A 119,538-nucleotide genomic window follows, 5' to 3' on the forward strand; every position below is an offset into this window, starting at 1 on the left:
AGCTGAATGCTATTTTCATCTATTTAACTAGCCTAAAGATGCAAGATAGTTTCCATGTTCTTCTATTGACAAGAAGGAGTGTACCAAGATAAATGATGAGACTCTTTCATAATTTATCCTTTTATCATTTTAAATCACAGCGCATTAATTCAACTTTTATGAAACTGGTCAACAATTGTTTTTTCACTTTGGCATTAAGGAAACTTTCCTTAATAAGAATTTTCAAGAAACTGTAATTCAACAGAGTAAAGACACATATCATTACACATATCAAATCATTTGTTATAAAATGAATAATTAAATATCATTTGGGTTCAGATGTTTAATAGGCTATACTGGAAAAATAAATAGCCTAATTTTAAGGTTTAAATTTGAGCTTGGTAAATGTGATCACCTCTCATGACCTAGTACTTTATTACTTGAAGCCCGATGTTTTATAAAGTATCAAAATATATAATTTAATCCATCAAAGGTTAAGCTGTTGGTCGGTCCAATCACTGCCACTTTTTCATGTCATTGTTAATAATGCAATAGTCTTTATTTGGAAGGGGGAGGGGTGGATTTGCATGAGGTAACGATTTTTACCACCTGTTTGGCATTTTTTTGAATTACAAAACATGATGCAGATTAATTTAAATGCATTGATGTTGCATTCTAACTTTAAAAGACTTCTCAGCACAGAGCAGGTGCTGTCCATGCTAAAGACATGTGTCCTAAAGCTACACAGAGAGGCCTCTTTCATCGTTATCTGTCCAGCACTGATTCCATCAGACAGGTTAGGTAAAAAAAAAAAACAGCAAAGATAATATTACATTTTGCATGACAGAACACATTTGCATTCAATTACCAGCTTTCTGAGCCTTCGGGGCTCCTGTGCAGATGGACACTACATACCACCAAGCATAGCCCGAATTAACAGCCGTCTGGTCGACATGGATAACAACTCTGTCTGAGGTGATATTTCTCCGCAACGAGATCAAACGAACATTCAGTTCTCCAAGATGAGGCCTTGTGAGAGCTGACGCTACCTGACTTTGATCTTTAACATCATGGCTCATGACATATATGGTGGTCAGTCCTTTTAGTATCAGTAAGGCAACACTCCAACACCAATGAGTGAAACCTGGCCTCCCCATTGTCTGCATATCCCCTGTTGGTGAGCCGCTAGAATTGTATGAATACTAATATTATCTGCTATAGATATAGAGACATAGGGCGCAGATGGTCAAGCGGTTAGGTCACGCCCAATGTGTTGAGGCTATAGTCCACCGGGCAGACAGCCCCGGGTTCAAGTCTGGCCTCTGGCTCCTTACCCGCATGTCATTCCCCACTCGCTCTCTCCCTGGTTTCCTATATCCACTCACTATCTTATCCAATAAAGGCAAAAAGTCCAAACATATATCTTTAAATATCCATTGACAAGAAGGTCGATGATCAAGGAGGACATGATTCTGTGAATGAATGAGGGATTATGTAATAGCTCTAATAGCAATCTCAGTAAATCTGTACAAGATTTATAATTATTTTTATTAATTTTGTGTGCATATCTAGTGAACAGTGGTATGACCAAACAGAGCACACACTGGTGTCTCTTTACCGGCCATACAGCCACAGGGGTATAAGATCTCTTCCCCCCCTCCCTTATACTTCATATTTATGATTTAGGACACACAACTTGTTTCTGGCTGTGTGGCTTTTACGGAAATTAAAGCTCTGGAAGCTTCCTAACTGTGAGCCCTTATGTGCAATACTGTAAGATCAGTTGTATTGATTAGTAGGCTAAACAGAAACATTGCTTCGAAAATCACTTTCCTACAAGAAGCTTGGAAAATGGCTTTGGCTGTAGATTCTCCTATAGCCTAATTGTAATTCATTCACTTTCATTCATATAAGAATAAATTGTTCAAATTCATAATTTAGTAGTATCATGTTTGGTTTGCTATTTCACTAAATACAAATAAAAAAAATAAAGCGCCATGTAAAAACAAATAATCAATAATTTCTTGATGCACGAGGACATACAAGAATTGTTAATGAATTGAAAAATATTTGAAGTATATCTTCCACACAAACTGCTATTTTTGCATTCGCCTGCACTTCAGAGTGGTAGTGAACTGCGCGCGAAGCACCTGAGAAACAGCACGCGCTCGTTTCATTACGTTGAACACTCACGTCTCTGAAGCGATTCCAGTGTTTGATCTTCCGGCCGTACTGGGAGACGGTTGACAGCCATTGCTCATCTTCCATAAAGTTCCCAGCTTTTCCTGATTCCTCTTTCCCACTTTTGACGAGGTCCACCTGGAGCGTGAAGCCCACGAGCAGGCACAGGCACGCGACGAACCGCACAACGACCATGTTTGCTCGGGCAGTTTTTTTTAAATTTTTTTTATGGGGATGTATCTCCTCTCCTTCCTCCTGCTGCTGCTGCTGCTGCTGCTGCTGCTGCTGCTTCTACAGACTGAATGGAAATGAGAGAGAGGGAGAGAGAGAGAGAGAGAGGGAGGGGAGGGAGTGAGTGAGGAAGAGTTAAAGGGGAGATCAGATCCTGCACTAATCATTTATTTCTGCTCACTTGGTTTCATTATTTTCTTCTCTTTTGGGGATTTTTTTTCTGTTTGTTAGCAGCCCACACACACACGCAGACATTCTGATCAGCTCACTGCAAATGAATCATACAAGTGGAACAGATGTTTATTGCTGTGCTGATGATCAATCACATTTTATTTGTCATATTAAAATGCTTCTGGAAGGAAGCCAATGTCAGTGAATGAGTCAGTCTAAAAAAACAATAAAGATTAAGTTGGATGAAATTTAAGAGGGAGGAGATTGCTTAATTGAGTTAATACCATAAGGCAGTGATGCTAAAACTATATGCCCCATGGATTGCTGGGGGTCACTGAGAGGCTCCCAAGTGGCCTCTGGGAAAATTAGGTTAAATTTAGCTTAAAATGAGCTCCATTTCACTCTCAATTCCTTCATTAACTCCGAGGTAAGTGAATGTGGCATATCAGCTCAGTTGTCTTATGTAAAATCTGTAATGGGTGGCAGTAGCTCAGTCTGTAGAGACTTGGGTGGGGAACCGGAGGGTCACCGGTTCAAGTCCCGGTGATGGAAGTTGGTCTGGTAGCTGGAGAGGTGCCATGTCCATAGGATCCTGTTTCTGCATGTGTGTATATATTTCAGCCTATGTGTGTGTTCATGACTAACAGAGTGTAAAAACTGAAATTTCCCGTTGTGGGGATCAATAAAGTAAATCTTAAATCTTAACTCTCATGTTATGAAAATACCTGAACTCACACCATTGTCTCTCGGTGTACACAGTTATTGTTCTTTGTTTTAATGTAATCAAATACTTATTTGTATTTTCAGTTAAAAGAGTAAATCCACAACACACATGATCTTGTTCCATACCATCAAATAACTGTAATGTGGTCAGAGGTGTTTTTTGGGCATAAATGGGCTCCTCCTGTTAGCTGTGATTTGAAGAGCAAACCCAATGGATTTTTGTTATTTGAGCAGCTCTTAACAACTGGATTTTAACCAGAACTCTCTCCAAGACAGGACCGAGGGAGTGTGGTCCAACAACCAAAGACGTTTGGGGAAATTGTTTTTTTTTTTTTACACATTCTAGTGACAAGTTAATCGAGAAGACTGAAACCACTTCATACAGCCGACTGCCTGTACGCTTGTCTGTCCTGTTTTCAAGCTCAGTGTCCCAAGTCCTATGAAAAAAAAAACATAAAACACGAATATCTCCTGTTTTTGAAAGATCCCCGTCCTGTTAACCAATCAAAACAATACACCATGCTTGCAACCATGCTTTGTAAGTATATGTCAATTCATGTTTCTGCCACGACTTGACCACTACTCAAAGTTCAATATTGATTCGTCTTTACATGGGTCAACCAGTCTTGGGGTTGCGGCTGCTGCTTTGCTAGCCTAGCTTATCATACTGACCTACTGCGTAGCCACAGGTAAGCTAGCTAGCATGGCTAAAAGGCAGTAGCCTAACTTTTTTTTTTTTTAAAGTCTCCCCAACTTCTCCCAGCCAGGAAACAGTCACTTTTAGGTGTTTTATATGTTTATAGTTACTGCTGTTCAGCAAATTTTGTTAGCCAATACCAAGCTAGCTGTTTTCTTTAGTTTCCATTTCTTTCATTTTTTTCCCGCTAAGCCAAGAATAGGCTTTGTAATCACTGGACAAAGACAGTATGTTCTATGAATATTTTCAACCCACTCTCTCAAAGAAATCAAACAGAAGTCTCACTCGAAATGTCAAAGTTTTACTTTAATGTAGGCTACTTATAGTTTTCTTCTGTTTATTGTGCAAAACAAACTAAAAGGAAAACAATGCATAAAGGCTAACGAATGACGATAGACAAGAAATACGCCATTTTGGGCTGTTGCCTACTACTTTGCCTTATATATAAGCCTATACCAACCTTTTTCACACAGTATTACCTGAAGTCTTTGTCAATATTATTTCAAGCTCAAATGCAGACAGTTAGCCTATAATCAAAGAAAGACAACTTGAATTACTTTCCCAATGTAAGCAGGGCTTTGGTTGACTTCTCCACAGATGGTGATATCTATGGAACATCTCTGGAAATTAGACTTGTCTACCATGTTTTGTATTATTAAAGATGTTGACTACATCAGACAGAACACTCTACATGTCTAACACATGCTTTGAACTCTTACAATTTTCTCTGTAATTCAGCATGAGTCCTTGGCCAGAATTTAAAAACAGTCTATCGGATGAAACATTGATTTTATGGTCTATAAAGTACTGACGTGTGTGACTGAGGAGGTAAAATGTGAGATATTTGAGATGCTGCTGTGCTGCTACTTTTTCTCCAATAATCTGTGACCTACAGGGTTCTGCTGTACCTGCACATCATTTTAAGTCTACCCACGTTGTTCCTGCTTCTACCTAAACTCTCCATGCCCTCTCTCCCTCGCCTCTCCATTACATCCCCATGAAGATAAACATAATCCAGCGCTCTGCTCGCTCATTTGAGTTTAAGGTTACCAATATTGGCCAAAGGCTGAGCAGCCAGGTGCAGGATCACATTCCTGGGATGCTGCTTAGCTGGACAAACTACCTCTGACACTGTCATCAAAAACAGTTGATGTGGCAGATGCAGTTCTTTTCCTGAGTGTGCAGAGCTTTGGGAGGCAAGGGCAGCAGGAGAAAATGTCCCGCAGCGTCAGCCAGCTGTGCACGTCAACACTATGACACGTTGGACATGATGTGTTAATCAAGAGGTCATCATCAGTCCTGTCATGATTACGATGAATGTGTTCAGCAGATAAATGGTCAAACACCTGCAGAAGGTTGCTGTGACTGACCTAGATAATCTGAAGCAAAGCCTATGATTAAAGCTATACTGTAATTACGTTTTTAGCTGGTTATGGACCAGAGTAAAATGTCTACTGAATCCTACAAAAGCAAACTAGACTATCAGCAAGGAGATTTAATACTTGCAGTACGGCTATTTTTAATGCCTGATACACAACAACCAGGCAGGTGTCAGAGAGAAAAGCAATCAACTGCACATAACCCGGCCGTTTTATTATTTATATTAAAAGATTCACAGTACGTGCTTTGTTCGGTGATTAAAGGACGGCCGGAGATTTTAGTATATGTCCATATGGGTCACCAAGATAATCAGACAATTCAAGACCTCACAAAGGCAATAATTGTTTCGAAATTACTTTATTTAGCGGTGTGAATATTTCCCATTGGGACCATTTGAGAGACTGGTGCTTTTAACTTTTAAAGGTGATGCCGTTAGGCAATAAGTAGAGAGTCTTTTAAAGGGAAGGATAATACCAAGCTGCAACCTCTGAATGGTGAAGTATGGGGCCAATGCGGAAGTGCAAAAACCAGCAGGTCCTTGACTTGAAGCTGGCTGCAAAAGGTGAGGAATTATATTGAAATGCTCATTTTTACAGTAGAGAAACCTGTTAACCACCAGGTACAACAAACAGTTTTGGTCTGAGTAGCTCATTGCTTTATGGTAAAAACTGAAAGTGGGGTGGGTTATACTCATCTGTTTTGATTATATTAAGGCTATAGTGATGCATAAATGTGCATTGTTGGTAGTTTATAGCTGTTTGCCAGGCAGCTTAAGGCCTACCTCAGCTCTACCTCTTTGTCTTCTTCTAGATCGATTGAAAGTCAGGTGCCGATAGCATTTCCAATATGGCGCCCACCATCGTTTGGCTTCAGACGCCTCTTCATAAACTAATGGAAGACACAACTGAGACTACGTTTATGTTTTTTATAGTAGGCAATAATAGGCATCTTTCCGTTTGCAAGCACCTGACCTCAACAAATCCTTTTATAATTGAGTTGAATTTGAGGGTAAGTGTCCGTAAGCCAGCAATGATGCATTAGCCCTAAGAACTGTTATTCCAGTATGCATAACAAGCAAATAGCATTTATTGAGCTCGTCATACTGTATGTAGACTGAATTGAAATTCATTTTTATTCCAATATTTATTTCTTAATGTTAAAGCTGAACTCAAACAAACGTTGAGGGTACTGTATTAATACATTTTGTAAGGGTATAAAAAGGATGGTAATGTTATTCCTCACCCTGTGTTTAAGGCGCTACTGTCAACAAAGTCTCAGTAAAGCATCAGTTCAATCATCTTTCAACTGGGGATGCTCTAGCTGCTCAGGAGTATTTACAGGCTGTGTTCCGCTTTGCATTATTAGCTTTGAAAGATTTTTGAGCGGTTTTAAGAAAGTCTGTATCGACTAGACTTTGGCAGAGGAAAGTCTCATGAGGTCTCTCCTACAGCAAGTGGAAAACATGTTGACGAAAGCTCCGGATGTTTAGGGATGTTTTTCGGAAGGAGGACGTTTTTTAAATTGCAGGGAGCTCTTATCAGCTCGCCTCTTCTGCTCCATTAATATGTGAAGTAGCAGCAAAGTGACCAACAGCCCAGGAGGACTTGTAATCACAGCAAACCATTTTTATATGCGCGGTACATGAGCTTGAGGCGGTAATGACTGTCTGGCATGCTTGTGCCTCACTGATCACATTGAATCAGCACTCAATTTCAGTAGCAGATAAATCGTTTCAGTTGGGGTCTTTTCCAATTCAGCAGTAACAATCCTAAACCCATATTGAAACAGTCAATCTGATCATTTACATTATGCATATTGAGAATCCCACCACACTCACTTTTGAAAATACTTTATGGATGCTTTGTCTTTCGGTCCTGACAAAAATGATGAATAACAAAAACATTTGAACACCTTAGATCATAATGTTAGCGATCAGCTACAGGACTCGCACTCCTATGATGATTCCCTTGATGTTGAATGACTAAATAGAAATCTTGTACTTGTTTTAGCTGACACTTTTCCCACTACCTTCCTTACAAAATTTGTAATTGTTCCGTCCTCAAAATTGGAAAAATTAAGTTACAGTCCCATAATAATCTTACATTGATTTACCACTTCAAGTTTTGATCTTGGGCACATGAAATAGCTATCTATCTTGTGCGTATAAGATTTTAAAAATAATTTTCTGTTGTGTGTGACTCACTTTTATATTTGTTTAGACTTTAGGTCAATGCAACCATAACTTCCATGCAGTTAGGTCATCAAAGGAATGTAAACCCAAATGTGGCCTTTTCCACCATGCAACCCTTACTAATGTAGTTTTATTGCTCATTTTGCAATTAAGTTCTCCTTCATACCTGGATGACCAAATGTTTTCTTCTCAAGTTGTTGCACTTTTATATTTACCACATTTTGTTAAAAAAAAAAAAAAAAAAACAGCTGCAGATTTGGAAAAGCGCTATGACCTATGAAAAAAAAAGCCTGATCATAAGACAAATAAGACATAATTGCCATTTTGTTTAGTTTCTTCAAGTTTCTTCACTGTTTTCCTTACAGAGTTGTTATTTCAGTACTCTACTTATAACACTCAGTCATCTCATACACACTTGTTGCTGTTTTTCAGGATTGTTGCTTGGTTACATGCTAGTTGATTTCCATAATTTTTAATCCCACCAATCAAGCTCTGACTGACGGTTTCTCCTGCTCTCACTTGACACAGCTCTGGACCTTTAATCACTAAACAAATAAAATAATAAATCACCAGGCGAGATAGAGAAACCTAGCCTCATCAATAACCATACTGTTTAAGACACATGTTTTGTTTTGCAGACAGAACAGAACTTCTACTAAGTTGGCTTTAATGCTTGAGTTGATTTTAGTTTTTTTCCATATTCAGTGTGTACATATTGCCTCAGGTTACCTAACTCCTCTGGTGATTGCCTCAGGAATCATTTTTTGAGTGGATTTGACTAAAAGACACACACATCCAAGAGGAAAAAAAAAACATGAAGTGCATCCTCTTCTAAAGCAGCGCCACACAACCTGTTACACATCTTAGAGTCAGGCTGCGGAAGAGTGCCTTTAATTGTAAAGAGATTAACTGATGTCATCTGTTTCCCTCCTGCTCCTCTCAAGGCAGATGTTGATAAATATTATCTATCCACTTCACCAAGCAGACTCAGTTTACATAAAGAGGAGTCAGGGACGGGAAGCTTCATTTAAATAACATCAGACACGACTGTGAGAAGAAAGATATGAAGGGTTGCTTATCTGTAAATATTTGCGGTTTATGAATTTAAACAGCGTATTGGTTTTACGTCCTACAAACTGCTCATAATGCCCAACACGTGCTCGGTTTCTTATCATGGCTGTACATATTTTCACATGCTGAAACTCATCTGTAAGAAACGGATCGGGAGTTTCTGCTTCACAACAATTATTCACAACAGGCCACGGTCGGCTGCTTTACACATTTATTTATTCTTGCCAGATTAAAACAGAATGATTAAATAAACTCCTGTGAGCGTGAAGCAAAACATCAGTAAATCAAATGTTAGTTTTCCAACAGATTTCAGCAAATGATTGATCAAAGATGCAGCAACACTTTGTCCATTCATGTTCATTATTTGGTGGAAACTGGATTCTGAAGTGTTTCTTCTTCTTCAGCGAGCCACACTGAAGACTTCTCCAACGATGACCTGAAACACAAAATGAGTTGATCAATAGTGATACCTTAAAGCACCATGGAACCTCAATTCTGCACTAGATGACTCTTCGTTTGAGTTGGGGTTTTTTCAGACGACTGATAAGAGACAGAAAATAACAAGCTAGGAGGAGAGAGTGGGGGATGACAAGCAGCAAAGGAGCATGGTCGGATTCTAACCCACAGACTACAACCTCTGTACATAGGACGAGCCACTTAACTGCTAGGCTATCTGACACCCTTCCACCTTTTTTATCAATATTTGATAAATTAATGAATTATAAAGTTGATCAAATATTAAAGTGAAAAATCTGAATCAAAACATCTAAAAGTCAGAGGCAAAGTCTTTAGAATTGCGTGGGATATGGCAAATGTTCAGTCTTTTTTTAACCTGACCACATTTTTCTTAATTAATTTAATATATAAACTGAAAATGAAAATGTTTGCAGAACGCTGGTCGATATCGCCAGATTGTTTGTTTGGCCAAATGAACTGTCCTGAACCCCAGATATGATCATTTTATGATTATTAAAATAAAATAAAGCAACACATGCTGACATCTGAGAAGCTAAAACATGCGTGTGTTAAGAATGTGTCGCTTGATAAACGGTTAACTTCATGAAAACAGTTATTACAGGAAATACAAACTTAAGAAACACTAATAAAAACAATAAACGTGGTTAAACCAGTCTTTTATAATGTCAGTGGTTTAGCTTAGAATGCTGCCTCACCTTACATGTGACACTTTATTTTTGTATGTTCTTCATTATTACCAGAACTCAGAGACCCCTACAATCTAATCATAATCATTATTATTGCCTTTATTATATTTTTAGTTTTTAACAAATCCAATTTTAAACAAGCAAATCTGTGTTTCTTCTACGACAGCCACTACAGTTTGTTGTTTGTGAGTGAGTTACTGCCTGTGGAAGGCGCTGCCGCTGTCAGAGCTGGAAAAACAAGTAGCAGTTCCTTGAAAGGGGGAGAACCGTCAAAAGCAGTTATTTTGAAAGTTGAGAGGAGAATTAACCACATCGGGAAGCATTTAATAAGTAATCTCCTGTGACTTACAGCTGTAAAAGAAGCAGCTATAAACGCGTATGGCTCTAATTCAATTGGATTCAAAGTGGGTCACACAGCTATTAAAAGTGCAAAGTTACTTCTGGGTAGTCTGACAGCAGTTTGCCTTTCAAGTAGCGTAGCTGCTGGTGTGCACTGCAGGCAGGGCTGGATCAGAGGGCTGCACCTTTTTCAATTACATGTCCACAATATAGACAGAAGCGGACTAACATTCTGAACTCCTGACATCTTCACTCTCACAGGAAGATTTATTTTAGTCGTCTTTATCAGGCTTATACCAACTACTATGAACCACAACTCCCCATCAGTCTCACTCTACATCCTCCCAATAAGAAACAGCTCTGTTGTGCTGCATGAAGGGATTTCACACTGAGCAACTTTGGAGGGGCTGGATAACACATTTGAATAGCTGTCAGAAGGAGGATTTGTTTAACAATTTATAGCTTCCAATACGGAGGGAGTGAGAGCAGAAAATCTCAGCTTCTGCATATCAACCTGAATGGATAGCTTTGAGTGTCCAATTAGTCAATGAACAGGGAAGAAATCGCCAATGGATTAAGTCTGATATATCATAAGCCTGTGTCACGATTTTGTATTTAATGCTGCATTAGTCCATTTTTTATATTAACAATGAATGGGTTCGATGATTAGTGTAACCGGAGTCACTCGTAAGGTGATTCCACACATTTATTATCTGTTTACGTACGCTATTGAGCAGTTTAGCCTCTTTCAGCTTTCTGTTTTGGCTTTTATAGCCCACGACTTGTCTGACTTGCATGGTTGACATGGGGTAAATGAGTCATAGGTCAGATTTGAATCCGGGCGCCCCTAAAGATTTGAAATGAATGGTGAATCTTTTCAGTCGTTAATTAAATGAAATGCAAAACATTGACTCGTTTGAGCTCATTAACTGGAGATTGGTTGCTTTTTTCTGTTCTTTGTAATAGAAAATGTTCCAACTTTGAGTCAAGTAAAACATGAAATTTCACGACACCCCCCCCCCCCCCCTCCCCCTTCTGCTTCTGTTGTTGTTACCGATATGTTTGATACTCAGTAGATCCATTGTTGAAAACGCTAAAAGATTTGATCTGGAAGGGAGAGATTTGTTGAAGCCTATTTTGAGCTCGTATTGAGCAGAGGGGTATGTAAGGTAAACAGCGGCTCAGAATGACTACCTGCTGTTCAAACACACTCCGCTTTGTGCCTCTCTTCTTTGTGTGAATGCTTCCAGCAGTAAACAGACGTGGACAGCTGCAGGCAGCCTCCAGACTCGGCTCTTTGAAAGATAAAGAGCTGCAGCGGGGATCACCTGCCTGCTCGCCGGAGACACAGATTAAACATTTTCAAATACTCTCGCCTTGACTGTCTGTCAAGGCCGCTCGTGCCCATTAGTGACAGAGTGATCAGCGTGAGATCCAAACGGTGGTGACGCTCAGTTGGAGAGTCACGTCCTACATAAAGAGAACTATCAAAGTAAGGCGCTGACATATTTCACCACAAAATGATTTCCAGTTTGAAATGTGGATAGTTTATTTCATGCCAAAGTTGAACACAGCAGGTGTATAAACACACAGAGTCCAAACAAGTCACGCTCTGAAAACGACGGCCAGCAGAGGGTAACAATTGGTGAAACCAAGGGCTGAAATGTGAATGAAGTGTTGCCTAAAACACACTTAAGGTTTTAGTATGTTAAAGATTATTATTGTGCTCCTAGTCTATCAGAGAAGAAACACTTTCTGACAGACTCAATATTTTCTGCATGTAGGAATATGATCCTAAAAAAACAGACTACTAAACCACTTGATGGATTCACCAGGTGAGATAATATAGTTTAAACTGACAAAGATCAAAGCCAAACATTTTAAAGCTTAGCGTCAACCTTTGCAGTTTGTTTTGACAAAGGACAATACTTCAAATGGCTGATGTCTCACGTCCTGGTTCACTTTTGTCTCCATAAAGGTTCATCATTTCAAAAAAAACAAAAAAAAACAAAAAAAAAAACTTAGTTCTGGGTTGTTTTCCCTGTTGGTAGTTCATCCTGCTTCACCGCAGCTTTCAGGCATTATTCTGTCTTTAACTAGCAGACTACAGTGACGGGGAGGTACTGTCATGCAATTCTCAGACAAGTCACCATATTCAAGGGCGGCCATTTTCCTCTGACACGCGCCCAAGTTGGAAAGCTCAAATGTTGTTATTATTTCGTACTGCTTTGTCCCAGGATTACGATTCCTTAAAAAGGAACCTGAGTAAATCAATCAACCAATCTTTATTTGTATAGCACCAATTCATTTTTTTAAAAGACACTTTACAAAAGAGCAGGTTAAAGACCTCACTCTTTGTTTTATATGAACTTTGCTAGTGTGGGTGCGCCCTTAGCTAGATAGCTGGTGGATTAATGCTAACGTTAGCGTTTGTCCAGCTGTCGCTAACAGGCTCTCAAATATGTTTTACTGGCTAAATGATCACTGGAGATTGGTCGTACCTTCTCGTTGAATGACATGTTGGATCACTCAAAAGACCTTTGGAGGGAAATCTTGAATTCAAGCTTGTTAAGGGAGGTAAACACGACAAGAGGAGCAGGAGTCTACCTACAGAAACGTCATCTCAGTGCTCCCTCGCTGTCAAATTCACCCTTTCAGTTAATTGGACGTGGTTTCAAATATTCTATGCTCTGCTCTGTTTAATGAACCTGATCTACGTTTGCAGTTTTCGTGCATTACAGCACACACTGGTAAAAACTCTCTGTGACCTTATTAAGTAATTAAGAGCTCAATCGATTTCATGTGTGTTATTAGTTACTCCGAGCATGCAAATCAAACATACCTACTGTATTAAAAGGTCACCTCTGTCAAACATCACCGTTTTTTTCTCCCCCTTCCCTATGCAGATGCTTATTATAGCTCCCTTAGATGGAAGCTTAATTTGTACTCAAGCTATAGAAAATTGTATAGTGCTGTTCTGAATATCAAATAGACTTTAAAATATGCACAAAAAAGATGAAAATCTGCTCTTAAAACAAGTAAAACAACTTTTACATTAAAAAGGTTGCTGTGAAAATTGGCACCAAATTAAATATGCAAATTGGAAAGACACTTGAACAATACTGGGTTAGAGATCTTGATTAGAGATTATAGTTGGCAAGGATGTTATAAAATTGCATAACTTTTAAGGTTGGGCGTAGTTTTTTTTTTATTTTATTTTTTCGCTTTTTTTTAGCTTTATTCGAGAGATAGGACAGCGGAAATGAGGAAGAGAGAGAGTGGGGAATGACATGCGGGAAAGGAGCCACAGGTGGGACTCAAACCCGTGCCGCCCGCTTGGAGGAGCGTCACCAGCGCCCCCGTATTTTTTTTTAGGAGTGTTAACCGTCTCTCTGTGTGGAAATCAAACTCTTTGTTCTGTCTAATCAGTATATTGAACATAAACGTGTCAGTGTTATTTCACATCACATTGTGATGGCTTGGTTTCAGTGAGTACCACCAGCCAAGCACCAGCACCAGCCTTTTAAAACATACGATCTGCGTGACTCATCCGAGCATGTAAACAAGTGCTCGCACACATGCCTCAAAGGCGAATAAGCTGTTTAACATTTTAATTAAAAACCCAGCTCCTCCGTCACTTAAGATCCACAGACAATGAGGAGCAGATCCACAGAGGAAACACAAAACAGACACAGAGGTCTCATTAATGCCGCCTATTGAAAGGGACACATGCTAGTCTCGAAATTCTCAAGGGTCACTTTGGAAGTTCCCTCAACAGGAAGCAGAGAGCTGACTAATTAGAGTGAGAGATGTGGCAGGGATACAAAAATATATGACTGTCGGTCGAGCCGTGCGCAAGCAAACTCAACCCACACACACACACACACACACACACACACACAGGGAGCCATGTGGCTGTTAAATGAGTCAATACAAAGCATTAACAAATTAAACAAATACTCTCACAAGTGGTTTGTGTTTTTATTTTCTGATTATGCATTTAATGTGATGAAATACATTATTGTTCCCTGAAATTATTGTTTAAGTCATGTATCAACCACATCTGGAAAAGAATGCTTGTTTCATCTTCTAAATTGTAAAAGTATGTTTAATATCTCCGTAAATTGAATGTCTTTGTGTTCATGGTGACTTTTATCTGTTTTTTGTCCTTTGATATTTGCATGTTGTGCTTTTATGAGACATTTAACCTTCGGCTTTGATTGCTTTACTTTGTCAATGAAATATATCTGTCGCTCTGTGTTTATTTTTATTTATCAGAATAAACTAAATATCTTTGGTGTTTTGTTCATTTATCTTAAATATCTTTTTAAATAAAATGTGCTTGTGTTTTTTGATCACCCTTCCTTGTTTTACATCTCAGTAAAAGTAAACATCTTTGAGTTGTTTTTTTATCTTTATACATGAAAATTTAATTTTTGGAACTTTTTTGAGTTCATATCTTTTGGAAATGAAAATATTTTGGGGTTTGAAAATGTAATTTCAAAATGTAATTTCAAAATGTAATGTTGGGATCTTCACTCATAAGCAGTAGGTAAACATAATAAGTAGGTCTGTAGCACTGTAAAGTTTTCTTTAAAGGTCAGATATTAGCCTCCATTTCAAGAAATTTCAAAAAGTCTCAAAGCTCCCCAAAACAAGTTTGCAAAGTTTGCAAAACCCCTCTATTTCAACCCTGCTCAGATCAGGCTGTTTCTGTGTCTGTAGCTTTAAATGTAAATGAGCTGTGTTTGACCACGCCCCTCTGGAAGGGCTTAGGTGGCTTGGGCTTTCTTGCACCATGTCCTATTGTTTACGTTGAGAAGGCAGACTCAGAGGGCAGAAAAACCACCCAGCTGTATGAGTGTCACCCATGTGGGGGAGGGGTTACTGCCCTTTGTGATGTCATGAAGGGAAGTCACCAAAAGGCCTGTTTGAGCACACATTTTCTGAAAAGTGGAGCAGGCAAATGATGAAGAGGATGGACTTCTCTAATAAACAGGCTAGGGACACATACAATTTATTAGTTTTAGAAAAACATGGTGAAGTGTATTTTGCATAATAAGTGACCTTTAAGTACATACAAGTTTTTTAATGGTGTATGTGAATATACAATTAAAACAGTAAAATATAGAGGCTAGCAAGTGATTTTTTTTTTTTAAACCACATCTTAAATGTTTGTGTACTGCTGCTAAATGCTCAATTACGGACTTAAATGTCAGCCATTTTAAACATTTTCTGATTAACATTTGTGACTAAGCAATTGTTCATATAGAGAAACAATCTATCCATGGTCGATACTCGAGAATTAAGCAGTCTGGTCCAATAAGTTCCTGACCTTTGAAACAAAATACACACAGAGGTATTTTAAATCAACATGTAGTCCAAACATCTTTCCTTGAAATGTGCTTACAAATTACATATGTCTCCAGCGTGAGTCTGAGGATGACGTGGGTTTTCAGTATCATCATTACTGAGGACATCTGCCTAACGCATCCTTAATCATGTCCCTGCCAGAAAAACAAGGATGCACAGTCTCCATGAATTCATTAACTTGCAAATCACCTTCTCCCTCTCCCCTTCTCTCACTGTCTCTCTCTCTGTCTGCTCTCTATTTACAATTCCCAGAATCCTCACTGATGAGTTACCTGCAAGTGGTTTATGCATAAAGTGTACTCCTGACCCAGTAACAAGCGGCACGGAGTCGCTAATTAGGTCCCAGAAAACATACATTTCATGGCCAGAAAGTGTCACAGTCGATGAACGGACACCTCAGCTGGCTCGTTGATGAAAATTTGCATCTCCCTGACTAATGGCGTCTGTTGACATGGCTCCAGGAGGACAGGGAGAAAAAAGAAAAAAGAAAAAAGAAGTCACACCACTGCTGAAATGGGAGGGTGGACAGCACAGGATGGCAGAGCTGACAAACAGAAACCGCCTCAGTTTGCATCATTGTAACTTTTGGCCACTCTGAGATCACCCTCCTGCATGCCAAGCAGAGAGCACAGCCAGCTGACAAGAGCGCTGAAAAAAAAGAAAATAGCTCTGACGGCAAGATCAAGTGACCGAGGCTCTGCGTCCAATGTCTGTGTTAACAGGCACACTCGACAGACGGGAGTGGGAGCAAGGTTGTCCTCGGTGTGGGAAGGGCACGGATAAAAAAGATTGAAAAAAACTCAGACTTGTGTAATAAATCATGTCAGTGACGCATTAACACATTCATGAGGCAGCGAGATGAAAGGAAACGGGGAAAAGTGTTTTTTTGACTTGCAGGAGTTAGTGATTGAGACCAGATCAAAGTGAAACTCAACCAGAATGTTTAAAAAAAAATTAAAGCTTATTTAAAAAAAACTATTCTTCTTAAAGCTCCTGTGAAGAACTTTTGGTTCCTGTTGATTTTGGCGCCCCCTGTGGACAAAGCAGCACGTCTCAGCTGTATGCCATCTTGTCCTTTACTTTTGTAAGTTGTGTTTTTTGACAAGTAATTTCATCGTGTTTTCTTTCAACTGTCAAATACATCACTCATTGGGAATATTTGCTGTGGTCAAAGTAAACAAAGGCTGTTTCTGTAGCGTGCTGTAACTTCGTCTGACACCTACCCCTGGCAGTTTTTTCCAATTACTGGTAAAATAAAAAAAAACGTTATTTATTAACATATAGAAAAGGTTCATCTTATAACTAACTGTCCCATTTTGTTTTGGTCACATTGGAGCATCTTTATTCATTCAAAAATCCTCACAGGGACTTTAATATTAGCTAAAACCTAAAATGTTAAATTCAGAGTTTTTGGTGGAAAAAATGCTGAGAAAACCTTGAAGAGCTATTTCAGCTATTTCAGCTATTATGGTCGACAGGTGAGACGACACAGAAAGGCTTAAATTATTCACAACCTGCCATTAATACTGACTTCCTGTATGACTGGACTAAAGTTATAAGAATGGCTAGGTCATTTAGGGAATAAAAGAAGCTTTGCAGCGAACCATTTCCTTAATTTTATAGAGAGTAGCACTGTGATGGATGTTATTTACCAGTAGACACAAAGTTAATGTTAGTGGTGGAAAACATAATCAGACCCATCACTAAGAGCAAGGTAAGGGATGTAGCAGTAGTCCTGGTGTCAGAAAATATTTGTATAAAACTATTGCCAGAAAATAAGTACTCAAATATCATTTTGCATTTACTAGGTTTTGTTGTTGTTGAGGAATCTTCAATTTGCAGCCATGTATAAGCAGCTTTCAGTTATGTATTTGATTGAGGTGGAGCTAATACTAACTTCTCTATCGAAGGTTGGGCTGTTTAATCTTTAACTAAACATCAAACAATGAATGGATCATGTGTTTGGCATCAAAATCTTCATCTGCAAAGTAAAAGTATAGTCATACAGTCGACGTAGTGGAGTAAAAAAAGAAGAATCAAATGGTGAGACTCAAGTGGAAGGAGCCCAGAAATGCTGCATGAGAACAAGTGGCAATTACTGGTTCCATTTCATTCCAAGAGCCAGCTCATTGTGGGTTTGAGGGTTAGAGAAGACGAAGCCAAGTTATTTCTTTCCCTGAAATATTGTATACAGGCTGGTTCTCACTGAAAATGTAAACAAAGGAGGAGTGGTCTTCTTAATTGTAATTTTCCCACTTGACAAACCAGCTTACAGGTGCATTGTCACCATCAATTAAAAAGAGGAGGGACAGTGACTTAGAACAGGCGTTCAAATTTGATGTCAAAATATCGGCTGTTAAGTATGACTTGATACGACTCGTCTGTACCAGACATGAGATGATTTGTATTTTAAGCACACTACTCGAGCGAATATATTTCCTACATTTCACTGTAATGACACTGAACAGCTACCCCAACAAACACTGATTAAAACCCTGAGTCCAACTCGTATTCAACTTCATTTCTTCAACTATCCAACTGGATTCAGTGTGTGACCTTCTCTAGAATGGAAGAAGAAAGGAGCATTGCTGTCTAACACTTTTCTTCTGATCATTTCTTATTGGAATTAATAATCCCCAAATTTGCAAAGACAATAATGAGGAAAGTCTTTCTCTTTTTTTTCTCTCCGTTCTATTAAAATATTCAGTGTCATTAACTCTGATGTTGTTGGACTCCCCGTAGAGAACAACTTCTCTGGAGACTGAAAGACACAAACAGAAACCTGCCTGCCTCGAGCACTCCAAAGTGATTATGCATGCACGTTTCATAATTCTAATCATTTTTCACTCTGATCGTTTTTTTTTTTTGCTTTGGCAGTACCCAGAGGATTTGAGAAAAACAAAGTAATTGCTACAGACACAGACGGAACAAGTCACCTGCAAGACTTAAACGACCCTCTGCTGCCCTCTACTGGACACGGCTTTCAAGGCACTACAAACTTAAAACTCTTCACGATGAACTTCTTACCTCAGTATGTGCAGCGATGAGCTCATGAGAGGTTGATGCTGCCTGCAGACGAGTAGTAGCCCGTACAATCAGTGGAATATCTCTGAGACAGCAGGACAGCATTCAGCTCAAAGTCTCCAAAGTGATAAGCTCCGAATTTCTGTCATGAAAACAACACGTAATAAATAATGAAATAAAAATCAAAAAGTACAAAACTCCACCATATAAATAATTTTTTTTTTTAATTTAAGGCATGTCATGTTTCCAATTTCAAGGCAACTCAACCTGGAATTGATTCAGAAAAGTGTGCTCCTTCATGTTAGACTCTACAGAGGAAAGACAATTTGCTGACAATTACAAACACTGTGTTACTATGGTTACAGAAGTCTCCTGTAATTTGCCAGGGCTAAAAAAAATCAAGGACTTTATTTTTCAAACAAAGACTTTGTCTAAGCCAGAGCGGATGAATTTAGAAGTTTTTTTATTGACTGATATCAGATGAAACTGCACCTGGAAGATTTTAAAGTCTGACTGTATTTAAAATAAATAAGTGAATAAGTAAGTTAATAAAAACACTATTTTTGAGCTGTGCGGGTTTATTCTTGCCCTCAACATTGGGTTCAATTCATATTCTAATAAGATATTTGCTCTATATATTAATTGCAGATTGTTCTTTATTACCTTTTATATTTGTTTGCTTTAATTTAAACAGTGTTTCTTTTAACCATCCATCCATTATCTATACTGTTTTTCCCGTTGCAGGGAGCTGGAGCCGATCCCAGCTGTCAATGGACGAGAGGCGGGGTACACCCTGGACTGTTCGTGAGTCAATCACAAGGCTGACATAGAGAGAGACAAGACAACCAGCCACACTCACATTCACACCTATGGGCAATGTAGAGTCACCAATTAAACTAACAAGCATGTCTTTGGACTGTGGGAGGAAGCTGGGAAACCAGGAGAGAACCTACGCGTGCACTTGGAGAATATGCAAACTCCACACAGAGAGGCCCTGTCAGACAGGGATTTGAACCAGGAACCTCCTTGAGGCAACAGCGCTAACACCGTGCAGCCCTCCTTTTCAACAGTTGATCTCAAATGTAAATTACATTTTGGAAAAAAAGTCTTGAATGTTCAGAAATTAGCTGACGATAACAACATAATATAACGGTCTACATGTAAAGCCGTCTGTTGCAGGGTCCTGGTGTACTAAACCTGTTTGTGATGTGAAATTGGGCCATGCATAACTGGCCAGTAAGTAGATCAAGAGGGTCTAATTACATATCACAGCTGCTCTGGGAACAGAATCATTCAGTCGCAGCTTGATTTCATGAAACCTGGCGGGGTCTGAGTGAGTCAGCAGCAGAAATTAACCCGACTGTCCTCCGTGCACGCTAAAGTGGAATCAGAGTGTGCCACCCCCAAAGCCCTAAAGCTCTCCATTTTAAGACCTTTTAATTAATTTGAAAGCTCTTGAATCCCACCAGGACTTGAAATGCAGAGGAAATGTCAACCACAGTTGAAAAACCTGAACATGCAAGTACTTTGAATATGCAGAGTTTTTGCATGCTGTTATAGTGTAATGTTGTTTCATTGGCCTGAAGAGAGCCTATTGCAGAGATTTATCACCACTCACAACACTTCACAAAAGGGATGTTTTCAAATTTAGCCAAACATAATAAAGGAATTGGTGTTAAAAAGTTTCTGCAATCAATGTGTACAACTGGGTCCTACCTCTATGTGCTTTTATACCCTTTGGCCTACAACTATGATATATGTAACATGACTATTTCAAATTCCTCTTATGTATTCTTTATCCAGTATTGACATCGAGCCTGGATACTTGTGATTCAGGAGTATTTTTAAGGGCATGTGGGAGTATTTTTCCACTCACCTTCAGTACATTTCTGGCATCAAAAGCCTCCCTTTCACTCATGATTTGTCTTCCTGTTCCACCTGTGTCTTCAACTGCCAATGAAAAGCAGAACAATGTCATTCAGAACGCTGAAATACAGATATGCTATCTCATGATCACATAAACATGCCCACTGCTGCGTCAGCTGGCAAAAGTAAGGTGACAATCAAGGTCATCTACTTTGTGAAACCCGTTTGTGAAACAGAGATGAAAAACACTGATTTTAATCGGATTTGTCTGCATGTTGGCAAACACTGTGAGCAGTGACACGGCCACTCCTTTGTGCGGTGTTGTTGGTCAGCCGAATGCACATTTGAGAACTGGGGCTGGACCTAATCCATGGCCAAAATGAATGAGGCCATTGTCAGGGTACTTGGAAAACACGGTGCTGGGTGCACGTAAACAAAGATGAGGCCAAACAGAGAGCGAGCTGCCTGATGTCTATCATCAGGAATTTGTTGTTGTAATTGTTCAAGATTCTGTTTGTCGTCAATGCAGCCCAGGTCCGAGCCAAGAGATAATGAGGGGACATTGGTAAACATGTGGAGGGCAGGAGCTGCCGATGTGATCAGAGCAGGTCGATAAAGTTGTTTTTTTATAGAAGCAACAGGAGCAGCACTGTTTTTTTTTTTTTTTTGAGCTTTATTTGTTGAGCCTAAAGTCAGAGTTTTCATGAAGCTGGCTCTGTTTTCACCAGGATAGATGGGTGCTTCATACCAAAGAGTTAAATTAGTTGCAATGAGAAGCGTCCTATAACTTAATCTGCCCTGAGAGTATTCTCTGAGAGCAAAATCGACTCCCAGCAGAGAGAAAAGTTTACACGTGCCGACCAGTTGAACGTGAGGTTGCTAATGACACAAAGCAGCAATCTCTGGTGTAGATGAATTGAAGGCAATGCAGTAGTGCAAAACACTGCATTTCCTCAAGTGTCCCTTTGGTGCCGGCTCCAAAATCCCAATTAGAGCTCAAATTAAAACGCCCATTTTTACAGCAGAAGTGAACATGTTTACAGCCTAGTTCAAAAATAGTTATGTTCTTTACAGCTTGTTTCTTTATATTTGGTAGAACTCATCCATATCAAGGCTAAGAGTTATACATGATTAGGGTTGTAGCTGATTTGAATGATAGACGGGGGCTTTTGGCCGTTTGCCAAGAGGATTTAGGCAGCGCCTCAACTCCAGCTCTTTTTCTGTTACTAAACAGAGCGAAAGTTAGGTAGAGATAGCATTTCAAATAAGGCGGCCACCATCATTGGGCTTCAAAAAGCCTCTTCAGAAACCAATGGGCAACGTCCCTGAGACTATGTCCAAGTCTATGAATTCTACAGATAGATGCAAACTGTTACATTGCACATTGTTGTTTTTTTCTCACAGGTCTTTTTTAAAAAATGTTTAATTTTTTTAAATCATCTCATTTTGATTTGGCAAAAGACTAAAATGATTTCCACATTGGACAGGGGAAGGGATGATGTAATATTCTCTCATATTCTTGACAGCACTCTGTTCCTCACAGCTTAAAGACTCTTAGGAAAACTGCTCAAATTGTGAAGTTGAACTTTTTTTTAAAAAGCGTTAAGGGCCCATTTATACAGTACCCGGGGTACTGTCATCATGTCATTCGTTACCTGTGGAGTCCTTCCTGAACAGAGTGTTCATCACAGTGCCGTGCAGCTTCACTCTGTCCCACTCTCTAACCATCAGCCCTGCTGAGACAAAATGCTCAACCAGCCGGTCAGCAATCACCTGCAACCTAATAAGTAGCATGATTTAAAAAAAAAAAAAAATTCAAGTAGAATAAAAAATTCTAAATTTTGAGGTGTCACCTTTGTAAATCTATTTAATTTCTCACTGGGTTTGTAATTGATCCACTTACCTGTCAGATCCATCTTTCACGTTGACTTTAGCATACAGCACATCCACCGTGGCTGGATCATCATTCATGTACTCTATCCCCTTCACCGCCAATGGCAGAGATTTTCCCTCTGTGATGTCCCTGACGGACCGACGGCAAAATCAAGACAGCAGCTTCTCAATTGCCACATCAATCTTAAAATAAAGATTTCACTTTCCGTTGACTCCATTTGTGCCGTTAGACATCAAACTGGACTTACTAAAAAATGCTTTGTATTTTATTTGAGCAACTGTTCAACAAATAGCCCATTAAAAGTGTCTCTTTTCTCGACATATTTTCCAACTTAACTATCAATAACACTGAGCCGATTTATTACTGCAGAAGAAGACATCTTAACAACTAGGTCACAACACATAGTTTCATTTCATTTTAAGTGGCATGGTTTATTAAAACAGCTGGAGCCTGTATTTTAAAGTAAATAGGAGTCAACATTGTGTTTGCTGGGGACTATTTTCTTCTGTGGATCTGATGTGCTATATGTACTTAAACAACAGGACAGTGAATACTGAATAATTTAGAAATAAATTGCGATTCCCATTCTCATAATAATGAAGGAACATCCAGTGCAACAAGGTTTCCATAAATGTGTTGTTTGCTTCAGACATTTCATACTTAAAGCAGGAATGTATAGAGTTGTCCGTATAATAACAGTTTTCTTTTATTTTGTAGTTATACACTAAAGAATATAAAACAATAATCTCGATTGGCCCCTACCTGATGAAGTTTTGACACTCTTGGAGATGCTCACACGCTTTCCTCACTTCCATGTCATTTAACAGTGCCAGGGTGCCGACCGTCAGGTGAAGCTTTGCAGGGTTCTGAAAGATGCTTCCATCTACCCCGTGATCCTGCGAAAAAGATTGAAAACACAGAAACTACTGAGGATAAAAAATAAAAAAAAAAGGTTGAATGAATGTCTACGTCTTGCCCCTCGTCGTCACCCTTCTTATTCACACCGCCCTCTATACGGTACCTGTGAACACTGCTTCAACGCCTCCTCTTTAAAAGTCAGGAATCCTTCTTGAACTTTTGCGTCGTTCAGGGGGAACGACAAGAAGTGTGTGAAAGGCTGCTTTTTCCGGAAGCTCTCCACAAGGACCTCGACTCTCGTGACTGCAGACGAGACTGCAGCTTTGTGGGAGCCTGTGATGACTTTGAGTCAAATAAAAGAAGACGAGAGTAATTATTTTGATCAAGCGAGTGGTCTTTAACTTGTATTGAGAGTTTCTTGATCCTCACCGATCTGTCCTTCCACTCCTTGCTTTGGGATGCTGATGGACGTCTTTGTGTCGAACTCTAGACGTCTGCGTGTCTCTCCTTTTTTCCCAATGATGTATCTGTAGAAACAGGAGGGAAACAAAAACACACATTATCCTACTAAAACAAACCATTTTGTGCTTTTCAAGGCGGAGAAATTAGGGATCAGTTTTTTAAGCTTACTTGTAAAGCACACTTGGGACATCAATGGCACAGCGGTATCCTTTATCAGTCTGTTCAATGCAGGTGGTGTCACAGGATTCATCTTCTGCAACATCTTCACTCTCTAAAAAAATGGTAACCAAACACATATAACAACATATTGGTTTAACTTTTAGGGACTGTCAACTCAGTCTGAGGTGTCACAAACATTCCCACCAACCTGGTGGTCCCATGTAAGAAAAATCTTCCTCTTCTTCCTCATAGTGTTCATCCTTTGTGATATTCCTTCTGTATATTCTTCCGTCTATATTTATAAGAGGTGGACGTAAAACCTCCATAATGTAAGGAAGCTAACCTAACAACTTAAAAGGAATGTTTTAAGAAGTTGTTAAATAAGCTGAAGTAGCTTTTGAAACACCTTTTTTTCCACAAGCTGGCGTTAGTTACCTGACTAAACTCAATGTGTTGATTTTCTTGCTTTACGGTGCGCAGAAGCTGCTGTTAATGTTTTCGCAGATCTACAAACGAACATACACGGTAACTTCATTAAAAAAACGGGCCATCCATGTGGTTTGAGATCTGCTGTTAAAATGCAAAGCGCTTTAAACGTAAAAGTACACCTCTGTCGTAAAACTAGTGTCGAAACATCTAAACAAACAGCAGCAGCAGTAGAAAAAAAAAATCGTTTCCGATTGACTTTGAAGTAGACGGTAAATTATGTTTTTTAAGAGCTTAATTTTATCGATGTTGTGTCTATTCACGTTTAAATGTAAATGTTAATAGTTGCCTATGTTGGTGTCAGACGGAGAGTTAGCTTTATTGCTAACCACCTAGCAGTTGATATGAGAACAAAATCTGCTATCGTTTGTTTTCATGAGCTGGTTTTGCCAGGACCCAACAGTCCTGTATTGTTTATCTTACCATATTACGTTAAGAATAACAGTGATTTGTCGTTTTTTTGTGTGTGTGTGTGTGTGTGTGTGTGTGTGTGTGTGTGTGTGTGTGTGTGTGTGTGTGTGTGTGTGTGTGTGTGTGTGTGTGTGTGTGTGTGTGTGTGTGTGTGTGTGTGTGTGTGTGTGTGTGTGTGTTGTTTTTTTTAAAAGTTTACCACGGCGATGGCTGCGTCTTCTTCGTCCTCTTCTGCGGGAGGAGTCAGCGGCAGCTCGGTCACTGGATCTGGGTTCAGTGCCTCGGAGCTCATCCCTCCAAGAAAGGTGCTTTACACGTATCCTAAAGGCGCAGGAGAAATGATGGAAGGTGAGATTTAACACTAAGGCATCTGTTTTCATGAAATTGTTTAATCAGTAAGATTTAAAACCTCAACTTTAAAGATAAGATAAGATATACTTTATTCATCCCAGCAGGGAAATTTAGGTGTTCCAGCAGCCAGCATACATACAAACACACAACACAACACATATATACATACACACAGCACATATATACAAACACACAACACAACACATATATACAAACACACAACACATATATACATACACACAACACAACACATATATACAAAGACACAACACAACACATATATACATACACACAACACAACACATATATACAAACACACAACACAACACATATATACAAACACACAACACAACATATATACAAACACACAACACAACACATATATACAAACACAACACATATATACAAACACACAACACAACACATATATACATACATACATACACACAACACAACACATATATACATACATACATACACACAACACAACACATACATACATACAAACACACAACACATATATACAAACACACAACACAACATATATACAAACACACAACACAACACATATATACAAACACACAACACAACACATATATACATACATATCCACCCATACAAAAAAACATGAGCCCACAATACAGTTTGATATATGATATATGAAACTCAGGCTAAAGTTTAAAAGTTTAAATGTCTTCTGTCCTTACTTAAAGGGGAGTCGTTATAAAGTGCAATTGCAGTAGGTAAAAAAGCCACATTAAGACAATTATGGGCGGCTCAGTGTGGCTCAGTTGGTAGGTCGGAAGGTCGAGGGTTCGATCCCCAGCTGGGCAACATGTCCGATGTGTCCTTGGGCAAGACACTTAACCCTGAATTGCTCCCGCTGCTTCAGTGGTGGTGTATGAATGGGATTAGTTACTTCTGATGGATGATACTACATAGCGATATGAATGGGTGGGTGTGACCTGCGGTGTAAAAGCGCTTTGAGTAGTTGGGAAGACTAGAAAAGCGCTATAGAAGCTCAAGTCCATTTACCATTTACCATTTACAATTACAAAGTCAGCCTACTATCACCTGAAGAACATATCAAGAATTGGAGGACTTATGTCCCAGCAGGACCTGGAAAAACTTGTCCATGCTTTTATCTTCAGTCGTCTTGATGACTGTAACAGTGTCTTTACAGGTATACCTAAAAAAATCAGTCAGACAACTGCAGCTGATCCAGAACGCTGCTGCTAGAGTCCTCACCAAAACCAAGAAAATGGATCACATCAGTCCAGTTCGGAGGTCCTTACACTGGCTCCCAGTCTGTCAGAGAGTAGACTTTAAAATCCTGCTGCTGGTTTATAAAGCGCTTAATGGTTTAGGGCCAAAATACATTAGTGACCTCCTGATTAATTACGAACCATCCAGACCTCTCAGGTCGTCTGGGACAGGTCTGCTCTCTGTCCCCACAGTCAGAACTCAACACGGAGAAGCAGCGTTCAGTTTCTATGCTCCTTATATCTGGAACAAACTCCCAGAAAACTGCAGGTCTGCTGAAACTCTCAGCTCTTTTAAATCGAGGTTGAAGACACACCTGTTTACAGCTGCCTTTCATTAAACAATTTTAATAAGATTTTTAATTTTAACTGTAACTTTTAACTCTTTTTATATTTTTTATTTATTTATTTCAATTAATTTCATTTGAATTCTTTTTATTTGAACATATGTTCAGATTTAATAAAATCCAGTGATTATTTTTTTTTCATGTTCTATTTTAATGTTTCTTTTCTTTCCTCTGTCATGATGCTTTTGATGTCTTGTGTGAAGCACTTTGAATTGCCTTGTTGTTGAAATGTGCTATATAAATAAACTTGCCTTGCCTTACACTGAAGAAAGCGATGGGTGATGTAGATAGCTGCGTCAGTCCCAGTGACTTTGTGCCCTTCAGTTACTGTTGGATCTCACATTTGAGGCATGTTCATTGAAGGCTTTATTCAGTTCTCTGAGCTAAGCTGAAGAAGTCTGAAGAGTTTTGAAGAAATAAACAGGTTCCTTACTGTCTCTTTTATGAGGGAAAAAAATAATTATTATTATTGATTAATTCATGACACCAGAAAAGTTGTTTAACCCTACTATTCCTTCCTTCTAGGATAATTTCCTCTTCAATGATCTTAGTTTCTTGAAACAACTGATCAATGTTTTCATGTAAAATATCACTACTGGTTTCCTTTTTTCCCAACTGATTGAGAAACAGTAAAAATCAACAGTGTTGTGTAGTAGAAGACTGCATATTTGTAGATTCTGCCTCTGTGAAAGCTAGAGACAAAACAAAAATATTAAGATTTACTTAATAGTGATCTGGCTACCAGCTACCAGACCAACTTTCAGATTTGGTCCGCACTGGGACTTGAACCGGCGACCCTCCGGTTCCCAACCCAAATCCCTACAGACTGAGCGACTGTCACCCAACTTCCCAGGTTTTCTAAAGCTTGGCATGTGACCATCTTCTGGAGCAGTGATTGCTCTACAAATTGCTCTACAAGCTCTTCACGGTGGTTTGCAAGAGCTTTGCGAAAAACCCTTTGAAATTAAAGTCAGAGTCACTCCAAAGATAAATTTATTGTATACAGACAAGAGTCATTGCATTTCCACTTTTATACATTTGAATATTTTAGATGTAAAATTTGCTGCTGCCTAGCATAACATGATGAATGTGAAGTGTTGCGACATGCAGTCTGGCACAGCATGAACAAGAAACACTCATTATTATGCAGTCATACTCCAGAGGTCTTGATTATGGCATATAAGTACTTTTGTTAAAAGATAACAAGGTCCAAAAACAGTCAAATGTAAATGACTAAATTGGCCCTGATAATACGCTTAATGCTGGCCGTACTCACACCTAGACTTGGCAAGATTAGGCCAATCCAAACAGGCTAATTTATCTCACAAAGTATTGTAACTAGTAGAAGTAGTGATTGTAGTAGTTTTGATATGTAGTAGGGCATGGTTTGGAACATCTAAAGGTTTTTTATGTTCCGCTTTTAGTGAAGTTATCTCCAGGCAGATTCTTGCCCCCCCTCTTTATTCTATAGCACTTCAATACCTCTCTCCACGTGGGATGTATGTGTGGGACCAAGGCCATCTTGCTCTGTACTCTCACTCCCTCTCTTGTGTCTTGTCTGTTTGAAAGTGTTCTAATTAATGCGGTTCGGTTTGATAAAAGTGCAGAGTGCTGCAAGTTTAAAAGCAACAAACACACTGATGAATAGGACTGTCGTGTTACTAAAGGTCTGGCAGCGCTGAAGGCTGTTTTTATGTAACAACAACTGAAAATTGCACAACATTCAACTCGAAGTCCTCTTTCAGGAGTAGTTTGAATGCTCTATTATAAAATTGTCTGTTTAGTGTAATGAACACAAAAGGCACAATTATATCTCTCTAATCTTGACTTTTTTCTGTTTCTTTCTAGATGGCTCAGACCGATTTTTATGTGAGTCTGTTTTCAGCTACCAAGTTGCCTCCACACTAAAACAAGTTAAACATGGTAAGTCAGTTTACTGTTTATGAAAGGAATGCTGTACATGCTGTTTTCTTTGTGTGATCCATGAAAATTCCTTACCCTAATAGAGTATCACTTTTGTACCTTTTCCAGATCAGCAAGTGTCTCGAATGGAGAAACTTGCGAGCTTGGTGGAGGAGCTAGAAGCAGACGAGTGGCGGTATAAACCTATTGAGCAGCTATTAGGATTTACACCGTCTTGAATACAGCTATCAGGTGCCTTCAGAAAATAAAGAAGCCAAATAGAAGGAGGTGGTTTATTTTAGTGTATAGCTATATTCATTTGTTTGGTTTTATTCTATTTCAGATTCTTTATATCTGGAAATACTGAATGTGAGATCACTTTCGCAATAGTCTGAGCATTGCTTTCTTTTTAAACACGTCTTGTTTACCCAAAATAAAATAACTAAAACACCTCTCAGTAAAAATCTTTGTTTGTAATAATTGTAAACATATCAAAGTTTTTTTCTGCAAGTTCTTGGTATGTTTTTTTTTTCCATCTGATTTATGCTGGAAGGTTAGGTTGTTTTTCCAGCCAAAGCTGTTCTCAGTGTTAGGGGAGAAAACATTTATGTTGTGTAATAAATCCCTTGAAGTGAGGTATTGTGTTTCCTCATGGCTGCTTTGTAACTCATAAATCTGAAAAACTCCTGCCTGCTCGCTCTCTCTCCCCTCTCCTTAGTGAGTCCTCATCTCTGTTTGCTCCAGCACAACAAAGGGAGCTTGTAAATAAAGTCATACTTGGACATTCCTTGGCTTGTGTATGTTTGCTTTGCAAGACCTACGACTTGTTTGTTTGTTTGTGAAGTATCAGCTGTTCTTCAGAGTGAACAGTTTTTTTCTGGCACATTTTGAAACTTGATGATGTGGCGGTGTACGTGACATTACTCTTGTATGTTGACAACAAGGAGATGTGCAGATCTGTGATGTTTTGCTCAGCGGCTTATTGTTTTCAAACAAATGAGGGCTGGGACTGTACAGAATGTACTTTTCTGAGTAAAAAATGTCTTAGGGCGGCCCTGGACACTGTAAGACACACCCCTAGTTGGAGCTTAAATGTCCCTTTTTTTTTTTTAGGAGTTCAAAAGTTTTACCGCACACCTTCTAGGAATCCATTTTACAAGTAGTGTTCTCAATGTTCTTGAACATTCATGACAGTTATTTTTTTTGTACTGAAGACTTTAACTTTGGCTCAGAATCTTTGCATATGAAAAAGGGAACTACCTCCCCCCCCCGCCCCGCCTCAACCCCAGAACTTTGCTGTGGACTCTTCATTCACAACATCCTCCCCTGAACATACTGTGCCTGCGACACGTGCTTATGTCTTTCATTTCCTGATATAAAGTACAGGCCGTCCCAGTCACGTGCAGTAACAGCGTATATCTGGCGGCTTTCCAATAACTTCTTCTATGCAAACATTGAGTTTGTCATGCACAGTATGACCAACAGAGGCAGCAGTTTTTTCCCTTTGTACTGCCAGTTTTATGTTTTTATTTCAATACATTTAAGTTTCTCCTTCTGGAGTACTATAACTCACATTATAACAGAGAATATATCTTTAATAGTATTCACATGCAGGTGTGTATCCCTTAAGTAGTTTTGGAAGCACTATAACACATTTATGAATAATATTCATGCTTAATAGATAGAGACAACACATGCTTAACAGATATATTAAATATTAGTTTGTCTGCTTCTTTGCTTGTGCATCCAAATTGTTGTGCTTTTTTTTTTCAATTTGAGGTGGAAACATTACATCATAAAACATATATTTAATTTGTCCTGCATCAAGAGTTGTGTTTTACTTTTGATGGTGTTGATGAGCATGAGCTGATGTTTGCATCTCTGTGTGCCTGATCAAAAATTCTGATGTAATGCTTGAGCAAAACAGGTGACGTAATTGTGCACTGCAACACTGTACCAGCAGAGCTAAGCCTGCATGGACTTGCTGCTGGACCTGTATGCTGTCAATACACTCTGGATGCGTATACAGTTAAGAAATGTATATGTATGCCTATGAAAAATATAAAACAAAGAGATACAGAATGATCGTTGCAAGCCCAGGCAAGACCCTGTACATTTCCATAACACTGGTGTCTGCTATTCATCATATCAACCCCCCTTCTTCTGCTCCGTGTTTGTCTTCTCTGCTGGCATGTTACCAGGCAAGATACAGCGCAGATGGCGTGCCCCTCTTTTTGATTGGCTAGCTGGAGAGAGGATGGGCGTGGCCTAACAGCCCCTATATAAACATTGTTGTCGGAGAAACTGCGGAGCCTGGCAGCTGGTGAGAGAAAGAGGCAGCGTCAGGGATAGAAGTTTCTAGGCAGTTGTTATTGAAGACAATGAGCAGGCAAAAAACTACATGAAACACTCGACAGCGAATTCAAACGACGTCGTTTGCAAATACGCGGTAAGTACTGTTTTACTATTGTATTTCTGGATAGCTTTGTTGCTCATTTTAACCAGTTTTAGAGCTGCTACCTCCATTGAAACAATGGTGTTCTTGCTAATAACTTTTCCTATTCATGCATTCCGAAATAAGCCATACTTAAAATGCTTATAACCTAATAATTGGGTTTATTTAAACTGCTAACTTATCCCCTTCTATTTCTATTTGAAAGCTTATCGGTTGTTTTTCTCTTCTCATGAATAGCAGATCACAGAAGAAGCTATTACTATTGAATACTGCAAAGAAGACAACCATGCCTGCTCTGTCTGCACCTACTGATATCGGCAGCTCACCACCTTCCCCGGTGGACAGCAGTCCACGGAGGCTGTCCTGGGGCAAACTGGTGCAAAGACTGACTGATTTCAGCACATCTAGCAATGGCAGCAGTATAGAGTCTGGGTCCAACAATGGCAGCAGGAGTGATCTCTCAGACTCAGGTAAGCAGTGCTGCAAACATTTATAATTGACTTATTAGAGGTTATTTATATTTTCCACACATTGCATTCTTCTGTATCTTACCCATCTGTGTATTTTCAACAGGCTCAGATGTCTCAGGTGACCTCTCCCCCTGTAATGATGACCTGTTTTATGATCCAATGGAGGAAACCATCCTGAAAGAAGTAGTGGACCTTATTGCACGAAGCTTGAGAGAAGCCAAAGACTCAGACTGCGCCTTACGATGCACAAAACTGCTCATTCCTGAGAAACTTCTGGAGCACATTGGACAGGAGCTCCTTCACCTGGCGGCTAGTGAGCCCTGTGGTTTAAGAGGGGCTCTCATTGACCTGTGTGTTGAGCAGGGGGCCACCTGTGAGAGCATGGGGCAGCTATCTGTAGACCCTTACCTTGTCCCCACCTTTCAGCTGACCCTGGTGCTGAGGCTGGAGTCTGGGGGACTGTGGCCAAAAATCCAAGGACTTTTTACTGCGAAGTCTCCTACCAGCCCCGTAGTGAGACAAGCAATCAAACTTAGCACTGGTTTCCGCGTGATTAAGAAGAAACTGTATTGTTCTGAAGATCTGCTCATTGAAGAATGTTAAGAGGTGTAGAGGACTTTTAATGGTTTATTGTCTACGCTTTTAAAACGAGCTCACAGAAGAGCCTTATTACTGTAATGTCATGTGTATGATGCCTTCTAAAGTATAAGGAGGGACTATGTCATGGTACATCCTATTGTTCCTATTGTAAGGGAGATAAAAGTTCATGGTACCTGGAGCAGGTGTTGCTTAAACACCCACTCTGCACTGATGACGGAATTTTCAAATGTGTTAACATCCTGATATATCTGCTCAAAAGGCATTTTGCAAGCATTGAAGTGCGTACCTCAGTTTCTATTGAAACAACGTAAAAGGCAGCTAGCTATATGATTATATTCATGAAAGACCATTGTGTTTTTTTTAAGTGTTAATTAATTGTAACGTTCACCAGTTAATGATATGTACACCAAGCATACCATTAGGGACCTTATTAGTAACTGCTTTAATTTCAGAGCAGAGGCCTACCACTGCTTGCCTTGTGCAGTTTATGTGCAAGCTACAGCTATTTCAGGCTCTATCTTGTATCTGTGTGGACCTGTTTGCATTCAACTTTATTTATTTGACATTCAAATACTCATACCATTGCACTGTTTTGTACTTCCATGATGCAAATAAATTATTTTTTTCTACAATTCAGTTTTCGGTTGACTTGTTTTTATGAAACTTTTCAGGTCTATTCCATTCATTCTTAGTTTTACAACAAAGGGTTTAGACTGACATTTGGGAAGCAAATAAATCTTTGAAAATGAGTGATCAATTCTGCTAAATATATAACCACAATTATCAAGCTGCAGCCAATTTCTTAGTAAACTTTAACTGTTAGAACATTTTTGTGGAAGTGTCAATCTTTTGCTTAATCCTTTTTAGATCATCTGACAGACCTAGGAACCAGCCGTTAGCAGCTATTTCATGCACATGTATAAAACCTGCAGAAAAAAAAACACTACAGTAAATGGTGTGAGACAAAAATAGAAAGCAGAGCCACAAAACAACATGCCAGAGTGTATCCGGTGAAAGATTGTGACACTAAAGTTACTAAGAGGCACATGTTGCACGTTCCCTAAAACGTGAACGTGCCGAGTGCCATGTTTCCAGTTACCAGTCCTAGGTATGAGCCAGCCGGCAGACTTTCTGCTGAATGCGCTGAATGTGCTGACTAAGCTTTTGTCTCTGCATTCTGTGCCTGATCTGCTCGGAAGCAATAAGTCACGTCCAACACGTTTAAGCATCCATATTTTATTTTCATCTGGGAGTAAAAACGGGGTGGAAAAAGTGAGCAAGGTTTGTTTTTTTTTATCTTAGATTGATAATACATTTGTTAAATAAATACTATTTGAAATAAATAGCATACTATAAACATAAACAGTGTGACAAAAAAACAACAACTTATTCCATCAGTCATTCATCAGAGACATTTAGCTGCAAAACCGAAACACCCCTCTTTGTGGGTGACTATGTCTTTTCTCCTTTAAACGTCTATTGTGAAATGCCATAAATATACACTATGCGATCTTACCCTTAATACAGTTACAAGAGGCAAAGTGTAAAAGGGACATTTTCTACATATTGTCTCTCACACACACACACACACAGCAGCAGAAGACAAATAAGGTGTTCAAGTGTCTGACAAACCTAGACATGAGTGTATATTCATCAGAGGTTTCACATTATTCCTGCATAGTTTCAGAATGTGCATTTTAAGCAAAAACAGAAAATCTCACCCAAAACTTGTCTCCCCTGCTGATCTGACTGCATGAAAAGAAAGAGGAAGCATTCACTGTGGTATCTAATCAGCTGCTACATAAATAACATCCGTACGACTACATCTACGTTCTGGTTTCTTACTGCATTTGCACAAAAATTATGAAGAGGCCTCGGCCTGCTTCATCATGGCTCTGTCAGAACTTGGGCTTGGATGTTGTCCATACCCTTTCAAGCTATGTTAAGTGGCTTTTTTTTTTTCTTCTTCTCTTTTTAAGCACTTTTAAACGTTGTATTTATATTTCACAGACTTAGTTTCCACAGAAATGGTTTCAACCAGTCCATGTGGTCAATTTGATGCAGATTGGTGCTGGTTTGTTCATGTTGCTTGTTGATTCATCTTCATTTTCCAGATATTAAAGCTCATCTATTTACAGCCGATTTTTCTTTTGTGTGGATACTGGAGACCTGGGGGGGAAAAAAAAAAAAGAAGAAAACATGAGAAATAAAGACTAAACATGCTTGTAATCACAAACAAAATATATTCAGAAATGTGGAAAATGTTTCTGCAGAACATGCTTTTAGTCCTGAAAGCCTCATCCATGTAATGAAGCTGTGATCTCGGACAGCTTGGCGCAGCTCGGTGTGCGAGCCCTCTGAGCTCTTTGATACAGATCAGTGTCTCCAAAATAGCGAGCTCTATAAAGCATGCCCTCCTCTGCAGAAAAAGAAAACAGGTCATGAAACATGTGTTAGTCTTTCATCCTTTTCCATGAACATATAATGGTAGAAACAACTTTCAACGCTTGCAGTGAAGTCCATCAACAAGCACACTGAGTTCCCTGGCCCGCGTACTTTGTTGTTTCTCCTTCCAGCAATTGTTGCGCAAATTGGAAATATAATCATCCTCCACCGTCCGCTCCAAAGTCTTCAGATTCCCTCCAGTCAACTCTTTGGAGACCTGCTCCCCCACATAATATGGCACCTTCAGGTTCTCAGTTAACCTCTTCTGCGTGTAACCTGCTGACCTGTGTGAAGATAAGACGTAAGTGTAAGAGATATATCACACGACCCAAATGCAGTGCAAAGGATGACGGCCTGTCTCTGTTAACACGACACATTGCTAGTCGTGGCTCACAGATGGGGCAAGAAAGGGCACAAGTGTATCTGAAACACACAGAGAGACAATATGGAGAGCGGACATGGAGCCAGCAATCACTGCAAACATAGATGAGATGTGTTGAGATAAATGAAGGCTGCAATAAGATGTTCTCTCCAGAATAAAAAATAAACTAAAAAAGGCAATAATGTCAATATGTCTTAGGGCACATTATAACTGCAAAGACTATGAAAGCTAAAAGCTATTTTTGGAGCTGTTTAACCAAAAAACAACAACAACAAAAAACAGAAGAAAACTCAAGCAGATTTCATGTAAAAATAATCTTCTTCGTCTACTTAAATGTAGCAGAGCAGTTTGTTTTTGGATTTGAAATGAGGGAGGCAGTCAGAGAAGGAAGCAAACTTACGGTCTGAAGCTGAGGCTATAGGGGGGGCTGTTGACCATGATCTGACTGAGAGCCGACACAATAACCAGGATGAGGATGGGCATGACCTGCACGAAGAGAGCGAGGCCTCCCTGCAAAGGAAAGACACTCCATTACCGCTGAATGCATCCCCAAAAAGATATATTTAAAGGTGACTTAATATCCCCCCCCCCCGGCTTTGCAAAACTCACATTGCAATATTTGCACATCTGCAGCCTGCAGGAGCTCTAATAATAAACTTACATCTCGCTGCCGCTCTCTCCTCTCTCGCCTTGGATAACGCATCCGGCCATTTGGATACACATTAGCATTACCTAAATTAATATAGCAAATGAAGCAGTTGATAAGACAGACCATATAGAACGTCACAATGACAACACATCTCAGAAGCTTGGTATGAAAACATTTAAAAAAAACAAAAAAAACAAGTGACACTTACTTGTCGGGTATCCTCCTCCAAAGAACATATTGAAGAGGTCTTCAGGTGAAATATCTGGCTCGAAGTTTTCATTTTCATGGCCATGTCCCGAAGGATCCTTCCTCTCTTCGCTGCACTGGTCGTACTGTGTTCTTTTGTTGGCATTGCTCAGAACAGCATATGCATTCCCAATGGCTGTCAGAAATTAGAAACAACTATGTTTGAGTATCATAATGAAGGATTTAAAGAACACTCCGGCAAAAGCCTTTCATGATTAAGATTGTTGACATAAGTGTCCATGCTGGTCACCTTTAAACGCCTCGGTGGCACCTGGAGCATGATTCTTATCTGGATGGAACTTCAAAGCAAGTTTTCTGTAAGATCTTTTCAGTTCATCCTCAGAGGCGTCTGCCTGGACCCCGAGGATTTCATAGAAGTCTTTGCATTGTTTTATCCTGCGTAGATTGCAAATAATTCTCTGTATAAGTTGTTTTGAAATAGTTGAAAATATGCCATACATCTACAATATTCCTTAAAAGAAAAAAAGCAGCATTACAGCATTATAAACCGTACCTCCTCACAGCATCCAGCTGATCGGCTGTGTAGGGTTTTGATGTGTCCGAGGGCTTTTCTTCTGGTCTGGTATTCTCACTGGTGTTCTGCCGCTGCCGAGGCCCTGAGTTCCCGTCGAAGTCTGAGTGACCACCTTGTCTCGGTGCGAATCCATTCTTTGCTATTAGCTCCAGAAGTGCTAGAAGAGGATTAACATAACAGCGTTGTAAGAATTAGCTTGGCTGACCCCTCAGTGGGCGCCATGTACAACAAATGGTACAACTCACAACTGTGCGCCTGAATTTGTTAGGATAGGATAGGATAAAACTTTATTGATCCCCAGAGGGGAAATTCGGGCGTTACAGCAGCACAGACAAGAAAGCTCAAAAATACACATTAAACAGAATAGATAAGATAAATAAAAATGAAAATAAAAATAAAAACAGGGGGTATATACAGTACAAAATGAATGATGAAGTTAACTGGGGGGGGGGGGGGGAATTGAGAATTGAGACAGTATTTGCAGAACTGAGACAGTATTTGCAGAGAACGACAAGATAAAGTGACAAGTGATTAAAGTGACTTGGTATGATAAAATAGCAGCAAGTTATATAAACAACAGAGAAGAGAGGCAGTGTTGTACCACAGTAATGCAGAGTGCAGTTATATAATATAATATAATATAGTGCAATATGAACAATATAGTGTAATATAATGACATTTTAGATAATATAGACTAGTATAATAATATAATAAAACTATATAGAATGTACAGTATATATCTATATATACATATTGATGCTAAATAATAATAATAATAATGATAGCTTACATTATGTAGGCAGATAAAAGAGAAGAGAAAAGATGTCACTTACTAAATGGTCCCTCATGTAAAAAAATAATAACTAAAAAACAATCTTAATCTCTAGTCATATATCCAATACCATGTTTGACAATGTGATATTTTGAGAGAAAATGTATGCAGCCTAGGTGAATGCATTGCCATATGGGCCAAATGTAGGTGTATTATGCCTTCATTAAATGTTATATTAAACCATTTGCACAGTAAATAGAGATTTTTAAAGATTCTAGTCATCTAGGGGTCTTTTATGTCCATCCACTCCTGCCTTATTATTCACTGACTTTCTAGGCTGAGCTATCAGACGGGAAAACAAATGACAACATCTCATATGCAGCAGGTTTTAAATACTATTCAGCAAATCTTAACTACAGCAGGAAAGGTTCAGTTTGTCTATAAAAAAAAAATGACAAACTCGCATAAGGCTAGCTTCATATGCTATCTCAGGCCTTTCCTGAACGCGCTGCAGAGCTCAGTCGGGATGCAGGTGATGCTGACGGCCGGTGATGATGCTGCGCAACCTCCCATCGTTTCTTCCGACTCGGCCATCTTTACTCACCCTTCGCTTTCTCTGTCGGAAAGAGCCGCTGTGCCTTCTCCAGGAACCGCTGCGCTTTGTCCGGGTGGCCGCCGCTGAACGCTGCAGTCGCGATGTCAATGCAGCGCTCCGCTTCATCCCTGTTTACTTCCATTGCAGCGGGGACTGTAACAGCGGCGAACTGGACCAGAAGTAAATAAAGTCGCTTTGCTGATGACGTCATGCGGATGCTGCAAAAAAAAAAAAAAAAAAAAAATTAAGAAGGGGGTCACTTACAGCGACAAATTTGACGATATTTCAACGTGTTTTACTGCTGGTGTTTGGACACCAGATTCTGAGTACAGTGAGTATAGGTTCATGAATACAGTAATGGATTAGTGTGCTGCCTCATTTATTCACTAGATGGAGACAAATCACCTGTTGGTCAACCTCCATGACCATGGGCCCTGTGACTGCTCACTTCAGTGACTCAATGTGTCCCACACTAGTGGAATTATTTTTCATACATCATTTGATTATTGATGACAAGAAAGAACAAAAGCAACAGCACTTGACCATTTCAAAACATAAAGTTTCCTGTCCTATGTTTGATACGTGTGTCCAGAGAGAGGCTTGGGCTCCCTTTGAAATCTGATTGGCCACCCCTGATGCCACCCCGAATCCTAAACTATGAGATTCCATTATTTGCCTTATCAGGGACAGGACTATTTGGGTTGTGTTGCAACCATAGACTGTAAATATGAATGGACGAAGCCTGGGTGAGGCCCCAAACCAAACGAATGTCGTAATGTCATAATGTCATAATGATGACTCTGTTGCATATAGGTAGGTGCCGTGTACGCCTTGTTCCTCATCCCTTCTGCATCTTTTTCGACCTTGCTTTGGTGTAAGTGTGAATCCTACCTGTTTGCAGTACTTCTGCAAAGTGATGTTGATGTTTATTGCATGTTTTGTTAGTGGATTACATACACAGTGTTTAACATAAATCACAGCTGTTATGTCAGCAGTCAGGCCTACTTGCATGCACAGATCCGTGCATTTCCTGCATTTGCTGGGATTCTATCAGGAGACACTAGTAAACTGACGACTGACAACTAACATTCGACAAACAACATACAAACAACAATGCACAGAGACTAAATAGACATAGGGTAATCAGACACAGGTGAGTCATAATTTGATCCCTTGTTTACAATAACCTTTTTGTAAACTAATGGTTAAATAGTGGTTTGCTTCACTAACATGGAAAAACTATTAAACAAAATTAAAAGTAACCTTGAAAACTGGAGCAGGTTACGTTTGACTTTGTGGGGGAAAGTAAACATATTAAAGAGTCCCACAGATAAATTACTTAACTGGAATGATACCTATATGTATTCCAACGCCATTATTGCAAAGATATAATGACATGATAAAACATTTTCTCTGGGAGGGAAAAAAAAGCCTAGAATTAATTTGGATAAACTCTGCCAACCTATAAAAGCGGGAGGTCTATCACTTCCAAACTTTGAATATTACAGCAGTTCATTTGAAATGGCTAAACTTGAAAAACACTGGGTAGAAATTAACCCTGAAATGGACTGGGTCCTGATTGAACAGGAGCTCACTTCCCCGTTTAAACCTGTTGAGGCCCTCGCACAAACATTAAGGAAGGCTCAAAAAACAAGGGTAAACCCCATCTTGGCTTATTCCAAGACAGTGTGGCAAAGGGTTCATAAAACATGAAAACTCTCTGAAACTAACCAAAAATATGCATCCCTATGGTATAATCCTAAAATAAAAATAGGTAAACAAACAATTTACTGGGCACAATGGCTAAGACGAGGTATTAGACTGATTGGGGACCTATTTGAGGATGACCAGTTTCTTTCTTATAACAGGATGAGGGAGATATTTAACTTAGAGGGTCATGGTCACCTCTGGAAGTATCTGCAAATTAGACACTGTATGGAAAAAATGTTTCACTTTCCTAAGGAAAAAAACACAATCGAGCAATACTTTCAACTACCGGTAATGTTCCTTAAAGCCTCAAAGTGGTATGAAATGTGTCCATGGTTAAACAATAATAAAGGTAAAAATCCTCAGAGGAGTTGGGAGAAAGATTTAGGATACACACTGAATGAGGAGATGTGGGAGAGGATTCTTTTACAGAATGGGAAGTATATCAGAGAAGCGAGAGGCAAATTTATTCAATATAAAATACTGAATAGATATTATTACACCCCTGCAAGACTTAATAGTATGGGTTTAATCCAAAGTAGTTCATGTTGGAAATGTAAATCAGAATGTGGTACATATATTCACGCCTTATGGGAATGCCGAATGGTTTTCCCATTATGGAACAATATTTTAGCACTTATGGAGGACTGGTTGGGATGCCAACTTCCTTTGTCTCCTGGGGGATAAAGGTGTAGTACCCTATTTAAGCAAATACTCATTTAAAGTATTAATAACTGGCTTAACAACATGTGCTCGGCTAATTCTTAGATTTTGGAAAAGAATCAAGAACTCCGACGCTGGAAATGTGGAAAGAAGAAATGATGACAATAGCTGCTTGTGAAAATATGCTTGGAAAGCTGAACTGGAAAAATGACATTTCTAAGCAGCAATGGGACAATTATATCAGGAGGACGCAACACATCACTGTCAGGGTGTTGATTGACTTGTTTGTTTGCAAGCACATGTCATATGCCTTCCTTCTGGAGATGCACTGTTAATACTTTCTGCATCGTTGTATCTAATTTCTGTCATCTATTTACTGTCTATTATGTTTCCTGCCTGTTTTTTGTTCTCTTTTAATCTGTTTGTTTGGTTTTTTTATAATTGTTTGCCATTATAATGTTGTTATAAAAATCAATAAAATATAAATTATTAAAAAAAAAAAAAAAAATAGTGGTTTGCTTCTTATTGTCTCTTATTTGTTCCCTAGAAACTGTCCTCATTTCCCCCCATTAACTATTAGTTAGCTCCTCAGTCAATCCCCATTTGATCCCTGGTAGCAATGGCTGGTTAAATAATGGTTTTAACTTTTTTTTACAGAGGTTATTGTAAACAAGGGATCAAATTAGGACTCACCTGTGTCTGATTATCCTATGTCTATTTAGTCTCTGTGTTTCTTCCCCTCTGGGTCAGTTGAATGTTATTTGTCAGTTGTCAGTTTATTAGTGTCTCCTTGGGTTTCCTCTGGGCTCCTTGTTTTCTCCTGTTGGATTTTGATAGTAAGTTTTTGTTTGCCTTTTTGTTTAAAAAAATAAATAGTTTTTGCTATTCTGCACTTGGGTCCACACCTCCTTGTTTTCCCACAACCTTGACAACTTGGGCAAAAATGAGGCTCAAATGAGGAACCAACAGCTAGTTAACCATTATAGTTACTAGTGAACAAATGAGAGACAATGAGAAACAAACCATTATTTAACCAGCCATTGCTACCAGGGATCAAATGGGGATTGACTGAGGAACTAACTAATAGTTAACGTTTAGTTAATGGGGGGAAATGAGGACAGTTTCTAGGGAACAAATAAGAGACAATAAGAAGCAAACCACTATTTAACCATTAGTTTACAAAAAAAAAAAAATTGTAAACAAGAGATAAAATTAGGACTCACCTGTGTCTGATTAACCTATGTCTATTTAGTGTCTGTGTTTCTTCCCCTCTGGGTAATCAGACACAGGTGAGTCCTAATTTGATCCCTTGCAACAATAACCTTTTTTGTAAACTAATGGTTAAATAGTGGTTTGCTTCTTATTGTCTCTTATTTGTTCCCTAGAAACTGTCCTCATTTCCCCCCAACTATTAGTTAGTTCCTCAGTCAATCCTCATTTGATCCCTGGTAGCAATGGCTGGTTAAATAATGGTTTGTTTCTCATTTGTTCACTAGTAACTAAACTCCTCAAAAAAAGTTTGGAAACGTTATTTTGGTCACTTATTTCGCCCCTTTAATAATACTAATTGGTGTTGTATCTTATATTGTTGGAAAGCCTGATTAGTCACCTTTACAACGAGGTATAACTTGTAAGGATCGTGCATTCGTGGAATGTGCAACACAGCTAAACGTGTGGGTAGCACCCTAAAAAAATGTGCCAAAATCCCCTGCAATGAGGCGCTGGTGGCGCAGTGGTTAGTGCGCGCGCCCCATGTATGGAGGCTATGGTCCTCCAGGCGGGCGGCCCATGGTTCAAATCCAGCCTGTGGCTCCTTTCCCGCATGTCATTCCCCACTCTCTCTCTCTCTCCCTGATTTCCAGCTCTATCCACTGTCCTATCTCTCCATTAAAGGCACAAAAAGCCCAAAAATAAATCTTTAAAAAAAAAAAAAAATCCCCGGCAATGTTCTTCTGTTGGTATTCACTCCTGTTTTGAGCTTCAAGTGCTGCCAGGTGTGTGCTGGTTACGGGTGTATGACTGACACCTAATTGACAGCACTTGTGGGATCATCTTGGGCGTGCTGTTCATGCCAGAGTGACCAACACAACCACACTGGTTGACCTTCAACAACTCCTGGTTGAGAAATGGGATGCCATCCCACAGCTAAATGTGACCAGACTGGTGACCAGTATGAGGAGGAGGGGCCAAGCTGTTGTGGCTGTGTATGGATCATCCACACGCTACTGAGGTCCCTGACAGTGTCAAATGTATAAAGTGTAAAATACGTATTACTGTGGGAGAGTGCAATCATCAATTCCACCAAGCAACTCAAAACAGGAGTGAATACCAACAGGAGAATATTGCACGGGATTTTGGCACATTTTTTTAGGGCGCTACCCACACGTTTAGCTGTGTTGCTCAATTCACGAATGCACAATCCTTACAAGTTATACCTCGTTGTAAAGGTGAGTAATCAGGCTTTCCAACGATATAAAATACAACACCAATTAGTATTATTCAAGTGGCGAAATAATTGACCAAAATAATGTTTCCAAACTTTTTTTGAGGAGTTTTTAATGGTTAACTAGCTGTTGGTTCCTCATTTGAGCCTCATTTTTGCCCAAGTTGTCAAGGTTGTGGGAAAACAAGGAGGTGTGGACCCAAGTGCAGAATAACAAAAACTATTTATTTGTTTAAACAAAAAGGCAAACAAAAACTTACTATCAAAATCCAACAGGAGAAAACAAGGAGCCCCGAGGAAACACAAGGAGACACTAATAAACTGACAACTGACAAATAACATTCAACTGACCCAGAGGGGAAGAAACACAGAGACTAAATAGACATAGGATAATCAGACACAGGTGAGTCCTAATTTGATCCCTTGTTTACAATAACCTCAGTCAAAAAGTTAAAACCATTATTTAACCAGCCATTGCTACCAGGGATCAAATGAGGATTGACTGAGGAACTAACTAATAGTTAATGGGGGGAAATGAGGACAGTTTCTAGGGAACAAATAAGAGACAATAAGAAGCAAACCACTATTTAACCATTAGTTTACAAAAAAGGTTATTATTACAAGGGATCAAATTAGGACAAAAACACAGAAGGGATACAAGCAACACTAGGATAAACAGGAGAAATTAAAACATGGAAACCTAAATACTGAAATACAAAACTAAATAAAACCAAATCATGACACGAGTAACTATGCCAAACATCAACAAAGTCATTAAAGGTAAGCATGAAAGATTTCAATGTTATCACTTGTGGCGTTACTTTTTAAAGAAAGTGAAATTAAATGGACTTAGGTTCAGTGTTGGAGTGTTGCAGGTTCAAGTCCTGGTGCTGAACATGAATTTGGGATTGGTTGCTGGAAAGTACTGAGTCCTGCCGAGGTGCCCATAAACAAGACAGTGAACCCCTAACCTTCTATCTATTGATCCATAAATCCAAAATCCATCCAAAAAAAAGTTGATCCTTGACTGAATTTTGTTTAATGCTATCTATTATTTTATTTTATTATATAGCATTCCCTCATTTGTTCTTTTGTGAAGAAAGTAAACATATTAGGTTTCTTACTTTCTTTCTACTACTACTACTACTACTACTACTACTACTACTATATTGTGATTGAAAGTCAGTGTATGAATAATAAATAACATTATAGCAAAATGTATCTATTGCTGCAATATAAGAGAGTGAAGTTAACTTTTTAAAATTATTGGCTATACTACTACTACTAATAATAATAATAATAATAATAACTGTTGATTTTTGGGAATGCTTATGACGTCACAGAGCAACATCCATCCTCCTTGTAATTTCTCTGAAAAAAATTAAATAATAATATCTCTGTACTCTGTGTGGGGCGGGCGGGGTACCTCCCCCTCTGCCGCTGGATTTTGGTGTAAAGTAACTAGTTATGTTCCAGTTTAATTGTTTAATTTGCATTAGCCTCGTCACTTCGTGCTGGATTCGTCTGAATGGAAACATGAGAGCTGTTAACTATATACAAGTCTAGACAGAAACAGTTTCTCTCCAGGGGAGGTAAATATACATCTGGCAGGAGAATGAATAAAAGGTGAACAGCAGATAAACCGGCAGCCAATCACATTCCGAGCTTGAGGCAGCATCTGGGCGCTCATTGGTCGGTTTCATCTCGAGCTCCGGCTCTTATTGATTCGTTCGCTGCAGATCTGACTATCACTCTCCCTTTCTGGGTTCCTGTACTTTTTTGACTGAACAGCTTTCACCTCCATTTAACAACACAATATATCGTTTCTACTTTTCTGCAGGCCTTTGGTGAGTTATTTAATGTAAACTGTATCTGTGCTTCATGTGTAATATGAGTGTTACGCAACCTAGCGAATGTCGTGTGTGTGTGTGTGTGTGTGTGTCAGTTAGAAGTCAGCATCATCGTTATATGACCATCCTCTTACCTCGCCAGCTAGCCTAGCTTCTAAGCGAAAAAAAAAAATTTACATATTCGTCGTGTAAATATTTTTGGTTTTTTTTATCGGCTGGCTCGTGTCGTTAGCTCGTCACAAAAACACCAACTTGATGGATTTCTCTAATGTTTGCCGCGTAGAGCATCACCGAACCGCTGCCAGCACCATGACGGAGGCGGAGGCGTTGGAGAAGAAGCAGCAGCAGCACAAGCCCAGCAACGGGAACGTTCCTCCAGAGGCGACCACAGAAGACGTGTTTGATCACACATACAAAGAGAAAGAAGGCCCCAAACCTGCGACGAGCATCGTATGGAAAAATGTCATAATGATGACCCTGTTGCATATAGGTGCCGTGTACGGCGTGTTCCTCATCCCTTCTGCATCTTTTCCGACCTTGCTTTGGTGTAAGTATGAATCCTACCTGTTTGCAGCACTTCTGCAAAGTGATGTTGACGTTTGTTGCATTTTTTTTTTGTGTGTTAGTGGATTACATACACAGTGTTTAACATAAATCACAGCTGTTATGTCAGCAGCCAGGCCTACTTGCATGCATGGACCTGGGGAGGATCATGCACAGGTCCGTGCATTTCCTGCATTTGCTGGGATTATATCATCATTCAGGGGGTTAGATGTCACAGCATGTACATTGAAGCTTGTCTTTTTTTTACAGTGCATGCTTGCTTGTAAAACATGTAGAGAAAGCACCCATCAGGTTTTTTTTTTATGGTTGTGTAACAGCAACATAATGGCAGGAACGCAGTCAAATGAATACAGCTCATTTATTGTATAAACTGAATACTTATGACTGTTTTATTTTTTGTTAGAAGTCAAGTGTATTCCTCATGAATGAAAAACCAATATGGCTGCACTACCGCTGATTTAAATGTGCCCAGTCTCAAACATGCAATCATCAAATGGTTTTATCCATCCATCCAGTCATCATCCGATGTGATGTAATAATTATATTACCCTGAGTGTACCACAGTTTCATAAAACAGGCATTGCCTTGTTTGATTCATTCCATCTCCTTCTGAACAAATAGGTCAGAAGCGGCTTCAGTTGAACACAGACTTTAAGTGTGTTTAGCTAGAAAAACCCTGGGGAAGCTAGTGTGATACATTTGTTTTATTATAAGGATCATTTTGGAGCACATGTTTTGCCTTAGATGAAGAAAAATATCTGATGCAAAAAATGTTACACAGTGCCGTATTAGTCAATAAAGCGCTGTGGTCAGACTAATTTGTTGTTGCATTTTTCTCCACAGCTGTACTCTGTTTTTTGATAAGTGCTTTAGGAGTGACTGCAGGAGCTCATCGCTTGTGGAGTCACCGATCCTACAAGGCCACATTACCTCTAAAGATCTTTCTTGGTGTCGCTAACTCCATGGCATTTCAGGTGCCTAAAAATGACACACACAAACACACCTTTCACACACAAACACACATTTGACTGTGATAATAGCTGTTTTCATTACCGTCTAAGTACCATGGGCGTATCTACCACGCGTGTTATCTCTGCCTTCGCTTGAACCCACAGAATGATATCTTCGAATGGGCTCGAGACCACAGGGTTCACCACAAATATTCGGAGACTGACGCTGACCCCCACAACGCCGTGCGGGGCTTCTTCTTCGCTCACATTGGCTGGCTGCTCGTGCGCAAACATCCCGATGTCATTGAGAAAGGACGAAGGCTGGAGCTCACCGACCTGCGGGCTGACAAAGTCGTAATGTTCCAAAGGAAGTAAGTGGCATCACTAGAGCTAACTTTTAGCCTTGAAAGGTCAAATTAAAAAGAAAAGAAGATGCACTTGATGACCGAGGCAGATAGTGTGGACACTAAACAAGCAGTCATTGTATGAGACCAACAAGAAGAAACTAATCCATCTTCTACTGTTTGCTCACAAGTGCTGCAGAGTAGTGTCACTATAAGGCGGGTTGCATTAGTAATTCTGGTTCAACAGGCTGGTGGATACTAACATGTCATACATCCATGTTGGTCTGTGTGTAAACTGTGTCATGTGAAGGAAAGAGAACAATCCAGGGTCTGACAATCAGGAGGCTTGTGTTGCACTGAGTAAACAGCTCCATTCTCTCTGCTCTCTACCCACTCTAGGTATTACAAGTCGTCCGTGCTGCTCATGTGCTTCTTCATCCCCATGTTTGTGCCTTGGTACCTGTGGGGGGAGTCTTTATGGGTGGCCTACTTCATCCCAGCTCTGCTGAGGTACACCTTGGTGCTGAATGCCACCTGGCTGGTGAACAGCGCCGCTCACATGTGGGGAAACAGGCCCTATGACAAGAACATCAACCCCAGGGAGAACAAGTTTGTCGCGTTCAGCGCCATAGGTAAGACAAACTCATGAACATGTCAACGCAACAAGAGAAATATAACAGGAACTTGATCTTCAAGTTTTATGAATGGCATTTTGCACACAGAAAACGTTAGCGCTACACAGAAATAAAAGCAAAGAGAGTCTAAATGAGTATCTTTGTTGCTGTAGTGCCACCTATGGATGAAATAATAAATATTGCAGGACTGCTTTTGGATGATAATCACACCTTTTGTCTTCATTTGGCTAATCAGCAAGGTCAAGAAGAGTATATCAAAGCAGTTAAAAAGAGGAATGTCAGATCAAAATGCATAACTTTATTTAAACATTTTATCCAACAAAGGTTGAAGATTTGAGACAATGATCATAATAAAACATAAGATATGTAAGGGTCTTTGGTTTTAATATTTCCCTGATTCAAACTCAATCTATCCCCAGTACCAGCAACTAATGAATGTTTTGAACTTCTCGATGAAGTTGTTAAATGGCGACAATTCATGCCAGAGAAAGTAGCTCCACAGCCACTAAAACCTGCATGTTTTTTAGGCACATGATTGCTGCCAATAAATGAATGTTATTGGAACTAATACTTCATTTTATCTAATGTTGTTCTTAAGTAAATGTTGTATTCAGGAGAAAGTGTTTTCGTGTCATAGGATCCAATTCCATAGTGGCTACAAAACCTTAACTGCCTGACAACTCGTTTATGGACTTTTGCTCAGGACACACAGCAAATGTCCACATGAAGATGTAGGCTCTCTTTTTCGAGAGGGTTAAAGTGCTTAGCTCTCTTTTTTGGTCACCTGTTGCCATGGTGAATCATAGTATCGGGGCTCCATTAATTTAGGCTTTTTATAGTCGTGGTGCACGCGCTGAACACCGAGTTAGCCTACTCAGAGTTGACTGAACAAACTCAAATCAGTTTCCCACCTGAGGGTGGATCAACTCAGCGCTCAGGGTTAGTCTGAGAGTTTGTTTAAACTTCTTTCTGAAACAGGCCCCTGTATGTCTCTTCACAGGTTTACAGTACTTAGGGTAATTATATTTTGCTCATTGTCAACCTTTTGATTGTTTTTTTTTTTTTTTTTTTTAAACAACACAAAAAGGCTTGTGATTGTTGCCGGTGCTGTCTGTGTCTCTGGGGCAAACCTTTACCGCACATGTCCAAAATCTGATGCTCTTTTGTCCAGCAGCCCGATCATTTATTGTGCATAGTGTGAAAGCTTGTTGCAAAGAAGAACTTAAACTTGGAATTCTGTTCTTCTCAGTTGCAAACTGGCAAAATTGGCATTTAAAATAGCTCAGTATTAGGCAATTCAAATGTAACCGTCTGAGACCCTTGTTGGGCTTTACATTACTGGTCACCGCTTTTTGTCAAGTAGTTTGCAAGATATCCTGCAAACACATTAAAAACCTAACCTCTTCATGAATTTAAACGGGGTTTTGTATGAGACTCATGGCTTTCAATCATGAAGCTTTGAATGTAAATGACTTTAAAACATCATCCAGCTTTGCAAAGTGTGCTACACATTGTTTGATGTGTTTAGTATGATTTGTTGACGACTGTCTCTACTCCCTGCCAGGTGAAGGATTTCACAACTACCACCACTCGTTCCCCTTTGACTATGCAACCAGCGAGTTTGGCTGCAAGTTGAACCTTACCACTTGTTTCATCGACTTCATGTGCTTCTTGGGCCTGGCCAAGGACCGCAAGAGGGTGTCCCACGAGACTGTCCAGGCCCGACTACAGCGCACGGGAGACGGAAGCCACCGGAGTGGCTAGGATTGTTGCGCTGTGTTCAGCTTCAAGGCGAAAAAGAAAAAAACGTAAAAAGCAGAAGCTTCACAGTCCTTTGACAGCTCTACATTCTTCATCCTGTGAGGATATAAGTCCGCTTATTGAGGGCCTCGACCACATTTTGCTTGTTTTTTGTGGTTTTTCGTAGCTGTAACTAAACAAATCGTTCAAGATGAGTAACTACCCGACACATTTTGCAAAGCTCTTGGCCCTTTGTTTCTAACACTCAGACAGGCCAAAGTGTTGCAAAGATGTTTTAGATTTAAACTAGAATCATTTTAAACTCAACTTCATTATAAGCAGTCTCCGTGCAAAGTCATGTAGCCCTTCATTTTTATGTGAGTATTACGCAAATATTAATCAAAGTAGAAAAGTGGAGCACAGATTGGTGGAGATTTAACTGATACGTTATCATAGGGATTGGAGATTGTTGCCTTTATTGCAGTTTACAGCAAGTTTTTACAGTTGTGATATTCGAGCACTCAAAGAGCTAAAAAAAGTTTGAATCATTTATGGTTAGGAAAAAAAGTTTTTGGCTTTAATGAAAAAACAAAAAATTTGAAGAGAGGGGGAACCCAGACCCTCTTCTTAAAACCTGAATATACTGACAAAGCGGAATGCCAAAACTGTACGGTGTGTTGCAGCATGTTACATGTTCTTTTTTTTTGGGTGGGGGGGGGGGGACCAAACCAAATATGAGTTTTCTTAAAACAAATGAAGGGACATATTTATCATTAAATAGAAAAACTGCCATTGAATATTTACTGGAAGTGAAACATGTGATTTTATCTTGATTCCATGTGATGTGTAATTGAGTTTCTGTGTTTTTTTATGACTTTATAAGAGTGCTTAAAGCGTGCCAATGGTCGACATATTTAAAAACCATCTCAATAGAGCACACTAAGTCGATATTGCTTCTTCAGTTAACATCATTGTGGAAGTTTTTGAACATAGTGGTATCAGTGGCTTTGCTTCCTCCTTGAGATTTTGATCCATCATTTACCTTTTTTTTTTTTTTTTCTGCCCTGAGAATTCTGCAGCAGCAGAGATCTCATTGGTTGATGTAGCAGCCGGTCATGTGACAGTCGTAGGCGTTAGAAAAACAACAAAGCCGCCCCATGCATGATGATATTCGGTTGTAGGTGTCATAGTGAGGTGATTCTTAGGTGACTCTAATGGCAGAGCCGTGTCTATTTTTGTAACGTGGAGCTGCATTGTTTTTGGAGCATCAAAACTGTTGCTATGGTGATTTCTAAGACGGAGTCTGGTTTCCCTTAAATGTTCTAAAACGCTGATTGTCACAAAATTCAGGTGCATCAATGTTTAATGTTCAATTCTGGTGTGCGGAATGCCTGTACTTTCTTATTTATGCATTTATTTATTTTGTCTCCTTATTGGCGAAAACCAGAAGCGTTTTTTTTTTGTGCACTCCAATATTTGGCCGACAGACTCATAAAGTTGAACAAAATTCAAATGTTTATTTTTCCCAAGAGTCAGGAAACAACCGAATGCCTTATGACTTGCATCCATTCCTGATCTTCTTCACGACCTGTCAGTTAAGACAAATAAAAGGTTCAAGTACCACAACAAGAATCTGACCAACGTCCATGTTTACAGGCCGAAGCACCAGGGTGGAACTTTTCTGACGACCACATTGAAATATTTCAAATTGTAGCATGACAACATTATAGTACAGTTAATGCAAATAAGAGGAAAACAAGTGTCATATACAAACTCAAATCTGGTGAAACATTTTCCAGAGTGCAAAAACGCGGGCCCTGATGGATGTGCCAACTAGTTTTCAATCCATTTTTAGTGTGAAAACTACAAAACAAAGGTGCTGTCATCATGAGAGTCTTAAAGCATGTAACACGCCCGACAATAAACAACACAAGCCATGCAAACAACTCCTGCTTTCCATAGCAACAATGTTGACATTTTCCCAGCGGCAATGAGGATCATAAAAGTTGTCTCTGAACGATTACGTCAATTCTCAACTGTATACTATTCTGAAATAAAATCCACAATATTTTCAATACACTTGTAATTCCATTAACAGTTGTCTCTCTTCATTTGTTTTTCATCACGTGTCTTTGCTTTAGCTGATTAAAATCAGGCTCAACACTTCAATACGTAATGCCAAATTTGGACAAGTTGATTATCCATAGAAAGGTTTATTTAGTTTTTTTTTGCTGAAATTAGATTTTTCTACAAATTCGGAAACTTCTCTTGCCATCTGGAAGTTGCAGTAATTTCAGAGTTCTAAGTTGGGAGTCTGTTCTATGTGAGCTGTTACGGCAGGTCTGTCAGAAGTGAAACAGATGATCCAGCAGCTGCTTGAAGGCCCGGGTTCAGGTTGAGTCTGAACAGCAGCAGGAAGCTTTTAATCATGATTGTGTGAAGAATGGGGCCAGACGCTGTCAGAGTGTCTGCTGTTTCAAAGATGAATGGGGCTTCTTCATGACGCAGAGTTGGGAATGAAGAGCTTAAACGTCAGTGCTGGTGGAAGTCCATGGATTCTCTACTCAACCAAAAGTAACAACAATAAATTAAAGGAAAAAAATCAAAAAGCATGTTGAATTCCAGTGATTGAAATACTCAGCTAAATGGACTTCAAATCAAATTAAACCGTTATATTACAGGTGAATCACAATTGTTAATTCAATTCAATTATTAGTTATTATTATCCATCCATCCATTATCTATACCTCTTTTCCTGTTCAGGGTCACAGGGTCTCGGAGTCGATCCCAGCTGTCAGGGGTTTTCCCCGCCTCCCACCCAGTAACAGCTGGTTATTGTTAATATTGACGCGTTAATGTGAGACTATTTCCAGCTTTAATATGAGGTGTTTGGGCGTTTCCTTTTAGCAAACTGAGACAAAGGAAGTCATGTTATAAAAACAACATGGTATTAATCCAGGAGATTTTAAAATACCAAGAAAATCAATCAAGACAATTACTTGAAAGCACCACAAGTTTAGTGGATCACCTTATATTTTGCATTTTAAAATGACCTTTAAAACAAACAAAAGCTGTCCAACACATGTAGTTGAACAAAAATGACAGTTTAGTCCAATGAATGAACTTTCCACCACTGCAACATTTCCATCCACATCACGTTACAATACTAAGAAAACTCTTAAAAACACTTGAAATCGAGTCACGATTGCATGAAAAACCTATATGCATCGCTCCACGGCATTTAGTGGACAGTTGTAGTTCGTAAAGGAATGTGAGAATTTGTGTGCAACACATGCGGTCATTAACTAAAGTCTGCTTCCTCATCAATACAAAAAAAGGACCACTGAAAAAAAAATGCAGATTTTGACAATTAACATAAAAATGCTGCTAATGCTTCCCTTTGTTGAGTTCAATGTTTTAAATACTGTGGGTATTTTGATTCTAGTATCTTTGTGTGATATCTATATTTGTAGGCGAAAAAAAAATCTTTGTAGTACTTTTAAAGGTACTCGAGTAAAGGACCTGAATATTTCTCTCACAGCTGTTTTCTGTTGGAACAGAAATGTCGTCAGGTGATTTCCTGCTCCCTGGATTGGTTTCCCTTCTGTGGTGAAGAAGGGCTCAACTCGTCCACTGTGCTGCTGATAGAACATTACAGGCTGCAGTTGTTTGCTCCCGCCTGCAGCAGAGGAGGAGAGCTCTCTGAAAATGTGTCAAATGGTTTACACAGGCCACAGAGGAATGTAGAACCGGTGTGCTGACGACGGACAAAGTTTTTATAACATCAGGCTTCTTCAGTTCAGAGAGGGCATGCTGCATGTGTGCATGTTACTATCTGCTTAGAATCACATTTTTATGGAGTCAAGTGTTCCAATATAATTCAATTAATCAATTAGCTGACTTAAGTCATTCTGATAGAAAAAAACTTTAAAAGGGGGAGTTTTTTTTATATTGTTTATGTCTCTAAAATGAAATCATGTTTTATCTGTTAATAAAGTCTAAGTATTTTTGCCTTCATTTCAAATGAATCTTTAAAAAGTTCTTGCACTTGCAGATCCAGAAGATAAATATTATCTGAGTTATGTCTCATGATTGTTTGACATTTATTGATGCATAATATGCTGCAGCTATCAAATTACTATTAAAGTTAAGAGGCCTATATTCTTTAATATGCTGCGTATATTGTCCATAATTGATTTATTCAGTGTTTTTCTTCTGTTGTTATTTAAAATGTGCAATTTCATTACAAGCTATGTTTCAGATATAAAATGAGAAGAATGGGCTAATAGAGAATAGAAGAGGAAGAAGAACAAGAGGACACTTAAATAAAGAGGGAGTGCAGAAGCAGACATTTTGAATACTCGTATATGCCACACTTCGGTAAATGTAGGACGGCACAGTTCTGTCTTACTGCCTGAAACCTGAGTCACCTGCTGAAGTATCTGAAGATCAGCGTGACTCAGGTTGTTGCTGTGGTGTGATGTGTTGAAGACACATTCTAAAAGACATCACCCCAGAACGACTGACCGAGGTTACTGCAGTTCAAAACGACCCCAAAAAAACACATGCGTACGCTGCTCACAGCGTCTGACCCCAAAACGACCAATCAGCAGCGAGGTCCTGACTTATGATCCTTATAGACCAATGGATGACAAGCGCGTGAACCACCTGTGCCAGCTTGTCAACCGCCGTTTCGTACACTTATGAAAATTGTATGTAGCCTCGTAAATGACATCAATGATTTATATAAACAACTAAACTAAAATGATGTCATTGAATGCGGACTGTGATGCGTTCACGTGATTTCCTTTGAAATAGGAAAATAGAGCAGCAGCTTAAAGTAAAGTTTTCCTGTGTGACCAGTTGTATCAGGTATTTTTTTTTTTTAACAGAGAGACCTCTACTGGCCAAGAAGAGAATTACAAACAAACTTTTATATCTTTGCTCTCAAAACGTAAGTGAAATAAATAATTTAAAGAAAATGCTTTTATGATAAAAGTTGAAATACACTATTTCATTATGCTTCAAATTAAGTGTAGTCATGTACATATCAAATATGAAGTTTCTACAGCTGCCAAGTGAAGGTTTGTGTTGCATTCAGTGGATTAGCTGATTATTTTTGTTTGTACACTTAAGATTTAGCAGTTTTCAGAAGAAAATGATCAAATACAAAAAATAAATACACACAGTCTGAAATGAAATCGTGAGAGATTTGGATAATTACATTAGATTAAATGCTAAACCTACTTCCAGTTTCTAAAGATAACCCCATTTTTTGTCTGTAAACCGTATCTGTGTGCTTAACTCATAAATCAACACCAATGCTTTGTAGTTAAAAATGTGAATAACTCCAAGAATGAAGAAACCAAATTGGCATGGCTGTTTATCTTTGATTTGTGATTTTTAGCTGGATCCTTCAACCACCAAGTTTTGTCCCTGTAGGTAGGCATAAATAGGTGGTTTACTATCTAATAATTCACAGCTTTTACATTTAAAAACACAAAAACTGACCATAAAGGTTGTTCCCCTTCAAAAAATAAGCAATGTTCAACTAAGAGAGAACTACGTCGTTCTTGTTGATGACTAACAATAATCTGTAAAGCATTCAAAAAGTTTCAGTGTACCAAAAAAAAAAACACCACTGATTTAAAAGCCAGTACGAAATGGGTATCAAATGTGACATTCAAGAGGCAATTAATCGAGTCTCAAAACCTTTGAAGGGAAATTTTATTTGAAAAAAGTTTCTGCAATGAGTAAAGTAAGCAACATGGATTGTATAAATATCTGTGCAACCAAAAAAAGAGCACACGGAGGAGGCACTTTACTGCCTTCTGCTGCTGCCATGATACACCAAACTAACCAGCTTTATGTCCAGCTACAAACTTCAGAATATATCATGTTTGTAAATGTGTCATTTCATTAAGGTTTGTGAGAATGTATGGTCTATTCTAAAACAAATACAACTTAAAAAGAAGGTAATTCAGTGTTAGCAAAAGGAGAAAAAGTAGCCTGGGTAGATGATTTAAAGCAAATTAAACACGGAGGGTCAATCATTTGCCGTCCAACAACTTAATGTTTTGTTTATGAGCTGCCATGTTATTTCAGCAGTCAGCGGATCAGTGCTAATCGGGCTAAATTAACAAAAAAAACAGAAAAACGATAATAAGCAGCTATTTGACAATCACTGTGTGGGTTTCTCCTGCAGTGCTTTGGCCCAGAACCCTTCATGGCACAATAACCTGGACACCATCTGTTACAGCAGGCGAAGAAAACAATCAGTATTAACGGTTTAAGAGTTTGGAAATGCTCTTGATGCTTGTTGTAAATGGATGATACAAAAAAAATCTGAATGAGAGAAAGCAGTCTCTCTCTCTCTCAAACAAACTGAACCGACAGGATGAGTAATAACAAGTGCAACCTAGATTGTATTCTGGTTTCCAGCCCTGAACTGGATGTAGGAGCTGAGAGTGCCAGATGTTTTGTTAAAGCAGCTGGAGCACTGCATGTATTCAAACACATACTTGATCCACTTCTGCTGAAGAAAGACAAAAAAAAAAAAAAAAAAAAAAAAAGGATGCACGTGTGGAGCGTCTTTTGGACTATGAAACAGCACCTACTCGTACAAACACTGCCTCGATTCAAACTTTGCACCACCTCTTCATATTTTACATCAACGGTTGAATTTACAGAGAATCACTACTTTCAGAATACATTCATCTTTTTTTGTTTTGTTGTAAAATTACCACAGCAACATCAACGATTCCTTACAAAAACAAAATCCCCCTCAGCTGAATCCTCCAGGAAGGAAAATGTATGGAGTGATGACGACCACAATCAGCAATATCATCAGTAATTATTCTCGTTATCAAAGCACATCATCAGGTCAAAAAAAAGAAATAAATACATATATAACAATATGATAACACTGAAGTCTGCTTTGGGGGGGTTTGAGGGGGGGGGGGGGGGTTAGACACCCAACTTGTTGGCGATGGTTATGACCACTTTGAGGATGGGCATGAAGGCAGAGATCTCGCTGAAGTTGCTGCTGCTGACCACCTGAGTGTGGACCTCAAGACCACGCTGGTAGTTCTGACTCGCCACACAGCGGCTGATTTCATGGAGCCCGTTCAGGATGTTGTGAGAGAGCTGAGAGATACAGAGGGGGAACATTACTATCTGACGCGTCACGTTGAGCTTATTACGTGTCAAAAATGTGTTTAAAGAGTTGAGCAAAACTAGGGTCAACTTGCACTCTTGGTGTTACTGGAAACAAGAAGTTAATTTATTTAAAAATAAAATAAAAAAAAAGGTCTCAATAGTTATTTTCCGATATTCCACTTTTAACATTTATTTTTTCTATATGTGCTTTAAATAATTATCTGGGTACATTTGAATCACTTTGTGTGCCTGTGTTTATTTCTTACCGTCTGCTCTCTGAGCTTGTCATACAGGTATCCCAAACGTTTGCCTGCATCTTCTAGTTTCCTCTTTGTTTGCTGAAAGGAAACATTTTGGTGGTTATTTAGCATCCAATAAAAACCCATATTCTCCTTCCATCATGTCAATGGATGTCACACATATAGTGAGACTTACTGGGTCTCTTGCAGCGAGCTGGCAGCGCTGCACCAGGCTGTCAAATGTAGATTTGAGGACCATGTGCTCAGCTGGGATTTCTTTCTGCTCCACCCTCTCTGCTGGCAACTGCTGGAGGAGCTGAGGACGAACAAGGAAACACATACAAGGTTGTTGACATGTTTGCCTTGTTGTGCGATGCTGTTGAGAACTCTTCAGAACACACCAACCTGCACGCTGGGCTCCTGGGGGGCTCCAGGGGGAACTTGGGTGTGATCGTGAGCCTGAGGAGCCTCCATGGGGAATCCCATCACAGGAGCAGTGATGGGGGCTGGTGGAGTGTAGTTTTCAGGGACCTGAACACACACGATAATAGTGAGACACAAAACACAAGCTGAAATGTGCTCAGAATTTTAGATTGGACACTTTGTTAAAGTTTTACTAAACAGCTTAGCTGGTAGTTAGCCAACTGCTATCTTAGTCTTATCAGCTTTATGCTGTTGATGCCAGCATGTGTGCTAACAGCATCTGTCCTCTGCTGCACAAGATCACGTTAATGAAAACAATCACTATTCCATACAAAGGTTTGTGACACAATTTGCACAAAAAATTGCTTTGGTTTCTTCTATAACACTGATCGGATAAACTGCAAAGTTTCAGGATCATAAAAAAGGAAAAACGTTTGAGAAAACACATTTAAAGCGCGACATTTTCATTTACACGCAGTTTCGACTGCGATAGAAAGCAGAGTTACCTTCTTCTTCCTCGGTCCACCTCGCACCGCTGGTGGGTCATTCCAGCCCTCTTGAGGTCCTACATTTAGAGAAAAAAAAAGGGGGGAAGGGAATTAGAAAGACTCTTATCTGCTTTTCTTCCTGTAGTCACACTTGACACACTCAGAATTCTTTGAGCCAAGGTTAGAATACTTCTTAAAAATGCTCAATTTAAGAACAAGTCATTAAGCCAGGGGTTTCAGCAGTTTTAGCAAATATGATAAAAAGCACAAACAGGCTGCTCATAGTTTCTCAACACCAACAAGGAGGGAAAATGACAAGCATCTCATACATTGCTTTTTGAGCTCAAACATGTACTGTATGTATCAATTGAGAATGTTGAAATAGCTCAACTTGAGTCTTAATTTTCACTTTAAATGTACAATTTGATTGAATCCTGGATAATGTGGTTAAAAGCTAAAATACTTGTAAATAAATCAGCTCCAAAGTCAATACATTTCCCTCAAGCGTACAAGCAAAACACCACCAGAAATGCACCGAGTTACCAGAAAAATATGGCATCCCTGCACAGAGGAACGCCATGAGATCTGGCTTAATGTAGAGATACTGTATAGAATTGTAAATTATGAAACGTGTGTTTTTTTCTGGTAACTCAAGCCTATATTAGAATGCACTCATATTCCATATCCAACCCTGACCATGTCACCTTGGAGGTCACACTGGGAATTCAGCCAGGGAAAGAAGCCTGCAAGTCAAATGAGGTTGACAGCTGAGTACCATTCAAATAATCATTAGCAAACTCTTATGAATGGATATGTTTCTATTTTATTTTTTTTAATCACAAAAACATGTGGAAAGCAAATGGAATGACTGTGATTGAGAACTTTTTAGCAACAAGTAGTGTAACATGACATTTACCTATAGGGGGAGGGGCAACCGGCTTTACGGCAGGAGCACCGGGCCCTCCCTGTGGATACCCAGATCCGAGAGGGTTATAGTAACCAGATGCCGTAGGCGGTGCAGGCCCCTGGTTGTGGTGGGTTGCTGAATACATGGGGACCGGAGCTCCGGGTTGTGAGGTGGGTGACATGGGGCCTGATGGTAAAGAGGTAGACGGCATGAAGCTTGTTGGTGGCACCCCTGGGCTTGGCATGGGGGGCAGGCCTCCAGTGGCGGATGATGAAGGAGGGAGTGGAGGTCCTGATAGGCTGGCAGCCGGCATTGAAGGACCTGGAGGAGGGAAGGCTGAAGGTCCACCAACGGGCATCTGCTGGGGCTGGAATGGCTGATTAGGCAGGAAACCTGGGGAAAGATAAAAGACCATTAAGTCAGATAAAACCAGTTTGAATGTAAAAAAGCATTGACTAGCAGTCAAGTGTCAGACCTGGAGCAGGAGCTGGATGCTGGGGGTAGGGAGGCCTCATGGCAGGGCGGTTGGTGCTGGGTGGCAGGACATGAGAAGAAGGCGGGAGGCGGGGCCCAGTGCTGGCTGGAGCAGCTTGTGGAGTAAAAACTGACGGCATCGGAGGCTGTGGTTGGGCCGCCTGAGAGGGAGCGGGTGGCTGGTACTGACTCTAAGATTGTAAAAAAAAAAAAAAAAATAACAATGTTTTAATGGAAACCTAAAACATCTTTGATTAAATAACAAAGATTATCTTGTAAAATATATGATACAATGCTTTTGACTTGTACCATGACTTGTGCTTTCGGTGCAGCGGTCTGTGCAGCAGGGGCGGGCTTGGCTGCGGACATACCGACTCTGTTCAAAGAGTTTGGAGGCTGCTGTCCACCGGCGGCCTCTCCCTGAGCGTTGAACAGTCTGTCTCTCAGCATCATGATCCCAGGCTGAGAAGACACATTCGTCAAAACACACATTGAGTAATAAATTAAAAAAACAAAAAAAACTAGGAAAGCTTCTTACTTGGTCTGAGTTCTCAGGCAGGTAGGTCATGGCTGTGGCTAGACTGCCCTCTGCAGCCAGAATGCCGGCGTAGCACGTTAGCTTCTCAGCGAGGACGGGGCTCTGGACTGCCACCTCACTGTTCCTGAGGCGCTCTATGGACTTACGCAGCATCATTACTTTTTCAACCAGGTCCTGTAAAAAAACAAAGACGGAAAGAGTTTCTTGAACACTCTTATTTACAATTTACATGCAGCAAATACAAGTTGTAAGTTGCAACTTCTTCTAACAGAGCAATTCTCAATTCATCCCAAAGAAATGTTTGGTATTTACTTCAGATATCTTTAAAAAGTACCATGAAATTAATATTATTTTTGCCTATGTAACTATTCTACTATCCTTTTTCATTAGTTTCTAATGTGGTAGCCAAAAAAACAAGACCCCTTTTGTATTTTGAAACACGTTTTGCTAATATTCATGATCAGTGCAATAGTCTTCTTCGAACCATACTAACTTGTGCCAAACTATGACCAAAATCTGACAAAGATGTATTACCTCTAGACCAAGAGGAGAGGAGCTGTCTTTATGTGAGGCCCAGCACTCCACCAGTTTCTCAATGTTCCCAGAGCAGATGTAACACAGACAGGCCTGCAGGCAGCGCTTCTCCGAGCCCTCGTGCTCCAATCGGCCTCCCAGGGTATCTGAAGAGAGGGGGAAACTTTTACTAACTGTACTGATTGACACGTCAAAGTGTCCTCTTAAAAGTGAGGCAAGTTGCAGCGTAAAATACTTGCATGCAACTTACCGCACAAACGTGCAAAATCCTCGGGGTGAGCGTAGGTCAGCAGGGCAGCGAGAGCCTCCTTCCAATTGTCCAACTCGCAGCTTTGCACGATGTCTCTCCAGTTCTGGGTCACCACTGATGATATGAGCTAAAATTGGGGACAAAGTAAAAGAACATACAGCTGAAATATTTTCCCCCTTCTTGTTTTTTTTTCCAACTATGGCACATCAAACCAACTATACCCTTACCATTGAAATGCTATTTGTTTGCTTGCTTAGGTATTTTTGCTGCGTTTTCTTGAGCAGCTCCTCTCCCCCGCTGATTGACAGCAGGATGGCTTCAGCGTAACGACCGTCATTCAAACACAGATCCACAGCTCCCTCGAAGTTTCCAACCAGCAGCGCCTGGCTTATCAAACCATCCGTGTCTGCAAAGGCACAAAAACCTTAGCCCTTAATTTACTGTGCAATCATGAGACACAAACAGAGGTAACGTGTAAATCACATAATTTAGTGTGTGTACCACAGGTTATGGGAATCTGGAAGTTAGAGTTGTCCTTTGGGGTCTGACTGAAGAAGTCTGCTGGTGAAACAGATCCTGAGGTTCTTGCATCAGCAACTGCTTCATCGGACCTCTGGGAAGAAACAACATACAGTAATTAAACAAAGGTTTAAAACTTGGCAAAGCAAATTTGAAAAAAAAGAAGATTTGAAGAACATTTTGTGTGCTGACCTCAGTGGAGAGCCGCTGCATCTTTTCCGCAAGATCTTTAGCATCTACTCCATGTCCATTGTGCTGAAAACTCTTCCCCAGGCATTTTGAGATCTGAAAAAAAAAAAGTTGACTTTAATTCTTTCAACTTTTCCTTTTTTTATTAAAAAAGGTTTAATTGGGACTTTATCGAGAGATAGGAAAGTGGATAGAGTCAGAAATCGAGGAGAGAGAGAGAGAAAGAGAGAGAGAGAGAGAGGGAAATGACATGCAAAAAGGAGCCACAGGTCTGATTTGAACCCAGGCCGCCCGCTTGGATGACTACAGCCTCCGAACATGGGGGAGCACTAACCACTAGGCTCCAGGCGCCCCCAAACTTTCTTTGAACCTCTACGAATCACAAAGGCCCTCATTGTCAATGAATAAATAGCACAAACAGAATGACACAAAGAATGGCAACAACGTGATTAAAAAGAGTTGCACAGCTCTAGTCACCTCTTAATATTTTTATTTTTTATTTATTTTACTTTAAATGCACTTGTCTATTGCATAGCAAATTACCAATATGTTTGCAGAAGTTGTCAGTCAATCAAGGAAAAAGGATTGAAAAAGGATGTGAAGGCTGCCATATGTGTGGTTATATGCATGTATGTAAGTTTATGTCTATCTAATATGAAGGAAAGGGTGTGTGTATACATGTATGGATATGGATGTGTAGTTGTTTGGTAAAATGACATGTTAGGATTTCATGAGAAAATGGACAAGTGTAACTGAAAAGCATCTCCTGAAGTTGTATGTTTTATCTGTGTACTAAATTAAAAAAAAGTGAAAAAAAAAAAAAAAAAAAGAGTTGCACAAAAAGCTTAGTAGTTTGCTTTCATAGTTTTAAACTAACCCATAATTACAAACGTGAGAAGTTATTATGTTTGGTGCAAATTTACATGTGAATGTAGCAGAGGGGCCACAAGTAGTTTATCCACAGTAAGTGTTTGCCTGTGGGAGTTTGAGCATGAACCAGTTACTAAAACATGTTTGAGTGACTTTGAGACTGATTTAATGAAGGAGGAATAAATGGAACCTTTTGCCAACTAAGGCTTTATGAAGAAAGAAAAAGGAAACAGTGCCTGTCAAATCTCACAGTAGGAAGTGCCGAACAGACTTTTTCATGTTAAATGCAATGATGCGTGGATTAACTGTTTCCTGTAGTGAATCTGAGAGCAGAGTGATAAATGGACTCTAGGGGTTTCAGAGTGGAGATAGAGGTGTGTAATGTCACCATAATCAAGAACAGATAAAAAAGTCTGGCTCAGTGATTTGTTTTCTGCTGAGTAACAAGAATATAATTTTGTTTCTATAGAGGAATCCATTTTTTTTTTGTCTTAGCTTGTTGGCAAGTGTATTAACATGGAATTTGAATGAGTTTGTGATCCAACCAGTTACAAGATATTTGTATTCGGAGACTCTTTCAATGACATAAAAGAAGAGGATATCATTTATAGGAACAAGCTTATGCATGACTGATATCTGCTAGGGTTATAAGTTACAGACAGAATACCTTTTTCTCCAGTTCATCTTTGCTGAAACCCAGAAGTCTGAGGAATTTAATGCGGGCTTCATCTTCAAAGTTCACCTTTAAAAAGAGAAGATGAATAAGCTCAAAGTATGACAAACCACACTGACAGATAGACTCATGTGATTTTCCTAATATCCCACCAGAAGGAACTTCCAAATGTCCTGCTCAGCATCTGACTTGGCATTCTGAATCTTGGCCTGGCAGTAGTTGTTGAAGGAGCCCGACTGCAGCGCCGTCTGCAGCTCCCTGGAGCGCTGGAGGAACTCTGTCTCCGTGGTAACCTGGCTCACAAACACTTGTCTGGGGACGGGCTGAGGGCTCTGCACCGGAGCCAGCTTGGGATTCTCAAAGGTTATCAATTTTCCTCCAAACTGATGAATAAAGAAAACAAACAGATCTATCATACTAAAAAAGACCATGCAAGTTTCAATAAACTTTTTTTTAATTCCCCGTCTTAAGTTTCAATGTCTCACTCACAGCAAAGGAAGCCCCCACTGGTCTGCGCACCCACTTAGGAGGCTTCTTCAGAGGAGGGACTATAGTTTCCTGCATTGTAGGCTGAGGAACCTGCAGGGGAGGAAGCACCTGCCCTGTACCAAAGGGATCCATGGTATCAAACGAGGAGGATATCTGTGAAATAAAAGGTTTAAAGTTAATAAAAAGCACAACATATTAAAAGGTAGAACTGACAGTCGTTCTACAATATGTTGATGGTCGACTGAAGAAGACTTTTACATTTGTTTAACTAAATTGTGATGGACATTTTTAGCCATTTGTAACAATTTTAAACCAAACAATTCATTTCAGGGTTTAAATAAATATCAGCAGGTATGTTAAGTAAATTAGATCATTCATGCTTAGCGAAATCAGCTCTAAAATTTCAGGCAGTCATTTCACTTTCATTCATATTAAATGTTGTATTCTGTTAAATGTGTCCATGACAATGCAGCTGTTCATAAGCCGACATTAATCACTTCCCTCTAGCACCATCTTGTGGTCAAACACTGCAGCTCTGAACACACTTCTAGATTAAAACACATTATCCCTTCAGAACAGCCTCTACCTTATCAGCTGTGCTTTGCTGCTCAGTCTTTAAGCTCCCCCCCATCACTGAGTAGACGGTGATTCTCCCGTCAAAGGATGCGGCTGAGAGCAGGGCTGGATTCCTCGGACACCACTGGACGTCAAAACACCACTGGTTTGTTGTTGGAAGCTCATAAATGACCTACAATGAAATAAATGACATGAAAACACACTTAAGTAAAGAACAAAAAAAGCAAGGAAATTCAGGAAGAAAAAAGAAGCATATTTTTTGATAAATACCTCTCCAGTGTTTGGGTTCCAGCAGAGGATCCTGTTGTCTTTAGCACTACTCAACAGGAGCTCAGGGTCAGCTTGGCTCCAGGATATGGACAGAATTCCCCTGTAATAAAACACCAACAGCAGAAGATTGATAGGTAGAACTCTAGAAGATGGTTTAAAAAAACAAAACAGAAATGGGTGTTAAGCTCAAACTTTTAAAACCTCACCTTGTGTGGTTTTCAAAGACTTTAAGGGGAGATGTGGCAAATCGGAGGTCCCACATCTGGATGACTGGCAGTCGATCATCTTCAGAGGCCAACACCAACTGAGTGGCGACTTCAGGGTGCCAGAGCATTCCTGAGCAGTGCATCTGAAATCAAATAATCAAAAAGACTTTGAAAATATTGAAACACAACCGTTATGGTCTGACCTGAAAGGGGTGGTAGGTTTATAAAGATACTCTGAATTTTGCCTTACCCTCAAAAGGTTCCTATAAACTAAGTAACTGTTTGAAAAATTCTACTTTAAGAACCTTGCCGTAACAGAAACAGAGAGAGGATAATGAAAACTGAGGTCTAGTGTGTTCCAGTTCAGATACCTTCAGCTGGGGGGCTGAATGGTTTAGGTTGTTATACTAGTTGCTACAACCATCCAGTAGGCTTTGCAACTTTGCAGACATTTGGTCAAAACCATGCAGAACAGAAGCTCTATAGCTGATACAGACTATGTTACTAAATTAGGCAAAGGACGCATGCATTCTTTATTCACTGTGTGGAAATCAGATGTTTTCACTAAAAAAGAAGATAATTGAGGACTCTAAATGTTCAATCTTTTAATTTTGAGTCTCAACATAAATGCTCTTTCAGGCGCTTGGTGCAGCTGCTCTGAAGGTTCATCAGACTGTACAGAAACTGCACAACAGCTACTCTATTTATATTTCTTATTACTGTTGGTGAAGATGTATTGCGTTAAACAGTGTGCGGACCTTGCTCTTTTTTCTGCAGTTTATTTTTTATTTTTTTGTCCTGCACCTGTTTGCAATTTGTTTGGATTTGCGCCCACTTGTCACAAAAGTGACATAAATGTTGGGTCAACCTAAAAATCCCTTGATGAATTTTACTTTTGGTAACATCCAACCAGTTTTCTGAGCTACTGTTTTGCTGAGAGGGCTCGTTGCTTACATGTGTACATGTTGCAGAATCCCAGCAGACAGGACTGCAAAGTACACAAAAAAGTAACCTTAGACTTGAAACCCCTGTGTTCTGTATTAAAGGTCACCAACCCTGTTACTGTGGTCACTGATCTTGATGATTGGCTCGTTCTTTCTCAGGTCCCACACAACTGCTTTGCCGCTGGGATTGGCTGAGGCCAGGATGTGCTGGACCTGCCTGTTCCAGGACACGACACTGATGTCTTCAGCAGGCTGAAAGAGGAGACGAGGGCTGTTAATATCAAGACAAACCTGAACATGTGCATGATAAAATCAGGTTCCTGCTATGCAAACAATATCTCTACCAGGCCTGTGACATGCAAATAGTGATTGTGCCTATTCAAATGGCTCTGTTTAAAAAGCTGCTGACACTGACGCAGGATTCATTTTATTCAGTAAGGCAAAGAAAAGCATAAAGAAACCTTCTTGTAGCTTTCATTCTTGACTAATACATACATAAAACTACAATAGTAAAGACACAAGGTGCCTGTTTCGTTCTGAAGTTGGGTTGTTTTTTACTCAAACATTAGTTTGCAAGATACATCTCTAGGATGCGCTGGGATGCTTTTGGGTTTCAGTTCTTTCAACATCACCCCCTCACTCAGGTGACCCATCCGGGGTTGCTCCCAGCAGCAGCAATCAACAGGCTCGCCTTTCTTTATCCCAAAGCCGCCGGGTGACTTTAGTGATGGAATCACTTCAATCCGCTGGTCACGATGAAATCAAGAAGCCAACTCATCTCTCACAAGGGTTTTTGTGATATTTAAAAACCTAGGACCTCTCAATCTCACACTCACCTGTGTCTTTGCTCCTGGTGTCATTGGACTGCTGAAGTTGTTCAGATCCCAGATATATATCTCTGAATCATTTGCCCCTGATGCAAGAAGATTACTCTGGGATGGGGTGAAAATGAAGAATTCAGTATGAGTACTTCAGTAGCAGAGAAGCAGCAAAAGAGAAGTTCTATATAAACTGTCTCTCTTTGACAGAGCAGCCTGTGAGGGAGCACATTTACCTGAAAAGGGTTGAAGTCGAGGGCTTTAATGGGTCCCGTGTGCTTGTCGGACTGTCCCACAATTGCATCTGCTCCAGAATTCATTATGACCTCTGGGTTATATATGGTTAAAGTGCCATTTTCACTTCCACCAACCAGTCTTCCTCCAGTACCATCAGCTCCTGCGCCAAAATTCACCCATACAATACTGTGCAACCTGCGGAATATGAAAGCATGATTTTTTTTATTTGCAGTCATCTGTGAACTTCAACGGAGGCTATGTGTTCAGCTCTTTAACCATTCCCCCTTTTTTAGTACTACAAAAACTGGGCGTTCCAGTAAATAGAGCTGTTTACATATATCTGTGGCTGCTACTACATTTTAAATACAATTGTACACATTAAACCAAAATAAAGCAAAAATCAAAGTGTCTATGAAAGGACAAAGATGGGTCCGACTTCTCTATAAAGAATGATGCAGACAGGAATTATTAAGTTTAAGATTAAGATTTACTTTTATTGATCCCTACAAGGGGAAATTTCAGTTTTAGGCTGAAATATACACACACATGCACAAACAGGATCCTATGAACATGCACTAATGGAGAGATGTCAGGGTGACGGAGCGGCCCACAGCGAGCGCTCCTGAGCTGATGGTGGGGAGGGGGTTCGGTGCCTTGCTCAAGGGCACCTTCGGCAGTGCTCAGGAAGTGATCTGGCACCTCTCCAGCTACCAGACCAACTTCCAGATTTGGTCCGCACCGGGACTTGAGCCGGCGACCCTCCGGTTCCCAACCCAAGTCCCTACAGACTGAGCTACTGCCCCCCCCCAACTATGGGTTCAACTCCTGACAAGAAATTGTATCTTACGTGTGAATTGTGTTTTACCTGTTTGCGGTGGGTAATGATCCTCTGAGCTGCATCTCCAGAGAGGGGTCAGAGAAATCCACCTCGAATATCTCCAGGGCAGCAGTGGTGTTGAAAGAGGCATCGAGCTGCTGTGCTGACGTTCCTAACGCCAGGTGGATGGGATGGTGCCCTGCAGGACTCCACGCCTGGTGGGCAGTCCTCTGGATCTCCTTCAGCCTCATTTTCCTCCACAAGTTTCAAGTCCTGGACGAAACGAACCATCACAGAGTACATTTATGACCATGAAACAAGCTATTGATTAAATAAATACAAGTTATAAAGTACAAACTGGTTTTAACAATCACTGCTGCAACAGGGTGTCACCCTTACTGCTACGTGGACTCCGACTATTTCCTGAAGATACTGTCTAGCCTACTAAACAGATAACTTTCACCAGTATTAAAGCTTTTATTAAAACAACAAAACGTCACATGTAGTTACCTGTAATTGTCGGCATTTGAATATTCCCAAGCCACTCACTCAAGGCAAAGAAAATATCATCAAATATCCAGTAGCCTAAAGCTAACGCTGGCATATCGTAACTACAGCTTCAACAAGCATGTTTCACAAACTTGGCGTAAATGACTATTCAATTCAATTACTTTATCATCAGTGCAGCACTTTAATGTTTGGGGAGATGTCACACATGCTTAAATGTACGTGTAAATGAACTAGTAAAGCGGAAAGACAGCCGAGCTCTTCCAGTAGATAACCGTAGCCAATGCTGCTATGCGCTAACAGCCACCACCCCTTGCTGCTATAATCAAGTAGAAATGAGGTTAATTGTGTATCAGGCACACTTAAAACCAGCAGAGAATAAAGAAATAAATGTTTTTAACTCACGGCAACTGTCAATTCCACAGCCTGACTGTCTGCATCCACAAAAACCTGAAGAGCCAGCTACTTATCATCCGAGCTAGCAGCTTAGCCAGATTCCGACCAAAGTGCTTTGCCGTGTTGTCACTAAGCTACGGAAGCCGACATGGACATTTCTCATTTAGCGGTGGCCTAAGGTAACCTCGCTTTCAAAGTTAACCCAAGAAAAATACTAACTTGTATGTAAAAAAAAAAAAAAAATTACATTTAGAATAAAAGATGTGATGTTTTTAAAATGTACATTGAAACATTTTATATCCTTATTTTTTTTAAATAAACAAACAATATTAAACAATTGTATAATGACATTAAAGACATTCTATTCAAATACTGCAGGGTGAAATAAGTGTCCACACAGAGCAAGAGCAACACTGAGATCTGTAAGTGTTAACATTTTTTATTCTTGACAGAAATATATATACACAAGTAGAATCAGAAGTAAGTCATTAAATAACATAATTTTTGACTTCTTCTGGTTGTTTTTCAGGATCTCCTCCTCTCTCCAGGTACAAGTCGTTGTAGGGATACTGTTTCGGTGCCTGGAAGAAAGAAAAAACAGTTCGCTATAAGGTGCATGTTATTTAAATGAAACAAAAATAAAAAGCATTTCATCTGCAGGCCACAGATCACCTTCAAAATGTGACAATTACATGAATCAAGATCACCATGAGCGTTAATGTTACATTTTACTCCTTTCTATCAAAACATTCCTGTGTGGGCTGCTTATGATGCATTTACATGATTTAAAGGATTTGAGTGAAATTGAGGGGTTGCAGAAGTGACAGTCAGGGCTGCAACAGAGATGTCATTGCCCTTGCATATTCACATAAGCAAGTCAGTGGTGGATTTATTTTGTACTCTGCTTTGTGTCTTCAGGGCTGTTACTTAAGAGCAACCTATAAAGTGAAAACAATTGATTATAACTGAAACAATTTTACAATTAGGTTGTTAGCTTGTAGTTGTCTCTGACAGCTGCCCTTGGTATATGTCACAAAGTAAGTTGACACAGGTTACCATTAAGGTTTCATAGGGATACATCGAAAAAGGCTTCTTTAGTTGAATTGAATCATAAACTCAATATTGTTTTCAAATATTCTTTTTTACACTGAATTAAGTTCCTTGTTCTTATATATTTTATAGATACGTCCATCTAGCTTTGTAATCCTCAAGTCTGAGCAGAGCTTTGCAATACTGAGTTCAATTTGTTGATTAAACAGCTAATAGTCTTTAACACTCAAATGTTTTCATTTTATTGGGTATTCAGCCCAAACTTTCCATGCATATGTCAAAATACCCCAGTGATGTTATGGTTCATTATCCAATATGTAACAACAGAAGTCTACTTAAGAACAAAATCAAATAATTTACTAAACATGAGTATCAAGCTTTTTCCACAAATCCTAACCCTTTATTAACTTTTAATAATTAAGTAATTTCTAATCTCCTGGAAATATAATGTAGCACACAAAAATCATCCTAGCACGGGTCTGTACTTACAACAGCTTGGTAAGCTGGAAATACCTCCCCAAGGTAGAACATGAGCAGTATAAAGCCGAGGGAACCAAACAGTTGTTTGCACATCGCGGACCAGGACAAAAGGGTGGGAGAAGTATCCACACGGTTCCTGATGAACATGTCGAAGTCCCAGTGCATCTAAAAAAATAGACAAAGAATCATCACTGATTATTTGTTACAGACAAACTCATCCAGTGATAACTAGCTAGGCTAAATGAAGAATAATGTATTTTCTTATTATTCTAATTGTATTATTAAAGCAAGAAATTCTGTTGATATTGAACTACTCGAGTGTCTGGATACCTCGCATGCACAATCTTCATTGTTTGTACAATATTGTGTAGATGTTGTGTCTCTTTATACACTACACTAATACACTATAAAATACACAGACAATTGTTACAAAGAATTAGATATTTTTGTCCTGTATACATGTATTTTTATTCATAACTGTAACCAAGATATTTACTGATTAGGGCACTAATTACAAATTAATGTAGAAATTGATTTGACTTTACTTGGGCCTTTTTAACAGTTTTATAAACACATTAGACCCTAATAAAGTTGATCTTCATACTACAAGTGTTGCTGGAGTATTTTGACCTCTTCTAAGTCTTTCACTCTTCATGCACCTTGGTAGTTGGTGAAGTTGTACTAGACAATCCTCTGCTTCTAAAATAAGCAGTTTGTCAGCACTGTTTTCCAAGAATCATCAGAATAGACTCACTTGGAAATGGCTAACTGATATGCAATATAGACAAAGGTTCAAATCCAGCCTGTGGCTCCTTTCCCGCATGTCATTCCCCACTCTCTCTCTCTCCCTGAGTTCCAGCTCTATCCACTGTCCTATCTCTCCATTAAAAGGCACAAAAAGCCCAAAAATAAATCTTTAAAAAAATAATAATAATAATTTCATACATGGATAATCAGAGACGTTTGAAGTTTGAAACACATCTGGATTACCAAAAAGAGTGCAACAAAAACTTAAAAAAACAAAAAATAAACAAAACACAAAACAGCTCCATAAAGCATGTTTACAGGCCTGCAAACCACTGTTATTTTTTGCCTGACAATATATCAGCATACAAATGGCCAACACATTTGAAAGCACATGCACGCTTTTATTACCAGCAGGCTGGACTATTGTAACGCTCTCCTTTCCGATCTTCCTAAAAACACAACAAATCGGCTTCAGCTACTACAAAACTCTGTAGCACGAGTACTGACAAAGACCAGAAGGAGAGCACACATCACACCTGTTTTAAAATCTTTTTCGTGTTGATTTTAAAATTATTTTATTAGTTTATAAAGCATTACATGGCCTTGCACCAGACTACCTATCAGATATGATTGTAGTTTATGAACCAGTACGGCCCCTCAGATCCTCCACTTCCTCTCTCTTAGTTGTTCCACAGAGCAGGACAGAAAACCTTTGGCGATGCTGCTTTCAGCTGTTACGCTCCGAGACTGTGGAACAACCTTCCTGAGGGTCTGAGAGGAGCCCAGAATATCGAGATTTTTTTAAACGCAGTCTTTAAAACTCATTTATTCAGTCTGGCTTTTATATAGTGTTTTATATCAATTCAAATCTTAACATTACTGTATTGTGTTTTTTATCCTACTACAATTTTAAATATTTTCCTCTTATGTATTTATTTTAATATCTTGTTGCTTTTAAGTGTCATATTTTATTTTTATACATATTTTTTAAATTCTTATTGGTGTGCATTAGTCTCTCAATGATTTTAAAAACTACTTTTTGTCAACAACTTTTCTGTACTCTTGTTAAGCACTTTGAACTGCAATTTAATTTGTCTGAAAGGTGCTGTATAAATGAAGTTTGACTGATTGATTGATGACTCATAATCACAACATTTTCCTAATTTCAACAGCAGGAAATAAAGACATCGGTCACTTACCGGCTCTCCCCAGTTCCTCCTCAGGTCAGGGTGGTCCCACTGGTACCAGGGGTCTCTCTCATGCTGAGATCTGTCTGGGAGCTTTGGATAATCACCAAAGCTACAAACATATAATAGAATAGAATTACTTTATTGATCCCAAACTGGGAAATTGTGGCGTTACAGCAGCAGGTTATCCAACACACAATATGAGTAAAAAACACAATGTTAGCAATCTAAACATAATATAATATTAACTACAAAATAAATAAGTACTAAAAAATATCAGAACTAAGAATGTGAATATATACAACCAGGATTTAACTAAGCATTACTAGTCTTAAATAGGAAGATTAAATATGAAAGATTAAATGTAAATGTGCAAAAACAGAGTTGTAAATGGACAGTGTTGACATAAGTTAAAGTGCATGAGTGTAGACATATTATAAGCAGAAACTATAAAGATGGCAGCTTGTTAATTATATTAGTAATCAATGCAATGAGTAATTAATGATTCACTCTGTGGTGGACTATATAGAGTTACTTATCTACACCCTCAGAGAATATAGAATACAGCTTACCCCTCGCCTTTGTCGGGATATGGTTCATAGTCTTCAACCTTCATGTTGTACTTCTTTGCAGCTGCAGCTCTCTCCTCGGGGGTCGTCGGAAAAGGACCCAGTATGGTATCCTTTGAAGGACCAGAGGCTGAAACATCAAGTCACATGTTCATAAAACCAAGTCAAACTTTTAGAGCCCAAACGGTAAACAGAAGAAGAAGGAAAAGGCAATGCTAGTAACGTAGGCTAGCGTTAGCATGTCAAGGTTATGTCCGATCGACTCTTTTAAACTTTAAACTCAAACGCGTTTGTTAAACGACATTAAACGGACACTTCAACCAAAACGGTTCAGGGGCAGCTTACCTGCTCTAGTACCCGACAAAAGGACTGCAATGCCAGAACCTTTCCCTTTACGAAGGGCTAAGGCCCAACGTCGGAAGCCTACACCAGCCATGTTTACTGGCTGCCGCTGTCTGACGGACTGAGAAGTACGCATGCGCAAGTACGGAAGTAAAGGTCGGCGTAAGGACCAATCCCAATCTTTGTAATATAGCAAGGTAATAATAAGTAATAAGTAAGGTCTTTTACCTGCTTTTTGTAATGTTAAAAGACAAAGAGTAAGGTATTTTACCTGCTTTTTGTAAAGTGTCTCGAGATAACACTATGTTATGAGTTGACACTATACAAATAAAAATTGATTGATTGATTTGATTGATCCCATGTTGCACATTATTTCGGGTTAAAAAATGAAATAATATACCCCTGCTGCGTAACCCAAATCAACATGTTCATAGAGTAGTAAAAAAAAAAGAAGTGACGACAAAATAACGACAAATTATGGAAGACTTAATTTGTTTATTTTTTATTGATATACTCATTGTTGAACATTTCTTTAAGGCGTATATCATCACATTGTGAGACAGTCTGATAATAAAATAAAAACTCCTCCAGTGGCTGAAGGGAACTGGTTCTCATGGTGAATGCACTAAAGCCTTGAGGCCTGTTCCTCTTCCCATCAGATCCAGCTCAGGTGCATAAGGGCATTTACTGGGGGATCGTCACTCTGCCACCGGTTAAAATTGAAGATAATCCATCAGACAAGACCTGCTATGTCCTTCTCCACTATCTCAACAGGGCAATGAAGTTCATATCTGCAATAAATGGAAAGCATTATAAAGATTATGATAGTTTTCATACAGGAGATCTCTGAACTGAAATGTACCTTTTGAAGGGCCTGCCATCTGCAGTGATTAAGAACTTCTCAAAATTCCACCGAATGTCATTGACTTTGATTGGAGACCAGTAGAATTTCTTTATATCTCCGATCACAGGGTTCACAAACGGGAGGGATTCCTGAGGCAAATGGGAAACGAACGACACAAGGAACAGGTGCAGCATAAATACACGATATAGGATAAAGTTTCATCCGTTACTTTACGTATCCCAATGTAGTAAACACATAGATCATACCTTTAGATATGTGAAAAGAGGCTCTTCGTTTAGTCCATTCACCTCAACTTTGCCAAAGACAGGAAACTTTGGCACAAATCCTCCTCCGGGTCTCACATACTTAAGGATATTGAGGGTTTCATGATTGACCTCTGAAAAATAAGTTGTGACTTAAATGTTTGAAACACAGTAGCTTATACCTAATACTTATTTGTGAAGGTCATTTAAAAAAAATGGTAGAGGAAGTATTAAAACTCCTGAAATAAGTTCACAAACAAGCAGAATATTAATGTAAAAGTTACTCCAATTAAAGTACGAGTCATCCTTTGTGAAAGATGGGCCTCAATCCACAGTGTTTCAATTTGTCATAGAAAAATTGAAAGCTGTCCTTCAATCTTCACAGTTGTTTTGAATTTCACAAGACTTCAATTTTTAAATGCAAGTCAGAATCTTAGAAATGAAATGAATGTAGTTGTCAATTAAAAAAAGGTGATAAAAAAAAATGCAATGTCGACAGTGACAGGTATAATTTTATGAAGAGAAACGAGACTGCAGTGAGGGACGAGATGTTTCATCTGGCAAACTATATCTCAAAGATAAGAAGAGTATAATGTATAATAAAACGGTTCTTCACACAGTACTAGTGCATAATACACAATACACAGTTACAGGTACAGAGTACAGGAATAATTCATCACATTTTAAAGCTGCAGTGTACCTACCGGGTGACTGAAGGCCGAATTGGTTGCAAGTGAATCCCAAGACAGTGAAGTTGAGTTGGCCAAACATTTCCATCAGTGCATTCAGTCGGTGGTACTGAAGGTAACAGGACACAATTATCAAACAACTCTCAATAAAACCGCTGCCCTACTTATATGTTATGAGATAAATCGATCTGACTGTAATCAATCAGTGCTCTTGCAGATTATTACCTCCTCTATAGTTGACCCTCAGAAGGTGGCAACATTGATGATGAGCAGCACCTTCCCCTTGTAGCTACAGAGCGGAACCGGCCGTCCATCCAGGGTCTCAGCAGAGAAATCATAGATTGATTTATTCGCCATGCTTGTACTCTGGCTTGTATATGGGATTGTAGTCAGTCAAGAGTGAGTATTCACTCGGCTATCCTGTTGGCTCATCCCATTCACTGAATCATAACTCATGGGTCAGCAATTGTTCAGCATGACTGACTTCATTGTTCTCCTGGGCAGAGGTGAGCTGGCAGGATGCTCATTTGTTCGACGTATGTATCCCATGGAAACAGGCTGCTATTATGGGAACAGGTTGATGTCATTGGGAAATCAAAACTCAAAATAAACACACTGTTTACAGGTCTGCAGCTGCACCACAGAATTTGGCTGCATGCTTGTCTCTATAGAAATGAGAATATCAGAATAGAAGACATCTGAAACGCTTTATTTGTGCGATAGTCTAAAATCATTGTGTATAGGCCTATTTACACATATCAATCTGTAAAATACTCTTTCCCCAAACAGGACTGAAATGTTTATTTATTATTACATGTTGAATAAAGCCTTTTGCCATATCTTTTACTAGTTTATTTACTTTACAGTTCACACACTACTAACTTTCTAAAAAAAAGAGTTAAAAAAAACCCCAACAAGAATCTACGAAATGCTGCTTAATGTATCATTATTCCAGTATAAGAGGTCTTTACAAAAATTCAAACAGTTTTTCTATTATCATATAATCAAGTAGGACATGTAAATTGCCTTTAACCTAATCACTGACGTAAACTCGGAAAAATAGCAGTGTTGCGTTCATCGCTACAAGAACACCCGGATGTCCATGATAATATTGGAGATTAAATCATTTTAAACGTGTCATCACGAGACATCTTTGATTACCAAAAAAAGTACAACCATGTGAAAGAATATGAATGTATAAAAAAAAACATGGCGATGTATAGTTATTTAGATAAACAAGTAGGCCTACAGTGGCGCAGATGTTGACATTTTGCTTAAAAACAAAAACAAAAAAGGGGAACTGAATGCATTTTTTTTAGCAGTCTGCCTATACATTTTCCGTCAGATTAATAATTGGCTTTTTTTTAATATTCATTGGGAGCCATATATTTATGTAATGACATATTTATACCGTTAGTTCATGTTTTATTATGATATCAATCTAGCTTCTCCCGACTGTACCTGAAGGCAGCATTAGGTTTGGGTTACACCTCAAGTGCTTGCAAGATGCTACAGGAGAATACGTTATGTTGGCATATATGTGAAAAACAACGCGTCTTTCAAATCTGTGTGTAACATCGATGACTCAGAATGGAAGAAGAAGCTACGATAGCGACGTAAGTGCCTTTTAAAATGTTGTTTTGTCTTTGAAATGCACTAGATAAGGTGGCTGTGGCAGGCTAGCTACTCAGCTAAGCTCGCCAGTAAAAACAACCTGAGATGCCTCGCCGGGTTGCAGTTGCTCTTATTATTTATTTATGGCAGACCAACTTGTTTAATGAAACATATCGTAGCTTGAATATAGTGCTAATGTAATATAACTCGCAGTATACCTGGATTTACAAGCGTTTCAACATGCAATTGATTGCATTCAGTATCAAAGTACAACAAGCTGTACATTCTTTCAGGTGTGATCTGTTGGACTTGCCCTGGGAGGATGTGCTTGTTCCACATATTTTGTGCTATCTGCCATTGCAACACCTCGTCAGCCTGCAGAGGGTGAGCAAGCAGTTTCACAGCCTCATCCAGTTGTATCTGGCAAACTGCAGGACTTTTGATCTGTCCCCGGTAAGTCCTTAAGACTCACACTTTAAAGCCTGTTATTGCACATTGTTAGGTTTTTGTTGAGGACAGCATAAGCTCTTGCGAAAGTGTTTTGCTTGATCGGTTGTGCCATTCACAGATTGGACCGTCCATTCCCAAGGAAGCCTTTTGCGCCATGCTAAAGGACAATAAAGTCCTCCACGGCCTGTCCCTGCAGAACTGCTCCGACTGGGTGACGGACAAGGAGCTGCTGCCGGTGATCGGCCAGAACCAGCATCTGCAGAGAGTGGACATGAGCGGGTGTGCTTGGCTCACCCGGCACTCCCTGGTGGCCGTGTCCTTAAGCTGCATGCACCTGCAGCACCTGGGCCTGGCACACTGCGAGTGGGTGGACAGCCTGTCCCTGCGCAGCCTGGCCGACCACTGCGGGGGGCTCGAGTCGATCGACCTCACCGCCTGCCGCCAGCTCAAGGACGACGCCATCTGCTATCTGGCCAAGAAGTGTCTGAAGTTGAGGTCTCTGTCGTTGGCGGTCAACGCGAACATCACTGACGAGTCAGTGGAGGAGGTGGCCAAAAACTGCAGGAGCCTGGAGCAGCTGGACCTGACGGGCTGCCTGCGGGTCAGGAACCAGTCCATCAGGTACATGATGTCTTATTTTCAAGTGTGACCCAGCTAACTTTGTGCCTTCCATGCCCAAACTTTCACTTGTGCAACCGTCCGTAAGACCCTCTTCATGCTGTGCTCACAGGACTCTTGCAGAGTACTGCCCCAAGCTGCAGTCCCTGAAGGTGAACCACTGTCACAACGTGACCGAGTCGAGCCTGGATCCTCTGCGGAAGCGAAATGTAGTCATAGATGTTGAGCCGCCTTTACAGAGGGCTCTGGTGCTTCTTCAGGATGTGCTGGGGTTTGCTCCTTTTATCAATCTCCAGATATAACAAGAGGGCCGTCTACCTGTCCAACTAGAGCTCACAGGTGGGAAAAGTAAACGTGTGAGACTCTGACATTTGTGTAGCCAAAATTGTGTGTCATATAATCAACAACAATGAATTTGTTATTGTTTTTTTTTTTTTGCAGCCCATAATGCCAGTGACAGCCCATCAGTAGTAATCAAAGCTTTTCTCATCTTTTGTTTCAGGTTTCTTTATCAGAGCGGTCACCCTCAGCTGCACCACAAAGAGTTATGAGTTGTTCTTAAAAAAATGTCTCAAGATAATCCAACAAGATGGGATGTCGTGCACTGAAAGTCTGCGTGTCAAAAATAAAGAAAACGCTCACTTGAATGCGCTGATACAGATGCATATTTAAGAACTGAAATCAAGTCTACTTGAAGAAAGCCATGAACTTTTAACAAACCGCTGCCACGTGTCCAAAAGATGACACTGCTTTTATTTCTTTTCTTTTTTTTGTAAATCTCACGTGTTGTAATAATGTGTCTTTGAAAAAGAGCAATGTGAAGTGATGTTTGTTATCAAACACAGTACATGATTCACTTTGTGTATATCATTTCTTTAAAAAAAAACAAAAAAACACACAACATATGTTTCATTTAGAAACATCAAAGTAATGTTTGAGTTTAATTAAACATTTCATTTTGCATGAATGTGATAGTTTAACGAGTCATTCTCTCCGAAATATCTTCCACTTTTTTCTGCTGCGGTCACATTAAAGTAAAGGTAAATGAAGTCTTGTTAACAGTGCTTATTGTTTCAGATAAAATATCACAGCTCCTCAGGATTATTCACTGACCTCACAGTCATATCTCAATACAAACTGTTGACCAGCTCTTTTTATTACAGTGGACGTTACATTTATTCTACCTTGCATGGCAAGTTGCCTCCAGAGATTTTAGGGGAAAATGTTTTGTGACGCAGGTGAAACTACCCTTTAATCCATAATGATCATAAATACATTACATGTACAGCCCAATGTTTGCTTGAAATGATTGAATTCATTATGACCGTTTTCCGTTAAAGCCTTTACTTTTCTTTTGTCAAATGTACCTGTGTTAAAATGCACTTACCAAGTAATACGGTGTATGAATTATATAAGAAACATAACGTTTTAAAATACAAAGATGGTTGTCACCCTCTCCTCTGTAAAAAAAAAAAAAGAAAAAGAAGAAAAGCTAGAGCCGATCCCATTGGGCGAGAGATGGGGTACACCCTTGACTGGTTGACAGTCAATCACAGGGCTGCATAAAAGTTGGTAAAAAAAAATTAAGTTTCCATTTGTGTCAAGATTTGTGTGGTATTAACATTGTTGATTTTATGCAAAAACATTTTTTTTTTTTTTGCATGAACTGGTAAGTGTATAGGTGGCAAGGTAAGTGTCCTTGCATGCTGTACTTTATTTCATTTTTTAAAGATTTTGGGGGGCTTTTTGCCGTTATTTGACAGGACAGTGGAAAATAGAGGAGAGAGAGAGAGAGAGGGTGGGGAATGACACTCGGGAAAGGGGCCACAGGTCAGACTCGAACCCGGACCCTCTGCTTGGAAGACTATAGCCTCCAAACATGGGGCGTGACCCAACCGCTCGGCCATCTGCACCCCAAATTGCATGCATTATTTTAATACAATAGAAAAAAATGTTTATCCTTAATGCACATGTGTCTATATCTAAATTCTGTTGCATACATTAAGGTTACTTGAATTGCAGCTGGATGTGACTTTGACCGGACCGTTGTTGAAAATGATTGTTATAGTTAGTGAGAAATGTTTTTTTCCCAAGTACGAGAAACAAAATAATACACAAATTAAGGGGAAATGCAGACGTTTCCATTTGTTCCTGACATATTTATTATGTTAAACTGTTCAATATATTGACTCAGGCTTACTTTCCCGACAAGCTTTTAAAAACAAAAGAAATAAAATAGATGTGGCTCATAGTTCTCTTATTCCTAAGCTGCAGAGAACATTCACCTCTTCAGTGTGTTGTTTTATGTCTTAAACGGACACAAGGTGGCAGCAATGAGTCAAGATATTTATCTGTTTTGACTGCTGGTCAAGACGCCGCATGACTTCATTACATGCAGAAACAAAGTGGTAGTTTACAATACTTTATGTAGATTATTATAGAGTTTTAGGCGTTTAAAAAAAGGCCACCAATACCTCCAAGGTGATCATATAGTCAGATTCTGCATCAGATATCTTTATGATCTTGTTAAAACATGACTGAGTTGGGGTGCAGCTGGCCTGGTGGTTGGTTCTGGAGGCTGTAGTCCTCTGGGCGGGCGGCCCGGGTTCGGGTCCGGCCTGTGGCTCCTTTCCTGTGTGTCGTGCCCTGCTCTCTCTCTCTCTCTCTCTCTCTGCTTTCCTATCTCTCCAATAAAGGGATAAAAAAAAAAAAAATTAACCTTATCAAAACAAAACATGACTGAGTACGCACAGAATGAATGCATCCCTCTGTTACTGTAGCTATGTGTTCAAAATCCCCCTTAAAGTTCCCTCTGTTGGTTCCGTTTTGCAGACTATATTGAAACTTGTCTCTGTGACAACAGGTCTATTTTCCACTTGATGGCATGGTTTAGCCCATCTGCTGTGTGTTGTCCACACGCTGAATGTGCACCAACAGAGAGTTGTGTTTGGAGGGCTTCGGGGAAGGACCAGCGTCCTTCTGTTAGCTCTGCTGATCATCATATTGTAGCTCTGAGACTCAGAGGAGACATCACAGTGTCATTACTTATGAAGTAAATCTGGAAGTGAAATAATGGGATCACGCTGTGGATGAAAACATTTACCAAAGTGAGCAAGGATGTTCTCAAATTTCAAGAAAGAATTAAAGACGGAAAGGTTAATATTTTTTCCTTATGATAAGAAAATATGCAACAAAATACTTTTCTTTCCTTCTATTTTGAGTGTATTAAATTTTTTTTACAACATTATGAGCAAAAACTTAAAATAGAGAGGTTCCTCAGAATAACAAATGATGCAAAAGAGGTCAAAGTAAATGTCCTGGCATCTTGGACAGAGATTTTCAACAAACAATCAATGCAATATTTGCCAAAAGTGAGCTCCAGTTTTCAACATCGACCCAAATTGAGCACTTTAAGCATTTCGCATAAGGATCAAATATGGTCTGGACAGCATTTTACCCCTTAATATGACAAATGGTGCACAAAAAGGTTGATGCTCTTCTGTCCTTACATCATAATGCTTGGACAAGGGTTTTTAGTCTGTAGTAGATGATGATAAAAGATATCAGACCTTTCAAAGAGTTTTCTTTCATTTCAAGAAAGATTACAAGATGGGTTGCTTATCACTTTCCTCCACAACATACAAAAAGGCTAAATTGATCATCTCCTTTTTCCAAGAGCAGAGATATACAGTACGTAGCTGCTGATATTAACCCAAATCAATCAAGATTTCACACATTGGGAGCTAGAATTTCAGATGTTCTGTTTCGCGTTCCCCTCGTCCAAACAACACAAGATGTGAATCTGTGAAGTGATCTTTTGTCCTATCATTCTTAGGCAAAGGGGTTTTTAGTTTCTAATATTTAGATTCAAGATTTTTATTAGTCACATGCTCAAACAGATGTGCAGTGAAATGTAACGACTGTTCCGCAAGGACGTGCAATACCAAATCCTACTAAATTTAATAAGATTTGACTTGTGTTTTTAGCTTAATGAAAGTTGATCTGGTATGTCATTCTTCCTTGAGATTAGTACATTTATTGGCGGATAGCCCCTTGAGATGAAACATCTCATTTTCAAGGGGAGAGGCAACAGTATGTAAAAAGATTATACATTTTATGTCTTTAAACCAACACACACTGATAAGGCATTTGAATTTACAGTATGGATAGGATTGAAACTATGAACTATAATTCATGAATCCCTTCTTCTTTGTTGCTTCTCAGTAGTGAACGGGTTAAAAAACGTTTGAGACTACATTCATCATGTAGGACCTCAATTAGCATTGATCTGCAGGGGGGGAAAGAAACATCGCTGTGTGTTATTATATACCATGGAGCAATTTCTGTTCCAGTGATTGAGTGTATGGGGGGATTTCTGTAACATCGCCGGCCCGACATATTTTGTCTTCCTGTCAATAATCTAGCACTTGTCTAAATTATTGATCAATAGCAACTGATCATATTATACCAAGGCACAACAATGAAGGTGGTCCATTCCATTCAGTACGCCACGTTCAGCCCCCGGCAGTGTGTTATATACTGTACTTATTAAAAGTAAGAATAAATTTGAGTTTAATCTCTGGCTGCTTTCAAAGTCCTCTCTGACAGATGCGTAACTTACTGAGTCTCATTCATGTGTGTGTTGTAGCTACTGGATCGCACAATCAGGATGCTGCCATCTCTCTTACTCTGCCCTTTTTTTCCCCCACAGCAAACATTCTCATTTGTCAAAGGAGAGAAAGCACAAGTGGAGCATATAACTTAAAGAACCTGACCGATATGGGACTTTTCAGGCAGATAACAGAACATATTTTTTGCGGGCTATTTGTTCCTTTACTGAGAGATAGGATAGTTGTTATGGTCGGACATCAGGAAGAGAGAGAGAGTGGGGAATTACATGAGCCACAGGTCGGATTCAAACCCCCTTGTTGGAGGTGCCCCAACAGAACAGATTTTTTAAATGAATAATTCACAGAATGCGGATATATGATTTCAACTTTCACTGAACATGAAATCTCAACAGATATAACCCCAAAGATACTGCATCCCTTGAATAAAAGTTCTGATGAGCCTTTAAAAAAGAATTAACCATATGAAAAATTGTGCATCAACGTGAAACAAGAGACTGGAATGTTGACGCTTCAGAAGTAAAATAAATAAATCAAATAACGTGGTTTGGAAAAAAGTAAGAAAAGCCAGGTTATACTTGTTTTTTTTATTTTTATAAATGCAAGGTATTATTTCCATCTCAAGCATGTGTGAAAGTAACAGATGCTTCTCAAGGAAATAATCAGAATATGGTTTAGGCCACTTCACAGCTTTGTAAAAGCCGCTCAGATAAAGTGGAGAGAGAGAGAGAGAGAATTGCTGTAGCTGTTCAAATCAGCCCAAAACTGTGTCAGAGATTTTGTTCATTTTCATATTTTTAATTAACAGACTTTTCCCTCCCGTCTTCCATCAGTGAATGAGTCTTTCTTTCATTTATTAGATGTAGTTTATCTCCTCCAACCATTCACATACGGCCTTATTGGATCCTGCGACTTAGGGATCCATCTTTTGGCCACCAGGGGAGCAGAACTAATGACAACATTAAAAGTGGCTTTGCGAGTGCGGCCGTCAAAATGTCGATCAACCAAGCAAGAAATAATGTTGGAGTTTGAAAATCAGCATGAATAAACATGTATGTTTGGAATCTGAACAGTCAGCGGGCTCAATTTGAGCAGATTTCCGAAGTGTCGATGAACAAGACATCTCTTCAGGGTGTTGCCTTTGAAACGACATTTGAAGTTTTCTTGGACTCATATCTGTCAGAACCATTAGCATCTTCTTAATTGCTGTGCTCTTAACAACAGAATGAGCAGGAAGCACATGATCAGCTAGCTACTTACATATACATAAAGATATTTTTCTTACTTATCTTGCAGGAATAGAGCATATTAGATGGTGTGATCTCTAAGAGATTTGTAAACTATGAAGTAAGAGTGCCCTCTGCTGGACATAAAACCTGATGACACAATTTTCAAATTCCCACTTAAGATTTGGATTTCTGCATTAAAAGTTCTGTAAAAAAATATGACTACAAAGAAAATAATATAACTGTAAATTTCAGAAAACATGAACTCAAATACCAATATATCTGTGATAGGCCCATATTGGCACTATAATATCGGCATTAAGATAAATCAGTCAGGTTTTTAAGAACAACAGTATCTATTAAACCTCACATCAGGGAATTGATTTGTTATTTAAGTGTTATGACCATGTGGAGGTCCCCACAGTTAACTTGCTGTTAAGTAATAACTTTATTCACAAACAAACCAAAACCATTATTATGCCCTTCCACTCAGGTGAAGCCAGTCAATAATCACAGGTAGGTGGGCGGGGTCTCTCAAGTCTCAGCAAGAAAGCCATAACTGACCACCAGAGGAAGCCAAAGCTCTGAAACAGAACAACAATACCAGGCAAAACACACATAGCAGGGCCAGGGTTATTAAACTAACTTTTATCTGTTTTTCTTTGTTATATATGAATAGACCGTTTCTCTCAGGTTCCCTTTGTTGCTTTCTTTATTTTTGAGGATTTTGTGAACTCATGTATATTGTTTTTTTGTTGCATTGTACATGTGCTTTATAAATAAATGTGACTTGACTTATAAGTCTTTGTTAATTGATTATATTTTTGGTTTTGATTGTTTAATAGACCAAACATTTCTCCATATTGGAGATGTCATTCTTTCTTGGGAGATTTCTTAAAAAAAAGTTATTTTTTATACTATTTTGCCATGTAGCCTCTTGTGACTGTAGAAGTACTCGCCCATTTCAAACCAGGGTAAATATGAGCTGTCAGAGTTCACCTTCTTGTTTGTTGAATATTAGAAGTGGAGCATTTTGAAGTTTGCTTTTCAAACACTCCTTTATCAGTTTAACCCCCCCAGAAATGAGATGATTATCCTCATTATATTTAATTGTCTCTTCCTCCTTTTTAAAGCAGGTGCAGTCGTCCACTTCTCCTAGCCTTAAGCCTGCTGTTAAAGAGGTGACCTTGGCTGGAGTTCAGCCCAATCCTGAACACCCAGAGGCCAAGCTTTTGCAGCCACGCTCAATTTGCCTGCGATATAAACACACTGATTTACCTAATGGAGAATATGTATACAATAAGCATGACGAGGATCCGTCCTGGCAGGGGCATTTTGCCCTGCGACTAATCTGGGCGGCTAAATCGTAAGTAACTGTGCTGAACTTGTGTCCTCCAGCCAGCAGAGATCAGAGTTCAGCGTTGTGCCATAATCACTGATCACATCTTGTTATGCTTAGTGGACACTGAAAGATGCTGGAGGCTGTCTCATCAGTTACTTTGTGTCGGGGATTAAGATTTGATTTGAGACAAAGAAAAACAACTCCAGATACTCTCTGCAGCCATTAAAGGCTTAAATTGTGCTCCTATTTTTTTTTTCAAATTATGAACCTTTAATATCTTTGGATGGGGATTTTGAAGGAATGTGGAGAAAAGCATCAGCTGTAGAGAAAAAATAACTTATAATAATAAACTATCTATCTATTTGTCTCCTCCGTCTCTTTTCTTCTGCATTGCTTCCCTAGAAACTCTGACGTAAAGGAAGCTATCATTTGACAAATGGAGAACAAACAGCAAAATATGTGTTTAGTGCGTGTCCCGGCTCGCAGATTAATGACATTAACGAAGTTTCCATTAGCACAGCGATTGGGGGAGACAGAGGCGTCCATGCGTAAATCCACATGACTGAATCACTGATAAGAGAAAATGAAACACATCTCTATGGGCCAACAGGGGCCAGGAAACGCCACTCCAAATTAGCCTGCGGCCCAATTTGTTGTTACTTCATTAACCGAGAAGCATCTGTAGAGCAGGGGAGGAGAGTTGTGACCCATCTTTTCTGAACCCCCCCCCCCCCCCCCCCCCCCCATGCTTCCACATTGACATCAGAAGAGTTTGATGTGGCTGTGGATTCCAGTTATAATAATCTGAAACATGTCAGAGTGTTAGCATGGAGAGGTGTGTTTTACTCTTTAGATCAGGTATTCGTATTTGGACAGAATTCCTTCTTCAGTTTGTGTTCTGTGTCCTAACTAGATTTTTTATTTGAATAATATTAATGCTGATATTTTCTCTCTGTAATCAATTGTTTTATCTCTAATTCAATAGTTATAAGATGGCCATAAGTTTTCATATCTGCGTCCCTTCCAGAGTTTTCAGCCTCATTGTCCTTGGAGTTTAGAGATTGAGGTCATGAAATGTTGAGCAGTGTGTTCCTGCTTAGAAAACCCCCCCAAAAACAAGCTTTCTGATCAAAAAAAAGAAGGCAGATTTCTGTAAAACACTGAGCAGGTTTAGACACAACAGATACATAATAAAAACAGACACAATAGAGCTACATAAGAGGGGGGCACCAGGCTCATAAAGACGTGAGGTAGCATGCCGACTTGAGTGTTTTATGGAACCTGGGACAAATGATTTTTTATAAAAAAAATGTCAATGCAAAGGTTGGACCTTTGTCCTAAAGGCAGAAGGTGAAAGCGGTGACTTAATGGATGACAGGAGTAAATAAATGTCTACTTATACGTTGTCTATACTTGGTGTGTCCCAGCTTACAAGTTGTTGACCCTACTTCAACTCTTTTGTTTGAGCCTAAAAACAAAGCTTGTCTGTTTGTTATATGAGATTATATATGGAAAGGGAAGCTCTAAATTGTAGAAAAACTCAGACAGCAGTTAACAAATCCAACCAGTCACACACAGTCACAAGGTGGATGATCTTTGGAATGTCAGAAACCAACATACTTCTAAGAACATTAAATAATTGAATCACATATGAGGCAGAAAAAAAAAACAGATTGCGGTATTGGTTGAGCGCTGTAAAGTTTGAACATATCAGGCCGTAGTGGATGAGTGGAGGTTCAGGTGTAGCTGATAGTGTTTCTGCTCTTATCGGCTGATGGAGCTGCTGTCCTGGATGACTCGTTTCTTATCTTCCATGGCTCACTGATATCCACAGGGGACCAGCAACGTTTGGCACCCTGAAATCCTTTTTTTTTTTTTCCCCCTGCCTGCACCGGATGGGGACTCAGGCTGTGTGGATCACGGGGGCTTCAGACATGGATGCCATATGGCCTCTTTTTTTATTCACTGAGGAGGTCGGACCTTTGGGAGGCTTGGCTTCTAAGCGCACACTAGAGGTTTGACAATATGTGCCGTGACAAAGGCATTTCCTGCTGTCTGTGTTGCTGTTTGTCGTTACAGTCACACACTGAGATTCATTTGCATGTTTCTGCAAAGAAGAGGTGACTTTATCCGTGCCTGTCCCAAAGCATAAAACTGAGCTCTTCGGGTATCTTACGTTTTAACATTATAAGTGGTGTATGTTTTCAATGATCCTTGATATTTTTTGGAATCGCTCAAGATGTCATTTTCAAGAAACACGTAAAAAACATTTACAGAAAGACCTTCAACATAAATGAAGATTACAGTTCTAAAAATATGAAGTCAGGCAACCAACAATCGGTCATAAAAAACATTTTTGTTTATCAGCTAAAAGGAGCTTGTATCTGAATCCAGTCCTGTCAGGATTTTTACAGCACACAGGTGAGGGATTTCCAAGTGAGGCAGCAATAACAGGTAGTACAGAGAAATGACCAAAATAGATAGAAATGTAATAGGAAATCATGAATAACACAAATCAGCAAAAAATTTTAAAAATCTCACTTTACCCAGCCCCTCACGAACAACAACAACAACAACAACAACAACAACAACAACAATAATTTGATCCCACTGTCATGTAAAAGTTCCAAAATATCAGAAAACATCATCAGCCAGAAGGACAGAAGCCATGAGTCCACCAATGACTGAATTCAAATATCGAGACTTTATCGTTCAAATTTTCAGACTGTGCCCTTAGAATTACTGTTTTGCACACATTTTCCTCATAAATGACCACTGACTGTTATTGAAGTTTTCTATTAAATGTGTAAACAGGCCACATCTTTTAGAAATCAAACTCATTTAATCAATTGTATCAGACAAAAATAATTGCAGTTGAAAGTGATTTATAAAAGAACAGATAAGTGATAAGTGATAGTTTGAAAAAAATATATATTTAGAGATGAATGCACACCAGTTCGAATTGAATAAAATAACAATAAAATAGAAATGTTATTGATTGACAGGTCGTGAAAAAAAAGAAGACACGGGTGCACTACTGTATCTGGCCAGCGGAGGACATGCTTTCCTCAGAGTGGGGAGAGACACGTATAGCTTTCTGTAGGGTCACCTACACACTTTAATCCAGCAGTTACATTAGTCTTATGTTTATCCTTATCACACACAGTAAGTGTCATAACCTAACATTTAATGTGGTGTCATAACAAGACAGAACAAAGAGGAGAAAATGTGCATATAGAGGCATGTTTGTAGAGGATCGTATAATAATGAACATTAAAGGTGCTGTGTGGAAAATACAACAAGAAAAGATGAGAAATACATTGCAAAATGACAAATTATGAAAGAATAGTATTACAATATTTAAATGTGTAACTTCAAAGGTTATAGTTTGGATAGGAACAACTCAAGTACAACAGTGAAATGATTCTGACTTTGATTTGAACTAAGAGCGGTTACAGTAGAAGCACATGTACAGCTAATAAATGGTCAGATTTGAAACAAAGAATCAGTTAAAGTTGAACAAAATCAATCACCTGTTGATGTGTTTCATTTGATATTGATACACTTCTTGATATTTTCAAAGTTTTCAATTAATAAATACTGTGACAGGACTCGGGAAAGCCGAGCCCACACACAATTTGACCAAACTTTTCCCACGCAGGTGTAATGCTGATCGACCTTAACCCTCTGCAGCTGAATACATTTATGACGCAGAGTCCGAGACCTCCATCGAACTCTCTTTATGAAGCAGATTGAGGACAATTTTCCTGCTGAAAGGTGGTCTACCTGGACGGCCGGGGCGGCCTGCCAGCTGCATGTCATTTCTATCAAATGTGGCCGGGGTCTGTCAATTAAGAAAACACAGGGCAATCTGTGGCTGCTGAAAGAGATCCCCCCGGCCCGCTCCCAGGCTGAGAGACGGCCTTTTGTTCCCAGGCATGTCTCACATACTTTCAGAGCCCAGATAAGCTCAGGCTTCATGAAACCCTGCTTTATATTTGCCCACTGTAATGTCTCTGTGGGGTCAGGGAATATGGGGAAGCACTGTCAGAGAAAAGGTAATATCCCCCCTCCCACACACACATTATGGGGTCAGGAACAGAAGCCACAGGTTAGGTGGTCCTGAGGCCAGGCCGGGGGGACTTTTTTTTTTTTTTTTACCTCCTCCTGTGTGCCCACCCTTGATCCTTTTTCTGCTTCTTTCATACCAAAATGCAAAACAAGAGGGCAGCCTCTCCTGAAAGCGGATAAACTTTACATACTCCTGGATCTGCAGGAGTAGGGGGAGGGGGATTTGTTTTAGAACCAGAAGGACCACCCACAGACAGGTAACAGGTACATCAAGGTGGGTTGAAATTTAAGAAGAGGGGAGGAGGGGGAGGTTTGAGCTAGGTAGGTTGGGGGATCAGAGGGGACTGGGACCTCTCTATTACTTGGCGACGTGGTTTCTAAAGAAATATGTCTTGTGAAAGAGAAAAGGTAAAGGTGAATACCAAGTTTACTTACGCTACTCTTATGTGCAGTGGAGGATTGTGAAAACTGTCACTTTCTGTTTCAGTTTTCTGAGAATATATGTGAAGTACATTATATGATGCTTGAGTATGTTGACATGTGATATCCAATGCTGAATTCACACATACTTAAAACTCCTGAAAATCCCCCCCAAAATTTCTGGGTTAAGTTGCATGTGTGAACACAAATGGACAATAAATAGACTTTTTCTTGCCAGTCCCTTAGTAAAAATGTCCTACTGAAGTCAGGGTGAGCGATGTGTGTAAAACTCACCGGGCAGGTGATCGGGAGTGGGTGACGACGCTTCCATCCTACAACCAGTGATCAACCAGTGTGATCGTTAATAATATAGCTGCTTTTTTATTATTTTCTTCTCACTGTAATGTTTTTTTTTATTCATCTATGGACACATGCAATTACACATAGCATTGATACAAAGGCAAAGAACTGTCATTACAGCATCGGACTCTGCTTCACCCGCCGTCTTGGGTATGTTATGAACCTTGTGAACACAGCGTCCTTTTGACCCACCTACCTCCCATCCCCCTGAGGGACAAATGTGGGTGACAACTCTTGGTTAATTAAGTGGTTCTTAATTGCACTGTACGTTGTTACTCTTTTCACTCTTGTCTTCTATACTATTTTTTATTTTTGCATTGTTAAGGAGAGCTTGGAACACAAAGATTTCATTGCCAGCTATGACTGCTTTGGCTGTTATGTTGTGCATTTGACTAATAAAGATAACTTGAACTTGAACTTTGGAAAGTTTAGAAAGGTTGTCCTGAAAATTTGAAGAAATCTTAGTATATATGTGTAAAGCAGCTTTAGAGTAGATTTACACTGGGACTGCTTTTTAAGGTTTGAACCAAGCCCATTTGTTAAAATAAATATGTTGTTATTTATCACATATGGAGGATTTGATGATCTTTCCCAAAAATGTTTTCAAATGAAGTATGTTTTAGTTTTGGACCCTAACTCTTCAATAAGAAGCATTTCAAGGTCAGTTCTTTGATATTTTGGAAGTTTTGATTGATGTTTCAAACTACACATTTTTAGTAGTTCAAATGATAAATCAAGGATTAGAGAATACCAAACGTCACATTAATCAACATTGAACTCAAGAACTAGGTTGACCGGGCTTATTCAACATCTCTTGGATGAATGCAGCTGGAGCAAAGCCTTACCACCAAAACATCAGATTGTGAACTTCCTAATGCTCTTGTGGCTGAACGTGAGAAAATCTCTGCAACCGAGTTCCTTAATCTTGTGGAAAGCTTTCCCAGAAGAATGGAGTCTCTTATACCGGACGATTAATGCTCACAGTTTAGGAATTATGTTCTACAATCTCAAACAGGTTTAATGTTGAGGTACATGCAGTACTTAAAGTTTTTGCCATTTAATGTTTTGGTGGTCTCTTTTTGTTCTGTTAAGTGTTAAATGGATTTTTCTTATGTAAAGAAAAAGCCAAATTCATGCCAGTTGATACGTGTATATTTAATATAATACTCAATATTTGCATTTTCTCTTGAACTTCCCTGTTACAGTCATTTCTTTTGTCACTGTCAGCAAATAGCCCACACAGGAGTACAGTATTTAACATCCAGTTTGGGTGGGGTTCCATTAGATAGCTTTAAAAACCATGCTGAGTGCTCTTGAAAATTACTTTATGGGCAACTTTCCTCAGACGCACAGTTTCCCAGCAAGCCACCAAGGCTTTGTCAAGACAGCGCTGGTTTTAAGCTCGCAGCTTTTCAAGCCTCCCATTATGCCTGACTCAGTCGGGCAGAAAGCAAAAGAGCCTTTTCTGCAGTCATGTGGGCATACTGGCATTATACACAGTTCAGTATTAGATATTTGTGAGTCATATAAACAGAAGGGAGGGCACTGAGGCTTCTTGAAGGGAAAAAAAAAACTTTATAATTGGGGAGTTATATAAGTGTCTAAATCCTCCTCCAGGGATTTAATTTTTGCACCATTGTGTGTTTTGTAAAGCAGGAATACCTCACAGCAGAGGTGACAAATCCCCGACACAGAAATCACTGCAGCACAGTTAAAAGACTGTAAATGAGTCTTCAGGTGAGACGTAGTTAACCGCCTCCTACTGTGACTCTTTATTTAAGAATTTGCATTGACATTGCAGGCAATTACAAAGGCTTCATAGATTTCTTCTGTATAGCGATAAACAGAAATTAAGATGTTGTAAGTAAAGCAGGCACTCCTTTTTTTTAAAAGAAGGTGAAAATTATAAAAAGCTATGTTAGTAAAAAATACAACAGAAAATAGTTGTAAAATGATCTTTAAAGGAGAATGTCAGCTAGTTTTATCTTTATCTATAATAGCACTACTCCAATATGTATTTATGGTACCTCTATTCCAAAAGTCGTCCCACTTTCTGAGTCTCTTTTAACACATTCAGGTCTATTTAGCCTCATGCACCCTTGTGTAGATTTGTTATGGTTCTCTTCTTCCTGCTACAGTCTCTCTCCCAATTATAAACTGTACAGATTTCCCCACGGTCAGTCCCTGTCCTCTCTTCACATCCATGCAGTGTGCATGAGTGTGTGTGTGCGTGTGGTTCCCTGCTGGCCCAGATGCCGAGATGTGTACAGTGTGTAAATTTGGGGATTGTCGGGTCACTCGGGCATGACCTGGACTATGTCGGGTCTTGTCTTCTGAGCGCCCTCCAGCAGTGTTCCCCCTCCTCAGCTCTGACCACCAGCCACACAAACAAGGATTTAGGTCATACTGACCCCCTGTGCATCACACTGTGAGTTTGTTAACGGGGCTCTGAGTCAGTTCCTCTGATAATCTTTTCATTTGTAGATCATATTGAACAATAATAAATCATATTTCCACCATATTGTAATACTTTTTGTATACATTCTCCATACTTTGTTCCTTAATTTACTTAATTTAACCTTGTCACACAACCAAAGCATTTGTGCACTCACAGCAATAACAAACTCCTGTAAAATCTTTTAAGTAACTGATTTTGTTTAAGTACCTCTAAATACAATAAGGTCTAATGTTTGATGCTGTTCCGAAGAGTTGTTTCATTGCAAATAAACTGTGAGATCCTATAATACAACCAGGAATTGAACCTTTAAATTAGCACCATTTTTTCTGCCGTAACAGATGGCTGACGTCACTCAGGCTTCTTCCATTAAAATGTACAGTCCATAGCCTTATCAGGCTGACTCTGAGTATTCACGTCTGCCTAAATCTCGAGTAAACACTCAACCTCTGCATCGGACCAACGTGAACCCAATGATGATGTTAAAATGATTGTCGTGAGGAATGGTCACATTGGCCTATGTCATGTCCACAATGCGTATCCATGCTGTGCTTGTGCATGTGAATGAGCAACCGTACCACGCCGACGCCAACCTCTTCCAATTGAAGGTAGTATACCGGGATAGAGCATGGTCAGAGCACGCACACTATAGTCAAACAAGCTGAACCTTTGGGTTAAATGTGCTTGGGCAGGGTACAGACTGTCTAGCATTACTGCCCCCTTAAGAGGACTTGTTAGTAAAGTTGCTTATTTACACACCTAGCATACATGAAGCAAAACTATATCACTCATCTGGAGTTGTGTGTTTGTCCCTCACAGAATTTTGAGTCTGATAATACATCTCTTCTTGAGTTTAGTTTTTCCAAACTCCTCAGGGAAACGTCTTAAGAAGCTTAGAGTTTCACCATGCTAACAAGCTAGTTGCTAACTGTCCTTCAATAATGTTTGTGAAGTATAGTGTTCAGCGGGTTTTCTAAAGGTTTTTTCCTTAAAAGTTTTTCATTTTGTAATCATATGTTGTAAAAGAAATGACACTGTATCAAACAACAATGGATACCCCTCCATGATCTAAATTATACTCTATGTAGGGAGCACCGTTTACACTGCAACTGTCTCTTTTTTGCAACCTATAAAAGCTTTTGCAAACAGAATAAACTGAAAGTGGCAGAGAGCATCATCTCTTTTGTACAACCAGGGGCAGTGATTTGTCTGCTGTATCTGTGAATTACAGTGTTTCTGGACAAAATTAGTACAGCTCCATGAGAGACAAGGTATACCTTTATGCAACAACATGATCTATACCTGTCTCATCAGATGTTTCAGATTGAAAATAAGTCTGGAGTGTGACAGTGATGAAACTGAAGCAGCTAAAATGAATTCAGCTTTCTTTATGTTCTTTTTTACTATAAGTTTTTTGTACTGTTTAAATAAAATAACTCGGTAGAAGTTGGCAATAGCCTTAGGATGTTTGAAAGCTTGATATAATGGTAGACCAATCTACACAAACGGTACTATTTGTTAACTGATTTATAAATATTATCTAATGTATTTACTAGGTTTGTAGATGCCTTATGTAACTTCTAGCTCCAACAAACACAACCACACGGCTGCACTTAAGGGAGAGCAAAGGCCCGTCGTGGAACAGGCGTACCAGTACAACATTTACATGGTGCCTCTGAAATCAGATTATGTATGGGTTCAATTGACTTAATGGATTTGAAGAGACTAGATCCTATTAATGAATAGGCTGCCCTACGGCTCTGCCCCAACCAATCGCAAGCTAATCTGGCATGCAAATTAAATCCTGCCTCAATATGCCTGCCTGTTTAATGCGATCCATTACACAGTTTCACTTATTTATATATACTATTATAAAAGAATAGGCTTATAAACAAACTGAGGGAGGGGTTAGGTCTATAAATGGGGATTTGCTGGCTTTTTTTCTCCTGTGTGGTGGCCCCAAGGCAGCAGGAGGGAGGAATGATATTCAACGCCAGTCACTGGCAGTGGGCTGCCTGGAATTACACTCAGAAGCTGTGCATGACTTTTCAACTTTTGCTAATTTAAACCTTGTTAAATTGCACTTCACTTTATGCTACATTTTCCCCAATTTTATGTTTTTCATAGCATGACATATTATTAGTATTTTAAGTGCCATCATGTATGGTGGCTGACGAGGCCAAGCTCGCTGCAATTGTATGAAAGACTTCCGTAAAGAGAAATGTGCAGCAAATTCAGAAATAATCCAAATCCAACCTCAATTTGCTTTTGTGTTTGCCGTGGATTTGCTGTTAATGCACTTGTTTCTGCATTTTGACACAAGTCTTTAAAGTAGTTTCCATGTCTCCTTTAATGTTTTCTTTGCTTTTCAGCCACCATTACATAGTTCTGTAATGCATGGGAATATCTTCAAGATGAAATTTGATCTGTTCTGATTTGATTGTGTTTGAAACATATAATCCCCCGTGCCTCTTTTTCACTCAAAATTCGGCCCACTATCAGTCCACCATGCAGCGGAGAGAGATAAATGATTTGTAGGCTGCTGCGTCTATTCGAAAGTCATAATCTGGCACATGATCACACTAAAGGCTGAACAGGACGTCTGCAGAGGAGCTCCAGCGCTTCCAGCCTCTTCGGTTCTGCCAGGCTCTCTTCATGCCTGGTTACCTCGGAGCCTGCTTTGTTAGTGTCGGAGGGAATGGGGGTCAGGGAGAGGCCAGATTTCACCTGACCCGTTCTGAAATATTGCGACGCAAGTTTGCTTATGTCTCCAGCTCTGTGAGGAAGAAGGAAGTGGGTTGTGGGGGGACGTTTTTCCCCATTCTGATTAGGGGTTTTTCCACTTGTGAGGTAAATTTTGCTTTGCTGGCATAATTTTGGTCAACAGTGTTAAACATGTTGCCTGTAGCCTGTAGTCTGATATGGAGGATCAAAGTCTGATTCAATCTGGTTCAACCACATTTCAAGCATACTTCAGCACAACCGCCTTATTTGAGCAAGATTGAATAAGACGTGAATTGAATATTTTGTGTTTATCTGACATGGCTTTCCTGACAAATATAAATAAATAAAGCCTTCCCAATGCAGGTATGCTTGAGTGTGTGCACCTCATTTCAAGCACAATTAACTTGAAATGGAGTGCTGCAGGATCAATAGTCCCCGTTTGATCCAGGGGGGGTCTGTCACGCCAAGGAAATGGCACACATATGGTAATACAGCAGGCTTAACAACAACTTAGAGGATTTACTGTTACCGTTTTCAGACCAACATGAATATAAAACAGTTTGGGCCACTCATGGGAGCAATGTTCTTTTATCTTAGCTTCAATTAATCTTAAAGAGAGATAGCATTCAAAGCTAATGAAAGGGGGCAATACTAATGCATATTGATATCATAAAATGAAAGCATCAGCATAAGAATTGTGAGACTTGGATGGGAGTCATGTTTCAAAATGTGTAGCTGTTGGCCATATTCAGCAGCCATTTTTTCCCTGACGTCATGCTCAGAGTGGAAAGCTCAAGTGCTGATGAAATGTTGCACTGTGTAATTCACAATGTTTGGCATATAACAATGGACAGCATTTAGCTACTTTCCAATAAATAAGCAACTAAAAAATACAATTGATAGGCTAATGGAAGTCGTGTGGGACAGCAGGACATATTTTAAGTTAAAACAATATATCTGATAAACTACTAAACTGCTTATGTTAGCATTCAGTCACTAACTAGCTTATGTTTCACTTAGCTATTGTTTGCAGTCAGCTAGATACGCTCTGCTACCTGGAAAGTATTCTATAGCCATTTTAGATAGGACTTTTTGCAGTTCCTGTTGTATTGTCCTGTTTTAGTTCCTAAAAAATGTTATATGCTTACAACCACTTTCTAGCTAACTGTAGTATCAGCTGCATTGGGTCTGCTAACAAAAATAATATTAAGTAATTTTAGCTAGCAAGTAGACTGTTTCTGACCTTAGTTAACCAATATAATATTATCATAGCTTGAAATGCAGCTATTGTTCCCATTAGAATTTCTCTCTTCTTTGTTGTTATTTTCACTCGCTGATCGATAAAGAAGCGCAAGATGATACCATTTTTTTTACTCAGAGCTTGGAAAACAGCAGTTTATTAACATTACAGCATTTGAGCTGCCCACCTAGAGCATGAGATCAAAGGCAAATGGCCGCTGTGTGAATATGGTCAATAGGCAGCCTGGCTATTGTAGCTTGGCTCAGAACACAACATAAAAAGATAAATGAACACTGAATGACCCTGACGTATCCCTGTTCCTTCATCATATAAATAACAAAAAGCAGAGCGAATAAAGCAGACTGCGCCGGGGCCAATTCCCCAACGGGTGCTTATATGAAATTCAACTTTCAGGCGTTCTACCCGCTCAGAATGTGGCATTTATTTGCAGGACTCTGTTTCAATTTAAAGGGAATGGCAGCTGAAGGAGGCACAGGGGACAGTGTCTCATCACCGCCACTTACCACTCTTATAGGCCTGCTGCCGGGGAGGAAAACCTCAGCAGGCAGCTCCACTTAAACAGTGAAGACCTCCACCAGTCAATGTAATGTGCAAGGCTCTGATGGCCTCATATTCTCAGTCCTGTTGGAGTGTGGGGGTGGTTGTTTGTGTGCTTTTGTGAACGTAGTGTATTATTGTTACAAAAGGGAGGTTTTTGTTGTGTTTCAAGAAACATATGGTTTTTGTAACGCTTGATGAAGTTTTTCACTTTCGGTCTTAAACAATAACTTAAAAAATAGACGACGACAACAACAAAGGTGATGTTCAATGAAGTTCCCACCAAATGAATATTTCAAGTCATCTTATTTATGCAAATCCCTTCATCGTTTCAGGGTTTATGCAGTATTTGACCAGTCCTTTCACATCTTGATAGTTATTTTATTAAACATTTAAAAAAAAAATCAATACCAATCTCATACCTGTCAATTAAATATAAGTATATATGGGAAGCAGGCTAGCGGCTTGGCAACTGGAAACTGGTAAAAAAATAAATAAATGTACTACCGACCAGGTTAATGGCATGTTAATATGCCTCCCAGTGTGATTAACATCATGTATTGTATGATCATATCATTGTATTTTCAATTCAAAAAACAGAAAATCCACTTCAATATCCCGATCCACATCAGATAAAAAAAAAAGATATGACACATTACTTAAGGTGATTTCCACACAGAGTTATAACATAAGTACTTAAAGAGACCCTCCTATAGGTCACATGTACTAATGCTGAAAACAAGATTAATTATCTTGTATTTTCACCCTAGGAGTCACTGAGAAACCATGCTAACTGAAAACAGTGTGACTCCCTGCCCAAGGACGTTCCCGGGACCGTTCTTGAAAAAGATGGCATACGGACGTTGGTCGCCCAAAGGGTTAACGCTGATGGAAAACAAACAAACATGTCCATAAATAGGTGCTTTCCCTGGAAGAAAGATTTTATAAGCTACCAGCTCATTTGGAATTCAACTGAACGTCTCACACAACGGTCGAACATACAGAGCTGACGATGGGGGGTAAATTAGAGCTTGGAGATGAATTATAAAACAATTAAAGAAAAAAAGGGAGGCTGAGCCAAAGGGAAACAGAGCACAGATGATATTGGCAATGATTTTGAAGAAGCACTTGTCTGTTTTTGTCTTGTCTTGTTTGTCTAAAATAGTTCATCCAGTGATTTCTTTTTCTGTTTTTGATGCATTTTGTTGTTGATTTTGGCTGTTGAAATGCTGCACGCCTGGAGTTGTTTTAAGAAAAATTGAACGGGTATTAAAAATGATTTTACTCAATCAACAAATTGGGTATATAGTCCCATGAGCTGGCAGTGAGACCAGAAAAATTGAAAAAAGGGATGTGGCCACCCTCACTTCTCACTCCACCCTCGCTCTCTGTGCTCTTGCGATATTCATTTTGATTTCAATTAAAGATCCTGAGTGTGACTCTCGCAGAGAAATTGCCTGCCTTTAATTAGGTAGTCTAAGTTCATGGAAGCAATTGTTGTTTCCCTGGCACTTTCAATTTGATGAGCCAAGGACTCCCATTTTATTGCTATGAATGAATATGGTTTCATACCCCTCAGGTTCCTTGTCCTGCTAACTGTCTTGAGAATATTACTTGTGTGTTTCTCATTAATGCATTTGTGTGTGAATGTATCTGTGTGTGTGTGTGTGTCCTCTGGCCTGCAGGTGGGATCCTCCATCTGTGATGAAGAGGTCAGTAGCTAGCTAGGACCACATGGTGCGGTGCAGGCCGCTGCCCGCTGGTCAATAATCTATTACAGGACGTTCCTCCTCCTCCTCCATGTGACTAATGCACTGCACAGAGACGGCCTCCCAGAGGTTAATGCTGCTCGGCTGACCCCGGTCCCCTCTGACAAATACTGTCAATGCTCGATTTGGAAAAAAGCCCCTCCTCAGCCAAATATCAGGGCAGTTGAGAGGCATTCGGGATTCATCTGTGAGTCTGAAAGTTCAGTAGTGTGTCAGTAAAGCTAATAGCTCCCGTGGTAGAGATGATCGAGGAGCTGAGCTGGACTCATTGTCTGTTAATCTGTTAATCACCGGCGGTAATTTTTGTAATTAATTTTTAATGTGGATGTTAATTTGAAAAACAATATAAAAACCTTTAACTTCAAGTTTTGGCTTCTGTTCAAATCTAAGCCCCACTTCTACATGGTAAGATGCATAGCTGACAACCTAAAACAAGAGCACAAAGCCTCCTGTACTTTAGAGATCTTATTGAATAACGAGCCAAAATGCCTGTTTCTGCCCTGGGCGCTTTTATTGTGAAATGCTGCTTGACCTACATAAAGGTACTTCTGGTGTGCCGCTAGAGAGAAGACAGTGGTGACATTTTCAATATAGAAACGTGTGTAATTTAGAATTTTTTTACCAGCCATTGTGGCCTCTTAAGAACTCAGATCTATACTGACATTACTAAAAGTGGATGTTTTTTGATAATATCTTGTATTCTTATTATTACATACCATAGCCACCAATTTTCACACACCGATAAGCTATTGCTTGGACAGCACAAAAGTTAAATTAGTAATCATACCATTTTTGGTATGAAATTATTTGTATTTGTACCACGGGTAAAACAGATTTTCTTAACCACCCTTGTTTCAAGTTTTTTATTCTTCAATGAGACTGAGGTCATGTGTCTTTAACTGCCAGGCAATCACATTTACGCCGTGTTTGATCGAAAAACTTCAGTGTTCCTTTTTGTTTTCCTACATAGGCTACAGATTGAACATCTTGTAATCTATTAAGGGTGTAAACAGCCTCAATTCAAAGCTAAATGTCACCAAAATCTATTTTTTTGCTTCAAATGTGCAGAGCCAACACAAGAAACTGTAACTGTCAGGTTCCACGCTACACGCTGCAGCCTTTGTGTTTGGGGCTGTGAGGTATACTGTATGTTGTCTTCCTTGTGCTGTTATAAAGTGATCTCTCAATAGGACACTTATTGAACATCATGTTATTCTTACAGAATCAATCAATTTATGTCACAAAATATAACTCACATTCACTCAAGCATTGCCTGTGGCATGCTCCACCACTTCCATTTTTAGCTTCTTCTGCATTACTCTCACTTTTAGTTCAATAAAAAGCAGCAGTGAACCAGACCAATTATTTATCAGTGCAAAAATCAGCACACATCTTTGTGCTTATAAAGCCATATAAAGGGGCGGTTTGTTTTCCAAATAATTTGCACACCATGATATTTGCACTGTACTCATGATACTCATTAATGAAAAAAGTAAAGCCACTCTGCATTCATTGTGAATAAAATCCAGGACATAAAAAAGTCTTGGACCCTTTGTTGCACCGTTCTGTTTTAATAAATCACCTGCTGCCTCTGCAAGAAGCCATCATTTGAGATTCTAGCAGCGAGGAGGACCATGGGCAGGCCTCACGTCTGCGTGTGGAGCAGAAGGAAATTAGCCGCACCTGAATGACAAGGCAAAGGCTCCCACCCCCAGAGGGACTGTGATCTACACACAAACTCCCTTTTAATAGACTTACACCTCATTTGGCCTCTAAAGCTTGTTGAAGGGTCCCAGAGGACGGGGAGGGGGGAGGCGGGCCCCTCAGAGGTCAGCCCCGCTGCTCGCTGTAAACCAGCTGCAGTGAAAGGGAGAGCTTGATTAGATGGCCATTCACACCCAGAAGGGGACCGCCGAGGAGGGACAATGCCACATTTTCCCTTTTGCAAAACAACAGGGACATTTTGTCTGGCCTGTCGCGAGCAATATCTGTTATGTTGAGGAAGGCTGTTTGAAAAGCTCAGAGGAGGCCCAGGAATCCTGCATGTAGAGCCTGATGGCTGTTTAAACTGCAGTCGACTCCATTTAAACATAGTCCATGCTGCCTGGTGGGTTTAAATGAGGCCAATTTCACATAATTCCCTTTTAAGTTTAACAATGTTTAATGTCATCTTAAATACGATGGACACTAGTAGACTGGCAAAGTTATGCAGTTTAGATAAGTGAAAAATATGATACCCTCGATAACGGTGTCTATTATGCAAAAGTTATACAAGAGAGAAATCCAGTTCTAATGCACAGATAAACAAAGTTTTTTAAATAATTATTTGCGTTTTAGAAAGTAGTTAGCCAGTAAGCCAAACTCTGAGATCTCAACTTTCTAGCTCCCAGCTAACATAGCTTAGCATTAAGACTGAAAAAAGCTATAGCGTGCTTTAAAAGATCTTAAATACTGCTGGATATAAGTCGATTGATATATAAAGAATTATATATGTTATAAAGAATTCAACTGTGAAAAATATTGTCTAAAAAAAACCTGTCGACCATGTAGCCTAGCCAAAAGTTATTGCTTAAGGTAACGACAATGAAACATAATCTGAATTTCTATGTCCCCAATCTGAAATTCTTTTTGGGGGGGAAATATGCTTATTTGTGGAACCAATCAAGAATAAGGAAAGAGCTTGCAAATGTGTGTTTGACCTCAATCAGCCAGTAGTTGACTGGTGGAGGTAAAAGAGAAGTTTGAAATCTACCTCTAGCAGTAAGCTAACTTAGTTTAGTGGACAAGGGAAGCTAGCATGCTTAATACAATCTGAAATACAGCTGGATAGAATTAGATGGAAGTAGTGTAGATCTGTAAAAAAAGAATAGCCTTGATTAAGGTGTCAGTTGTGTATAACTTATTGCCTAAAATAATTAGCATTTGTTTGTTCAGCATTGGACATAATTCAAATTTTATCCCACAAATAAAACTCTTCTTTGCCAGCCTTCTGAAAGTGTGAAAAGAGGAAGAAAACCACCTACCTCTGAACTATGATAAGTTAACTTATCATAAATTAGCTTAGCATAAAGCCATGACAGCTCACTGCTTAGTTAAAATGAATTCCCTGTCAAGATAGGAAGAATGAAACAAGACTCATGTTTGTGTTGTATCCATGGCATTCAGCTAACTTAATTAAGCTAACAACTGGAATGCTATCATATTTCTTTCTTACGGTAACAGTTGTCATTGCCACATCTAGTTTGTTTTATCCACCTTTCTAAAATCTAAACATTAATCAGACTGCTCGCATTTAACCTTGGTAGGCTACTAATCTTATTCAACACACATCTGGTACAGTGAACAATAAAAACAAACAACTTACTAAGAAAGTAAAATCAGCTATTCTGTAAGCACCAAGTACCTGATATGTTCCTCTACATTTCACCCTCTTTTCTTTGCCTCTCATGCTTGGTCTGCAGTGTATTTCAGGAGCTAAAGATCCTCAATTTAAACACTGTAATAAAGCCTTGTTCTCTGTCTGAGCTACGGCTTGCAGCTTCAGACATAGTATGAACTCAGTTCGGCTCATTTTTTTGCAAAAAACTGATCTCAGATGCTTGTAGTTGGAGAGTTAACCTTGTGACCTGGAACATAGAGTAAGAAGAAATATCTTTTGCACAGAGAAAGGTGCATTTAGTAAATAGCTATATATGATTTTATTTCGTCATCCCAGGTTAAGGTTAAGTAGTGATACTATTAGACAAAGTTTAGGCTGAATGAATGGTAATAATGTGTTTTTACAATTAAAAACAGGGGTCTGATGATTGTTTTTTTAATCAATACCATTCAAAAAGATTGATGTTAATTATTTCTTGGGAGTTTTTTTATGCATACTTCCTGTATTCTGGGTTAATTCAGAAGCATTCCCTTGTCCTCCCTGGGGGATAGAGTTTGCATTTTAAGTGAGGCCCAGCACAGACACTAAGCAGCATCTTAACTTCCTAAGTTGAAGTGTGGCTGGGGTTAAGTGGTCCCTATGCTCACAGCACCTATCTCAGCCCAAACATGACAGCTGGGGACTTGACTGTTGCTATGGAGATCTCCCCCCCCCCAATCCCCTCCCTCCTCCAAGCCCCTTCCCCCTCCCCACTGAGTGCATGGAAATGCCCCAGACTGCTCATTTGAGACCATACAAGTCCTCCTCCTTCTCCCCGTGTTAACAAGTCAACTTTTCTGTTGTTCTGCCCCGTTTCAAACGGGCTTTATTGAAGATGGAAAATGGCTCGAGGTGTACTGGGGTGCTTAACGGTGCTCAGCTCGGCTTTGCAGCTGGAAAGTTTCCTAGAATAGGCTCCTGGAACCTGGCTGGAAAGGAACACTGTGAATCTGTTTGCTTCACAGTCATTCTCATTTAAATCTAAATATAATGAAGGCTTTGGTAAGATTAATTCTATCATTAATGTGATCTCTGGGGTTATAAATATTTTATCAAAACCTGTGATTCTTTTTGGACGTTACCAATAATCACCAATAGATATTGAATGTATTTGTATAGTAAGAGAATCACCCCTCTTGTAGGTCCCATTGTTACTGTTGGTTGTGCAAAGATTCACACAGGACTCACCAATTCATACAGATTTTGAACAAATGTCTCACACAAAAGCTGATGCAACCTGAACTTTTTACATAAAACAACCAGTGAAAGAAGACATGCCAAATGAAAAACCTCTCAAATCTGAGTAAATATATACACAAGTTTCTCTTGGGGACTCAACTGCTTGGTACGGCACTTTCGCGTATTTCTTATTAAGTCATAGCTTTCCTCCTTAGACCCCATCCCGCCCCTCCTGTCCAATTGGCATAGTTTCCCAATGTGAGGTGTATGTGTCAACAACCAACTCAGGAGGATTCCGGGGAAGTCCCGATCAGCAACCTCCAGAAACTGTCTAGACATTTTCAGGAGTGAAAACAGCATTGGACAGGAGACTTAAGAACTGCTGACTGTGAAAAAATCCTTTATCTGACTCCTGTTGGTCACTGCAGGAGGGGTCTCTATAAATGTGACATCCTCCACCTGCACAGTGTCAGTGTACTACAATTTAAAAAAATGTAGTACTGCATTTTTTTGTCATTCATCCTTTCTTTGATATTAAATTTGAAGGTTTGAATTTTAAAAGTACTTCTAATTGTTGTCATGATTTCATCACTACACTCAGAATCAAGAGCATTCACAAGCCACAAATGATGTGCTCTTGGACATTCATTTCTACGTTGACAAATTTTAACACTCAAACTTGTAGAATAAACAATGCTTACTCCCCGAGAAGTTGCCTGAATGAAAGTGCTCGAGGAGCTTTGTAGCATCTCCACCATAAATAATTATCTGCTATACATTTCATCACTCCCACTCCTTTCCTGTCTCGATCAATCGTGAGCCGAGGAGCCTTGCATGCTGCTGTAAAATGACTGGAAGCTGATGGATACAGTCCCCAGCAGAGCACGTGACCTGTCTCCATCGGCGCTTATGGCACCACATTTAATCTAAATGTAGTCCTTGACAACAGGAGGGTCCTCGCTTAGCTGTGTGGGAGCTCCATAGTAGATAATGCATCATAGATATGTTTCTTTTCCTTGTGGCTTTTATTCTGAATATGGACAGCTATCACCCTTTGTTTTCTGTCGTCTCTGTTGAAATGGTTTCATCAAATAGCCGGAGAGAAGGAAATAAAACTAAACGTTTGAGTGTTTGAACTGATTTAAACAAAAATAATTGCCATCAAACAAATAGCGCATTAAAAACACTGAAACTCACTGGCTCTAGATTTGTCTGTAGATACATTCTGACGGCAGTGATTGTCGAGTTTCCTTTTCAGTCGTCTACTTTCGCCTGCCAGAACTGAAAAAGAGCTGTTGGTGAATCTTTGCCAGGTGTTGTCGATAGCCAAGGATAGTAAAGTTCCAAAAAACTACAGCAATCGGTAATGCTCCAGAGCAATCATTTAGCATTGCAATTGTAGCTTTGAGAACAACTAGGGGCAGCTTCAGCTAGCGGTGAATTGGTATAACTGCTGACTATGTTTTGGATGGCATTGCATTTTGTAACTATCACCACTCAGTAACAGTTTGAAATGATTTCATATGACTTCTGCTTCCACCTCTGATTTTTGACTCAGACAAACATGATAAATGACATGTAAAATCAAAAACCTGAAATATTATGGTGCATTAACAAATCCAACAGTTGGTTGATTTGAATGCCTTCATATGCACCACTGTTGTTTCTCGAGTTAGGAAGAAAGCTCAGAATTTTATTGGAATATTTCGGGAAAGTATTGTGTCTTGTTACCCTGTTCTTGAAGCCAGAAAGATGTCAATTAAAACGTGACCTGCTACATTCATACATTCTTTAAAATTCTCTTAACGGCAAAATTAGCTGTTTTCTGCTGGTTCTGAAATTTGACTTTTGCTCAGATTTTTGTGAATGCATGCGAGACTCAAAACTTTGATTGAGCCTATTTCTATTTTTTTGACCCATTCAATCAGTTTTAGATTTACAAAGTTATATCATTGTTGTCTGTAAAGGATGCAGGTGGGAGATGACCAATCCCGTGCCAGCTCTTCTCCACTCAGCTCCTTTCTCCGGGGCAAAGCGCCGGCCTGCTGAGAGCACACATGAGCGGTCCACGGAAGGGCCAAGCTCCCGACAGCTCTAACCCCCCTGCCGACATCTCATCCGTCTTGCGGTGTTGTTGGCACTGTGAAGGGTAAACTGGGCTGATCTGTGGGACAGGCGGGGAGGGCACAGGAGAGCAGCCTTCCCACCGGAGCCCCCGGACCAGCACGCTCAGATTAGAGCAAATTTGTTCCACAATATTGCAGCCTCCTGCTTTCCGACACCGGGCCCGCACAGAAGGCAGAGGAAGAGATTTGGGCGGTGGCCAAGCCTTTTCGTCGGGCTCCACATGTGCCGAGCTCGACTCCCCGCTGATCCTGCGAGCTTTATAGCCTCCCTGCCTGATGGAACAAATGCTACATCGCAGAAAATAAACTTATCTCATTTGGATGACAACACATTCCCCCAGGTTATAATGTTGCACCATTTTGAAGAGGCAGACAGGGTCAATTGTACATTTCCAGCTCAACCAGGGAGTCTTTTACTGTGAAAGTGTCTGTCTCGCCACATGCCTGACAGGGAATTTGGAACAATTTGCCTTTTTGTGGCCCTTAGAGTTTAGTGTAAAATATCCACTTTGTGAGGCTCTAAACATAAGCATTACTTTGCAGTTATTTCACAACAACCTTCTTCTTCTTCTTTTGAATAAAACGAGACAGGAGTTGTTTAATAATAGGTATGTTTCAATCCATTACATCAGTGGAGGATGCCTGACATGATTGATGACCTGAGCAGATTATCCCCAATACAAAAGCCATCATTGAACAGCAGGGTTGCCATTGTGTGTGGGCTGTCTCCCATTGATTTAAGTAGTATATTTTCAGGATCTATAAAGAGGCCAGCTGGAGAGAAAATTGTTTGCTCTCAAACATTTAGTGTCTATAAGCCGTCCCGCTCGTGATTACAAAATGATTATCACTCTTTGAACTCCTTTATGCTTTCCTTTTTATTCTGGAACAACCATAGTTACATCCTTGTGCATGGTAAATTGGCTTCAACCAACTGGATTAAGGTCGGTTAATCTAATTTACAGAGAAAAAATAAACATATTTTCTAATTTCCCTCTGTGCTATCGCTCCATGCAGATAATTTTGGTTTTATTTGCTGAGGGGTTTGAGATGAATGTCTCTAAGATTGTCTTCGCCCAAAGACAATGGGGATGAACAGGGAATTCATTTGAGGTATTTATACAACCATATCTCCTTCATATAACACTAATTCGCTTCACCCAATACAGGTAATGTAATTTTACATTACATTAACTTAAACATTTCTTCCTATTCAGGAAACATGACATCCTCATACGTGACAAAAGTCATAAGAAGGACTTCAGAAGACACTTGAGGCCATGGTTTGCATATAAAATCAATCTTTTTGTCAGGTTAGCATATCTTATGGTCAGAACGTTTTGTGTTCAATTTGCATTGTGGGACGGCTACATGAAGCCAACTAGTGTAAGCTAGTAAACCTACCAACAAATGGAGACGTGCGTTGACTTGGAGAAGCAATGAGGTGAAATGCCTCATCGACATTTTGGCAGATGAGCATATTTCTCAAATGTTGGAAATCCCTCACAAAAATACAGAAGTTAACATACTTGTGAGTCAGCTCATGAACGAGAGGGGCTTTCAACGTTCTACCAAGCAATGTCTGGCGGAGGCCAAGAAACTCCGATAGCAATAATGTAAAGGTACGAAACCAGCTTGGCAAAAGTGGATGTTCTAGTTATGAGAAGGACAAATTCCCCTGGTTTGACGAGCTGGACAAAACCCTCAGAACTAAACCTGTTGTTGAACCAGTAGATGTTGTTGGGTCCTGTTATGGTCTGTTTGGTATGTTGAGTGGAAGGAGACGGTAAGTAACGTTAGCCTATCGCTATTTTATGCTGATTATCAGTCATAATCAAAATTTCCCAGTAACTGTACCTGCATCTATTACTAGCCAACTACTACTTCTCCTTCTGCTGTCTTTGAGTCTTGCAGGTGAATCCACGTATTGCTTGAGGAGATTCACCTGATCTGAGGCTCTTGAAGTCCATTGTATTCTACAGAGGGTAGAGGCATTTGGAGTGAGGACTGCTGTGTGTTCAGAAAGGGATTTGTGCTTCTGTTCATTGATGAAATTGGTTTGATTTGTTCTTAGTGGTTCCTAGTTTTAAAATGTAGTACCATGTTTGTCTGTTGATAATATATCCCTTGGTTTTCACCTTTGTAAGGTGTTTAATGTGATCAGTTTGTGGATACTTGTTCACTCCATAGCCTTAGGGTGGGGTGTAAGCTGTACAATCCCCTTTTACCAAGGAAATAGCCCCATTTGAAATCTAACAATAAGTTATGTTGACTGTGTAGTAGAAATGTTCATCATGTTTATATTGTTGGTTGTCACAGAGCAGAGAGTCAAACGACCATACCAGAATTCCACCCAATTATTTTACAACCACATGACTTTACCTAGCAACAGAAACATGGGCTTACATCAAAAATATTGTCAAAAAGTCAGTCTTGACTCAAAGAATTGACAAACTTGTCAATCACTACTGATATCAACTCTTATTTCTAAAGCACTTTTGTTACAGCTCAGGCTGAACAGAGGGCTTTTCAGATGTAGACAAAAGAAATAGACAATACAAATAATACCAACTCCTGACTGACAGATCGGGACTGGAACAACAAAAAAATCAAACAAAGTTCAACACAACACAATAATTAAAGTACTCAAACAATTAATTAACATGATGAAACAGCGCCCTCTAGTTCAACTGAAAGAGTACTGAGGATTATTACAGTAGTAACCAACCCAAGTCTCCTCTAACCATGGCATTGTTTCCAAAGTTACATTAAAAAGTCTCAATCCTCAACACTGAGCACTAAGAAAAATCCATTCACCTATCAGGATGGAAACAAATATTTCAAACCTGTGAAAATCAAACCACAAGTATGTGCAGTTCCTTGCCAGTGAAGGTTATGTTTAGAAAATGTGTATTTTTTTAATTTTAGTTTACTGATCCTTTAAGTAGGGGTTGGTATGCAGACGGCACGGTACCCACATATGTAAACTAACAAGAAACCACAAAGCTGCTCGCAGTCCACTCCAGCCCGTCTACTTTATAATCACTGTGTACATGCTTTCTCCTGGTCTCTTCAGCCAGTCCTCCGCCATTCATCCCTAAACAATTCTAATAGACCTCTTCTGTCCACTAAAAACCTATTAACCACAGATTTGCTTTCATCTCTCTGACACGCACTGAGAACGAGGAGTGTGTGTTCCACACAAAAGAGCCCAAAAGAGCCATGAAACAAAAATGTGAATAAAAAGACTCGAGGATATCATTATATACAAATTAATTCTCTCCTGAGCGTTAGCCGCCCCGTCCTTTTGGCTAAGAATTGGCAGTGTCTTAATTGCTTAAGCGCTTAGCCTCATGCTTCCAAGCAATCAAGATGCTTCCATTTAATTCAAGATGTGGAGAAAGTGGCCTCTGCCCGGCCCTGGAGCATAATAGACAGTGCAGAGTGAAGATACACCCTCCAAATTGGAAAACACTGGGCCATAGATTAACAGAAATGAACACCATTATCCTGGCAATGAGAAAATCATTTTCCCCCTCAGGTGTTTTTGAACGCACAGTCAGACTCTGGCTGTGGTAACTGTGGAGTCTTTTTTTTTTTTTAGCTGACCCTCGTGAATATTCAAAAGCCGAGGGATTTGAGAAAATGTTTAGTATCAATTTAAAGCTTTTAATAAAAGTCCAACAAGGAGGTTTACAAAACATGATTCTGATTAAAGAATAGTATTAATTACACAAGGTCATGACCTTTTTAATCAACAGACATGATTTTCACGAGAGTCTTCAGGGAAATACTTTGGGATGATTTCTTTTCTTCCAGAAAAGGAAAATTACCCTCCTCTCTTTAAAAATTTTAGCCCAATTATATTCAGAGCTGAAGTGGTTTATTGTTAAGAAAGACCTCTAAATAATTTAATGAAGTTCACAAAAAACAATTTAGCTAAGTAATTGGTATTAAAAGAAATGTTGTTTTTAATAAATTGTACTATTGAAGTGCCCAATGAGTGTAGTTCATGATGTCACTTCTAATGTCTTACTTTATTAAATTACTCTTCATTGTTAATCTGTTGAATATGAAGTGCCAGTCACCCCTTGCTGTGAGTTAGAGCTAGCTAAACCAACACTTCTCTAATGGAGTACGTGTATTAATGCCAAGGTCAGACAACATGATCTTTGTTTCTGTTACAATGGTCAATAAGAGGTACAGAAAATACACTTCAACCGACAATAGCCAACTTAGCTAAGGTTGCTTCACAGTAGACGGCAACACCTCATCAAGTCCAAGTCGGCTGCAGAGAGAAATGTCTGCAAGAATAATCAACATCATGAATAAAAATACATACATCGTAAATTTGTAGCCAGGCCCAATGGCCAGTTGACATTTTTGCAAGCTAACCTCCTTAGCTTCCACATTTTACCTAGAAGCTTGTTAGCAGTTTGCCTAGCCAACAAACTACCTTTTTTTTTTCTTTTAGAAATCACTACAAACTTAATTAAATGATCTGCTCTACCAAATGTTGAAAATGGTTGGATAATTTAAAGCTATCATTCAGTTGTAATCTTTCAAACAGGTAGAAAAATGTTTCCTTTTGACATTTGTTACCACAGTGACAGTGAAATTTAAGTCCCCAATTTTGTGAAATAGCTTATAGTTGCATGAAAATGTCATCAAGTAGGATGTACAAATCGGAAAAATTAAACATTTGCACTGGCTGCTGAATCAATAAAGTAAGGATACTTCATGTCATTTCTGTCTGACAGAATCAAACCTCTCTATGACGCATGTTTGAGTCTGATGTGTGATGTTTTCTCATAATAACACAGCAGACATCTGCAGGCATGAGACTGTTCACTGATCTACATCAGCCAGGCCTGTTCTCACACTTCTGCAGCGCTGAAGATGGAAGTGACTGACAGGTGCATGAAGTAAAATCCCTCATCACGGAGAGCTATAGCATTTAAATTTAAATGTAACATTTATTCTCTCCTTTTGCAAACCTTCCAGCAGCTTAGTGTTTAGAAAAAGTTGACAGCTTTCGGTGGCCACATGTTTCTTTTCAGGCTGTCAGAGTCCACCAAACTCTTCCTCTTCCTCCTTTCAGGTTAATCAGGTGTAATTTAAAATCAAAAATTCCCTGACACTACTTTTTCTGATGGCATCGCCTATATGTTCTGCATGGCTGTTTGGATCAAAGACTGGTTATCTCTTCTATTGAGCTGTTCTAACCTCTGTCCACTCTCATTACAGGCTGGCAGTGCTGGATTTCCTAAGCAATCAGGAGCCTCGTTCCCCGGCAGGTATAGACTACGACACCTTAACGAGTGAAAATGCAAAGCCAAGGAGAACATTAAATCAGAGTATATGAGACAACCGATACTCACAGTCATCAGGTTTCTGTATTAGACCAGAGACAGCGGGTGACGTGTATGTTTATGTACACATTTACAACTAAGGTAGTATCCTGCATAAAATTATGTGTAAGCTTGTATTTTAAAGCTTTAGGTTTCAGTTTCAATTTAAACTTTTCTAAGAATTGAAGCCTTTTTTTAAAAAGTTTTTTTTTCTTGCTGTCAGATGTTGGTACAGATTTATTTTGCTTCTTGAACACAACTTTACAAATCAACATTATTCTCTAATTAGTTAACCTTCCATTTCCTACCAAATGCGTATTAAATCAAGGCCATTAAATGTGTTTTGTATAGAAATCTAATAATCTATATTGACAAGAAAAGATGGAAACAGAACAGCTTTTCTCATTATTTAGCACAAACTTTTTGACTGTGTTCAGCAGAAAAAAACTGCCATTTGTTCCAAACACAAATTAACTATGTTTCAGATTTCCTGTGAAACACCCTTATATGGACTTTGCAAGTTAGACAATGTGGTGGTGTTGTAGTGCCAAGAATGCATACGAAACAACCATGTTCATCACCTTGGCTTAAAAAAAATGAAAGTTATTAAATACATTTTAATCATTTGATGTATCAAACCCCATTTTTGACTATTAATGCTGCTATTAGCATGATTATACACACTCCTTAGTTGGGCTATAATGCTGGTGTTTGCCATTGTTCTACTCGATTAACAGTAAATAAGGTAGAATTTCCTTCACTACCTTAGTGATCAAAAATTAGTCTTTAAAGAAATGGTATTGTTAAGTTTTCGCCATGCATGTAGCTAAAGAAACTGTGACTGAACATTAGAGGATTACAACTTTGATTGCGAAAATGTTATCAAACCTTAAACATACACTGACCTGTTGACTTTTAGGTGTATTTTGTTTCAAGATTAAAAAAGTCCCAGATGCAGGCTGTTCAACAGAAAAAAAATGCAAAAAGTTCAAGCAAAGGCTTGCTGATCAGAGTCTTAAAGGAGAAATGGTAAAACTAGGATAAATATTGGAGATGCTTTTGAAAAATGGAGAGGTTAGAGCGCAGAAAGGTTTCAAGAGCGATGCAGAGCTGGCTAAACACTGAAGCTTCCGTGTCGGCGTCCGCATCGATTCTAGGTCGGAGGGTTCGCGGGGAGAAAGCTCTCTCTAATGTTTTGAATTTGGGCTGCAGTACAAATTTTAAACACTAATCAGGGACAACCAAGGACAGAGAATAAATAGACACAGAATAGACATCAAATTGAGTATATTCTCAATTCATAATATGCAAGTTTCTTATGCCAGAAACGGCCAGATGTATACTAGTTTTACCATAATAGTTTAATATGAACACTAGCTCCCTCATCATACTGGACCATCCAACAACGCATTACAGCTCTTAAGACTATCCAATGGTGGAGCTCACCAGCCAGCAAACATGTGGTGCACTAATAAAAGTAACTGTACTGAAATGCAATACATATGAGGTCAAATAAATAATAACATAGAGTATGAGTAATTGCTGTGTGTATATTGTTGTTAGATTTTATAAATGGCCCAAAGTACGTGCTAGTCTGGTGCTAGCTTATTAAAAGTAACTCAGACCTGAAATACGTGATTGATGAAGTCAATTGAGGGTAAAGGACATGCATTAGTATGCTGCTAACAGCATACTGTCAGGTTTGTATGCAGTATAAAAAAAGTCATAATTACACAAAATAAATTATATAGTTATGAAACAAGAAGACTAGAGCAGCATGTTTCCATAACTTCTGCACAAAATGTATCAGATGCTTGAAACCTGAATATTTAAGTTTCCTCTGACTGTGAATTTGTGTTATAGGTCACCTCACAGAAGAATTTCATGAATTCTGAAACTTTTTGTGTCCTATAATGGTCTGTTAGCTGTTGCAGTGGCTTTTCCACCCTGACAAATTTCTGAAAAAAAAACTCCTGACGGAAACACTGAGTGCTTGTAATTAGTTGACATGAACCCTTGTCTTGCCTGCAGCCGTGAGAAAAGAATCAGCCAACATCGTGAATCTGGGTTATGCACGGTATTCTGGGTAGACTGTGGCTTTCTTTTTATTCGGTGGGGTGAGGTTGCGAGGTGAGGGTAGATCTGAGAGCCGCACCAGCTGTGTTTATGGATTCCCACTGCACCTGCTGGGGTTACGGAGCAAGTGCACCAAGGGATTAAGCACTGGGGCACTGGGAGTAGAACAAGGAACAACAGATTCATGTTAAGGAAGCATGTCAACACCTCCCTGGTGTCTGTACTTAAGCTACTCATTGTTTTCGGTTGCTATGTAGCTTTCAAACGCATCTTTTTTTTTCTTAGCTTTTAATCAAATATGCCCAGCTGAAGAGGAACAGAGGAAGAAGAGGTCAACATTAGGCGTCCTTTTTTTTTGCTTGAGTGTGCTAGTTCTTGATTACAATGTTGACATTTTACTTTGAATTAACCTGATTAATGTCAATGAGCGTAAAAGCCCATAGCTCAGCGTTTTTTCCTGATCACAGGAGATGGATTAAGAAAGAAGGCTTTCAAATTGAATATACCTCTCCCTGCTCGGCCTGCTAATTGTGCCATTTACCACCACTTGAGTCACTGACCAGCGCTATTTAGTCAAACTAATGATGATGCACAGTCTGAGCCATCCCCATGATAATTAAACCAAAGCTCCATCTCTTTTCCTGGGTGAGCTTCTTTTTTGGGGGAATGCAAAAAAACATATCGAGCTGTGGTTACTTTGTTCTTCTAAATCACTTGTGGCGTTGTTAGCTGGGAAATGACTTTTTTTTTTCAGAATCAATTCTCTATCACTTGTTATTGATGAGGCAAAGCAGGAACTGTTGACATTCTTGTTTTTTTCTATTTAGCGTGCAGCAGCAGGTGCTCCAAAACATTTTTTGGCAGTCAATGTTTGGGGAATATTAGGATCAGCATTGTGTGCATTATATACAGTAACAATTCAAGAAAAGACATCACATACACGCATGACGTTAGAGGTTGAGAAAGAGCGCTTTTAAATAATGTGACATAATTATAAGAGTCTTTAAGAGGCAGGTGCAAAGAGGCAGATTAGAAAAAAGACAGAAAAAGGAAAGTTTGTTAATTGATATAGTGAAGAATGAAATGAGAATTTTTCTTAATCTTTAGTGGATTTGGCATGTTATGTTGGTGTTTAACAAAACGATAATCCCATTAATGAAGTTCTTTTTATGATTTTTTTATGGTGTGAGGTTTATGAGTCTCATCGGCATCTACTTATTGTTTCATGATCACATTTTTGTTCTGTTCTATTTTTCTTTCTCATTGTTCCTGCTGTTTTGGCCAGGATTCTCCTGGAAAAGAGATTTAATTCCTTGTGAAATGAATAATCACTGTAAGCATTGATCATTTGTTAAAATGCTTATAGAAGCTCTTATTTTCCTCCTCTCTCTGGAGGTTAGGATGTAGGTTGGTAAAGTGCTTATTCACCCGAATGCTCTACTTAATAGGAGGCCGTATGCAATTTGTCTCCCACTTACAGTGATCCTTAGCATAGTTTCATCATGATCAACTTTCATCAACCAAGTTTTTGTTACTTTAACTTATGAGAAGTATTCAGGAATATTTATAATAGAAAGGATGGGGGCGCCGGTGGCCTGGCGGTTGGTTTGTATCCGACCTGTTGCTCCCTTCCCGCATGTCGTTCCCTACTTTCTCTCTTGCCGGGTTTCTGGCTCTGTTTTTGGTCCTATCTCTAGAATAGAGGCTTAAATAGTAATAGAAGGGATGGAGCAGAAAATGCCTTTAAGAATTGCTGTAACAGTGATCATTGTGCAACTTTGTTTGGATTCTGCCAAAAAAAAAAAGGATAATACACACCACTTAACTTATCACACTCCCCCATAAGTTCAGTCATCAAAGTATGTGGACTTACTAAAAACAAGCATCAATTAAATAGATCTGAGAGTGACTTCTCTTTCTCCCCCAGGTAAATGTTCACATACTTGCAGCTTGATATGTGGTTGTTGAAAAATTCCGGCTCCATCAAACAAGGAGAGAAGAAAATCAGCTGTTCTGTAATGCTTTCCCCTCTCCTGGCCTGACTGACTCTGATATCACCGGTGCCTGTAAAATAAAAAGCCCATGTGTCCCCGTAAACACACAGCATTTGTTCTGAGGCAGAGTGGCACAGCAGAGCAGCAGAGCTCCTCTTTCAGGCAGCACTGAGCCTCACCGAGCCTGGGAATAAGTAAATGAATAAATAGGCTGATGTTGAATTTTCCCCTCACTTGCCTCCACTGACACAAATAGGATCTACAGTAATTTATAATGCTGTTAGAGAGGCGGCTCTCCCTCTAACCGAGGTGTCTGTCACCTCGCTTGCAGGAGGCCTCTCGGTGCTGGAGCGGAGGACCAGCAGCTCCCTGACATCCTGCTTTACTATTCCACACACACGGCCCAAAGGCTAAGTGACATCAAGCCTCATTATTGTCATCACATGCCACATTTGTAACTGGTTAGCGAGCAAATTGTGATAAAATAGGCTGATGCCCCTTCTGAGCGTCTCTGGCTGCACTGAGCTGGACTGTCCATAATACTGGGAGCCACTTCAGTATGGAAGAAAAAGGGGATGAGAGGTTCTTTTTGTGGCAAAATTACACAATTTATTATATCTTCATTATGAATGCAGCAGAATGTTTCATATCAGTTACTGTGATGTTACTGACCCTGATATCACTCTGAACCAGAAACCACTGAGCTGGAATGACTTTAATCACACAAAAATAAGGAAAATAACATTGAGTTCTGCAGGATCTATTATGCTGTATTATGTATGGTGGCCAACCAGAGCAAACAAGCCTCAATCGGCTGCAAATTCTGGTCTAAGAGTCAAATTCCAAAATAAATGCTTTGATCAAAAAAAAAAAAAAATAAGGAAAGGTGCAGCAAAAGAAAAAAAAATCCTGCAAAAGCTCAAATAAAAGTATTTTCACACAAACAAAGAGAGCTTAATGCAGACAATGCTGCAGTCTTCACAGTGGAGATGCTCCAGGCCTGAAGGGGGCGCTTAGTGGATCTAGAACAATTTATAAAGAATACTTAGATCTTTGGAAGGGCAAGATTTTCAGGACTACGGGGGGAGACTCCTGGGTCAGCTTGTGGATTTTTGCAGCATGTTTTTTAATTCATTCGCATTACTTTTCAAGTTGTGTACGGGTTTTGAATTTACATATTTTCTAAAATTGCATAATTTTTCTTCAAAAGTAAATATTTGGGCTCGCTGTCGCAAGTTTAACCTTGTCAGCCACCAATATTGCACGAGATGCTTTGCAGTGTGTAATATGAGGCTTGAATTTTCCTTCTTGCAGTACAGTGTATCTTTAAATGCATGACATCACTACGCTGTCTCCAGTGAGCTGCTGCACATGTTCATACACTACTACCTCAGACGCACAGTTCTTCTCCATTTCTTTAAAATCCACATACAGAAATAATGAGGAGGAAAATCTCTTGCTTGCATCAACCTCAAATTGGGCGAAATGAAAATCTGTCTCAAACAAAGGCAAAGACCCCCATGGCGTCTGGGTCTACAGTTTCTGTCACTTACATATTCCTTGGAGGTTTCATGTGACAAAACACAGAAAGTTGCTTTGTCCCTCCTCTTGTCACGTTACAGCCCTTACCCAGAGTTTCTTCTTCTCCCCCCTTCCTGTTGTCTGGCTGTCTGTGCTGTCAGCCCATAGCCTGGCACCTGCTCTCATGTTCCTAATTAGTCTCATTTAATTAATTATATACTGCAGCACCATCTCCTTATTCCAGCCTTCCTTTTGAATATCATCGCCTTTGTTTCAAACTTGCAAAGAAGATCATCAACGTGTTGTTATTCCCATGCAAGTGAATTGATTTGACAGACGTTTAAGAGGATCAACGGCCTAAAAGGTGTTTACTCTAAAGTTCCTGTGATGAGTTGTTAACTGGTTGTGAAAAATACTTTATGAGCTACAAACACAAACAAGACCATCAGCGGCAAGGATGATGATTCTATATTGTTATTTTTAAGGTCCGTAACCCCTGCCAAAAAGGTTGCCAGACAAACGATTGGCTGCAGGAATCTCCTTTGTTTATGTTTTCCATAGCAAAGACTCACAATGAGTGATGCCTTTGACTGTTAAAAGGCAGCAGGAGATTTTGTCAGAAAACCCGTATGTGCAGGACAAGATCAGCAAAGGGAGCACTCACATCGAAACGAACCCAAAGTTCCTCACAACAGCTTTAAGCATTGTAATTGCTCATAATATAGTTTAAGAGTGAGTGTTCATTTAAAGTTCCTTCTTTGAGTTTCTATGTATTTCCTGCTCTAAAAAGCGCCCTGTAATGCTGTTATGTCAGCAGAGGTTGTTGTTTTGCTCTGTGCTGTGGTGTCATCTTAGTAAGGAATACCTGATAACATTAGCAGCTTCCCAGCTGCCACTTCATCCTCCTGTTACACCGGGACACATAATGTGCTAAAGAAAAGCTTTCATCAAATATTCACCATCTGATCTACACAAAACAATAGGGAAAGATCAGACCTTTGACTGAGTAGGTCAACCACACACTCATTGAGTTTCCAGCAGAGAAAACAGAACAGTATCAGCTGTTGCACGGTTCTATTCTCTACAGTGCTCATGAGGTTAATATTTATTTTTCTTTTGGGAAGGTTTCACAATGCACAGCAAATCCAGAGATCTTGTATGCATTTTTGAAAATACATCTTGGGTTAACCTTGTCCCATAAAGCAGTTTTTAGATGAATCCTGAGCGAAACAAAAAGAAGTGTCCTCCTATAACAGCTTGGTCAGTCTGTTGCACATTTATCCATTTCAAAAATAGCTATTATCTTCAGACCATTAGAACCATTTTGTCCATTGTGAATGTAAAGGAGATAACGTGACGCATAAAATAACAACAATGATAAATGTTGATGTGTCATCCATCTATTCGCCATTGCGAGCTATTTTACAGATAGTCCACATATCAAACATTATCCCTGTTGGCTGGTTTGGTAGATTTCCCATCATCAACTGAGGGAATCTTTAATTAAATATCATTGCTAAAGCTTAGCAACCAAACCCTCTATACTTGAGAGGTGTTAAGTGGAAAATGTATATTTCACTAAAGAATCAGGAGCATAGTTTAACGTTGAACTTACAGTGAATAGTTGCTCAAGTTAGTCTATTTGGGTTGTTTTTCTACACATGAGAAGTATAGGCCTTAACAGGTCAATGGTTTCCAACAACTGGTTCAGGGTTTTACTGTACCATATTTTAAAAATACGTTTTTTATTATCATCTTTAGTATCCTATAGGCCTAATAAAATTGAGTAATTTCATGGGTCAACCTAAAAGAGCCTTTTGCATGCTTTGCACCAGGCCTACTTGGAACAGCCCAACTAAGCAGGTGTGACACGGTCCCAAACTTGTTAATGATTTGCCTACCTGTGAGGCAGGTGCATCGGTAACCCCCCTCTTCAAGTGGATCCGTCCATATGATGTCACAGTTCAAGCGGGAAATATTCAAAAGGACTCAAGTGGGAAAGAGCGGAATTTAATTGCAATACGTATAATATGGAAAATAATGGACCGAGTCGGCGAAATGTCAACAAGAGAATATAACTCGGGTCTGTTGCTTGAACACCTTTTAAGATAGTTTGCTTTTCCTTAAATGCCGACAGCAGTATTTACATTAATATACAGTACACCTACGCAAATTGGCCAAGATAAATAAAGAGTACTTTACCCGTGGACACACCTGCATCTGCAGACCAAAGAAGGAGGAGACCGCTGCGGAGGACCAGCTCCCATCAGGTATGTAAACAAAGTCAGCTATAGGAAGTTGCAGCAACTCTCATGCTGTAGGCTACCTGTCACCTGGAGTTATCCTGTATCCTTTTGTGAAGAGTGATTTGTTTTGTTCTTATGACGCTGGCTATAGTGTGTTTGCGTGTAAAATCCTGTGTTGTTGAGACACAGGTGAATTCATGATACTGTGCTGTTGGCTGTTGGGTGTTATTGTGCTGTAACTCCTGCTGAAATACAATGTAGCTCATGCTCTTGGCATCACTTAGGCTGCACTTTCAATTAGATATATTAGATAATCTGCAAGTATAGCAAATTGCTGTATCCCAATTTCCAAAAGCAGCAATATTTTGGATAGAAGATAAAATGTTCATCAATTCACATTTAGAAGGACGTACTGTAGTGCTGCACGGATGACTTGGCTACAAATCTTGTTCTCGAGGAGTGAGATGAAGTTTATGTTGGGTAGAGAACCTACATAATCGTCTCAACATTCATCATGATTTTCTTTATTAGTTTCTGCCCCCAAGATAAAAATGCTGTGTAAAAATGATATGTCTGTGTAGTCATAAACCATTTTGAAATTGCCATGCAGTATGATTTTTCCCAAACAAAAAAAAGCCTCTTTTAGTTAATATGCCACATCTGACACACGTGCATGGACCACCAGCAGGTGCGTAAGTAGTTAAAAAGAGTGTTTTCTAGAGCGGTTCATGTTTGTGTTGCTTTTTGAGGTCGTGAGAGTGACCTGACTCCCAGGAGCCCTTTCACTGCTGTCAGCTGATCAGCTGACATAACACAAGGGCAGATATTGTTTCCCCAATGTTGACAAAGTGTTTCAATTTTCAAAGCTGCACCCTGATCAAACTCTGAGCATGAATATTGATTTATTTCCTAAATGCGACAGCTGTCATAACCAAAATATTAGTCAGCTTTGCAAGTGATTACATTTCTAACGCTTTGATTCATTTTGTTTCTAAAGGACCTGTTTATGGGAGGAAATGACAAGAAGTCGAGTTGACAGGCCTGGAGTGAGACAGTTAAATGCCCCTTGCTGCTCTGGATAATTAATAAATAAAGTACCAGGGGAGTCCTGTCATGGCTTCCTCTATGACAGGGGCTGTCTCCAGTGCGCTAAAGCATTAAATGACCAATTCCTGTCAGGCTAACTTCCACTGCACTCCCCTGGCACACTCTCTCTCATTCTCCCTCTCTCGCCCTCTCTGTCTCACACACACACACTGTCTGTCTTTCTTCCAAAGAGAGCTACTTTGCTCCTTTTTTGCTCTGAGTTTTTCAGCGACTGATGGCTCTAGTTCATTTCTGCTGAATTAATTGGTCCCTGAATGAATTCTGTTGACAGGGCAATTCATCATGTGTTTGGCCTGACAGTGACTGGGGTGTTGGGAGTGCGGTGGTGGTGGTGGTGGTGGGGTAGGCGGGGGAGTCGAGGGTGAGGGGAGCCGCAGGAGAAGCTGGGGTTATATCGGGGGGGGGGGAAGGGAGGATGGGGGTTGATGATTCTGCCCTCTCTTTTACCCGCTTCTATTATTCCCTCTTCTGCTAACAGGAATAGCCTGCATCAAATTCAGCTTCACTTCTCACTGAATATTTCCCAGCCCCCCCCCCTCCCTCCCTCCCCCCCACACCCTCCCCGGTTGCAAACAAACACGCCTGGGCTGACAGATCCAGCTGATTAGGGAGCTCCTCTGTCTGCTTTGGAGGATATCCTCATTACTGGCCAGTCAGGTAGCAAGCCTGGTTAGCCCGGGACCATCGGCGCCTGTTTTTTTGGAAACTGACATGTCCACTAAGAGAGGTGCATTGGCTTTAATTGCATCATGTATCACACAATAGCCATTAGGGTAATTATTTACTGGCGGGAGGGTAAATGAGGTTTGGCCATGGGCAGAGCCAGCCAGCCATGCAACTAGCTTCTTGTTGGCAGAGGTGTGGCACTCACCTGTACGGTAACAGAGCTAAATGCTGGTCATTTGCTTCATTTAGAAAATATCCTGTCATCTAAACCCCACTGTCACCCCCCCCTCCCCTGCTCCTCCGTTTCCCCCTTTTTTTTTTCTCACACTCACTTTCAGTCATGCAGGGCACTTATTATGTCCAATCAATCAATGCTCACCCATTAGGAACCTCCCCTCAAGTATCCTCTGGATGGCCTCACACAGCAAGAGTCAAAAATTACCTCATAATTGCTGCTCAGGCATCATAACAAGCTAGGCTGCCCTGGTGACACGGCCATACAAACAGGTCTAACACAGGAATTGATGGATACTGGAGAATCGTATTATATATTGCCATATCCAATTAGATACAGCACATAAAGCAGCGGATCCATTCCCCTCTTCTCACAACGTCCAAACCAGTCCTCGGATATAAAGACGTGAAATGCATTTTCATATTTTCTCCGGCAGCCCCCCTTGTCTTTGGTGTGTCAGTGCAAATGATAACATCCTGAGGATTTATTGTACATTTGACACACCAGTAACCAAATTATAATTCGGTTGCTGCTGCGGCATATTCATAGAACCACAGTACAAATCGCACAGAGAAAGCGTTCAGTCAGCATGTATTAGTGCGGAGCAGGTTGGAAAGGTCAACAGTTAGACGTGACACTGAGGTTTGAAGTTACGCGTGATGAGACCCACTGTTACTGTCAATACCTGAAATAGACGGGGTTCTCATTACAAGAAAAGCTGTATTTAATACACATCCCACCACATGTTGAGCTGCAGCCTGTTTCTTCTAAAAAAAAAAACCACAATGATAACATCTAAGAGATCAGACATGTTCAAGACCATTTGTTCCATATGCACATGTTTTTATCTTGTGCAACTTTTGAGGCATAATTGTTCTACTTCTT

At 39.6% G+C, this 119,538-nt stretch overlaps 9 protein-coding genes across 12 annotated transcripts; 4 read left to right on the plus strand and 5 right to left on the minus strand.

Annotated features, from left to right (window-relative positions):
- Positions 1 to 8,820: 8,820 nt before the first annotated feature.
- On the minus strand, positions 8,821 to 24,209 carry ascc1 (activating signal cointegrator 1 complex subunit 1). Its single transcript, XM_061028158.1, has 10 exons — positions 23,971 to 24,209; positions 23,772 to 23,874; positions 23,571 to 23,668; positions 23,305 to 23,483; positions 23,046 to 23,179; positions 22,293 to 22,412; positions 22,045 to 22,169; positions 20,400 to 20,473; positions 18,527 to 18,665; positions 8,821 to 9,060 (listed from the first exon to the last, which is right to left on the minus strand). Exons 1-9 carry the CDS (start codon positions 24,086 to 24,088, stop codon positions 18,549 to 18,551), a joined length of 1,068 nt encoding a protein of 355 aa, XP_060884141.1. The 5' UTR covers positions 24,089 to 24,209; the 3' UTR covers positions 8,821 to 9,060; positions 18,527 to 18,548.
- A 198-nt stretch (positions 24,210 to 24,407) lies between these two features.
- anapc16 (anaphase promoting complex subunit 16) lies at positions 24,408 to 29,308 on the plus strand. Its single transcript, XM_061028308.1, has 4 exons — positions 24,408 to 24,460; positions 24,854 to 25,007; positions 28,468 to 28,542; positions 28,651 to 29,308. The coding sequence occupies exons 2-4, from the start codon at positions 24,866 to 24,868 to the stop codon at positions 28,758 to 28,760; spliced, it is 327 nt and encodes a 108-aa protein (XP_060884291.1). The 5' UTR covers positions 24,408 to 24,460; positions 24,854 to 24,865; the 3' UTR covers positions 28,761 to 29,308.
- A 1,509-nt stretch (positions 29,309 to 30,817) lies between these two features.
- Positions 30,818 to 32,682, plus strand: ddit4 (DNA-damage-inducible transcript 4). Of its 2 annotated transcripts, none has more exons than XM_061027723.1 (3): positions 30,818 to 30,970; positions 31,214 to 31,446; positions 31,550 to 32,682. In XM_061027723.1, exons 2-3 carry the CDS (start codon positions 31,263 to 31,265, stop codon positions 32,047 to 32,049), a joined length of 684 nt encoding a protein of 227 aa, XP_060883706.1. In that variant the 5' UTR covers positions 30,818 to 30,970; positions 31,214 to 31,262; the 3' UTR covers positions 32,050 to 32,682. The 2 variants fall into 2 exon arrangements, with proteins under 2 accessions (XP_060883706.1, XP_060883707.1); XM_061027724.1 differs by having other exon boundaries at positions 30,821 to 30,970; positions 31,217 to 31,446.
- Positions 32,683 to 33,266: 584 nt separating this feature from the next.
- On the minus strand, positions 33,267 to 38,060 carry dnajb12b (DnaJ heat shock protein family (Hsp40) member B12b). Its single transcript, XM_061027721.1, has 9 exons — positions 37,680 to 38,060; positions 36,283 to 36,460; positions 36,019 to 36,164; positions 35,731 to 35,904; positions 35,535 to 35,605; positions 35,274 to 35,383; positions 34,603 to 34,775; positions 34,327 to 34,465; positions 33,267 to 34,215 (listed from the first exon to the last, which is right to left on the minus strand). Exons 1-8 carry the CDS (start codon positions 37,879 to 37,881, stop codon positions 34,344 to 34,346), a joined length of 1,176 nt encoding a protein of 391 aa, XP_060883704.1. The 5' UTR covers positions 37,882 to 38,060; the 3' UTR covers positions 33,267 to 34,215; positions 34,327 to 34,343.
- A 398-nt stretch (positions 38,061 to 38,458) lies between these two features.
- Positions 38,459 to 50,661, plus strand: scd (stearoyl-CoA desaturase (delta-9-desaturase)). 2 transcript variants are annotated; one of them, XM_061027816.1, is made up of 6 exons: positions 38,459 to 38,483; positions 44,824 to 44,880; positions 45,741 to 45,871; positions 46,013 to 46,218; positions 46,591 to 46,823; positions 48,391 to 50,661. In XM_061027816.1, exons 1-6 carry the CDS (start codon positions 38,462 to 38,464, stop codon positions 48,588 to 48,590), a joined length of 849 nt encoding a protein of 282 aa, XP_060883799.1. In that variant the 5' UTR covers positions 38,459 to 38,461; the 3' UTR covers positions 48,591 to 50,661. The 2 variants fall into 2 exon arrangements, with proteins under 2 accessions (XP_060883799.1, XP_060883798.1); XM_061027815.1 differs by lacking the exon at positions 38,459 to 38,483 and adding an exon at positions 44,208 to 44,330 and having other exon boundaries at positions 44,617 to 44,880.
- Positions 50,662 to 54,275: 3,614 nt separating this feature from the next.
- sec31b (SEC31 homolog B, COPII coat complex component) lies at positions 54,276 to 67,236 on the minus strand. 2 transcript variants are annotated; one of them, XM_061027709.1, is made up of 26 exons: positions 67,098 to 67,236; positions 66,234 to 66,458; positions 65,368 to 65,563; positions 65,150 to 65,245; positions 64,425 to 64,565; positions 63,370 to 63,512; positions 63,164 to 63,263; positions 62,904 to 63,065; positions 62,318 to 62,470; positions 61,981 to 62,211; positions 61,823 to 61,897; positions 60,289 to 60,381; positions 60,079 to 60,190; positions 59,805 to 59,983; positions 59,578 to 59,704; positions 59,328 to 59,473; positions 58,794 to 58,967; positions 58,565 to 58,717; positions 58,257 to 58,446; positions 57,791 to 58,174; positions 57,579 to 57,617; positions 56,893 to 56,951; positions 56,369 to 56,494; positions 56,160 to 56,279; positions 55,991 to 56,062; positions 54,276 to 55,712 (listed from the first exon to the last, which is right to left on the minus strand). In XM_061027709.1, the coding sequence occupies exons 2-26, from the start codon at positions 66,434 to 66,436 to the stop codon at positions 55,533 to 55,535; spliced, it is 3,654 nt and encodes a 1,217-aa protein (XP_060883692.1). In that variant the 5' UTR covers positions 66,437 to 66,458; positions 67,098 to 67,236; the 3' UTR covers positions 54,276 to 55,532. The 2 variants fall into 2 exon arrangements, with proteins under 2 accessions (XP_060883692.1, XP_060883693.1); XM_061027710.1 differs by lacking the exon at positions 57,579 to 57,617.
- Positions 67,237 to 67,525: 289 nt separating this feature from the next.
- Positions 67,526 to 71,612, minus strand: ndufb8 (NADH:ubiquinone oxidoreductase subunit B8). The gene is made up of 5 exons (XM_061027725.1): positions 71,467 to 71,612; positions 71,125 to 71,251; positions 70,565 to 70,664; positions 68,628 to 68,783; positions 67,526 to 67,669 (listed from the first exon to the last, which is right to left on the minus strand). The coding sequence occupies exons 1-5, from the start codon at positions 71,597 to 71,599 to the stop codon at positions 67,577 to 67,579; spliced, it is 609 nt and encodes a 202-aa protein (XP_060883708.1). The 5' UTR covers positions 71,600 to 71,612; the 3' UTR covers positions 67,526 to 67,576.
- A 375-nt stretch (positions 71,613 to 71,987) lies between these two features.
- Positions 71,988 to 73,648, minus strand: gpx9 (glutathione peroxidase 9). Its single transcript, XM_061027726.1, has 5 exons — positions 73,485 to 73,648; positions 73,275 to 73,368; positions 72,574 to 72,704; positions 72,326 to 72,456; positions 71,988 to 72,254 (listed from the first exon to the last, which is right to left on the minus strand). The coding sequence occupies exons 1-5, from the start codon at positions 73,614 to 73,616 to the stop codon at positions 72,197 to 72,199; spliced, it is 546 nt and encodes a 181-aa protein (XP_060883709.1). The 5' UTR covers positions 73,617 to 73,648; the 3' UTR covers positions 71,988 to 72,196.
- A 1,071-nt stretch (positions 73,649 to 74,719) lies between these two features.
- On the plus strand, positions 74,720 to 77,584 carry fbxl15 (F-box and leucine-rich repeat protein 15). The gene is made up of 5 exons (XM_061027722.1): positions 74,720 to 74,875; positions 75,167 to 75,326; positions 75,442 to 75,944; positions 76,054 to 76,280; positions 76,444 to 77,584. Exons 1-4 carry the CDS (start codon positions 74,850 to 74,852, stop codon positions 76,241 to 76,243), a joined length of 879 nt encoding a protein of 292 aa, XP_060883705.1. The 5' UTR covers positions 74,720 to 74,849; the 3' UTR covers positions 76,244 to 76,280; positions 76,444 to 77,584.
- The last annotated feature ends 41,954 nt before the right edge of the window (positions 77,585 to 119,538 follow it).

This window comes from Labrus mixtus, chromosome 21 (genome assembly GCF_963584025.1).
Source record: "Labrus mixtus chromosome 21, fLabMix1.1, whole genome shotgun sequence".
In the NCBI taxonomy this organism is placed as follows: domain Eukaryota; kingdom Metazoa; phylum Chordata; class Actinopteri; order Labriformes; family Labridae; genus Labrus; species Labrus mixtus.

Excerpts from the sequence above, each read along its gene's own strand:
- fbxl15 (XM_061027722.1), top strand. The coding sequence starts at position 74,850 with ATGGAAGAAGAAGCTACGATAGCGAC. Across the intron at positions 74,876-75,166 it reads GAAGAAGCTACGATAGCGAC|GTGTGATCTGTTGGACTTGC; the intron begins GTAAGTGCCTTT and ends ACATTCTTTCAG. Across the intron at positions 75,945-76,053 it reads GTCAGGAACCAGTCCATCAG|GACTCTTGCAGAGTACTGCC; the intron begins GTACATGATGTC and ends CTGTGCTCACAG.
- dnajb12b (XM_061027721.1), bottom strand. The coding sequence starts at position 37,881 with ATGACGTCATCAGCAAAGCGACTTTATTTACTTCTGGTCCAGTTCGCC. Across the intron at positions 34,776-35,273 it reads TATAGCCTCAGCTTCAGACC|GTCAGCAGGTTACACGCAGA; the intron begins GTAAGTTTGCTT and ends ATCTTCACACAG. Across the intron at positions 34,466-34,602 it reads CTGGAAGGAGAAACAACAAA|AGGAGGGCATGCTTTATAGA; the intron begins GTACGCGGGCCA and ends CTTTTTCTGCAG.
- ndufb8 (XM_061027725.1), bottom strand. The coding sequence starts at position 71,599 with ATGCGTACTTCTCAGTCCGTCAGACAGCGGCAGCCAGTAAACATGGCT. Across the intron at positions 71,252-71,466 it reads TTTGTCGGGTACTAGAGCAG|CCTCTGGTCCTTCAAAGGAT; the intron begins GTAAGCTGCCCC and ends TTGATGTTTCAG. Across the intron at positions 67,670-68,627 it reads TTCCAGCTTACCAAGCTGTT|GCACCGAAACAGTATCCCTA; the intron begins GTAAGTACAGAC and ends TCTTTCTTCCAG.
- ascc1 (XM_061028158.1), bottom strand. The coding sequence starts at position 24,088 with ATGGAGGTTTTACGTCCACCTCTTATAAATATAGACGGAAGAATATAC. Across the intron at positions 23,669-23,771 it reads GTCCCAAGTGTGCTTTACAA|ATACATCATTGGGAAAAAAG; the intron begins GTAAGCTTAAAA and ends CTGTTTCTACAG. Across the intron at positions 20,474-22,044 it reads GTTCAGGAAGGACTCCACAG|TTGAAGACACAGGTGGAACA; the intron begins GTAACGAATGAC and ends TTTCATTGGCAG.
- scd (XM_061027815.1), top strand. The coding sequence starts at position 44,643 with ATGACGGAGGCGGAGGCGTTGGAGAAGAAGCAGCAGCAGCACAAGCCC. Across the intron at positions 44,881-45,740 it reads TTTTCCGACCTTGCTTTGGT|CTGTACTCTGTTTTTTGATA; the intron begins GTAAGTATGAAT and ends TTTTCTCCACAG. Across the intron at positions 46,824-48,390 it reads TGTCGCGTTCAGCGCCATAG|GTGAAGGATTTCACAACTAC; the intron begins GTAAGACAAACT and ends ACTCCCTGCCAG.
- anapc16 (XM_061028308.1), top strand. The coding sequence starts at position 24,866 with ATGGCTGCGTCTTCTTCGTCCTCTTCTGCGGGAGGAGTCAGCGGCAGC. Across the intron at positions 25,008-28,467 it reads CGCAGGAGAAATGATGGAAG|ATGGCTCAGACCGATTTTTA; the intron begins GTGAGATTTAAC and ends GTTTCTTTCTAG. Across the intron at positions 28,543-28,650 it reads ACTAAAACAAGTTAAACATG|ATCAGCAAGTGTCTCGAATG; the intron begins GTAAGTCAGTTT and ends TACCTTTTCCAG.
- sec31b (XM_061027709.1), bottom strand. The coding sequence starts at position 66,436 with ATGAGGCTGAAGGAGATCCAGAGGACTGCCCACCAGGCGTGGAGTCCT. Across the intron at positions 60,191-60,288 it reads TGCAGCGGCTCTCCACTGAG|AGGTCCGATGAAGCAGTTGC; the intron begins GTCAGCACACAA and ends GTTTCTTCCCAG. Across the intron at positions 58,447-58,564 it reads CACCGAAAGCACAAGTCATG|AGTCAGTACCAGCCACCCGC; the intron begins GTACAAGTCAAA and ends TTACAATCTTAG.
- ddit4 (XM_061027723.1), top strand. The coding sequence starts at position 31,263 with ATGCCTGCTCTGTCTGCACCTACTGATATCGGCAGCTCACCACCTTCC. Across the intron at positions 31,447-31,549 it reads GAGTGATCTCTCAGACTCAG|GCTCAGATGTCTCAGGTGAC; the intron begins GTAAGCAGTGCT and ends TATTTTCAACAG.